Source organism: Trichosurus vulpecula, chromosome 7 (genome assembly GCF_011100635.1).
Source record: "Trichosurus vulpecula isolate mTriVul1 chromosome 7, mTriVul1.pri, whole genome shotgun sequence".
NCBI classification, from domain to species: domain Eukaryota; kingdom Metazoa; phylum Chordata; class Mammalia; order Diprotodontia; family Phalangeridae; genus Trichosurus; species Trichosurus vulpecula.
The window spans coordinates 242,085,523-242,229,701 of NC_050579.1; the positions used below are offsets into that span (position 1 = coordinate 242,085,523).

Consider the following 144,179-nt stretch of genomic DNA (forward strand, 5'->3'; position numbering starts at 1 on the left):
CTTCCTCTGAAAGAATGTAAACTCTCTGAAGTCAAGGCTATTACATTTTTGTCACTGTATCCCTAGTGCCTGGCACATAGAAGGTGCTTAATAAATGCTTGCTGATTGATTCCTGTTGTGTGCCTTCAACCCCTTTGTATTCCAGGAAATGTCTTTTCCCACCACTATCTTCTCTACAAGAAAGCAAGAAACAAACTCTCCCATTAGCCATTCATGTCCGCTCTCTCTCTATGTGTCTCTGTCTTTCTGTCTGTCTCTCTGTGTCTGTGTCTATGTCTGCCCCTGTTTTTCTCTCTATCTCTGTCTCTGTCTCTCTGTCTCTTCCAATTAGGAGTCATAGCTCCCTACCCTGATTGTGGTGTCTCTGAAGCCAAGGGAAAAGAAAATAAACAGTAGGCATGCCCACCAACCTGAAAGGTTTCAGAGGGTTCCAGGCTTACAAAAAAGACCACTGGGCTTTTTAGAGAAGAGCTTCATTGGAGTCGGGAGGGGAGAGGCCATATTGTAAAGGGCTGAGGAGAGTGGATAGTGAAGGATAGTGATAGGATTTAAAGTTGGAAGGAACCTTCGAGATCATCTAGCCTGAAATCCCTCATTTCACAGATGAGGAAACTGAGGTTCAAAGAGGAATGTAACTTCCTTAAGGTCACAAAGATGGTAAGAACCAGAGCTGTGATTTGAGTCTTCTAATATTAAGTCTGGTGCTTTCCCCACTGTCCTGTATACCTTGCTGCTTCTAGCATTGACATCTTTTTCAGGAAGTTTGTGGTGAAGGAGAGGAAAGGGCCATATGGGTTCTGGGACAGCCGGATGAGGGGACAAGGTGTGGAGAGCAAAGGGTGCCTCAGTGGTGGCAGGTCTTCCAGCTCCCACCTGGGTTCTGAGGTTGGCCTGGGCTGGGGGTAGAAAAGTATTGTCATCTCAAGCTGTCTAGATAACAGGCATTTATTTAGCACTTACTATGAGTCAGGCACTATGCTAAACCCTGGGAATACAAAGAAAGGCAAAAACAGACCCTGCCCTCAAGGAGCTCACAATCTAATGGGACAAGACAATGTGCAAACAGCTATGTTTAAACAAGATTTACTTAGGATAAGTTGGAGAGAATCACAGAGGGAAGGCACTAACACTAAGGGGGACCAGTAAAGGCTTCTTGTAGAAGGTGGAACTTTAGCTGAGACTTGAAGGAAGCCTGGAGGTGGAGATGAGGAGCGAGACAATTCTAGGCAATGGGGACAGTCAGTGAAAATGAATGGAGTTGGGAGACAGTGTCTTTTTTTAAAATTTATTTAATATATTTAGTTTTCAGCATTGATTTTCACAAGAATTTGAATTACAAATTTTCTCCCCATTTCTACCCTCCTCCCCACTCCAAGATGGTGTATATTGTGGTTGCCCTGTTCCCCAGTCAGCCCTCCCATCTGTCACCCCACTCCCCTCCCATCCCCTTTTCCCTTCCTTTCTTGTAGGGCAAGATACATTTCTATGTCCCATTGCCTGTGTATCTTATTTTCTAGTTGCATGCAAAACCTTTTTTTTGTTGTTTTTGAACATCTGTTTTTAAAACTTTCAGTTCCAAATTCTCTCCCCTCTTCCCTCCCCACCCACCCTCCCTAAGAAGGCAAGCAATTCGACATAGGCCACATGCATATCATTATGTATAACCCTTCTACAATACTCATGTGAAAGACTAACTATATTTTGCTCCTTCCTAACCTATCCCCCTGTATTGAATTTTCTCCCTTGACCCTGTCCCCTTTCGAAAGTTTGTTTTTGATTACCTCCACCCCCATCTGCCCTCCCTTCTATCTTCCCCCGCTTTTTTTTAATCTTCTTCCTTCTTCTTTCCTGTGGGGTAAGATACCCAATTGAGTGTGTATGGTATTCCCTCCTCAGGTCAAATCTGATGAGAGCAAGATTCACTCATTCCCCCCTCACCTGCCTTCTCTTCTCTTCCTACAGAACCACTTTTTCTTGCCACTTTTATTCGAGATAATTTACCCTATTCTATCTCTCCCTTTCTCCCTCTCTCAATATATTCCTCTCTCATCCCTTAATTCGATTTTATTTCTTTTAGATATCTTCCCTTCATCTTCAACTCACCCTGTGCCCGCTCTCTCTCTCTCTCTCTCTCTCTCTCTCTCTCTATATATATATATATATATATATATACACATACATATATACGTACATACACACTCACATATACATATATATACATAAACATATATACATATATGCATATTCCCTTCAGCTACCCTAATACTGAGGTCTCATGAATCATACACATCATCTTTCCATGTAGGAATGTAAACAAAACAGTTCAAATTTAGTAAGTCCCTTGCAATTTCTTTTTCTTGTTCTTTTTCTTGATTACCTTTTCATGCTTCTCTTGATTCTTGTGTTTGAAAGTCAAATTTTCTATTCAGCTCTGGTCTTTTCACTGAGAAAGCTTGAAAGTCCTCTATTTTATTGAAAATCCATATTTTGCCTTGGAGCATGATGCTCATTTTTGCTGGGTAGGTGATTCTTGGTTTTAATCCTAGCTCCATTGACCTCTGGAATATCGTATTCCAAGCCCTTCGATCTCTTAATGTAGAAGCTGCCAGATCTGGGGTTATTCTGATTGTGTTTCCACAATACTCAAATTGTTTCTTTCTGGCTGCTTGCAGTATTTTCTCCTTGATCTGGGAGCTCTGGAATTTGGCGACAATATTCCTAGGAGATTTCTTTTTGGGATCTATTTGAGGAGGCGATCGGTGGATTCTTTCAATTTCTATTTTGCCCTGTGGCTCTAGAATATCAGGGCAGTTCTCCTTGATAATTTCTTCAAAGATGATATCTAGGCTCTATTTCTGATCATGGCTTTCAGGTAGTCCAATAATTTTTAAATTATCTCTCCTGGATCTATTTTCCAGGTCAGTGGTTTTTCCAATGAGATATTTCACATTGTCTTCCATTTTTTCATTCCTTTGGTTCTGTTTTATAATATCTTGATTTCTCATCAAGTCACTAGCTTCCACTTGCTCCAATCTAATTTTTAAGGTAGTATTTTCTTCAGTGGTCTTTTGGACCTCCTTTTCCATTTGGCTAATTCTGCCTTTCAAGGCATTCTTCTCCTCATTGGCTTTTTGGAGCTCTTTTGCCATTTGGATTAGTCTATTTTTTAAAGTGTTGTTTTCTTCAGTATATTTTTCAGTATTTTTTTGGGTCTCCTTTAGCAAGTCATTGACTTGTTTTCATGGTTTTCTCACATCCTTCTCATTTCTCTTCCCAATTTTTCCTCTACTTCTCTAACTTGCTTTTCCAAATCCTTTTTGAGCCCTTCCATGGCCTGGGACCAGTTCATGTTTTTCTTGGAGGCTTTTGTTGTAGGCTCTTTGACTTTGTTAACTTCTGTCTGTATGTTTTGGTCTTCTTTGTCACCAAAGAAAGAATCCACAATCTGAGACTGAATCTGGGTGTGTTTTCACTGCCTGGCCATATTCCCAACCAACTAACTTGACCCTTGAGGTTTTCAGCGGGGTATGACTGCTTGTAGACTAAAGAGTTCTATGTTCCAAGCTTGGGGGGATGGGCCAGCTCTGCCACACCAGCACTCCTCCTTCCCCAAGAACCCCCAACCTGGACTGGACTTAGATCTTCAGCAGGTTCTGCACTCCTGCTCTGATCCGCCACTTAATTCCTCCCACCAGGTGGGCCTGGGGCTGGAAGTAACTGCAGCAGTACTTCTGTAGCTGCCCCACCTCTGCTGCCCCCAGGGCGGTAGCCAAACCTCGAACTCCTTCCACTCCCGAAGCTTTTCCCACTAACTTTCTCTGTTGTCTTTGGTGTTTGTGGGTTGAGAAGTCTGGTAACTGCTGCAGCTCACTGATTCAGGGCGCTAGGGCACACTCCACCCAGCTCCTGGTCTGGTTGGTCTGTGCCGCTCACACTGGGCTCTGCTCTGCTCCGCTCTGCTCCCAGTTCCATGCAGGATAGACCTCACGCAGAGACCATCCAGGCTGTCCTGGGCTGGAGCCCTGCTTCCCTCTGCTGTTTTGTGGGTTCTGCCGAGACAGTGTCTTGAGCAAGGAATAATAGTAGTAATAAAAATGGCTAACATTTACCTTAGACATATGCACATATAGATATAGATATAGATATAGATATAGATATATATGTATAATAGTTAACAGTGTGCCTACTATATTCCGGTACTGTGCTAAGTACTTTACAATTATTATATCATTTGATTCTCACAATAATCCTGAGAGGTAGGCGGTATCATTATCTCCATTGTTACATGAGGAAACCGAGGCAAACAGGGGTTAAGTGACTTGCCCAAGGTCACATAGCTAATAAATATCCAAGACTGAGTTTGAACTCACATCTTCCTGACTCTAGGTCTGGCACTGTATCCACTGTGCCACCTAGCTGCCTCATAAATAAGAGAGACCTGGATTTAAATCTTGGTTCAGACATTTATTTGTTGTATAAACTTACACAAGGTCCTTTCTGAGCCTCAGCCTTTTTATCTACAAAATGAGGACATCCTACCACATGTGCTAACCTAAGCCATAGGGTGTTTGAGACTCATTACATAAATATAAACAACCATGATGATGACATCCAACCACTGGATTAGGAAGTCTGCAGAGACAAGAATAGGGACTCAGTCTTGAGGCTGTTTCTGGTGATCCTGATATACTATGTCCATTTTGCCAGCCAAACAAACAAAATTATCACAAAACAAAACAAAAATCCCACAGTTATGAAGTGTTGCTTTTTTAGGATGCGATGAATTGAAAGGATCCCTACCTATCCCCCACATCCAAATATTGATATACATAGTGAGAAAATAGAAATCACTGGGATGCATCTTGTGAATCAGTGTGATATATTGGAGAAAGTGATGGATTTGGAGTCAGTTTGGGTTTGAATTCCAGGTGTTCTGTATAGCCTTCAGCAAACTGATTGAATGAACTAGGAGTGTTCAAGGGGAAGGAAGACCCTGTGGAGGTATATGATAGCTGGGTTCTAAAATCTGAAGGGCTGTCATGAGGAGGAGGGATCAGGCTGGTTTTATTTGGCCCTGGAGGGTAGAACCAAGGGCATGGGTGCATGTTCCCAAGAGGCTTGATGTCAGGACAAACTTCCCAACAATTAGAGCTGGCCAAAAGTACAACGGGCTGCTACAGGAGATGATGGATTCCCTCTCCTTGGGGTTTTTTAAGGGACTGAATGACCACTTGTCAGATATGTATAGGTGGGGATTCCTTTTGTATATAGGCTGGACTAGATGGTGGCTAAAGTTCTTCTAACTGTAATTCTGCAACATCTCTCTGGGCTACAGTATCTCCATCTGAAAAACAAGGGGCTGGAATAGATGATTGCTAAATTCTAAATAGGGGGAGCCAGGTGGTGCAGGAGTCAGGAAAACCTGAGTTCACATCTGGCCTCAGACACTTACTAGCTGTGTGACCCCGGGCAAGTCACTTAATCATGTCTGCCTCAGTTTCCTCATCTGTAAAGTGATCTGGAGAAGGAAATGACAAACCACTCCAGTATCTTTGCCAAGAAAACTCCAAACAAGGTCACAAAGAGTTGAACATGGACAAAACAATACTCTTTAAAGTGCTGCACAAATGTGAATAGTTATTGTCTTGGTGCAGTGGAAAGAGTACTGCTTTTGGAGTCAGAGGATCTAAGTTGCATTTCCGACATCTTTTCTTGCTACCTGTGTGACCTTGGGCAAGTGACCTCAGTTTCTTCATCTGTAAAATGTGAGGGAGTGTATTGGACTAAAGATGACATCTCCTTGACATTGATTCTGATTGTGCTCCCCCCCCCCGGGCTGACTTGGTAGGGTCCGTAAAGCTATGCTATAGTCATTTCTATCCTTGACATTCTGAGTCTGATTGTGCTCCCCCCCCCCGGGCTGACTTGGTAGGGTCCGTAAAGCTATGCTGTGGTCATTTCTATCCTTGACATTCTGATTCTGATTGTGTTCCCCTCCGGGCTGACTTGGTAGGGTCCGTAAAGCTATGCTATAGTCATTTCTATCCTTGACATTCTGAGTCTGATTGTGCTCCCCCCCCCGGGCTGACTTGGTAGGGTCCGTAAAGCTATGCTATAGTCATTTCTATCCTTGACATTCTGAGTCTGATTGTGCTCCCCCCTCCGGGCTCACTTGGTAGGGCCCAGCTCCTCTGTCAAACCCGGTCACCGGTTCTTTCTCCGCCCCCCAAATCGGAAGTGGGAGCTCTCACGCCTTCTCCAGCCCTGCTTTTCCTTCCTTGGGCTGGTGTTTAGCCGCGCCCTCCTGCAGAGGCCAGAGTGCACCGGAGGGGCTTGGGCTGTGTCTAGCCAGCCCTGTCTCCCTTTAGGACGAGGCCGTGTTCTCTGGAGCAGAGGGCCGGTCCTTCGCTCTTGGCAGCAGACCGAGCCTGGGAGGCGACTAGCTGTGGCCAGCTGCCAATGCAGCCCTGTCCGACGGGAGGAGAGGCCCCAGAGCCCAGCCCAATGGGAAGGAAGGATCCGGGGCCCGAGCCGGAGGGAGGGGCGGACCCGGCCCCCGGCCCCGCTGTCGTGGATGCAGTGAGGCCCCGTGTCCCCGGGTCGTCGGCGCAGGAGGACGGTGGCTCGAATCCCTTCGGAGGAGCAGCCCGGGCACGAGAGCCGCGCTGCTCCGAGGCTGAGCTGGAGGGGCCAGCCCGGCCCTGCGCCCCGGACCAGAGTCTGGCCGCCCCTGGGGGCCCGGCGCTGCGGGAGGAGGAGGGGGAGGCCCCGGACCCGTCGCGCGCCGTGTCTCTCGCGGAGATTCTGCGACTGGTTCAGCAAGGCCAGGACATTCCCGGGCTGGAGAAGCTGCACATCACGGCCACCTGCAGGGAGCCCACCGCATCGCGAATCCCCCGGAGACCCAAGCCTTGGGAAAGCCGGCTCCCGGACAGCCCCGCCGTGCCCTCGCCCTAGACCGCCCAACCCAAACCCCGGGGATGAGGTCGCGGTGACACCGAACGGGGTGGGGGAGAACTTGGAAATCCGGCAGCCCGCAGTCGCGTATTCATCCTTCCGGGGCATTAACGAGTGCAAAGGGAGCTGGACTTAGCCAAGAGCCGTGGATTCGAGCCGCCTCAGCTGAACAAATCTGAGCCAGTTTCCTCCATACAGTTGGAATATGCTTGCGCTTACCTACCTCAGAGGGTTGTGGGAGGAAATTTGCAAACTTTAAAGGACCGTACTACTAGGAGCCATGGTTACCTGAACCGAAACTTTGGTTTCTGTTGCTTCGAAGGCAAGCTACAAGTTTATTAGCTCGAGGACAGCTGTTGGAGGCAGTGAATTTAAACACTTTATGAAAAAAACGCTTACAAAGCTAGAGACTTGACAACTTTTGATACTATGAAGTGAGGATTCTGTAACTTTCTCAAGCCGCGAAAAGAACAAACCATCCGTAGCGCAAAATAGGAATGTTATAAAGTCACAATTTGACTTTCGAGAGCTTGCTAACCAGCGGTCTTGGGCATTTCCAAATGGAGTTTACAGTGTGGTTATGAGATTATGAATAAACCTGGTATACTTAACCTACTATCTCTTGTTCACTCCTTTCAATCGTGTACAACTTTTCCTGATCCCATCTGGGGTTTTCTTGGCAAAGATGCCGGAGTGGTTTGCCATTTCCTTCTCCAGCTCATTTTACAGATGAGGACACTGAGGTTTTAACAGGTTGAGTGATTTATTCTGGGCCACACAGTGTCTATGGTCAGATTTTGAACTCAGGAAGATGAGTCTTCCCAAGCTCAGACCTGACCAGTTGCGCCATCTAGAATTGTTCTTTACCTATGTCCCTCATTCCCCAGCTAAGCTTTATAGGTCCTTTAAGACAAGAAACTTGTTTTATATTGCTTCGTATTATGATTTTTAGCAAAAAGGAATGGGGCCGGAAGACCTGTGTTCGGATCTTAGCTTTGCCACTCAATCCCTTGTAACTGTGAAATCACAACTTCTATGAACCAGGTTTATTGGTAAAATGACAAAGAGTTGTGAGGCATATTCTCTAAAAGCCTTCCAATTTCAAGTCAACCAGGAAATTCTCAAGGTGCCAGACTTGTCACACACCTGGGCTTATGCTAGCCCTGTAGAAACAGGAGCAAAAACAATTGTCAAAGGTTCCAACTTCCAGTTTCAAAACCGGCCTCCAACTCTCCTTAGCTATGTAACCCTGGGCAAGTCATCACCTCAAAATGCTTCATTCTCCTCACCTATAAAATACTGATACATGAATGGAATAAACAGAAATAATTCAGTAGTATGTAAAGTTTTTAATCTGCACTTCAGGAACCGGTCGTACAAATGACATCCTTTTGTTTCTATTTAAATAGCTTTAATAGTCTTAAAGTTGATGATACCTGAAAGATAGGAACCCTAACAAAAATATACCAGTTAAGACAGTTCCCAGCAAGTGGGGTAGCCTGGGAAAAGGGAGTCCTTGGCTAGTTCCCCACTTAGTTAAACCATTAGCCATAAAATTAGCACAAACCTACTCAGTTTTCCAGGGGACTTTATCTCCAAAATTTCAAGATTGCTTTTCTTTCATCGAAAAGAAGCAAATGGTGGCACTCTTACAGAGAAACACAAATGCATTTGTCACCAGACTTCATTCACTAGATGGCAGCCTAGGTTAAGAATTTTGCTGCTTCATATTTCTCAAGTGCCAAAGATGCCTGTTCTGCATCTTAAATAGTGTCAGAAAAAGGGAGATGGATTTAAGGGGTAAAAGCTGCCTGGAAAGCTGGGGAGTAAGTTCCTAACATGTTCCCAAAACAAGATCCAATGGGAGAACCACTATAAAGTGCTCACCACATAAGCAACTCCCAAGTGCTTGTTTCATCTTCTCTACCAGGGTCACAAAGGTGGGCATAATTACTTAGACCATATGTGAAATCTTGGCTAACACCTCTACCTGTTCGGTGTTGTAGATGGCGCTGAACTTAGGATCAGGAAGACCTGGGTTTGAATTCCACCTCAGATATTTCCCAGCCATGTGACCCTCGGAAAGTCACTTCAATTCTCTGAGACTTCTCATTGTACTAAAGTGTTTAAGAAGCATTTGCTCCAGAGGGCTGTTCTGGGGATTAAATGACAGAACCCACCTAAGTACAGTGCTTTGTAAACTTATTATTACTACCCCTTATGGATACTTCAATAATTACCTTAGATTGTGGGAAAAAGACAAGGGGCAAGAGAAGACCACAAAATAAGGGTGATGAAAAGCAGAGTAAATTTGATTCATATTAATACAGAAAGTGTTTAGTTGCAGACTACAGTCAATACCTCTACTTTAATGGCAAAAAGGAACAGGACCTTCAGAGTGGTGCCGAAGCACGGGAAGCTCACTAACACAATTGCTAGGAAGGACCCTCAAAGTCATGTAGGTATCATTAAAAACACAGAGTCCCAGACATGATGGCCCATTATATTTGAAAGTCATTTCACAACCCAGATCAGGTCCCATTGTCCTGTTTAAGTGAAGAGCAGAATGACAAAGCGTATCTCACAACACTCAACCCTCGGAGTAGAGAATCACACGTGGCTAACAACTGACTGCTCTCTGGATGGGAGGCCACCATGAAAAAACTAGGAAGGGTTCAATCTGGCTTCCAATCCCAGAATATGAAGTACAGCCTCCTCTTTGCTGGTCATGAGACTTTAATCCAAGATGAAGCCAGCTGGATAAACCAATATGGTTTCTCCCTTGAGGAAAAGTATAGAAGGTGGAAAAGTTCCTTCTATATAGGTGATCCTCTTTTCTTCCTATCTCATTAGTGTCCAGACAAAGTTCCAGCAGAAAAGAAATCTTCTTTGAAGATATTGGGTATAAACTCAGAAAAGATATAAATCTTCTGAGATCCTAGAGAAAAAAAGTAATTGGATTAATAAAAGCTTATAGCAACCAGAGTGTATACTCAGATTATCAGGTAATCTCAAGAATGGAAAGAGGAAGAACTGCCTCTTCAAAAACCAGCACAGTGGACAGTACTGGGAAGCATTAGCTTTGGAGCTGAATCCCTGGATTCAAATTCTGACTTGAGACACCTCCCTGGCCTCCTCAGTTTCTTCAAGTGTAAAATGAAAGGGGGGAGGAAGCCTGGAGAAGGAAAATTAAATTAGATGACATGTAAGCCCCTTCTAACTCTTTCTTTATCTTATTACCTGGATCTTTATACCCTAAGACCCCTAAAACTACATGAAAAATCATCTTGGCTTCCTCCACACAGACTTATGTTAAATCAGTATAGAGAGAGAACTGAGAACAGAAACAAGATTCCTATTCTGGTTTTAAAGATTTCAAGAGAGCAACACACTTTGAATGCAAAGTCACAAGTCAAATTAAGGTCACTGTATTGGAGTGGAGCTGACACTTAATCTCACATGTACCAAGTACAAAGTTTGGGTTCTTTCTTATACACCAGGAGCTAAATGTTTAATAATGTTTTCTCTCTTTTGGCAGAGGCCACAATAGGCTTCTAAAGCCCTTCAGGAATAACTCTACTTTTACCTGGGCCTAGTTCAGCTGCCGAATGATGTGATTGATGCTTTCACCTCGGTAGCCAGGTTTGCCCATTTCCTTGAGAAAGCCCACTCTGTTCTTGGCAGCATGGCGGGCCACCGACAGAGGGAAAGGACACAGGAACCTCGAGACCTGGGAGAAATGTTCCCCAACTGAGCAGATTTCATGGATGATATCTTCCAGGCAAATGATGCCAAATTTCCCTGAAAAACACGCCAGCTTCAATCAGCATCAACCTCCACTGAATCTGTTTTGTTAAAGCTTTGCCTCTTATTCCTTCTACCCTCAATTTTTACACATCCACTCTCTCTCATCTCCACTATCACAAGAAAAAGATGCCTAGGATTCAATTCTCACCTAGACGCTCCTCAATCAGAGTATTATCTGTTAGAGAGACTTTCTTATTATTTATCCTGGCTTGTCCCCGTTTCAGAATGAGCTCACGGACAGATTTTAGGTTAGGATATCTGTGGAAAAAAAAGCAAGCTGTTAACTATAGAGGTACATAAGCCAGAATATGATAAATGCAAAGATGGTGCCCTAGCAATCCTGTCCCCATCCCACCCCATGAGCTTGGAAGGCACACAATTGGGAGCTAAACAGGAAAGCAGCATCTTTTGGAACCTTATACAGGTCAGGGAGAAATTTCATTACACAAGTGGTTATAGTTGGCCTTATTTTTAAGTTATGAGTTTCAGTATCAAATCTATTACAAACATTTTTACATCTGAAAGTGCTATGATCACCAATGCCTTATAAAGACACAGAATTTTTGCTCTAGGGGAAAAAAAGGAATTTAGGTTTACTCATAGTCCAGGACTCTTAAACACCTTAATCCATGCTGGGGTTTCCCTGCCCCATAGATTATCCTTTAGCTGAACAGGATAGGGCTTCTTCCTTCTTATTGCTTGAGCTGAGAAAAGGTTTTTAATTTGACCATTTCACTTCTACCTACACTAGTACCTGCTTCACAGGATGGAAGCTGCTGCCTCAGACTATCTGAGTTTCTGCTTTTCCTTTGAGAAAACAAAAAACATCCCTCTCTACCAGAAAAGTTACCCCTCCACAAATTCTGCTTCCTAGAACCCCAAGACTGAGCAAACCTCCTCCTCGCAATTCTCATAAAGTGTAATTTTGTCACCATCTTAATATTGCTACCTTCAATCTTGAACCTTTCAGAACATATTAACTATCTCCTGAAATACACTAGCCAAACACTTAGTGGTACAGAGTAGGGAATACATGGAAGCCAATCTTCCCTTACTCAAAGTTAAGAAAAACAAACAAACCAAAAAACAGAAAAACCACCAAAAAATCCCCATAAAGCTTATTTTCTGCATAGCCTCCAGCTGACTTCATGTTCTTCCCCCCTCCCTGAATCACACACTCAGAAGAATCAATAATATCTCTTCCTCTAATAGTAAAATGGGCACTAAAGAACAAGACCACCAGGTTTTTCCTCTACTACTTCCCTCCCACTCAGTTTAAATCCCTTCTCCCTTATATGTCATTCACAACCTCTGTCCTTGTCTTGGGTCCCCACTCCCTCCCCCCATCCCCATAAGGTTACTAAGAACTCATCACTCACCCCCAAGTTACATAAGGCTCTATAATTCGAAGTTTCTTTAAGGAAGTTGGGGTCATTTTAACGAAGACGCCACTATAAATTTTCTTCAGACGAAGTTCCTCTATTGTCTTTGTCACCTGGTTACTCACGCCATTAATCCTGATAAAAGACAGTACAGAAATTACTCTCCTGTGTACAGACAATACCAAGCCTTGGAAAGGCTCTCTGGAAAAATTAGCCCTTCCCCCTGAGCAACAAGATCTTTTCCCCAGAAGCTGAGAGGCCTAATTTCCAAACTGTTCTCAGAAACCCAGCAAGGAAGAGTTGACAGAGGAAAATAGAGGAATAATAGTAAAAGCTAGCAGGCATTTAACTGGTTACGTGTTTCACAGCCCAAGACTATGCTCAGTTCTTTATGGAGCTTCAGGTTCCTAGGTTCCACTAGTCTCAGCTCAGCCATTATTAGCTGTGAGCCCTTGGATAAGTCATTTCACCTGATCTGCAAAATGAGGATTGTTGTCAAATTCAAACAATGAGCTGTTGATTTCTGTGAACAGTGGCCTTCCAAGAGTTACACTGCTCAAAAAAGATAAAAAGGGAAGGTATCCTGATTTCACATCACATGTGGAACATGGCCCGGAAAAGTAGGTTTTACCTGGTTTGTAGAGAACTATGAAAGTCATGCTGGGGAATCAGATCTTTAATCTTGTAGCTGCTTGAGGTTTTTGAACAGAGGAATTACATGAATCAAAGCACTGTTTCAGGAGGATCTGACAGTAATGTGTAGTAAAAATTGGAGACAGGCTTAATATCGTTTCTACCTCAAAGGACCTCAGAGCTTGTGAATTTTTCTTTTCTTGGTGATTCCTAGAAATATCTGAAAACAGTCCTAGCTGAGGTGGGAGGGGGAAGGAGTGGAGAAAGGTGAGAAGCTTTAACCTCCTTCAATTTTAAAAGTGTTGTATTATCATTAGAACCGATTAAGTTTTTATAGTAATAAGGAATGAAATCTATAGTCCTTATCTAAGAAACACAAGTGACTCCTTGTGGAATGTGTTACATTGGGACATATGGACTGGATTAGGTGAAAGGACCCTTCCAACTTTCAGTTTTGTCATTCTGTGACCAACAGGGTTCTTTGTGGCAAGAAATTAAAAAGCTTTCATTATCATTATAACTAGTTCTGAGGTCTGGTGTTCTTTCTGTATGTGCAAGTACCCTCATTTGAATGAGGTGGTTCAAGCTGAAAAACACTTTCCAAAAGCATCTTTGGAACTGATAATTCTGTCACAGTAAACACATAATCAGTTGTAAGTGATCCCCATCTCTAGTACAGGCTTATCACTTGAGTCTGCTGGACAGTTCTACTCGGATGTCTTGATGTCGCCTCAAATGCAACATGGCTAAAGCTGAACTCTTTATCACCCTACTTTCTAGCCTCAGAATCACAAGATGTAAGAACTGGAAAAGACTCAAAGATGTAAACTGGTCCTCCCTTACACAAAGACTTATTCTTTGTTTTCCTGACCATACTCAAGAGACCACTAGCATTCTGACCCGTGCCATCTGACCTGTTTAGAATACCTCCCAACAAAACTTCAAGGCCCTAAGTCTTCTCTAAAAGATCTCTCTGAACCCTCACAGTACTCAATCTCTGTATTTTCTCTTCTATTGCACTCTCAAATTATAACTTAACTATTTTGTCCTATTACACTCTGTGCCCAGGGGTTCTCAATGAAAATTTGCTGACTAGATGCACAAAGTCTGAAGCCCAGGCCCTGTGCTACCACGATGGAGTGGAAAGGTCACACCAGTTAGGAGGCCTGGCCTCTACTCACAATTCTACCACTTCCTAGCTTTGGGACTTTGGGCAAGCGATTTAACTTCTCTGAGCCTCGGTTTCCTCATCTATAAAATTAAGGGACAGAACATAATGACCTTTAAGATTCCTTCTTGTTCTAAGACTGTATTTCAATCAGTGAGTCTTTGGAATGCAGTCTCTGCCCTGGGTCCTCCCATCATATGCCACCCCCCCCAAATCTTTTTATTAGTAAGCAGCCATGGTCCATCTACTAATTAAAGAATTGTTAGCACTCAAGGCTAGTTTGTAAGGGAAAAGATAAAAAAAAAAACAGCCACATTGACCATATTAAGCTCAGCTGTGAGGCCAGTTTAGAAGAGAAAAGCTCATTTAAGTACCTAGTATGAGTCTGGCAAGTCTGCTACAAACCAAGAACAGCAGAACTCAATGACCTTCCTGATCCTGACAGCGGGTCTCAAAACCTTCACTAGGGTAACCCCACACCTATGGAGGCTCACCTTTCCATACGGACTACAAAGGCCAGACGATGTGCATCCTTTAGCACATAGCGCTCAGGCTTCCAATCCAGGCGCTTGAGACGAGCTACATCACGGATGATCCGATGGGATTCATGGACAAATGATTCGAGGCGCCTGAATTTGAGCTGACTCCCTTTCTTTTGCTGAGAGTAGACAAAAGAGGAAATATTTATCAGTCTGCATTCTAATTACCTTTACTTCTGAGTGTCTACCTTAGTTACTACTAGTCATTATCTGCTGTCGGTGTTATAACAGGGAGAACAAATATATTTATCCTGTTTTACAGGTGAAAAAAGCGAGGTCCCAAGTAACTTGAATAGTCAAGACATCCAGGACAAAAGCAGGAAAAGCAATCAACAAACAAGCACAAAACCTCCTCAGGGCCTAGATTTCTAGTACTGAGCTGATAACGATAAAAAATTTAATATGGACTCATTTAGAAAAACAGAAACAAAAAAATACTATTTTCAAGGAGCTTGGCATGAGTACAGAACAGTATTCCTGCCACCAGGGTTTTTCATCTTCAAACATTTATTGTACATCTGCTACACTGAGGTTTTGGTCACCTTAGAAGCTTACTACTGGGAAAGACCAGATGAATTAAATAACTGAATAGAAAAACTGCTCAAAATAACACAAAATAGCACAAGGATGAAAAGAGGGCAGTGAATTATCTTGGCAAAATTTCCTAGAGACAAAGACTTTTAATAGAAAGCTTTAAATAGAGTATTTTGACCCAGGCCACTTGGTAAAGGCCAGAGATTAGATCCTAATCTGAAACATGGTTGTCTTAAAGCCTTTTGTGATTGCTATCATTTCACTCCAACCCTATCTTTAAATGTCCAACTGCATTCAAATACTTCACTGTCCTCCAACAAGCCTTTACTAAATACTAGGTACTGTAACAGACAAAGACAAAACTGAAGCAGCTCTCTCTCCTCTCTCAAGAAGCCTTCATTCTTTTGGAGAATTATACTTGTTAAAGAACTGTTTCCAACTTCTTTTTCAATTGGTGTTTATGTGTGGCCATTCAGTACATGAAAGCAACAACAACCTTTTCTTTTGTGTGTCTTCTAGGCCCTAACACACCTCCTATAGGGCTTTACAAACAGCAAGCACTCAAAATATACTTATTAATGGAAAGAAAACGTAAGTAAAATATGGACCAAAGAACCTGTATATTAAAGGAAGTAACCAGTAAGATTTAAAAGATACCAATAATAATTCTGACACTTATACAGGGCTTTACAATGTGCCAAAACCTTTTAAGTACATGATCTCATTTGTGCCTCACAACAACACTGTGAAGTGGGTACTTTTAGTTATCAGCCTGTTTTACAGATAAGGAAGGATTTTAAAAGAGTGACCACGACACTGTCAGGCCTCCACCCCAGTACAGTACCACATTCCATTTCACCACACAGCCACCCATGAGCCTACTGGGTAAAAACCATGCTCAAGACAGCCCAGAATGCTTGACCACCTGACGTTAAGGCTCACCTTTCATCTTCCGTCCTTACCTTCCTCTTTTCCAAAAGAGCTTGCTTAGCCTGAGTTGCTTTGAGTGCTTGGTAAGCTTTCCTCTTCTTCAGGAGGTTCTCTGGAACCAAAGGAATCTTTTTTCTGGGCCTAGTTTAGAAAACAATGAGTATGATAGAGGCTGTTTGAAGTTGAGCTCAGGCAGTTTCCCTAATGGAATGCCCCCTCCCCACTTCTTTCCTAGTTGAGTTTCTATTAATCCTTAAAAAGCCAAATTCAAACAAATACACACACACACACCAGAACTTTTTCTAGCTTCTCTCCTTCAAACCTCACTTTGTTTTGCACTTTCCTAATGTACTTATCATGCCTTTTTGAGGGCCCAGGCCCAACAACAGTAGCATTTAAATAGTACTTTAAGATTTACAAAATCCCTAGATAGGGGAGCGAGGAGCTTCCCTGCCAGGCTCAGTTAAGGGGCGCATGTTTATACCCTTTGATTGTTCACAACACACCTAGGAAGTAAGTGCTATCTACAATTATCTCCATTTTACATACGAGGAAACAGAAGCCGAGAGGTTGTAATTTGCCCAGGGTCACACTTCAATTTTGTGTCCAACCAGCCGCCTATTTAGCCTATTATTATGTGCCACACACTGGAAATATGGACAGAAAAGAGGGCCAACGCTGGCCTCGACAAGCTAGGGGAAAATCACAGAGAGGACACAGACGACATAAATACAAAGGCGCGGGGGCAGGTGGTGTCTAGCCCAACTGTGGGAGTCAGGAAAGTCCTCTTTAAGAACATGGCCCTTAATCTGGGCCTTGAAGGGAGCTCAAAGGCTCCAAGAGGAAGAGGGGAAGGGAAGGAGCAGGGAGGCACAAGCCCCCTTCGGGGGTGCGTTCTTTAAAACCCCTAGCTCCCCGCCACAGCGTATTTAAAAGACGCTCGTAGATGCGCACCTCTGCCCTCCCGCTCAGTTCATTTTCCAAAACTGCCCCTCCACGCAAAAGCTCCCTCCATGTGGCTGCGGAAGAATATTTTGTCCGGGGAAAGGCCAAGATTACCTAAAAGGGGGCGGCTTCTGTTCCCCTCCCCCAAGCCAAACAACGCGGCACGCCGTCCTCCGCACTCACACCCCACTTTCTACCCGACTCGACCCCCCCACCCTCTCCCGCCCCAGGCACTCGGGAACTTTCGTCCGGACTTTCCGGTTAAGTCGAAGAGGGGACCTGGCTAGGCCCGAGAGCAGGTGAGAAGGCACCCTGACTTAACCCAGGGACCCCCAGCACGAACTCAAAAGTCCCCACCCTCTTGCGCCCCCCGACAAAACCCCAAAGCCGTGGATGTTGGCGGATTCTCCGCACGCCACGAACGGCCAACACTCACTCAGGTTCTGCCATCTTTCCTGCGTCTCTTGCTGAGCATGCGCAGCTGCGCGCCGTTCCGTAAAGAGACGCTCACGCTGACCCTTCTAGGCTAATTTGACCATAGAGTTGGTCTACTGTAACCGGGGGCTTTCTCCCGGAGACGATACTAAATCTCCTTTCTCACTGTCCTTCGACTTCTTCCAAACCGAGCCGGGGAGATAAACTACATTTCCCACAAGGCAGAGCAGCTTTGCAGGCGGCGCCCGGATGGCAAGAGTCTGTAAACACTCAGACCTTTTCAGCATAGCAATCTTCTAGTAGGAGTTGTTTCTCGGCGTTCAGAACAAACTACACTTCCCACAGTTCCAGTTGGCTAACGGTGACGTCACTCCCCGCTTCGTTGTCTCCCCCCACCTTACCTTTTGCTTGATAAAGAGCACAGAAAACTTGTTTAGGAATCCCCCTTGTTCTGGAATCTGAACGGACTGATGATTATTATTAGAGAAGCCGTTTGATTGCCGTGTAAAGAGCCTGACGCTGGTCAGCTGTGTGCTCTCGGACAAGTCACAGACTCATCCGTGCCTTAGTTTCCCTTCTGTAAATTTTGGATAATAATACTTGCAGGACCTGCCTTTGAAGGTGGGGAATCAAATCGGATAATTAAGGTAGGCACGCAGTTTGTAAAAGCTTAAGTGTAGAGAGTGTGACCCGAAATTAACCTGAGCAAAACGGAGCCCAGGCCTCCCACCCACAGTAACGGAAGACTGGGGCACACGTCTGTCTTCGTGAGGCCACCGGGGACACGTTTCGGGAGGGGCTGGGAGATGTGATTAAGTCACTCTGGGGATTATATGGGATGGGCTCCCGCCCCCGGGGATGACGACGCCTTTCTGGAGGGCAGAGGGAGAGCAGGGCAGTCCGGGCCAAGAATCGTGGTGGGGCGAAGAGCGAAGCTGGTAGGGAAGAAAAGCCCCAAGAGGTCAACCAAACAGTCATTTATGAAGCACTTCCTGTATACCAGGCACTGTGTTAACTGGGGACACAAAAAAAAATGCCACAAAACAAACCAAAATGGTCTTTGCCGTGGGGAGCTCACAGTTTAAGGGGAAGTCAACTTATGTAAATAGGTGCAAACAAGATACACCCCAATAGATGGAAGACAACGGAGGGGAAGGCTCTGGTGCCTACGGACATTAGGACAGGGCTTCCTGCACGAGGTAGCATTCGAGCCGAGTCCTGAAGACAGGTACTCTAGGAGGGGAAGGTGAGAAGGAAGAACATTCTAGGAATGAATGGAGGTCAGCCGGGAAACTGTAGAGGAAACCTAGTGTGTGAGGAACAGCAAGTTGGCCAATGTGGCTGGACCACAGAGGGAAATGAAGTGTATGAAGACTGGAAGGGTAGTAATGGGTCAAACTGAAAAGAAATTTGGTCTGGATATAGATCTGAGAATTGTAAGTGTAAAGAAAGTAGCTGAACCCCTGCGAGATAATGAGATCCCCAAGTGAGATAGTGCAGTGGGGGAAAACGATCTAGGATAGGATGTGGGACATTCACAGTGAGTAGGCACGACACCAATGAATATCCAGCGAAGGACACTGAGATGGGGCAGTCACACAAATAGAATCAGAACAAGAGATGGCAGTGTCTTGAAAAGCCCAAGAGGAGACTCTTCCCAAGGAAAAGGTGTCGGCCACTAGTGTCAAATGCTGTAGAGGGATCAAGAAAGATGAGGACTGAGAAAAGATCATTAGATTTTTTTTAACCTTCTTGAGTATTCTTCTTTAGGTCTTTTTAAAACAAATTCAATTTTATTTTATTTTCAGTTCTGAATTCTCTTTTCCCCCATCCATTGAGAATGCAAGAAAAAATGAAACCCATTACAAATATATCGTTTTTGTTCAGTTCTTTGTCAGTCGTGTCTGACTCTTTGTGACCCCATTTGGGGTTTTCTTGGCAAAGATACTGGAGTGGTTTGCCATTTCCTTCTCCAGCTCATTTTACAGGTGAGGGAACTGAGGCAATAGGGTGAAGTGACTTGTCCAGGCTCACACAGCTCCTAAGTGTTTGAGGCCAGATCTGAATTCAGGAAGATGAGTCTTCCTGACTCCAGGCTGGGCATTCTATCCACTATGCCACTTAATTGCCCTTACAAATATATATAGTCATGCAAAACAAATTCCTGCATCGGCCATGGCCAAAAAGAACAAGAAGAAAACATGCTTCAATTTGTACTGAGTCCATCAGCTCTAGATTGCATGTTTCATCATTAGGCCTTTGGAATTGTGATTAAGACCATTAATCTGGCAATTAAGAGATCATTGGTAACTTTGGAGAGAGCAGTTTCAGCTGAAGGGTGAGGTCAGAAGCCAGATCACAGTTTAGAAGTGAGAGGATAGGTACTTAGCTGAGAAGGGGAGAAGATACACAGAATGTTAGCAAGGATTGTAGTATGTAGTGAGGGGTTTTGTTTTTTGAAGGATGGAGGACAGTAGTGTTTGTAGGGAAGAAACAACCAGTATCTAGGAAGAGACTGAACATTAGAAAGAGAGGATGTTAAAGGGGAGCAATTTGCTGAAGGAGCTGGGAGGGAATGCGATCAATGTATAGGTAGAAGGGTTGGCCTTGGCAGGAAGAAAGGTGCCAAGAACACAGTGGAAAACGATGTTGGAAAGATGAGATAAGGACAGAAGACAGAACTCTCAAGAGGATGATTTCAGTTTTCTAAGTGAAACACACACACACACACACACACACACACACACACACACACTTCTCCCTCTCAGGTGGGAGGCTGAAAGAGGGGAAGAAAGGTGGTTTGAAACAGTTGCCATGGAGAGAAGGATAAAGGATAACTGGATAGAAGAAACGCCTAGATACACTAAAGGCACAGATGAGATTAGATAATGTAAATTCCTAGTGGACCCAGTCAGCAAGTTTTCCTGACTTCCTTCAATACCATTCAACCTCAGGAGCCATATGACCCAAGAGATGGGTTGGCTTGTCTAATGGAAAGGCAGTAGCAGAGACAAAGTGCCCTTATTATAGTGTAATCAATGCTGTCCATACCTTTCATAGGAACATGTAATCAAAATCTCAAACAAAGGACACATGTTTTAACCAGCTATTGCCCAGGCTTACTCTCGGTTACACCCTGTATAAAAATATCACCTATTATTTAATATAAACCATTATTTCTTGGCTTCCAGGCCAGTGTGGAAACGATATTTCTGACAGGTCTGCTTAGTTGTTCCATGGCCATCTTCCATCTTCCCCTTCTAAGCTCCCTACACATGCCACCACAAACCCCTCCCAGCTCCCACAATCCCCTAGCTAACCAGAACAAAGTAATCATCATAATATTGTCTGGTAAGAACTTTGTCTCCTGCCCAGCGATGGGTGTCCTAACCCTGGCTACTTGTCTCCTGGGTGGCTACCTGAAGCTAGATAAGAGGACGGATGGCTCTCCCTGCCCTCCCCACCCAGACAGTGGTCCAGTTCAGTAAGCACCTTTCAAAACTCCCATGCCTGAAATCCTATAGCCATCAGAGCTTATGTCCATGACAGCTGTAGGTCACCATGGCCATGTTCCTTGGTTTGGGAGCATAGTGTCTAACGTTTCTTTTATTAGCAGACTAAGCCCCATGGGGCCGAGGCACTGGGCTCACACTTCTCTGTCTCCACCCAAAGCTCAGCCCAGGCCTGGGCGTTCAATGAGTATCTGTTCATCAGCTTGCTTGATTTGTTGAGTGAATGTGGGGAAGAGGCCTGGAATGTCCCTTTAATATGGAAAGGCTGCATTAGACCACAAACTCCTTAGAAGCAGGGGTCTTGGCTGTCTTCTTATCTCCATCACCTCCACAGTGCCTTGCACAAGGTAGTGGCTTGACTGGATCGACACCTGGATGGCAGGGGTTATGGTCATCGTGAAAGCCAAACATCTAAACACATACATCAGCATCATCACTGAATGTCAGAGCCGGAAAGGGCCTTGGAGTGTACATAGGCCAATCCTCTTGTTTTGTAAATGGGGAAACTGAGGCCCAGAGCAGGAAGTAAGTTGCCCACAGTTACACAGTTAATTTTGGAATAAGCAGTACTAGAACTGAGGTCTGCTGGCACAGGCCAGTTCTTCCCTTGCCACATGGACTTGCTGATCCTGACTCAGCATTTCTCCGGGTTAGGCTCTGTGCAAAGTAATAAAAATGTGGCTCTGGCTGAGATGTGTAATAGGAACAACACTGGCCATTGTCAGGAAGGTCTGAGTTCAAATGCCGGCTCTGCCTCTTACTACCTGTGTGACTTTGGGGCAAGTCACTTCTTTTCTCTGGGACAGTGTCCTCCTGTGTAAAGTGGGCACACTGGACAGAATGAATCCTAACAGGGCTTTCCATGCCTGACATTCAATGGGTTGATGAGACTGTGGATGCTTAGTGTGTTAATATTAACACTCACCTAATACGACATTTGCTGGGTGGTTGCTTACTGCTTTTGCCTCTGTCTTCTCTTTGCCAGCAGATGGTGCTATGAGAATATTTTTTTAAAAAACCAAAATGTCATCAGGGATCAGTCCCTCAGGCAAGACTGACCGTTTAATGAACCCATTGAAACACTCACGGGCAAAATCATTCATTCACCAAATACTATGTGCCCAGCAGTGCTGGTCTCCGAGAGGGCAGTGGTAGGGAAAAGAATAGTGACGAATCAGACTGTGAACAATCATTTATTAAGAGCCTACTATGTGCTAAGCATATAAGAAACTGCACTTTTGGCTTTCAGAAACTTATACTCTGAAGAGCCCTCTTATTTTCAGTATGTCCTCATAAAACAGTAATAGTCATATATAGCTGGCATTTATATAGCACCTTAAGGTTTGCAAAGTGCTTTACAAATGTCTTATTTTATCCTCCCAGCTTTGGGAGGTAGATAATATTATTATCCTCACTTTATAGATAAGGAAACTGAGGCAAATAGGAGTTAAATGACCTGCCCAGGGTCGCACAGCTAGTAAAGGCAAAGGCAGGATTCTAACTCAGGTCCTTCTGGTCCCCAAGTCCAGTGCTCTATCTACTATACTTTCTCACTGTCCCTGTCGCCCCATCCTCTCAATTCCCCTAGTTGTCCTGCAATTCAAATCAGATCTGACCTGACCTGTTTACAGAGGGAGAGCATTTGTTGTTTTCTTCTCTTACCTGTACTGCTGTTCCAAACAACCTTCAGCTGATGGAGAGAGAGAGAGAGAGAGTGTGTGTGTGTGTGTGTGTGTGTGTGTGTCAGTGTCAGTGTCTAATGGCTCCTGGATCCCGGGTCAAAGAAACCATACCCTCAAGCCAAATAAGTGCTCTGTGGCAGGCCTGTTCTTTGGCAATATCTGAGGCTCTGCCCCTCCTTCTGTGGGTGGAGCTCACTGAGGAGGATCAGAAGGGATCAATATCTCCCCCTCAGCCAAAATCAAGAAGGGCACACTCTCACAGAAAGTTCTACCTGCTTCTCAGAGGCCTCTTTCCTCTTCCAAACCCACTTTATTTTTCTACCACTAACCCCAAACTATCACATTGTCCTATGTACTTTTTCCCAGCTGCCTTCAAAGCATCTTAGGCTTGAGAGTCAAGCTGGAAGTCCAGAGACTTGGGTTCAGATCCTGCCTCTGCTACTTACTAGTTTGATGTAACCTTTGGTGAATTATTTTACCTCTGGATGTGTTTCCTCACCTGTAAAATGGGCTCCCAGGTTCAGGTCTGGAAGAGCCCTATCCCTCAGGTTAGTCCCCTCATGCTGTGGACAAGGGGCTAAGCCCAGGAGGGGGAGGTAAGTTAACCAAGGTCATACACATAGCAAGTAGCAAAGCTGAGGAACCCAAGCCCCATTCACTCCTTCCATTCAGCCCTTCAGCTTCCTGCACAGGAACTTGTGAGGACTGTGCTTTGTAAATCCTAAAAGGCCACAGAGATGTGAATAGGCTGTCTTGAGTGTCTGCTGGGGTGACAGCATGGTGGGAGGAAATCAAGGAGGTGAGAAAGACGGAATTAGGTTTGGGAGGTCTGGAGCTAGTGGTTACAAGCCTGCAGGGGACAGTGGCATTCAGGGAACCCTCTGGATCTTCACGGGTCACTGCCTGTCCACATTCATCTGCTGATCACCACTTGTGCCTGTTCCCTACACAATTCCCAATGATTCGCTGGATTTCAACTAGATAGGATACAGTGCAGTTTGGTACAGAGGATAGAAAGCCGGACCTGGGGGTTTTCCATCTCTGACACAGACTGGCTCTGTGACCTTGGGAGAGACACTCTTGGTGTTGTAGGCCAGTGGTCTCCAAAGTGGGGAATGTGGCATGGCCTGAAGGGCTCATAAACCAGTTGGATTGCATCCCACTCTCCCAGAGAGCCATTCTTTGGATTTGTTTCCAACACAACCACAGCTACTTACCCTTACACCAACACTCCTGGGCTCTACTACTTTGCTCTGCTTTGGGAGTTCCCAACAGAACACATTCCGAGCCCAGAGTTCGATCCTCAAGGTAATTATACCACAACTGCAGCTCAGGCACTCACAGCAACAGATGTTCAGATGCCACTGAGAAAATTCCCCTTTTCCCCAGGGATCACCTCATGGCTTTAGTAGGTGCCCCTTTAGGAGGTCAGGTTTGCAAACAGGACGGTGACTATGGAGTAAGAGCTCTGTCATCCCCACCCCCCACCTTTACATTTTGGGTGGGACACAGTGAGTCACCCGGGATAAATTAGCATCTGATCTGAATTGCTGCATTCCCCCCATCAAACTCCTCCATCTTCCAGACTTCCTGGTCACCCAGGTTTGCAGCTCAGTGTCATCTCTGACCCCTCATTCTTCTTCATCCCACATTTCCAGTGTGTTGCCAATCTTGCCATGTCTTCCTCTAGACCATCTCTTGAATCTGTCCACTCCTCTCAACGTACACTTACTACCTTACTTCAAGCCCTCATTAGGTCCTTGGACTATTGCAATAGTCTCCTAATTGGTCTCTCTGCCTCTTGCCCCTCTGCCTGGGAGTCAAAGTGACCTTCCTAAAGCATGGGTATGAGCATGTATCCCCCTACTCAGGGAACTCTAGCGGCTTCCTGTTGAGTCTAAGATCTAATATTGTTTCATCTTTATCTCATCCTCTTTCAGTTTCTATTTGTGTGTAAATTTTTACAACATACACCATTATTAACAAAGTAGTACATGTATATGATTTTTAAATAAGCAAATATACATGCGTGCTCAAAAACTTTCTACTGAGAGGAGTAAACCAAAAAGTCTGGAGACCAGTGGACCAGGGAACTTGGACGACGCTGTGGAGCGCTTCCTTGGCCATAGTGGGAGAGGGAGTTTCCTCACAGGAAGGACCCTACACCAATAAAATCAGAGGCCTATACCAAAAAAAAAAAGCCAGGGAAGGGGTGCAACCAGGTTATAGACCACGGAAGGAAAGGAATCAAGACTGCCAATCACTTGTATAGGCTTTAGAGCTGGAAGTGGCCACAGAGATCACTTTAGTCCAATCCTTTCATTTTACAGGTGAAGAAAAAGGCCAATCGAAGTAACATAAGTAACATTCCCAAGGTTGTAGCAGGGCCAGCATCCAGACCCAGCTGCTTTGAAGAGAAATCCAGTGCTCTCTAAGGTATATTATACCACATTGAGCTTTATTTTGTCCTAGCGAACTGAAATTGAAACAAGCAGGAGCAGGAAGGGAGAGAGAGGGAGAAAGGAGGAAGAGAGAAGTAGAGAGGGAAGGAAAGAAAGGGAGAGGAAAGAGAGGGAAGAAGGGAGAGGAAAAGGAGAGGGGGGGAGAGGAACAGAGACGAAGGAGGAAGAGGGAGAAGGAAAGAGCTGATGAGAGGCAGCAGCCTCATAATGGCCAGGATATAAGGGTGCTGGTCTGGGAATCAGAAGACCTGGCTTTGAATCATGGTTCTATCATTTCCTGTGTATCCCTTGGCAAGTCACAACCTCCTTGGGCCTGGTTGCTCTTTGTAAAATGGGGAGATTGTTCTGGATGATTCCTGAGATCCCTTATGGCTCTAAATTTATGATCCATGGAGACATAGGAAGACTAGGATCGGAGCTGGGATGGAACAGAACAGGGAGACCTGAGAAAAAACCAAACTGCTTGCTCTGAATTACTCCAGAGGTAACCTCATCTAGTACTTTAGATTTTTCATACCTCTTTCACAGCTAGAATCTCACTTTACAAAAATCCTGAGGGACGGAGGACATCTGCCCATTCGCTAGGTAGGGAACAGGCTTAATAAGTGATAGCCAGGCAGCAACAGAAATTATCCTAGAACTTGACTCCACTGCTCCAGTCCAGGCCCCTTCTCCCCTGGTCACCCTGTTTCCTGCACACCTGGGATCTTGTTGCTAGGACCCCTCTCTCTTTTTCAGATTTTGTTGTACCAAAGGTAGCTATTAAGAAAGTTTAGACCTCCTACTGAGAGAAATTTGAGAGCATATCATTTATATCGCAAGGTATAGGTTGCTTTATGCAATTGATGGATTCCTGAAATACTTGTGCAAATTGAATTATATATACCCAGTGACTTACATAATTCCAGAGATTCTTTTTTGGAAATGGTGTCAAGGGCCCTGGTGTGGGGACATAGGGGAGCAGCTCACTCCGGGGTGGCTGTCCAGGAAGATTCCGCCATGGTCCATTCTCTTCTCTCCTGTGATCCAGTTTCCCAAGTGCCCTCCATCTGCAAATGAATATTTAAGTGATCCTGTTATCACCAAAGCGTTCACATTGCTGGGCTGGAACAAAGCCAGGCTAAAGACACTAAAGTCTGGCAGAGTGAGGAAGTCCTGGTGAAGACACTATTTGGACTGGATCCATCTTCCTGACCCAGTTTGAGACCTTTCTGAAGTCATTTTCCCCTCTTCCTCCTCCTCGCCTAGTCATTCATAAAAATCGTAAGATATAGAGCTCAGATTGATAGTTTCACAGATAAGGAAATTGACAGTAAGGGAGGCTAAGTGACTTCTCCCAAATCATACAGGGAAGTAGAAGCTCCAGGATTTGAACGTGGGCCTTCTGACTCCAAATCTAGATCTCTTTCCCTTTTACTGCTTTCACTACACTAGGTGACCACTGGCTAGTTCCACATTCCTAGAATTTAGTTTTATGTCCTCAGGTCCTGGAGCATTAAAAAAACAGGGACCAAAAAAAAAAAAATCTCTGTCCAAATGTTAAAAGCACTAAACCCCAAGTCTGGGCCTGGATGGTCCTCTACTTTTCTGGAAACATCATACATACACAACACACACACACACACACACACACACACACACACACACACATACACACACGCCTTTAGTGATGAAAAACCTTAGGCAAACTTATACTTTTAGATAAAGTCTCAGAAATCAAGATCTGACCCTTTACCGGAGCATGAGATTTACTCTTCTCTCAGAACTCCATAGACAAGGTAAACCTCATTCATAGATTATCACACATGATAGCTATCTGCTTCACTGGCTGTGACTACTTATATTTCAAAAGGGCAGCTAAGTGGCATAGTGGATATAGTGCTGGGTCTGGAGACAGGAATTAAAATCTGCCCTCAGACACTTAATAGCTGTGTGACCCTGGGCAAGTCACTTAACTCAGTTTGCCTCAGTTTACTCTGTAAAATGAGCTGGAGAAGAAAATGGCAAACCACTCTAGCATCTTTGCCAAGAAAACCTCAAATGGAGTCACGAAGAGTTGGACATCACTGAAAATGACTGAACAAAATGTTTCAAATAGTGAGAGTAGAGGCCCAGTTACAGATGACTTAGTGAGAGCAAACAGACTGTGGTCAGGCCCTTGCAGTAGAGATTAGTGAGGAGCCTATGTTATAATTACTTTAGCAGAATCAATGTAAAAAAAAACCATTAAAATCTATTAAGGAAAATAATTTCTCTAGCACAGGGTCTGGATCAAATTCCTGTATATTATATACTGATAATTTTCTGCAAAGTCTTAATTTCTAAATGTTATTTTGTGTGTGTGTGGGTGTGGGTGTGGGTGTGGGTGTGGGTGTGGGTGTGTGTGGAGGGTGGGTGTGAATAAACTAAATTAGAAAGAACATTATTTAACTTTTAATTTCTGGACTTCTAGAAAAAAATCATCCAAAGAGAACAGTATACTATGCTGACCCCGTAAATGTAAGCTATGGTGGGCATCACAGTTGTTACAAGGTTACCAACCTGCTTGGAGGATGAGGGGGTCAATGGCCATGCAGGCTGATTTTACATCCGATGACAAGCGTTTTCCCAGTACATTGCAACTAAACATATCCAGAATGAAATAAATTGGGCCATCATCTTAACTTTGTCAATTAATGACCCCAAAGGAGAGCCCAACTCTTTCTTTTCCTTTACCCTTCTCCTCATTCTTGGGGTACAGACACAATACTTGCTGAACTGTTGAACTGAACAAAACCAGTTTGATGATGGGGAAGAATTTTCTGATGATTCCCATGAACATTGTTCTGTTTCAGTATGACAGTTCTCTTTCTTCCCTGGTTATCCCAGCTTCAATCACTTCCTCCCTTGAAGTACGGCATGTTATAAAGAACACTGACCTTTGACGGTAAGGAGAACTGACTCCATCACTGACTGTCAGATAGCTCAGGATAAGCTTTAAGCTTTGCTGGGCCTCCTTAGTTATAAGGATAATGACCCTTTGCACTGCCTTCCTTCACAGACTTATTGAGAAGAAAATACTTTATAGACCTTCATGTGTCAGCTACACTTAATAGTAGAAGTCTGTCTGCCGAGGACAAAGTTGTGTGCAGAGATGAGGGTCACAGATGATCATAGCTAGCCTGTCTTACTGAGTAACCAGGCGTTCTTCCTATTTGCTTGGCAAAGTTTACCTAGAAAGAAAGCTTTGTCCTCTCATTTTCCAGTGATAATGATGTAGTAAAACAGAGCTCCCACTCCCAAAGAACACTGTTTGAGGGAGTGTGAATGGGAGAGAAGCAGGCTGAGGGGGAAATGTAGCCATTCTCATTTATAAAATCAAGACAATCACAGTTGCACATTTTCCCAAATCTTTGGCTGTATTGCAATGGTTGGTTCATTTTTGTAATCTCCAACTAAACATTTCCTAACCATGGATTAACAATATAGTTACTGACTGGTTTCTTTTAACAGTATTTATCCAACATAACAAAATAAACTGCAATTTGTTATACTTTTTTTTTACAAAACATTTTATAAATATTTTTACAAAATGTATACAAAGCAATTTCAAGTGAGACATACTATACAAATGAAGGTATTTAAGCAAATAAAGTCCATACCACACTGACAATAAGTGACACATCCTCTTGAAGTCAAGTCAGTCTGTAAGGCCTCCCTAATCTAACAAATTGTACTAAATTCTTCAGAGTTAAAATATTTTTTTTCCTCGTAATTGCCAGTTCAAAATTTGCTTTAACTTTAGGCAGTACTTAAGGGACACGGAAAATCAAATGCTTAATAACAAATTCACATTTTCCACAACGACGACGACAACAAAAGGGAAATGATTTTTGTTACGGAATACAAGTAGTCCTAAAACTTAGGTTAGATTAATGAACCTGAACAATATTAGCCATCCAAGGCTGGTTTCATTTAACCTATTCCAGAAGGTGTTCAACACATGAGGGCTGATACTGTGTGTGTGTGTGTGTGTGTGTGTGTGTGTGTGTGTGTGTAACCTAATCCGACAAGAGTAAAATACACTTTGTAATCTTCATCATTATCAAGAATCCTTCGTCCATAAAAAGTAAACTTACATACAGGACACAAAAATTTACAAGTTTCATTTTGGTAAATTAAGCTCTCCATCTGCTAGACAAATATTAGGGCTCTTAAACCCTATAAAAGACAAAATATGGAGCAGCTGGATTTAGGGTGGCATGGGGGCTGTGATTAGGGGAGGAAGGAAAGATGGTTCATAGGCATGGAGTCCATCTTCTCTCTTAAGAATGCTACTGATTCATAGGAACTAAGGTAACTTTTGGCCAGCCTACCCTATATGCTTCTATGTATGTAGCCCCACAGTAAAGAGTGGAGTCTGGTGCTCCAGCTCATTATTAAAAGTCCTGCTGGAAATTAAGGTAGCCTAATTCCTAGGAGAAGTTTGAGAAGTTGGAGGCTTGGAGTAGGGTGAGGTGAGACAAGGGTCTTAAGATAATGGTGCCCAAACAGAAATTTCAAACTGGCAATATACCAACTCAGTCTTTTTAATATGTTACATTGGTGAGGTCTGGGGAATGTTGAGCATGACAATTCACATCCTGGATATTGGCACAAATTAGTAAAAAAAAAATGGCAATCCCTAAACAGCCTAGATCTTCCAATTTGTAGTTCTATAGCGAGGGGGAAGGAGGGGAAGGTTGGGGGGAGGAATGGCCCAGTGAGTCAAAATAGAGGAGGGGAGAAGGTAAGAGAAGAGCAGCAGTTACTCCCTTCCCCATTAAGTATAGGTTGCTGCGCTTTTAAAATGGTCAGAGGCCTTATTCTTTCTTTCAGGCCACTCTGAATGATAAACACCCAGCATGAGAATAATGGGCCGCCTCTGCCCCAGTGAAAATCAGAAGCAGGTCTGGGATCTTGGCAACAAATGATAAAGAGGCAATAAGAAGCAAAGAAAGAAAAGAAAGAGATAAAGAGGGAGAGCACACTGCTGTCATCATAAAAGGTCTCTGGTTTTGAACAAGCATACATACGTATATGCGTGTATGTGTGTATGTTATATATATATATATATAATGAATATTTTTTCATACAGATGTTTCAGCAACAGTTGAAAAACTGATAGATACAACAGCATTAAGGACAAAAGTAACAAAAGCAGCATGCTCTGGGGAAGGGAAATGAGAAAAGAATGAGCCGGAAGAAAAAGATAAATAAAGCAGTAAGAGGCCATCACCATCAACACAAACACGGCCAAGTACAAACCATCCAAGGGCGTCCTTTGGCTCTCAACTGGGAATTTCAGCAGTAGATTGAGCCGGTTCACTTTGGTCTATGTGTATTTTGGTAATTTCAACTGCTACGTGGGACCACTAATATTTTTGACAACAACAATCATAAACAAGGCTAAAGTCCCCTTAAAAGTATAAATTTAAAAATTATAACACTGTTTTCAAATGAAAGTGCATTTTGACACTTGGATGGGGTTGGTTTTAAAAACAAAATCAAAGAAATCCAAACAAACAAAAACACACCGCATCATAAAGATTTAGGTTGACTATATCCAATTATAAAATGCAAAACTTTTTTCTCAATAGTTAACATATATATGCATTTAAATATATACACATATATAATAATCATTGCTCTATCATGGCCTCCTTCCCCTGTACACTTTGCCACTTAGAAACTAACCTCACATTATTAATTCAAGTCAGGCTATTGTGACTGAGGACAGAGCATAACTTAGATGAAATTCACCAGATAAAGACAAACCATAAAACAAGAAGTTTTGTTCCAGGTGCCCTAAAAAAGCGCTTGGATGATGATGGAGGGAGCCCTGCAATGCCCTGCTGCTCCTGTGCAGGCTTCCCAGGCCAAAGTGTGGGGATTCTCAGCCAGAGATCTGTTGCTGCTTCAAGAGGGCCTCTAGGAGTGAGGCCATGGGGTTGCTCTTTCCCTCCCCCCAAAAAACAAAGCTCTCAAACAGGGATATGGATAGGACTAAAAACAAAAGCAGCTTCTGTTGGTCTTGTTTGACTTTTTTTAATAAGTATTTTTTCATATGATGTGTGATTGTCAGCATTTTACTTCGGGCCTAGCGGACTGTGATCTCATTGAGTTACAGTGGTTTTTTTTTAAACAAAACAAAACAAAAAACAACCATAAGCACTATCCTAACACTTGAGATGTGTAGGGCCTATGAGACTGCTTTCTAACAAGGATGAGCTTTACTGGGTATCTCCCTGTTAACCACAACGTGTATTGCTTTCAAACACAGAACAGGATTGAGTTTAAAAGGGTGACCTGTGATGAAAGATCAGGCTGGCTGGAGTTAGGGGATGCTTTCCATTCGTTCTTGCTAGGAGAGAACGTTAACTTGCCCAGGGGACTGCTTCTATTAACACTCGAGGATACTATTTACAGCTGCTTCTAAAATGGAGTCAGTTTCTACACCACCTTCACTGGGGTCCGGCATGAACCTTTCCAGGCAGTTTTCTGGCGATGCCATTGGGGAAAAGTTGGGGAAGTCTAACTCGAGGGAACCACTGCCGGCCATATCAGTTTGGAGGTGCCTCCCAGGTTTTTTGAGTTCCAAGATATTTTTGAATGTCGTTTCTAAACTCTTACTGAGTTGGAGATCTGGTTGGGGTTCACCCGACCCCTTCATGATGTCTGTGTGTAGAACCTCATTCTTTGGAGAATTCCTCAAAGTTTTGTCTTGAAGAGAATTGTTACATGTTCCCTCTGAGTGAGGTTCAATAGTATTACTTGATCTCTGGCTGTCCGTACCATGATCTAGTCTGGATGAACTTTTCAGGGGGCCCTCGGAGCCTGGAGAGCACTCACTCCCCCTGGCGGAGTCTCTCCTGACTACCTTCTCTTCAGCTGTGCTCCCAAATGGAACTGTACCTGCCTTGTCAAATTTCAGGGCTTTGCCAAGGCATTCTGTTTTTTTAGAAATATTTCCTCCTGGGGAGACCATAATGTGGTTAGGCACTGTATGAGGCTGGTCAGGATTTGCTGGTTCTGCCACGCCTAGTTTGGCTCGGTCTCTGCTTGGGACCTTGGCACTCCCTGCCAGGTTCAGAGAGCTTGATGCTTTGCTGCCATGCTGGTCACTCCTGCCAAACTGTGTCTCTTCTGTGGCTTTATCTAGTTGTTTGGAGGAACAACAGAAATCGGCCTGATAACCATCTGGAAGTAGGAAAAAACATACCTGAGTCTACAGCTTTTGTGTATAAAGACATTTAGTGAATGGACAAGACAGAAGGAGCCACATGAATAGAAGCTGAGAGGCTAAGATGAACAGGGTGAACACATACTAGACTCTATCAATCATATTACTCCCCATCCTTTGAGAGGGTCTTGTCAGCATACTGGGATTATCCACAAGCTTGATGTCTAGACTGGAAAACCAATCAGCAGATTTTGGTAGGCATCAGCTTGGAAGCTTGGACCTCCCTTGGAATGGGGTAGCCTGAAGATATATAGGTCAGTAAGTTGGGCAAAAGCCGTCCCCAACCCTGGTCTCTCAGCTGTTTTTTTTTCTTTTTTGCCCTTCCCCTCCCCCCTTTTTTGGGAAAAAGTTGGAAAACATGTTAGACGATAGGCATCAGGTTTGGGATGTTTTTCCCTTTACAAGGTACAAGCAGCTTTAATTAGGTCATGAAGAACATCCACTTTTTCCAGAAAAAAGTAACGGAACCTCAAGAAATCTGCCCACACTGATTATAGCAATCTAGTAAGGCTTTGTTGAGAATAAAAAGTGGTCAGCAAGGTCACAAAAATGCTTTCATCTTGGGAAGGGCAGGAGAATAGGATGGAAGGCATGGAGTAGAAACAGCTGTATCAAGCAAAGCTGAAAACAGTGCACAGGATGGCTGAACTGAACTTGAACGGAAAGATCATGAGGCTTGCAGGAGCATTGCAATGAGAACTTAGAAAAGAAAGTTAATTCTTCAGTTAGAAAATGAGAAGGCTGAAAGGATACATGATAAAATCCATTTTAAAAAAACCTGAGTGAACACGTGCATTGTTTTCTGTCTGGACCTATGACTTCACTGCCCAGCTGGGGCTCCCTAAGACCACCAAACCTTTCCATCCAACTGGCAGCTGAATCCTCTGATGTGTGTTATATTCCATTCCTGGAACAGGAGTCATTCGAGGCACATGATGTTGCTTTATTTATTTATGTGCATGGTACTTCACACCTAGGACCTGGAGCTGAAGGGGACTTCAGAAGCCAGTAAGTCCAATCCCCTCATTTTACAAAGGAGGGAACTGAAGTACAAAGAGAGTAAGGGACTTGTCCAGGGTTACACAACTACTAAGTACTGGAGGAAGCATATGAACCTAAGTCCAGTCCTGCTATACATACATAGTAGGTGCCTAATAAATGCTCATTCATTCACGGGCATATGGGACTCCTGCTATGAGACTCCTGCTAAGAAAATTGCCTGTACTCCATTAGTCTTAGAGAGGTGCTGGAGACCCTGAGAGGCTGTGACTGTCTAGAGTCATGGAGCCAGGATATGTGAGAGGAAAGCCCTGAGCCTAGTCATCTTCTGCCTCCAAGGGCACATTAGGCCTCTAGGCCACACTGCCTAAATCTTGGATTGCCAGAACTAGGGGATACACCCTTAATAACAACAACTAATGCAAACCTATGGAACAGGTTAATACAAATATCATCTGCATTTTACAGATGAGGAAGTTGAAGCCCAAAGAAGTTAAATGCCTTGGTAGAGGTCACACAGCCAGGAGGTGTCAACCCTGGTCTCAAAACTGATCCTTGGACTCCAAGCCCAACAATCTTTTTACAATATCATGCTGCTGACCTTGAGGTCCAAAGAAGGAGCTCTGGGGAAAATACAATGCATTCTTCTCTATAAAAAGTAGTAAACATGCAACTTCTTATACAGAGTGCTAGTGTAATAGGATAAAGAGACAAAAAGGCTCAGGTAGACCGAAGCTGCAAAAAGGGAGCACAGTGAAGACACAGAAGGTAAGAAGTCAATGTCTGAGGAACAAAGAAAAGCTGGAGAAGAGACAAAAGGGTGGCAGAAGTTATTGCTACAAGTTTAGATTCTTCAGATGGCCTTTTTGCAGGTCTTCTTGGTGTGCTGGCAAGAATCTGCCACCTACTGAATGGGACTAAGTGGGTGACAAAAAGCCTTCTCTCGGAAGAAGACGGGTGGGTTGGAGGCTACCAAGGAGCAGGGCAAGCAATGAGAACTATAAGCAAGTCCTTGGAGACAGTTCTCAGCTTCAACAAGAGACTGGACTTAGGCAAAAAGTTACCAAGCTCTTCATACCCTTTGATCCAAAGAGCCCCTGACTGGGCATATGCCCCAGGAAGGTCAAAGACAGAAAGAAAGATCCCAAGTATTACGAAAATAATCACAGCTGCAATTTTTGTGGTAGCAAAATGGGGAAGAGCTAAACAAATTTCAAACATGTGAACATAACAGTATTCTATTGTACCATGAAATATGACAAGTATGAGGAATTCAGAAAAAACAAGAGAGGATATACAAATTGATAAAAAAATATATACACAATGACCACTACAATGTAAATGAACATAAAACAAAGCTGAACATCTTTGCCCTGGAGGAGAGATAAACACATGCACCTCATTCCTTTTGCTAAAGGGCCTGAGCCTATGGGTGGGCAATGCCATAAATGCGTTCAGTCCGCCAGGCAATGTTTTGTTTGATTTGGCTTAACTTTTTTTTTTTCCTTTGTAACAAGGGTTGGCTGCTCAGAAGCTTGGGGGAGGAAGGGAGTGAAAATGGGCAGATCTGGAAATGACTGTGAGGTGAAAACAAAAGGAATCCTTAGTTTCTTATCTGTACCTTGAGGGTGACAACAGCCACCTCACCCTAAGAGTGGGAAAGATCCATTAAGGTGCAGGGAGAGCGTGTTGCCCTTAGGAGCCGGGAGTCTTCTAGACAGTCTTCCAACTATAAACTCTTTTACTATGATGCGCTCCTTCTTCATATGTGCGCTCAATAATGCTCAGAAACACTCTGAGAGCATTACAAGCCTGCTACGCTTTTGTCACGTGATACATCAGTCCTCGATAAATTTGTGGAGTAAAAATAAAACAACAAAAGGCACCAATAAACTCTAAAAATTAATCAGACTTGCCCATGGCCATAGAGCTATAAGTATCTGAGGTGGAATTTGAACTCAGGTCTCTCCTGAATGTAAAATTCACCACTCTATCCTCTTCATCATTTGGCTTTTCTTCTGAAAGGACTTGTATTTCTGAGCCACGGCTTAATAAGAATTATAGGCTATTGGCCAGGGATAAGACAGACAGGCAGACAGAGGGAGGGAAGAAAAAGAGAGAAAACATATATATTTGCTTGGAATTTAGCATATATGAAGAGGATTTTAAACTGAAAATGGAACATTGAGAAAACTGACCATAATGATATGCTATAAGGTGTCTAGACAGAGAAGCCTAGCTGAGAAAGTTCATAGTAATTTACAGGAGACAATATGCAGAAAGAATAAGAGGGCCACTGAAAGGAGCCTCCACTTTCTCTGCTTCTAATCTTGTCATTCTATAGGAAACTGTTCTCTCCAAAGCAACCGATGATTGCTTAATTGCCAATTCCAATGGCCTTTTCTTAGTATTCGTTGTCCTCCACCTCTCTTCGGCCTCTAATACTGCTGATCACTCTCCCCTTAATGCTCTCTTCTCTCTAGGTGTTCAGGACACTACCCTCTCCTGGTTCTCCTCCTACCTATCTGACTTCTCCTTCTCTGTCTCCTTTGCTGGATCCTCATTCAGTTCATAGCCTCTAACTGTAGGCGTCCCACAAGGGCTCTGTCCTGGGCCCTCTTCTCATCTCCTTTTAAACTACTTGGTGATTTCATCAGCTCCCATGGATTTAAATACCATCTTTATTCTGCCCCAATCTCTCTGTTGACCTCCAGCCTCGAAGTTCCAATGGCCTCTCAGACCTCTCAAACTGAATGTCAAATAGACATCTTAAATTCAATATGTCATTATCTTTCCCTCTAAGCCTTTCCCCACCCCTTGTACCTTCCCTATTACTGTAGAAAGTGACACCATCCTCCAGTCCTTCACACTCACAACCTAGAAACCATCCTGGATTCCCCACTATCTCTCACCCCCCCTATCCAAGCCGTTGCCAAGGCTTATTGATTTCACCTTTACAGCATCTCCTGAACATGTGTCCCTCCTCTCCTCTGACACTGCCACCACTCTGGTGCAGGCTCTCATTACCTTGTAACTGGATTGTTATAATAGCCTGCTGGTGGGTCTGCCTGCCTCCAGTCTCTCCCCATTCTAATATATCTTCCATTCAGTCACCAAAGTGAATTTTTCTAAAGCAGATCATGTCACACACACACAGACCTTTCTCCCTCAATAAACTCTAGTGCCTCCAGGAGCAAATACAAAATTTTCTGTTTGGCATTCAAAGCCCTTCCTAACCTAGCCCCTTCCTACCTTTCCAGTCTTCTTATACATTACTCCTCAACACATACTCTTTGATCCAGTGACACTGGCCTCCTGTCTATTCCATTAACAATACACTCCATCTCTCAGCTCTTGGTGTTTTCTCTGGCTGTTCTCCATACCTGGAACACTTTCCCTTCTCCACTCCAACTGCTGACCTCCCTGGCTTCCTTTAAGTCACAGCTAAAATCGTACCTTCTACAGAAAGCCTTCCCTAATTCTTCATAATTCCAGTACTTTCCCTCTGTTAATTATTTCCTATTTATCCTGTATATAGCTTGCTTTGTATATATATACATACATGTATATATATGTATACACATACACACACATGTACATGTATATATATATATGCGTGTATATATATTTGTATGTTGTCTCTCCAACTAGACTGTAAACTCCTTGAGGGCAGAGACTGTCTTTTGCCTCTTTTTGTATCCGTAGTACTTAGCACAGTGCCTGAAACATAATTGGTGCTTGATAAATGTTTACTGGACTGAATGACAAAGCTCATGTCGACTGCATTTCAAAGGTGCAGAGTCTGATTAATAAAGTTAAGTCTTAACATGAGGAAGTATAAACACAGGCTCATTAGTATCACTGAGACAATACATCACTCATGACTAAAATACAACAGTGAAAGTTATAATTTTCATTCAAGGGGAATATAATAAAAGGAGAAAGTACTGTAAATCAAGCATATACGTATTTCTATATGGAAATCTACCAACTTGAGTGGGGAAGTATGGTGCACAGAATTTGAATGAAGGTGGGAGCAACAGAAGTGATACTGATATGTGGCATAGGCAGATACCTCAGAACACCCTCAAAAGAAGAAGAAACAGAAAATGAGTGATGGGATGATGACAGAGACAACATGGAAGGAAGATACAGTTGTGATGGGGCATTCACAATTTTCTTGGATACTGATTTCCACTAACTGAAGAGTAGCTGATAAATTCTTGCCTTGCTGAAACATTTAATCTTACAGAAGACAGAGGAAGTGACCAGGAGGTCTGCTGTCAGAATAATTCTGACTTAATAAAGAGGAACTGGTTGGTAAACTACACATGATGGGAATCTTGGCAAGAAGTGACCAGAGTTCACAACAGAGGAAAGAACCTCTGTTCCTTCCACGCATTCTGAGGTGTACCCTAGAATTTGGAAGAGTGGATTTCAAAGTGTTTGGAGAATGGAGAAAGGAAGGAATCCAGAGGAAGGAGTCTGACTTACCAAAGCGGAAGAGCACAGGATCACAGACCCAGGGCTCAAAAAGATATCAGCGGTCATTGAGACTAATGCTGTCATTTAAGAGGAAACTGTGGCCCAGGGAATGACTTACTCAAGGTCACACAGATAATGAGTGTCAGAGGTAGGATGTGAACTCAGGTCCTCTGACTCTACAGATAGTTTTCTTTCCACTGTCCCATGGTCTCCTTATGACATGGCTGAAGACGACGATACTCAAGAAGGACAGTCTAGCGGTGCCAACACAAAAGATTCCAAAAGGGAAAGAAGAGGAATCCGTCTAAAGAGATCAATATGGCTGCATAGGCAATGAACTGAGATTTTAAAAAGATATGACTAGAACAAGAGAGCAAGAGCAGATAACTGAGGACAAATATAACAGTGTCACCATTTTGTAAGGCTATCAAGAAGGCTAAGCCTAGAATGAACCAATGCTTGCAAAGATGCTTTTTAGTTATGCCAGAGACAAGAAGATCCAGGAAGGAAGAGGACTGACTATACCAATGGATGTGGTGATGATATCTGATTATAAGAAGACTTTGCCTCTGTTTTCCCAACCAAGGAAAATAATCTTCAAAATGGGAAATAACAAAAATTATTAATATGGAATCGAAATCTCAGGATTAGTGGGAGATGGTGAGAATACCTAATTGTTCTAAATGAGCTCAAGTCATTAAGCATAGATGAACAACGTCTACAGGTGCACTGGTAATAATCTTTGAAAAACTATGGAGAAAGGATAAATGTTGCAGGACAATATTATTCCATTTTTCAAAAAGGTAATAAATTGTTACATTATAGTTATCTTGACTTCAATTCCTGACAAAATTCTAAAATAAACCATTAAATGGATGATTTGTGAGTACTATACTTTGAAAAGAAAGTATTTATCATTAAAGTTGGCATAACTTTAGTAAGAATAAATCTTGCCATTCTCACATACAGAGGTACATAGTTCCATTTCTTTTCTTCTGACTGATAATTAAACTGGTAGGTTGGAAGAATTTCTTAGATATAGCCAAATAATGTATGGCAAGGCCTCTATTTATTTTTATGTTGAATTATATATCAGATGATAGTACAATTAGGTGGTTTTGAATTGGCTTAACTGACTCCTATAGGCCTAAAGAGTGGTGATTAATGGGTTGATATCAGCCTGAAGATGATAGCATTCCATGACTCCAAATCCTACTACAACACCAGAATGATATTGGTATTATTAAAATCAACATTTTAATATTATTAAATTTTAATTTTTTAAAACTAAAAATGTTAATAGTATTAAAGAAAACAGGCTTTTATTTCAGGAAGAAGCTTAGGATCCTTTAAAAAACTCTGCAATTTCCTGAAGGCAATCTGGCTGTCTCTCTTCTTCCTATTCAACTGTAGGCCAAACGTACTCATGATCCATTTGCAGTTTCTGTCCAAGTATATATACGGTCATGAACAAACAGTATAGACTAGTATCCAACTGCATATTGTAGTCCAGACAATAGGCATTCCTTCTCCACTTGGTTTTTCCTGAGTGGAGAGTTAGAGCAAACTTTTTTGAGTCACCAATGGACTAAATTTATGAAGTGCACATAACTATAAATCATCCAAAGGACAAGGACATGGTGGCTGTGAGTAAGATGTAACACATCACAAATAAGAAATTACAAATGAGAAGAGGAATGAAGGATGCCATCAAAGAAGATGGGCTACAGCAAGAGCAGGGATGACTGTCTTGACTGTATTGCATGCTCCACCAATATCCTTATCATGACAAAAGAAGGTAAGGGGCTCACTAGGCATACTTTGTGGATCCCCTGGGTGGAAATTCTTGGAGGAGGACATAGACGAGAGGAGCACAGAATAAGGCAGCTTATGATATGCGCTGTTAGAGGAAAAAGCCAAATCAAGGAGGTTATTGGTCCACTTGAGGTTGAGTCAACTCTGAAGCAGGGTGCTGGCTCTGGGAGAATGCCATGAAGCTCTATTCAAGGCTGTGTTCTGTTCAACACCTGGTGATGGACTATATGTTTGACCAGGGATCTCTCTAGCTAAGTTTGTAGGGATCCACCCCATGCTACGTAAAAAGAGATGATTTTTTTTTTCCATAGGCAATCTTGACAACTATTTACAAAGTAACGGAGGGAGTATGGATTAGAATTTGGTTTAACTTAAGGAAAAACTTCCTAAAAACTTCTAAAAGTAGAATGCCTCAAAGTAGTGAGTGAAGTATAACAGGGAAAACAAATGAAAGATTGCTCCACCTTTATTTTCTGTCCTTCTCTAAGATAGAAAATTTAACCCAATAAAAGAGCACAAGAAGACAGACTAAAAATTTATGTAAGTGCCAATGAAATGTTTAGGATGAAAGGAAAGTTCTATATGGCACAGTTCCTTAATTAGTTTTTGAGCTGGTATAGTACTTGAGGGTGGCTAAGAAGTTGAGAATCCTATATATGGAAATAATTTAATCACGAAGGTCAAACATAGAATCTAAAAATGAAATTTAGGTTTTGCAGAACATAGACAGAACCTTCAGGGCATCTGACAAAGGTACTGGGAGTTTTTCTTGTACTTTCTTCTATATTATTCATTTTCATACTCAGCTTTCACAACCTAATTCAGATAAAGACTCCTGTTACAAGTTTCCTGACTTGAGTTCTGATATTGCTTACCAGGATCTACAAGGGCCAGGCGTTTATCTCGGGACAGAGAAGCTCTTTCTTCTTGATTGAACATCCTGTCAATCATCACCATTTCAGCAGAAGGATTTATCCGCTGAAAAACAAAGAACAAAATCATTTTAGATACTTTTAAAAGAAATCAGTTCAAAACATGTCAGTTGGGTCTTCAAATCCAAAAGGGAGGAATCAAAAATTAAGATTTAGTTTCTAATTTCCTGTTGTGTCTTTTTGCTCCATCTTCTGTGATGATTTATTAAGAAATTTCCTGAAGTGAATTTTAATTGGCTTCAGCAAAAGAGAAGTTACAATCCAATCGTGGTCCTTATTTAACAGAAAATTTCTTTTGTTTTGTTTTGAGATGAGCAAGCTATATTTATTTTTTAATTCAATTTTATTTTCATTTCCAAATTCCCTTCCTCCCTTATTAACCTCCCCTACCCATTAAGAAAGCAACAAAATCTGTAACAAATACATATAGTCAAGCAAAACAAATTTCCACATTAACTAGGTCCAAAAAAATATGCTTCAATCTGAACTCTGAGAGTTCATCACCTCTCTATTAGGAGGTGGGCAGCAAGTTTCATCATAAGGCCTCTGGAGCTGTGTGGTTGGTTCCTTTGTGTTGATCAGAGCTCTTAAGTCTTTCAAAGTTGTCTTTACAATACTGCTGTTATTGTATAAATTGTTCCTCTTTAGTTGATTATTTCATGACTTGTCTAAACCCAAACCATGTGAGAACAGTTCAACAACACTGATAAAGCTTCTTACAATTTTTAAATGCTTCTTTCAACTTGGCCAGTTTTGCTTCACTGACAGCTATTCAAGTTGAAAAAAATTCTCTCATAGCTATAAATAGCTGATTTAGTGTAGTTGAGAGGTTTTCCTAAAGCCATATTATCATCATTGGCTTAAGAACTTCACTGATAATAATATTAATATAAGAAGACTGTATCTTTGTAGCCATTATACCATCCACAAAATAATTTATAGCTTAAAAGCAAAATGGATTTGGCCTTTCCATCTTTTTCCAAGTCTTTTGTTTTCTTTTCTAGTTAACTAGTATTTAAGAACTAATTTTGGCATTGGTCATTTCCATGTTCCCTCTATTCTTTCTTAAAAACTTATATCCAACGCACTACATTCTGTACCTGCAGTCTGTCTCAGAAGATCTCCAGTATTTCGTGTGCGAGGAAATATCTCCCTCCTCTTGGAAGGGAGGCAGGAGACTATGGGCACAAAATGTTGCAAAAGCTGTCAGATATAGCTGTTGTGTCAGCTAATTTTAATGAACTGATTTTCTTTGTTACAAGGGAATGTTCAAAGGAAAGGAGGGGCCATACTGGGATAGTATAGTGATGTAAAAACAGAAGGCATCAATAAAACAAGAAAAAAGCAAATGTCTGTCATCTCTTAACTCTTGAGTTGAAAAACCATGTTCTGAAAGCACACTGCCTCTTTGGGATTTCATCTCTAAAGCAGCTGCATGATGTGCAATGTGTTTCTGAAGACCAAATCTACCTGGCTTCTAGGTCTTACCATGGCATCTTCTATAAGCAGGCATCTGTATTTGTTAAGCATAGCTTGGGTCCTTTTGAGAAGTTGAGTGGCAACTGATTCAAATTCACTGTCCACTAAAGAGAGAGAGAGAGAATACAGGAAAGGTTATCATCACCATCCTTAACAGGGTAACAGACTTAGAGCTGTAACAGAATTCTCTGCCACAGAGGTTGTGTCATCTAGCCCAGTCCCCTCATTTTACAGATGCCCAGGGTCACTCATGCAGATCAGTCACAGGACAGCGTACTTAATTCAGTGATTCTTCAGGCTAGAAAGGACTTCGTGAGGTCATCCCTTTGCTTTAGGAAGAAAAGTACTCTCTTGAATATAGTAACTTTATCCATTATCAAGGCTTATCTGTGAAAACTTTTGTCATCCATCCCAGGCTGGCTTCACTTCTGCCCTGAGCCAGACTTCTGGGCTGTTTTTCTGCTGCTACACCATCACAGCATGTCATCTGGTTTTAATATTAACTTAAGCAGACTCCAATCAAGAAGATCTATATATTACAGAATGTCAATACTTTTCAACAACAAATATTTTTCAAAATCATGCAATTTATTCCAATATCAAATATAAGTGATCTTAGAATGACCTGATCAGATGATTTGGGCTGCCACTCCCTTCAGTCATGAGGATGCTTTCATGAGGCACCTGGGCCTGCAGTCAGTCTAAATGTAAACCCAGTTACATGACCCTGCCACAAGTCACTTAATTGCTGTCTGCCTCAGTTTCCTCAGCTGTAAAATGGGGATAATAACACCTACCTCCCAGGGTGGTTGTGAGAATAAAATGAGAATGTCTAAGATGCTTACTTTGCACAGTGCCTGGGATATAGTAGGTATACTTAACAAATGCTTGTTTCCTTCCTTCCCTCCTTCTTTCTATGTAGAACCTTACAGAAACGGGCCATATCTTCAGGGTCACAGTCTTGTAGTCCTGCCTTTCCTTCTTCACCTGTTTGCCACATTCCCTCTCTTACTTTCATCTGTTTTTTCTTCCTCTCATGTTCCCTTTTCACCACCCTGCCAGCCCCCTCCCTACCCAGTCCTGGTCCTGACCCCTCCTAGTTCACAGGATCACAGAATCACAGATCCAGTTACAAGATTAAAGGCCGTCTTATTCAAACCCTTGATTTTACATATGAGGAAACTGAGGCCCAAAGAAAGTGAATGGTTTGCCCAGAGTCCCACAAGTAGTAAGATCATAGGTGGGATTTGAATCCAGGGTCTCTGACGCCAGAGCTAGTGCTCTTTCCATTGTACTATAGCTGCCTTAGGCAGAGCAGAGGTCACTGTGATCACTGCCTTGATACTGTGGAGCAGAGCCAGAAGGGATAAGGGTCACGGACAGGAGACTAAGGCAGCGGGGATGAAATGGAATCAGGGCTCTAGAGGCATGTTTGTGATGGGGAGGAAGTGGGTGGGATGCAGCCTAAGCAGCTGATGGAGCGTCAGGACTGAACGTGAGGATGGGGAGGCAAGCATGATGGCTCGTGTTGAGCTCTGGCCAGATTCCAAGCTGGTAATGCTCCACCAGAAGATCCTAGTAATACTTCTGGCTCGATTATTTGCTTGACTGGCTTTGTGACCTCAGGTAATTCTCTTTAAGCATCCATCCAAGAGTGTGGGTCAGGGTTAGTCTAAGTTGTTTGCACGATGACCAGTTCAGGCAGATGCTCAATTCATGCTTTAGTGCTACTGCTGAGGAATTTGCCCACAAAAGCGACATTTTTTGGTGAGGATACTACCTCTTGGCCTTGGGTGAGAAGAATGTGATGAGGCACTTCGCGAATATCAGAGATTTCTAACTAAGATGGACACTAATGACTCTCCCCCTGCAGCTCCTAGGCAGTGAGTCAGCGACAGAGCTGGGATTTTTCAAAGGAAGGCCCTCATTCTAAAACTCTCAATCATCCTCTTAGAAATTCTATTGGCTTCAGGCATTGAATGAGCTGTCTATTTACCTTTCTTCAAATCCTCTTCAGTTGGCAGGGATCCCTGACACACATGATAAGAAAGGAGTCTCTGGACCGCATCATTTAGTGACCTGAACTGGCTTTTATCTGGTGTCACAGCATGGGCTTGATCCTTCTGTAACTGCTGGAGAATACTTTAAGAGATAAATTTCCAATATTAACACAGAACTACTATGAGAAACCTAACCACACAGTCATATTTACATAAAAATAAACAGGAGTAACAACAGTATATAAATTATATGAATTTCTGAGTTGTCTTTATAATAGTAGAGAGAAGTTGTATTCATCCGTCCACTATCTTGTATAATTGATCAATCAACAAGCATTTATTAAGCACCCACTATGTTCCAGGCACTGCATTAGGTGCTGGGGAGACAAAGACAAAAAAAATCAAGCAATCCTTACTAGGGAAAACAACACATCCCTAAATAAGTATCTACAGAATACTCACAAACTAAATACAAAATATTTAAGTACCAGGTAGTTAGCAGGAGAGCACTAGCACATCAGGGGATCAGGAAAGGCTTAGTTAGTGTAGCAGGTAGTACCTGAACTGTGTCTAGAAGGAGAAGAGGGAATGTACGAGGCAGAGGTGAGGAGGGAGTGCTTTCCAGGCATGGGGAGAGATGATCCAAAAGCACAAAGGAGATGAGAACCATGTGGCAAGAACACAGAGCAGGCCAGTTTTGATTGATCACAGAATGAGAGAAAGGAGTAACGCAGGATGAGACAGGCTAAGGCCAGGATGGAAAGGGCTTCAAAAGCTAAAAAGAGGAATTAATTTTCATTCCAGAATTAAGTCAACAGAGCTAACTGAGCAGCAGGAGAGTGGAGAGTTTCCCATAGGGTGTGAAAGGAAAATCACTTTGGCAGCTATTTGGGTGATGAATTAAGAGTGGGGAGGAGTCTGAGGGAGGGAGACCATTGTAAAAGTCCAGTTGAGAAGGGACAAGGGCCTGAATTAAAGTGGTGGTTGTATGAATGAAGAGAAAGGGACAGTTGGAAGAGAAGGGGACAGTGAAGGCAGAAATGAAAGATTTGGCAACTAGTTCAATATGTGGGCTAAGGAAGAATTAAGACCTGAAGACATTAAGGCTACAAATGGAGGAGAATCAAAGAATGGTTAGGTCTTCAAAAAATAAGGGAGCTTGAAGGGGGAGGGAGGAGAATTTAGGAAAAAAAACTGTGAATTTTGTTATGGACATGTTAAGTTTGAGATGTCTGGGCCATTCATCTTGGTGATGTTTGATGTCTCCCTTGTGATCAACACTGTATGATGCAATAAAACTGATGGTGTTGGGAGTTTATCCTGTGTCTCTTAAGGTTCACTGGAGAACTGAGCAAATAACCTTGGCCTCATATAAACATGGTACTCCAACGAACTCTATCTGTGTGGGGTTAGATACACATATAGCATATACGTATAGCTAAATTCATGTCCTATAATAAGCCAATCAACAGGTATTACCTGGGCTGACACTTTTGCCCTCAACCTTAAAGTCTGTTTATCTAATAATGCTCAAGAGGGAGCCTCAGAACGAACAACAAGAACTCTAAAAGCCCAAACTATTGGCCTTAGGAACGAAAGAGTAAACACCAAGAGATTAATCACTTTCCAGGATTCAACAAACACCATTTGATATCCTAATATCCCCTGAGGAAGATCTTATCAGTGAAACCGGACATTTTAGAAAAGACAAAAATGTAATTTTTGAAAAGGCTAATGCAGAATCAGACAACCCCAAAATACATCTGCATAAGATGTTAACTTGACCTCTGTAGTTTATGATAGAAACTGGGAAAACTGGAGTAACTGTCTGAAATTAAATCCAACTATTTAAAAGTTGACTTACAAAGCTCCTTTAGTTAGCTGTTTCGCAGCAGGTCTCTTTTGTCCCACTGTATGACTATCCACCTAGAGGAAAATAAATTTCCTGATTATTTCCTTTGGTAGAAAAAAAACAGGTTACAGAAAACTTTGAAAATAAAGTTTTAAAAGTAGGAATGTTTTCAACTACCTATAAAAGGCATTTTCTGGCATGGTAGTATTATGCATTATTGAAAAAATAACTAACAGAAGAGCAATAATTCTGTAGATTCAGTATTAACAACTTGGTGCTACATTAAAAACTTCTGGGATCACAAAATGTAGTCACCACTCCTTAGAAGGACTCAGCTGTTAACTTACTACAGGGTAACAAAACGTGTAGGGCAGTAACAACCCCACTGATGAGAAATCAACAGATACCACTTAGCCCCATGGCCCAGAAGTGAGTCTGGTGCAGACTACTATCGTGGTTTACAAAACAAATTCAGATTCTGTTTTGCCTAGGTGGGAAGAGAGAAGCAGAGTCCCTAGTTCTAAGAACAGCACCTCACTCAACACTTCCAGGCAATCCTAGATCACAGGAGCCTTTTAAATTTAAAGAGATGGACAAACGTTTAAGGACATTACAAGGCTTAAAAAAAACCCTCTTTGTTTTCCTTCCTTCTTCTCTTGTGGACCATTAGTTTTCAAAGTAGCATTCAAACTTTTTCAGTTCCCAGGCCACTTTATTGGGATAATGGCGATCACCTATCCTGTCAAATGCTGCTGACCACTTGGAAAGAAATCCAGAATGGGAAGAAGGGCACTGTTTTTGCTAAGACATTGGTGAGAGGTATCATAAGTAATAATAGCTGACCTTACATCATATTTTATAGCTTTAAAGTTTTACTCTTTCATGTAATTTTATTGTATTCTCACAACAACCCTACAAGGCATATATTGGAAGTATTATCCTCATTTTACAGAAGCAGCAGCTAAGGCTTAGGGTCTCACTGCTAAGAAACTGAAGAGCCAGCTATTAAACCCTGGTCTTCAGCTTCCAAGTCCACACTGCCTTTTAGGTAAATCATTCATTCATACTAGATGTTGTTATTATCAATTTTAACACTAAAAGAGAACAGCTGATTGATCTCTGAGAGCCCTCCAGGGATACCCATCTTCCAAAGACCTCACTGTGCCCGTTCCACAGTGGAAGAAGAGGCGGTCTCTGTCCTGAGTATGCAACCAAGACCCCAAGCAGCCAAGTGGTGCAGTTATGCTTTTATTCCTTTGCTCTAAATAGTAAGAAAAAGCTACATTCAATATCTGGCTACCTGTACATTTTGCTGTCCTGGTGACGATCCCACTCCTTTTTCCTGTTGTGGCTGTGGTGTTCCTAAGGGTGGTTGCATAACTTTGCTTCCAGAATCCTGTCCTATTAAAACAGTAAACATATGATGTTAATCAGAGGCAGCAAAATAGTAAACCACAATTCTTGTATCATAGATAATTAATTACTCTAAGATGAGAGGAGAGCAAGGAGGAAGACTGATCTCCCAGACCTGGGGATCAGACAAAGTGACTGTCAGAATCCACTAAGTAAGACAATTTAAACACTGGAGTTTCACCTCCTTTGAGGCAGAAGCAAATGGCTTTTGGAGGACCTGAGTATCCACAAAGTTGATAGGAGGGGAATAAAAAAAAATCCTAACATCTGACTGGACATTTTTAGGCCTTTGCCTTCTACATTACTAAACGTTTACTGAGGATATCTCTAGAACCTTGTACTAGGCATAATAGGAAGCACAAAATAAATAGAAAACACAGTAACTGCCCTCATGTTCATTCTAAGCGTAAGAACCATATGCACGCAAATGAAGAGGCCGGGGGACAATTACCAAAGCAACATATATTAAATAATATGTAGACTAACTGTGGAAGTGCTGAGAGTCACAGAATAGAGGAATGATAACAACAGGGTAAAGTTAATCTGGAAAGACTTCATTCAGGATTAGATATGAGGAACTGACTTTGGATGTCAGGAGGCAAGGTAAAAATTAGATAAGGAGAGGCTCCTGACCTGGCAATGGGTTACTCAAGAGACCAGTTATTTGCGTTTGTCTCAAGCCATCTGGGGTCTTGGAAGTTGAAACGGGGGAAGTCTGGTTCAAGCTTTTTTTCTGAGCCTGTGAAAAATATTACCAAGATGGAAAAGTCAATTTAAAGATTTTTAAAGTCTTTAACAGGTTAGTTATAAACAAATGACTCAAGTCTCTTAACAACTTAAAAATTCAACCTAGAGAGTTTTCTCAAGTTACATCAAAGAAACAAAAATGGAAAACAAATAGTATTATTTTCCTTTTATGTAGGACAGGGGTTCTTAGCCTGGAATATATGAACTTTAAAATATATATATATATACACACACACATATACATATATATTTAAATGACTGTATTTTAATATAATTGATTTCCTTCATAATCTTATGCCTTTAAAAACATTATTCTGAAATGAGTCCACAGGCTTCACCAGACTGCCAAAGGGGGCCCATGATGCAACAAAAACAGTTAAGAACCCCTGATGTAGGAAGAATTTTAATAAATACATTTCCTTCTCCTCAAGTTTCTGGGGTGCGTTCACTGATATCTCCTGAGATGCTTCATTGAAGTTGGTTGGTTTCATGACACCACAATAATAAATCCAAAAATCCTCCCTCCTGGGGTCCTGCTTCACATGGTGACTACAGTCTAAGTCATTGAGATTCAAGAGGAACTCAGTCATTATAACTACATGGTCTTTATTCCTTGTGATTTCATATACATACAAAACCCAATTCTTCTTTGAATTAGGATGTAAACAATGAATTTCTATGTACTATGCTTTAACTGAATTTGATAACCCTAAACTAAGTCTGTCTGACTCACCGATCAAAAAATCCTGTTTTCTTTTTATGGCTTATCTGCAGTGAATCTATCATCCTAGTTACTCAGCACAGTTATGACCTGACTCACTTCACAGTCAGTTAGCATAAGATCGGGACATACTGGTATAAGGAGCTCCAGGTAAAGAAATTCCTTCTACAAATAGAGATTAGCAACTGCTCTGCAATTTATATTCTGAGAGAGGTGCCTACAGCACAGAGATATTCAGTGATTTGCCCAGAGTCAAACAAGGCAGTATGTGTCAGAAGCCAGCCCTGAACTCAAAATTTCCTGAGCCCCAAGGCCAGCTTTCCATTTTCCACACCATACTGCCTTCTCAATTTAACAGCTTCAGCAAACATAATTAGGAAGGTAAAACTGATGCCAACACCTTCTTTCTTATTTGTACAATAAGGACTCTCTAAAAATAGACAATTCTATGATTCTATATGATGCATTCCTAAAGCTGAACAGAAGTGACTTGATTATCCCCCACTCTGAATCATCTATGATTCCAGTCCTGTGGATCATTAAGGAAGTTAGCTGTGCTTTAGTTACTTTAGTTCAGTCATTTCCCTTCAATAATCTCAAATTCTTTTCCTTTTCCCTCCTTGTATACCAGAAGACTAGAGGAAGTCACTGTGAGATTAACCAGAGTTAGCCTGTGAATAATCCTCTTGTTTGTAATAAGGTCATACCTATGTCATCCCAGACAGATAGGTATGGAAATCTTTTTTAAAAGCAAGACAGGAATCAATTGGGGACTAGCTGAATAAATTAAGGTATATGAATGTGATGGAATACCATTGTGCTGTGAGTAATGACAAAGGGAATAGTTCCAGAGAATCCTGGGAAGACTCATATGAACTGAGGTAGTAGGAAGTGAGCAGAACAGGAGAACAATTTATGCACTAACAACAACACTGAAAAAAGAACAGCTTGAGAAGATGTAAGCACTCTGGTCAGTGCAATGACCAAGCATGATTCCAGAGGATCAGTGAGGAAGCATGTACCTCTTCCAAAAGAGAGGTGGTGACTTCAGGGTGCAGAATGAGACATACCTTTTTGGACAAAGTCAGCGTGGTAAATTTGTTTTGCTTGACTATACATATTTGTTACAAAGGTTTTGTTATTTAATGAGAAAGAAGTTACCAGTTCAGTCTTATTACTTTTTACCTTGTATACCAATGCCTTAGATTAAAATACAATAATATAGTTAACAATTTTTGTGGTAATAAAGAACTGGAAATAACAAGGGTGCCCATCAATTAGTAAACAGCCTAAACCAACTGTGGTATGTGAATGTAACAGAATATTATTTTGCCATAAGAAATGATGAATACAAGGAATTCAGAAACATGGGAAGATTTACATCAACTGATAAATGGGAGCCTATAGAACCGAAAACAGGACCAGAAGAATATTAACCGCAATGGTTACAACAATGTAAACTAAAAGAAACCCCAATAATTTCTGAGCAAATTAAAAGTCAATAATTATCCTGGAGTACAGATAATAGAACAGGTATGAGTCAGACTCAGTGACCACTGAGATCTCTTCCAGCTCTTAAATTCAATGGTTCTGTGGACATAATTTCCTTTTCTCTCAGTAGAGAGGCAAGAGGAGGCAGCTAGGTGGCGCAGTGAGTAGAGCACCGGCCCTGGAGTCAGGAGGACCTGAGTTCAAATCCGGCCTCTGACACTTGACACATGTGCTAGCTGTGTGACCTTGGGCAAGTCACTGAACCCCAATTGCCCTGCCAAAAAAAAGCAAAAAAAAAAAAAGTAGCGAGGCAAGAGACCACCAAGACAGAATGTAGTCTGTACACAATCTTGTATATCATTGTTAGACAGGGCAAACCTATTAGGGTGTTTTTCTTTGTTACAATGGAGGACAGGAGAGAAACAGGACTATTTCTAAAAACCAAACAACCAACTGAACATGTAATATGAAAACAAACAGCATCAATGAAACAATTTTTAAAAAAGAGAGGAGGGCAGAAGTACTAGTTCAGAACTTTGTATGACAGGGAGAGGTCTTTTCTTTCTCTCCACAGCATCAGTGTGTAGGGCAGCTGTAGTCCACTCCCTTACATCTAAGGCCTAAGAAAACACCCCCAACTTGACATATTCTAGTCATACCCTCTGTGTAGATACTTAGTATCTCAGCATTGATAACTCAGTATTGCTCTCGGTCATGCACTATGTGCAGATGTTCTTTAAAGACCTGGTCTCAGTCACTGCCATTCTGCTTGGGTGGCAGCAGCCTTACTTACCCCTGACACTCCTGTTCTCTCCTCCTTTATACTCCAAAGAACAGCCAATTTTGGGGGGTCCTAATTCTGATAATATAAAGGTTAGCATTCTCACTCAGAGGAAACACTTAACCCTATGGGTATTTGCTACCAACGGCTAACATATTAAAACAGTCTGTCTAAGACCTGGCTAAGAGAAATCTACTCACGTTGGAACAAGTGACTTTCAGTCTCTGAAGACCTCTTGAAATTCCCTGATATACATAGAATAAAACCTGATTAAATAGAACCCAACAAACCAAAATGATTAATAACCACATTTCTCCCCTGTAATATGCTTTGAGAAATTGAAATAATTACCAAAAAAATGCCTCCAGTAATGATTCACTGGATACTAACTATTGGTCTAACCTACCTTTCCCATGCTCAACAAACCTGAGACTTCAGTCAAACTTCAATTACATACTATCCTTTGAAAACAGCCCTTGTTTTACAGCCTTTGTTCATTTGTTTATGCTGTTCCTTATTCCAGGAAGATTCTCATCCTCATCCTTGAGGTGAAATCTTTCCAGTTGTTTAAGGCTCAGCTCTAATTCCATCTTCTCCACAAAACCTTATCTTCCTGGTCAGAAATAATCTTCTTTCTTTCTTTTTTTTTTTTTGGAGGGGGGAAGGCAGGGCAATTGGGGTTAAGTGACTTGCCCAAGGTCACACAGCTAGTAAGTGTGTCAAGTGTCTGAGGCCAGATTTGAACTCAGGTCCTCCCGACTCCAGGGCCGGAGCTCTATTCATTGTGCTACCTAGCTGTCCTTCAGAAATAATCTTAAAAGAATCTTAATGATTCTTAAAAATGATCTTAAAAGAACTACAGTTAGAAGGGACTTCCAAGGTTTTCTAATTCGACTGTTATTAAAAGTATTGCTCTCGAGGGGCAGAGCCAAGATGGTGGCTGGAAAGCAGGGACCTGTTTAAGCTCTCGCTCAAATCCCTCCAAACACCTATAACAAATGGCTCTGAACAAATTCTAGAGCTGTGGAACCCACAAAATAGCAGACGGAAGCAGGTCTCCAGCCCAGGACAACCTGAATGGTCGCTGGGAAGGGTCTATCACAGGGTGCTGGGAGCGGAGTGTAGCCCAGCATGGGCCACACGAGGGCAAACCAGACAGGAAGTTGACCCAGAGCAGGCCTTAGGGCCATGAATCATTGATCTGTGATAGTTACCAGACTTCTCAACCCACAAACACCAAAGACAATGGAGCAGGTTAGTGGGAAAACTGCTAGATTAGGTTAGAAAGTGGTCCGGCCCCAGCCCTGGGGATGGCGGAGGTGGTGCACAGTGGTGATAGCAGCAGCTGGAAGCTCCTGTAGCTGCTTCCAGAGCTCCAGCATCAGCTGCTTCCAGAATCCCTGGCTCACATGGTGGGAGGAATCAAGCGGTAGACAGGAGCGGGAGTGCAGGGCTTGCTTTGCCCTGCATGGATCTGGGTCGCAATTCTGGTTGACGGTTCTTCGAGGAGGAAGAGCACTGCTGTGGCAGAGCTTGCGGTGACAGTGGAGTAGAAGTAGCTCTGAAAACAGCAGCACAGCCCCTAAAGCTTGGGACAAAGCACTCTCTACTATACAAGCAGTCATACCCTGACAAAAAGCTCAAAGGCCAATTAGTTGGCTGGGAACTGGCCAAGCAGCGAAAAAGGACGCAGACGCAGACTCTAGAATCTTTTTTTGGTGACAAAAGATCAAAATATACAGCCAGAAGTCAACAAAGTCAAAGAGCCTATATCCAAAGCCTCCAAGAAAAATATGAATTGGTCTCAGGCCATGGAAGAGCTCAAAAAGGATTTGGAAAAGCAAGTAAGAGAAGCACAGGAAAAATTGGGAAAAGAAATGAGATGCAAGAAAACCAAGAAAAACAAGTCAATGAATTGCTAAAGGAGATCCAAAAAAATACTGAAGAAAACAACACCTTAAAAAAAGACTAACTCAAATGGCAAAAGAGCTCCAAAGAGCCAATGAGGAGAAGAATGCCTTAAAAGGCAGAATTAGGCAAATAGAAAAGGAGGTCCAAAAGACCACTGAAGAAAATACTGGCTTAAAAATTAGATTGGAGCAAATGGAAGGCAGTGACTTTATGAGAAATCAAGATATTCTAAAACAGAACCAAAGGAATGAAAAAGTAGAAGACAATGTGAAATATCTCATTGGAAAAACCACTGACCTGGAGAATAGATCCAGGAGAGATAATTTAAAAATTATTGGACTACCTGAAAGCCATGATTACATCATCTTTCAAGAAATTATCAAGGAGAACTTCCTGATATTCTAGAGCCAGAGGGTAAAATAGAAATTGAAAGAATCCACAGATCGCCTCCTCAAAAAGATCCCAAAAAGAAAACTCCTAGGAATACTGTCGCCAAATTCCAGACCTCCCAGATCAAGGAGAAAATACTGCAAGCAGCCAGAAAGAAACAATTTGAGTATTGTGGAAACACAATCAGGATAACACAAGATCTAGCAGCTTCTACATTAAGGGATCAAAGGGCTTGGAATATGATATTCTGGAGGTCAAAGGAGCTAGGATTAAAACCAAGAATCACCTACCCAGCAAAACTGAGTATCATGCTCCAAGGCAAAATATGGATTTTCGATAAAATAGAGGACTTTCAAGCTTTCTCAGTGAAAAGACCAGAGCTGAATAGAAAAATTTAACTTTCAAGCACAAGAATCAAGAGAAGCATGAAAAGGTAAACAAGAAAGAGAAATCATAAGGGACTTACTAAAGTTGAACTGTCTTGTTTACATTCCTACATGGAAAGATAGATGATGTGTGTAATTCATGAGACCTTTCTCAGTATTAGGGTAGTTGAAGGGAATATTCATATATATATATATATATATATATATATATATATATATATATATATATATATATATATATATATATATATAGACAGAGGGCATAGGGTGAGTTGAATATGAAGGGATGATATCTAAAAGAAATAAAATTAAGGGATGAGAGAGGAATATATTGAGAGAGGGAGAAAGAGAGAGATAGAATGGGGAAATTATCTCACACAAAAGTGGCAAGAAAAAGCAGTTCTGTAGGAAGGGAAGAGGGGGCAGGTGAGGAGGAATGAGTGAATCTTGCTCTCATCAGATTTGACTTGGGGCGGGAATAACATATACACTCAATTGGGTATCTCACCCCACAGGAAAGTAGTGGGAAGGGGATAAAAAAGGGGGGATGATAGGAGGGAGGGGAGATAGGGGGAGGAGGTAATCAAAAGCAAGCACTTTTGAAAAGAGACAGGGTCAAGGGAGAAAACTGAATAAAGGAGGACAGGATAGGATGGAGGGAAATATAGTTAGTCTTTTGCAACATGAGTATTGTGTTTTACATAATGATACACACGTGGCCTATGTTGAATTGCTTGCTTTCTTAGGGCAGGTAGGTGGGAAGAGGAGAGAATTTAGAACTCAAAGTTTTAAAATAAGATGCTCAAAAGAAAAAGCTGCTTTTGCATGCAACTGAGAAATAAGATAAATAGGAAATGAGGCATAGAAATCTATCCTGCCCTACATGAAAGTATGGGAAAAGGGGATGGGGGGGAAGAGTGGGGTGACAGAAGGGAGGGCTCACTGGGGAATGGGGTAATCAGAATATATGCCATCTTAGAATGAGGGGGAGAGTAGAAATGGGGTTGAAAATTTGTAACTCAAAATCTTGTGGAAATCAATGTTGAAAACTAAAACACTAAAGAAATAATAATAAAAAGTATTGCTCTCTGACACAATGTCACCCCTCAAATGGCTACCTAGCCTCCCTCTAAGAACTCCATGGGTAAGGAATTCAGATTATCCCAAGGAAGACCAGGGCTTGGGAATGGGTTTAAGTAATAAAAGCAATAGCAATGGCATTGATAGCCCACATTTACATACACTTTATATATGTTATCTCATTTGATATCATCTATTTCCTCATACAGAACAGAAATTGACCTCCTGCTAACTCCCTCCCAACTGCCCCTCATTTAACCCTCTGGGGTCTCATGCAAAACCATTCTGATCCTTCTACAGGAATACAGCAATCATGTTTCCCTCTAAATCTTCCTTTCCCCAGACTAAAATGAAGACCAAACAGCCTTGGCTCCTTCAAAGGATTCTTAAAAGAGGTGAATTTGAAGCCCTTCACTGACCCAGGTGCCCTCCTCTGGCAGCTGTCCAGTTTACCAGTGCCCTTAAATATGTGCCCAAGACTGGGTCTAAAACTACAGATTTAGTCTGAGCAAAGCAAAGTATAGAGGGACCTACTCATCCTCTTCTTCAGTTATTTTTGTGTATATATATATATATATACACACACACATACATACATACATACACACACACACACACACACACACACACAGTCCTTTGTACTTCTCTTAACAAATCAATAAACCAGCAGGCATTTATTGTCTACTATGTGCCAGACTTATGATAAGTAGCACTGGGGATACACAGAGATGAAAGACAGCCTCTTCCCTCGAGAAGCTCACAGTCTAAAGAGGCAGACCACATGAAATAACTGCATATAAAAAAGATAAATTCAGGACAAACTGGAGATAATTTCAGAGGTTCCTGAATGATGGTGGGAAAAGGAAAGCCTGAAGTGGCAATGGAGTGCAAGGAATATTCCAACTTCTCTACCATGACTAGTGAGTGAAAGTACCATCAGTCTTGGAAAGGGTGGCCAGGGAGGCTGTCATTAAAAAGGAACTAGGTCTCAGTGATGGTAAGAAGATGGAAAGAGAAAGGAAAAGGTTTAAGATGAAAGTAAGTTTGTAACCCACAGGCAGGTAGGTGGTATAGTAGATAAGAGTGCTGGACTTTGAGATCTGAAGTTCTGAAGATCTGAGTTCAAATCTACCTTCAGCTACTTTCTTAACTGTGTACTCTGGGCAAGTTGGTTAAGCTCTGACTTGCCTTGGTTTCTCCATTTGTAAAATGGGGATAATAACAGGGTGGTTGTGAGGATAAATGAGATAACAGAGGGTATTCCTAAAGTCTGGACACATAGGCAAAAATGCATATTTTCAAGAAATGAAATGAAGTTTTCAACAACACTTTATCTAATTGGAATCATTTATGATGAAAAGATTGATGCGCTTTGCAAGATTCATGTGAACTCGTTCTATAACTCCACCTTGCTGTCAATTTTAGCACATTCACTCTTTTTGCCTTCAATCAAGTGTGTTGCAACTGTGATTTTCACTGAGTACACCTGCTCCTTTAGCATACCTCAGAAAAAGAAGTCAAGGGGGCTAAGGTCTGTTAATATTCCAAATATTTCAAAATATGCATTTGTGCCTATGTGTCCAGACCCCGTATTTGTGAAGTATTTTGCAAACCTCAAAGTGTTATATAAATGCTAGCTATTATTTTATTACCCATGGACCCATGCATTTACCCATGCATTTCAGAGGGCATAGGGGAAGGGATAAGTAGCTTTAGAAAGGGAGACGGGGGTTGGGGGAAGGTTCAGTTGAGAAGGAAGGGAATAAATGAGGAGGATGAGAATAAGAAAACCTCATCAGTGGGATAGGAATGATGGGAAGGGATAGGAATGATGGGAAGGGATAGGAGTATTTTAATCACTGAGGATTGAGTTAAAGTAGGGGTGATGACATTTAAAAGGTTGGAGAGACAATTTCCGGGTAATCACTTTATTAATAATGCTAGCATTTTAATAAAAGAGGTCAGTGGCACTCTTGAACGCCAAAGACGATCATGGTGGCAGGCTAATGCCCTTGGAAAAGTGGGTGTTGCAGAGGATGGCAATCAACTTTGACTGGTTAACAATTAATGAGAGAATGAATATTACAATGAGAAGTTGGCTCATTCCAGTGAGGTGCTGAAAGAGTGACATTATGACATTAAGAGTGACACCTGGGGGCAGCTAGGTGGCGCAGTGAGTAGAGCACCGGCCCTGGAGTCAGGAGGACCTGAGTTCAAATGTGCCCTCAGACATTTGACATACTTGGCAAGCAAGAAGTCACTTAACTCCAATTGCCCTGCCTTCCTCCCTCCAAAAAAAAAAAAAGTGACACCCAGACCACTCCTAGCTTTGGGCAATCTAATCAAAGAATTTATCTCTACCCAAACCAGAGCAAAACACAATATGTTTCTCAACCTTAGATTAAATTCCTAGTAAGGTTGGTTGATGGGAGTGCTTGGTTGCTTGTGCTTGGACCCTAACTTTTAACATTACATTTCTCCTTAGCCTCTGCTTGTGCCTGTGCCTGGACCCCAATTCCAAAACCACATCTAGTTCTAAAATCACATTGCTCCCTAGCCTCAAAATATGGTCTCAGGCAGTTCTTTTCCAGTTCAAGGGCAGCATGCCCTAGCAAAATACTTCTCTCTCCTCCTGACACAGTAACCAGCTGCCCCTACGTATAGAATTTATTGGTCTGACTCCCTGTGTACGTGCTAAATTGGCTGTGCACTGGGCCATAATGATATTTACTACTTACTGACCTTACTGATATGTATCCTAGACACAGTCACATGTATATTCCCTTACATTTATCTTGTTTAACAAGACATTGATGGAAGCAGCCTGAATATTTCCAGTCATCCCTGTTAGTTGACTTAGTGACGTTTCACAGCCAAAACTATACCTTCTTGTAGGGCCCCCTTGAGCTATTTCCCAGTGAACTCTGGGTAAAATGCCTGCACAGTAGACACTAAATGTGCATGTTCCTTTAAGAACTAACCACTCCCTAATCCCACCCCAGAACAATTAATTAACACACTTGGCACATGTTTCACCCCAAAGTGTCCCTATAAGATAAACTTGTATCCCCTTTTAGACTGCAGGTTCCCTAAGAACTCTTGCCTGCTGAAAAGCATAACAATAAACTTTTGCCAACTTGACTTAAAGATTGCTTGGGTCCAAGAATTCACTGGAGGCCACCTTGCCCTGGGAACTTTAGTTTCGGGATTCCTGAATCCCTGGGTTTTCTCCCTCAACAGTTAGGTGGGATCTGACCAAGACTGAGGAGAATTAATTCAATCTCATTATCAATAATGTCCTTCAAGAGATGGAAGTTTGAAATAAGGACTACAGAAAAAGGGGGAACTCTGAATCCCCCCAAGTCATTGGCTATTAATAACTATTTTTTTCAGGGTTGAGCCTAGGGATGGATCTTAGGCAGAAGGTGTGTAGCTAGAAAGGGGGAGGAGAAGGCAGCCAGTAAAGCAAACAGTGTGGAGTTGTGGGACCCAGTGGATACAGTGCAATAAATTTATGTTTTACTTTATGTCCATCTCTTACCTCCTAGCTATGGTAAGCACCATGAAAGCAGGGATTACATTTTATTTATCTTTTTATCTTTCCCATCACCTATGACAGTACATAATAGATACTTAGTAAGATATGATCTTTGCCCTCCTGGGTTTTATAGTCAATCAATTAAAAATAAAATAAAACACCATTTATTAGGTTAAAGCTTACCAGGCTCTAAGCACTATGCTAATCACCAGAGATTTAAAAAAAAAAAAAGCAAGACCAGTTCCTGCCCTCACAGAGGTCATATTCTAATGAGGAAAATACAAGATATATACAGAGTAGATGGGAGGTAATCCCAAAGGGATCTGTACCAGCAGCTTTGGAGATAGGGAAAAGCCTCCTGCAAAGAGTCTTCTGAGCTGAGATGTAAAGGAAACTAAGAAAAGTAAAAGGCAGAGATGAGGGAGGATGTTCCAGGAATGGGGGGGGGGCAGCCACAAGGAGTTAAGGGAATTATAGCGGAAAAACCTTAAGTCTAGAGTGAATATAGTTTTGGGGAGACAAAGAGATGATCACCATGGCTAACTGTGCTGGTGGAAAACAGTAGACAGGTTTGGATGGGGGGGTGGGGTGGGGTGCAGATTTTCTATTTGCAGGGAAATTTGTTCTCTAACTTGTAGGTAACTGAGAAGTCACTGGAAAGTTTTGAACATGCATTAAATTATATAATTTATTGTTTTAGAAAAAGTATGTGGTTGGGTATGTAACCCAAGGAGATCAGAGGAAGAAAGAAAGGTATGGCAGTTTTTACTAGCAAATAACTACAGAATAGGTACTCATTGACTAGGAAATGGCTAAAGTGTGTGTGTGTGTGTGTGATACACGTCATATATGTGTATGTGTCAAAAGTTACAGAGATGTTAAAGATGAAGGACAAACTGAATTTGGAGGGGAAAAAAGTCACTGGCAATTTTCCAGAGTGTGGATCATTAAAAGGAGAAAATGGGTAGGGAGGATGGAAGCAACAAGTTTTGTATCTATCTACCCATCTATCTGTCTGTCTGTCTATCTATGTGTATATCTATCTACATCTTTTAAGCTTGATAGTGAAATGGAGGACAGAGGAATCTAAATTTGGCAGTGCAAATTAAAAAAAAAGTGTTGGCTTTTTGAAGACAAAAGAGGAGGAGCCCAGGAAAAGGGAGAAATTGAATATGCTGGAAAAGAAAGGGGTAAGTCAGAAAATAATGCGATCTAGGGACCTGATGGGTTTACCTTAGAAATGATGGATACACTTCCCTAAAAACTAGGAGGTTAATATTGTGTAAATAAGTTTAATGTGAAGGTTTATATAGAATCTATATCGGACTACATGCCATCTTGGAGGGGAAGGGGGAAGGGAAGAAAATCTGAAACTCAAGAATATGTAAAACTAAGTGTTGTAAACTAAAAATAAAAAATAAAAAAAACTAGGAGGTTAAGAAGATGAGCATATACATATGCTAAGATTTGTTAGGTAGTTTATAGCCAGTAGTCTTGAACTCAGGAAAATTAAAAGGAAAGATCATTTGCTGGGTGGCTGGGGGCTGGGACTAGGGAAAACAGGAAACATTTTAGAACAGCTACTGTGGGGGAAGCTAGGTAGCATAGTGGGTAGAGTACTGGGCCTGGAGTCAGGAAGACCTAAGTTCAAATGTGACCTCACACACTTACTAGCTGGGTGACCCCTAGCAAGTTATTTAGCCTCTGTTTGCCTCAGTTTCCCCAAGTGTAAAAAGGGGCGAATAACAGCACCTATGTTGCAAGGTTGTTGTGAGGATCAAATGAGATCTTTTGCTCAACACAATACTCGGCACACACAGCGTGCATTATATAAATGCCTACTGCCCCCATCCCCAGAAAACGGATGTTCAGAATAATGATCATTTCTGCAAAATTCGTAATCACTGAAGGTTCAATTGTCTTGTGCATATAGTAAAACATACAGTAAGTCACATAGTAAGACAGAAAACTTCCATATTTTGGAAAGATTGTTAAAATGGGGTTTTTGTTACCCTTTCTTAACTAAAATGTTGATTTAACTAGAACACTCCAGTCTTTGAGCATTCCAGTTAATGTTACAGTTTTACTGTACCACATTCACTGCATTTTACTGTATATCTTCAATGAATGAGAGAAATGGGTTTAAATTACAACAGTGACTTTGATGAGACTAAAGTCTGTCATAAGAATTTAATATAGCAACAAGTTTCTGAGGTCTCCTCTCCGGAAAACTTTAAAAGGATCAGTAACCATATGTCACAAATGGTTAAAGTATAAAACTTCGTGGAGACAATGCATTAAACCAAAAGACCTTTTCGCCCGTGGGATCTCAATCGGCCAGACTAATTCCAAAAGTTCACCAGAACACAGCACATGAGGAGGGCAAGGCACATTTTTATAGCACAATCCAACAGCAGAGTTTCTCCATCTTAAATCCCTTTCTCCAGTCCACAGCTTTTCTCTTTGCCCACCTAACGTATCCTTCCTTGGTCTCTTTTGCTGGCCTGTCATCCACATCATACACTCTAATGTGGGAATTCCCCACGCTTCCATCCTGTGCCCTCTTTACTTCTCTCTGTAGATGCTCTCTCTTGCTGACCTGATCGGCTCCCATGGGTTTGATTTTCATCTCTGCGCACATGATCACCATAGCTATATATCCAGCCCATTTCTCCACTGTGCGTCAATCCCTGATCACCAGTTGCCTACTGGACATTTCACACTGGATATCCCAGAGAGGACTTAAATTCAACATGCCTAAAACTGAACTTCTTATCCTTCTCCTTAAGTCAGTGCCTCCCTCCAATTTCCTTATTTCTGTCAAAGGCACCACTGTCCCTTCAGAGGACACAATGCTCACTCTCTCTCATCCCACGTATCCAACTGCTTGTCAAATCTTGCTATTTCTATTTCTGTATCATCTCTTGCAGCTGATCCCTTCTCTTCATCTAGAAAGCTACCACCTTAATTTAGGCCCTCACCACTTCTACATTATTTTAACAGCCTTCCTGACTCAAGTCTCTCTCCACTCCAGGCCATCCCATCCCTACACGCTGCTGCTAAAGTAACTTTCCTTAAATATAGATCTGACCATGTGACTCTCTACTCAACAGACTCCAGTCTCTTCTTTCTTACTGCCTTGTGGATTAAAATCAAACTCCTCTGATTAGCTTTTAATGCCCTACGTAATCTGTCTCCAGCCTATCTTTCCAGCCTCACTGAACACTGTTGTTCCTGACTGGGTACTCTGCAATCCAGCTAAGCCAGCTGTTTCTCACAGATGACACTTCAAAGGCCACATCCATGCTTCTCTAATGGTCTCCGCTGATGCTTGTAATGTACTCTTTTCTTACCTCTAACAGAGGTCCTTCTTTTCCTTTAAGATATAACTTGGGCACCATCTTCTTCATGAAACCTTCCGTAGCTCCACCAAATGCTAGTTCTTTCATTTCCAAATTACTCTGAATTTAACAACTTTGTATACATTTATATTTATTAACTCTATTCTTATGCTATATATATATTTTTATATGTACTTATTATCTTCCCCACTAGAAAATGTAAGCTCTCTGTGAGTAGGAATTATCTCACTTATATACTTATATTCTCAGTACCTAAAACAGTCCCTAGCACATAACAGGTACTTAATAAATAAATAATTCTATCACCACGCCCCTGACTATCTTCAGGTTCTCGTACCCATTACTTCCCTTGGTTTGACTCTTAAGTGGTTAGCCATGAAGATCGTCAAAAACTTCTTTTCTGCTCTTCCCATTTCTGCCCCAGAGACCTTAAATCCAAAGCAATTTTAAACACAAAAGAAAAGCAAATAAAACACCCACAACTCATGTAAGCCTAAAAATATCATCTAAAAATCTGGGAATCAATAATCAAAGACACATTCTATTCACTGCACAGAGGTCAGGGGTCAAGCTGTCATGCACCACTTGGTTTCCTATACCATTTATTTCCTATACCAGACAGTGACTCGTACCTGGCAAAAGGAGACCTGGGGCTGGGTCCCTCCTCCTGGGGTGCTACCGAAGGTGCCAGTACATTTGGATGAGGAAACTGGAAGACGATGAGACACACTGGCTGGCCCCGAAGTCCGGTTGGGCTGGGGTAGCTGGTCTCCATTGAAGTTTGCTGCAGATGTTGCTGACTGGACTGAGGGTCCAAGGTTAGGAAGGGCTGTGCTGGAGGAGCTGACAACTGTGAACCGACCAGGGGCAGAAACACTTGTGACAGCAGACTGTCCTGGGAAGCCTGGCCTGCCTTGGGAGACATTGCTCTGGCCAGGTGATAAATGTAACACGGTTGGCGATGCCTGCTGCAAGGGCATCTGTCCACCAACAATCTGAGAAGGTGTGTGATTGACTATCACTTGGTTACCAGATGCTGTAAATGTCTGTCCAGACACGAGTTGGACAGCAGTATTCTGGTTGTTTAGCATTTGCCCCGAATATGATGGGTTGGTCCTAAGCATATTAGAGGAACCCCTGTTGAGCATGACATGCTCGGAAGCCACTTGACCAGACACCAGCTGGGAAGGCTGAGTCTGAAGAAGTTGCCCATTGATGGTCTGGACATGGTGTACTGAGTTTGAATTGACAGAGAGGCTTGTGGGAATGAGGAACTGACTTTGGGGTGCATGAGGCTGTGCCATGGGTGAGTGGATGACAATACTACCCCCCGTGCTGTTCACTGCTTGTGAGGCAACTGATTTTCTTGTGTTCTGTTGATTCACAATATTCACAGACATATGTGGACCCACTACGGAGCCCTGGGGTGAGCTTGCAGGGGCAAAAGGAATCCCTTGTTGCACATGGTGCTGTTGAATTCCCAAATTGTTCACATTGTATGTGTTTTGCTGACCCATTTGAATAGGCTTTGGTTGGATATTAATTGGGACTTTATTTGAATTTGGTGCAAGGCCCCTCTGTATGATAATGTTATGCACGGGTAAAGATGTCTGGAAATTTGTGCTATTAAATGGAACAGTTACAGGCTGTGCTACTGGACTTGAACTGGAGTTTCCAAACAATGAGTTGCCATTAGGAGTCTGTCTGTGAACCAGGAGTCCACTACTCATATTTGTGGATGCTTGCTGCCCACTGCCTTTTAATATGATCTGAGATCCATCAAGGTTATTAATGGTCATCATGGAAGGCTGATTGCTAAATGAACCAATGAGTTGTATTTGACCAGAACCACTAATCTGACTGCTGTTAGACAAATGCTGGCTGGGCACACTGATTCCCACGTGCTGCATGAAGCCATGCTGCACACCCACTGTATTGCTTGCAAATGATGCTCCGACAGGCACGTGAGTCACTCCTATAGGCTGCAGCGTCTGACCTGAGTAATTAGAAACATTAGAAGCCTGAGTAAAGGATGCTGATGAAGAAGGATGAAGCGGAGCTTGTGCAAACTGTTGGCTAGAACTTATACTGGCATCCAAATAAGCCTCTTCTGCCAAAGTCTGTTCAGTGATATTGGCCTCCTGCAAGGACTTCTGGAGAATGTCAAAAGGTTGGTCCTCACTGAGGTCTGGAAGAGGAGAGGATTCAAGTTCATCTTCAAGAAACTGAAGGCTGCTTGAAAGTGGGAGTCCATCGCTAGATCCTTCTCCAAGCTGGCTGCTCACACCTTTGAGAGATGACTTAGGATCTGCATTCTGAAAGAACATACAGAATGTTACAGGCCACTTCTAACTCCTTAACACACTCACACATTGAAACATTTTAATTACAAACCTCTATAACATGGGACAACAGCCATATTTTACTACTATACCAAAGCACTGGACATAATTATGTACGTTATATAAAATCTCCTAGAGGTTAATATCCAAACCAAATATTGGGAGTTAAAGAACTATTTATTCTATTAGAATAGCTACACAAAAACATTTCAAAATCCATCTTACTGTTCCATGTATACGAATAAATAAAATAGCTGTTCTTTTTCACAAAGAACTAAAGGCTAAGTTGTTGATTTTTAAAATTCTGCTGCTTTATTGCTATGGTAGTGGTATCTAAAATGCAGCATTCCAATATTTTCTGACTCCTTTCATTGACTAGTAAAATATAATAAGCTTTACATAGTATAAATTAACTCAGGGCTACTCAACCCCATTTTTTTGAAGTAGAAGCATAAAGTAGTTGTTGAAATTGCAACACATTAGCGCTGGCCCACACCTGACCTGCAGATGTGTATGAATGTCCAGGAGTCAGCAAAAGTCATCCCCAGTCCTAAGGACCATGGGGACCAAGTCAGTCCTGGAAGCTCCCAGTAGTTGTTCTGTAAGGGATCCAGTATGGGTCTCAGGTCAAAGTACACCTGCCACAAATAATGACCCAAGGGGACCCCAGAATGTCCAGTCTCCCAGATTTTCTCAGACACAGGCCAAAGTGGTAGCTCCCCAGGATCAACGGTCATGGAAAAGTACACCTGTATCCCCGCCTACTCCAGGAAAGACTTGTTCAGATGAAATCTGCTTCTGTCACACAGTGAGTTAATGGCCATTTGGCTGCTTGAAAATGAGTAGTTTTTTGAGATTTTCAAAAGCCACCTAAGTACCCACTTTAGTATTGAAAAGTCAGAGTCATCATTTACCATATGCCCCTGTGTGATAAGGATATAAGAAATAGAAGATAGCCTATGCTCTTATGGGGTGAAGCTTAATTGGAGACACATATAAAAATGGCTTTAAGACACTTTTCGATGTTATATATTATACATATGATTTTTCAGCACAGTATTTGTCACGACAACCAGGAATTAAAAAATTAAGGCAAAGAATGACAGAAAAAACAAAGCTATGAAGTCAAGTGATATTTAAAATAAGTCTTTGTTTTTTTAAGGGACAGAAAGACAAAGAGTCTATTCAGTAAAGGTTGTACCCTTTTATAGCCAGTAAGCTGAGGAAGGAAAGAGGTAAATGCTAGATGATGTCAAGAATCAGGAAGGGGAAAATAATAGAGAGCTGGGACTGGCTGAGTGATAAAGAGGGGAGTTAAAATACTGTTCAGTCATCACAGAATGGAACTGATGTAGGTCAAGTGACTGTTACCACCTTAGGACTTAGTAGAAAAATCCAGGTGAATAAGACATGAGGCCAATATTGAAGATTTCATTTGAGATCATCAAAGCTGAAATCCATGGGTTCAATAATGAAGAATTACACAGGTGATTATACCCCATTTGGCCAATGTGTACAGACAGGAAATATAAACCTATGAGATGAAAACTCAAAATCATCTTTCACACTGGCATTTCATTTGTCCCTTGTACAGAAGACATTCAGTAAACATTTCTGAATGAATGAATCAGCAGATGCAGTATCCATGTGAGAGCGGCAGGTGTAATACATACCATTAAATGTTGGTCTTGATGGACAGGACCTTATATACTTAACGATTTTATACCAGATCTTTACTATATGAGATGTGACTGTAATACAATAAGACTGATCCCATAGGATACAGGCAAAATTCAATTTTATTCAAGCTTATCACTGGGTGGCATGATCTGGCAAATATTACATAATGAGCTATGTAATCATAGTATACTACTGTAGTAATAATCTTAGACTCAGAAAGAGTCAAGGTAGCTGAGAAACTTAAGTAATTTAAGGTCTTGGAAAAATTAACTTGGAATTACTATCAGGATATGTGGATAACTAAGTGATTGTTTCATCTAAAATGTTAAAATTCTATATTAAATGTACCATTTCTGTTTTAAGACTTGTAATAAATTTTAATTAGTAATAAGGATAATATTTAATAAATCAAGTATAGAATTTATTCAGTAATGAGAAAGTGGGTGCCATTAAGCCCTAGTCCCTGATGCTGACAAAGATGATGCTGACTTTTGCAAAACAGGGTTTAGGCAGGGGCCTACAAGCTTAAAAGGCTTCAAGATCTAATAGACAGCCAGAATCCCTCCCCTTAAAGGATAAACTTCGCTAAAAGTAGAGAGGCTCACCACCAGAAGACTGGCTACTAGGTGATGAATTTTCTATAGTCATAGCAACTCATGAAGAGCGTTTATTAAGGTATCAAGGACTTGTAGTTGTCACTGGTAGAAGGAGCATCTAAACTGAGGCGGGGGCTGGGAGATGGGGAAGGGGACAGGGCAGGGCATGCAACCATCAGGGCCTTGAAGTATGGGAGTAAGACTTTAGAAACATTTCTTTATGACTTGCCAAGGTCACAATGTCGCCAAATCATTTGGGACAGACAAAATTGAAAGCTTAGAAAGCTGACAAAGGAAATCTCATTCGAGACTATTTCATTTGGTTGTTAACAGTGGAAAATTTCTACATACTTCACAAGAGAAGGATCTAGAATCTCACTAAGTAAAAGCAGCAAAAGTCCGATACAGTGTTAACAGCAAGACAGGAAATCTTAACTGCCTTTGGCATGCATGGGGCATTCAAGAGCTGTTCATTTCTTGATACTTACACTAGAGTTGGCGAAAATTGAATTTGAGTTGGCTGCAGAATACCCTGCATTAGTCAAGTCGTCAGTGCTCTGAAAAGGTACAGATTTGGCAAAATGATGGTTACTTTAAGTGAAACCATTAACAAAGTTTATGTGAGTTGAAGTTCTAAAATAATACATACAGATTTGCTACTAGGTCCATGTAGAAAATAGTTCAATGCCTGTGGGTCTCTAAAAAACAAAAAAGGGGAGAAAAAGAAGAAAAAAAATGAAATAAAACAATGAATCACTGTCTTTCAAGATTAACTTCCACTAAGAAAAGAAAACTTTATTTTTATAAGACATTCTTCCCACTGATGCCTCTCTATATTTTTATGTGTCTTATACTCTGTCTTCAATTTCATAGCACTGTATACATCTTTTTTTGTTTTTGTTTTGGCCAATACCTGGTTCCTCTTTTAAGGCAGTAAATGAGTGATCATTAAGAGTATTTCACATTTAAAGCATCCAGAATGTTGTAACCCAAACACTAGACTTGTTAATGTGGTTGATCTTACACAACTAGCTATGTTTTGCTCATTTCTAAATGGGAAGCTTACCCAATAAGATCAAGGAGACACGAGTCATCATCATCATCCATGACAACTACAACGAAAAGGAAAGGGCTGATGTTTCATCAAAATCAAATAAAAGGCAACAGTATCAATGCAGTTTTAACATGTAAATATACTTTCCTAAAACTATACCGTTCAGATGACATTTTTACCCAATAAGACTGGGAACATTTAAAAAAGATTTTAATCCTCTGATTTTATAATAATTGTTATAGAAAATATTTTATTTAAATCCTTATTACTTAAAAATAAATATTGTTAAATCAATAGAGAATAAAGTCACATGCAGTCAGTAATAAAGAGCTTAAGACAGTTGGAGATGGTCCATCCCCTGGTGAAGACAGAGTGAGTCAAACAACAAACTCTAAATTCAGAGGCTGGTAAGCCTAAACTGTAAACTTTCCTACAATGAGCTCCGACAGAAAACAATCTCTTAACTTTTATTTTAGAAAAGTCTTATGGATACACATAGCCTTTTCATCTTAGGACAGGGCATTTTTGCGCATGCTGAATAGTGACCCTTTTCTTTACTTTCTTAAGGAAAACAGAGAATAATAGCTCATCCTCACCATATTCTGAGTGATTTCAAAGAGCAAGGGAGAAAAAGCATAGATATCCCCAAACTCGAAGCAGCTACGGGAAGCTCGGTCCCACATTTTCATCATCTGTCCCTCACAACAGTGTTGCCAAGTCTTCAATTCCATCCAATCCATGTTCTAGGACACAAATCCTGATACTGGGTATGCGTGAATGTGTCGGGGAGAAAAACCTCTGGAAAGATACTCACCAGCACCTCCCCTAAATGTTTAAAGCATAAGCTAAAAGTCGCCTACCAACACTAAATGATCACATTACCATGCGTTAGCCAAAATGATGAAAACTGTGTAAGTTCAAAATCCTACCCAAGCCTCCCCCTCCCCAGTCTCAGGTCCTATAAACTTACACTAACACTCGCACACGTGGCAACGGTGCTCTGTGCCCACTTCAAGCAGTGCATGGAATAATTTACATCACAGAATACCAGAGGCAAGGGTTCTGTGGCAGTTGGAAAGGGCAGTTGTGAATGGCAGTTAGGAAGGAGTGAAATGCTGAGGAGGTGTACCAAGGCAGTAAGGAGAATTGATTCAGAATGGGCTTTTTTCCCCTTAAAAACAAACAAAAATTTCCCACCAGCTAAACCTCCTTCCCTAACTCCTCACGTTATCTCTTTCCTTTAGAGATGAGGCACAGAAGTAACCGCTCATTCCTGCACAAGGACCACAGAGCATCCCCAAGGACAGCCCTAGAAGGGGTAAGTAGCTCTCTGGGGGCTCCTTTCTGCTCTTAGGTAGGTAGTTAATTCTGCTACTAAGTTAATTCCGCTAAGGGATTCAAGGGCTGGGAATGTGAGCTCGGGCTTCTTTTCTCTAGGCACACAGCAAGGAGGCTGGAGAGAGTGAGGGGAAATCATGAAAAAGGAACATCTGCTATTAGTAGTGGAGACCCTGAGCAGGAAAGCTAAGGCAGAGACCCCTTTGTGGTGATGGACATGACAAATTCTGAAGGGCAAAGATGGGAAAAGCAAAAAACCAAACTCTTGTGACTTCAACTATTAGGCAGAGATATTTGAGTCAATTTCCTATATATCCAGAAATAGTTTTGAATAGGGCACAAAACAGAATCCTGCTAATCTTATTCCTGAAATCGGGCCCCATTTTAAAGATATGCGTGCTGGAGATTATACGGGTTTGGATATACCATTGGATAAGTAATGCCTCCCACCCCATCATCAGTAAACGCAAGAAGAGAAAGCCAATTCTGACCTAGCTCAGTTAGCATATAAGACATGATCCGATCTCATAGTGTCCCTCTATCACTTCTAAGAATTTAAATGACAGGCCAGTATATCAGGAAAGAGAAATGGATATAGAGGCAGAAGACTTGGTTTCAACTTCCTGGCTCTACTACTCATTATTAACTATTTGATCTTAAATGAAGTCATTTAACTTTTTATAGCCTGTTTCCTTACCTTTTAAATAAAGGGGTTAAACATGATAACTTTAGGGTCTCACTAAGCTCTAAATCTTATGATCCTCTAAACTAGATTTCTTTGTATTTAATGTCTAATTTTAAATAGCATTTGCCTAACAAGCAACCTCAAGATGCAAATTTATTAAGAAAAATTACACTAATACAGACTATTCCAAAACAGTTTTGTAAAACCCACTTCCTCCCTTGCCCACCTCACTTCTTACCCCTATCTAGTTAAGCCTAAGTAGTGAGAATGCCTTAAAGGCCAAATGACTCCACTTGGAGCCAAATGGGGAATAATGCCATCCTCTACCTAAGAGCCTCCATTAAGTGCCTTTTCCAAATGGAAAAGACTTCTCGCCTTCTAGGAAAAGCCCTGTCAGGTACAGAGAGCTTTTCCTACTTCTTGGACAAAGTAGCCAGCTGGATGTGCTCCCAGATGGCATGATAAAAGAATAGACAATTTAATCATATCAGATGGAACTAAAAGTCATCCTCTTCCCTTCCTCCCTCCCTGAATGTCACTCCAAATAAACATTGATGGTTAAAATCTGACTTGAAAGACTTTTCCTTGTAAATTTCAAGGAACTCTGGTATCCATCCTCCAAAGGTTTCAGAGACTTACCAGACATATCTGCCTTCTCGTACTCTCAAACAGGTAGAATGCCTTTATAGTGAATAGCACACCTAGAATTCCATTTTTAAAGGGCCATAACCATTCTTGATCTTTGGGGCAGCTCCAAATTAACAGCACATTCCACCCCACTACTTTCTTAAAGAGATTCCTAAAATACAGTCAACCTTGGAAACTGTATTGACTCATGTTTATTTTTTTTAAATTAAGCTTTATTTTTAAAAAAACAACTAAAATCTGCCTTTTTTACTCCCATCCTCTTCCTCCTCCATGAGAAAGAAAAACAAAATCCCTGTTACAAACACATATAATTAAGCAAAACAAATTTCTGCACTGGCCATGTCCAAAAAAATATGTCTTAACCTTCACTTTGAGTCCAGGAAGAGGACAGCATGTTTTTATCACAAGTTTTCTGGAATAATAATTAGACATTGCATTGATTAGAGTTCCTAATCTTTTCAAAGTAATTTGTCTTTACAATATTATCATTGTATAAATTGTTCTTCGTCACTTTATACTGTATAAATTGTTCACTCTGCATCAGTTTGTACAAGTTATCCTAGCTGTCTTTGGTTCCTTCAATCATTTCTTACAGTACAATAGTATTCACATGTATATACCATAATTCAGTCACTCCTCAAATGATGGTTCCCTGACCCCTGTTTCTAATTGTTTGCATCCAAGAATGAGCTGCTCTAAATGTTTTTGAATATGTAAGGGTTTGACGCATGTTTCTGAACCCAAATTAAGCACACTGGTCAATGATTCACAACGAAGAGGAAAACCAAAGACTCTACATCCCAAGAAACACGAAAAGTGAGATTCTTTTAAGAGGGGGGAAATAGGGTTCATACTGGCAAATCACTTGATCTATGTGGCCCTAGTTTCTTCATCTATAAATAAAGGGGCTGGACTACATGGCCTCTCGAGTTCCTGCCAGCTCTGAATCCCATCATTTTATGTCAGCTCTATTTTCCTCAACACTTCATGGACCTATGAATTCACTGGTGAGAGAGCTTCTTCTGCCTAACTAAATAATCTTAATGCTATAGTTGAAAAAAAATTCATCAATTTGTGGCCAAAAGAATGTAAACTCTTGGAGGACAGGGTCTGTGTTGTTTTAGTCTTTGTATCCCCAGAGAATAGCACAGTGCCAGGCACCTGGTAGGCTGGTGAATAGATGTTTGACAAATCTGCTGATTCAAACTTAGGCTGATCCTCAGAAGACAGTCCATAACCAGGTCTGCAATGAAATCTTTTCAGCTTGGAAGTACTTCAGGCAGTCAATATGTATTTATTAAGCATTTATCATGCGTCTGGCACTGTGCTAAGTGCTGGGGATCAAAGAAAATAAAAAACACAGTCGCAGCTCTCAAAGAGCTCAAAGTCTATTGGGGGAGATAACATGCAAACAATTAGGTCCATATAAAATATATACTGTGAAAACGGGAGATCATCTCAGAAAGAAGGCACTAGTAGTTGGGGTACTAGGAAAGGCCTTCTGCAGAAAGGGGTATTTGAGCTAAGTCCTGAAGACAGGGAAGCTGGAAGGCAGAAGTGAAAAGGTAGAGTACTCAAGGCATGAAGGACAGCTAGTGAAAAGGCAGAGTTTAGGGGTGGAGGGTTGTGTGTAATATCCAGGCCAGTGTCAATGGATCACAGGGTAAATGGAAGAGAGTGAAACATAAGAAAAGTGGACAGATAAGATAGGAAGAAGTAGAAAGGCTTCAAAATCAAATAGAAGCTTTTATATTTGATCCTAGAGGTAATAATGAACCACTGGAGTTTATTAAATAGATAAGTGACGTGTGCTTTAGGAAGATCACTTTGGCAGCTGAGCAAAGAATAAAGTGGAGGAGGAGAGACTTGAGGCAGGGAAACCAACTAGCTATTGGAATCATCCAGAAATGAGGTAATGAAGGCCTGCACCAAGTCGAATCAAGTCAAAAAAGCACTTTTTAAGTGCCTACTAAGTTGCCAAGCATTGTGCTGCATGCTGGGATTAGACAGACAAGAAAATAATCCTTGTTCTCAGAAAGGTCACCAGCCTAATGAGAAAACAACATATAGACAATTATATACAAACAAGCTATAGACAGCTACTGGAGTTTATTGACTAGGAAGGTGATACAGACTTAGGCTTCATAGGAAGATCACTTTGGCAGCTGAGTGGAGGATGGACTGAAGTAAGGAGAGATTGGAGGCAAGGAGACCAGACTACTGCAATAGTCAAAGCATGCATGAGGGGATGGGGACCTTGCACCAGTGTCAGAGTAGAGAAGGGGACATATACAAGAGATGTTATGAAAGTCTGACAGCTGAGTGGATCTACTCTGTTCTGGGATTCTCTCTGGGGCAGAATTGCCCAGGTTGTGGGCTAAGGATAAATAAAATCTCACCTCAATCCAGTATAGCTAGCCAGCCATCCCCCTGGAACAAATGGACATAGTCAAGGCAGAGATGTGAACACTCTCCTCTTAGGGAGACTCTTTTTCTATCTACCTGACAGCTCCTTTCTCTTTCTTTTGTTAAGTCTTCATCCATGTCATACTCACTAACTGTGGGTATCCCCCAAGGCTCTGTCCTGGACTCTCTTTTCTTTTCTCTCCATTTTCTCTCACTAGATGAGTTCATGAGCTCCCATGGGTTCAATTATCATCTCTATGCAGGTGACTCCCAGACCTTTTTATTCAGCCTTAGTTTCTCTCCTGGGCTCCAGTTCTATATGATCAATCACTTGTTGGACATTTCAGCTGGATGTCCTAAAGACATCTCATATTCAACATGTCCAAAACAAACTCAGTATTTTTCTGAAGCCCCCTCTCTTTTGAACTACCTTATTACCACCATCCTCCCAGTAACCCAGGGTTGTGACCTCAGAGTTATCCTTGACTCCTCTCTTTTGCTCAACCCACATATCCAATCAGTTTCTCTATAACATAACATCTCACACATACATCTTCTTTTCTCAACTCGCACACCTCAATATTTCACTCGGACTACTGGAATAGCCTAACTGGTCTCCCTGCCACAAGTCTCACTCTACTCCATACTCATCTGCCAAAGTGATTTCCCTAAATCAAAGGTCCGAACATGTCACTCTTCTGCTAAAAAAAATGTCTAAAGTTTCACTGTTAACTTCTACGATCAAGTATAAAGACCTGTGTTTAGCATTTAAAGCTTTTCAAAACTTGGCCCTTTCCTACTTTTCTAATCTTCCTTCCACACTACCCCCATCTCCCACTCCATGCCATTTCACTGCCTGATACCTAGGCCAGGAAGGCTCTTCATCCCAACCTCTGACTTTTAGAATCCCTGGCTTCTTTCGAGACTCAGTTTAAGCACTGTTTTTCCTGGTCCCTCCCCTTCCCCCCTTCTCCCTGCCCCCCCCCAGCTTCTACTGCCAATCCTTCTTAATGTTGCCTTCCAATTACAGTTTTTATCTAGTATGTTCTGATTTACATATGCTGTCTCCTCATTAGAATGTAAGCTCCTACAGGGCAAATACTGCTTGTTGTCTTTCTTTTTATGCCCAGCCCTTAGCATAATCCCCAGTATATATTAAGTGCTTAATAAATGCTCATTGATTTAACAAGCATTTATTAAGCACTGGCTACATGCTGGGCACTGTGCTGAGGTCTGAGGACATAAAGGGAGGCAAACACACTGGTCTGCCGCCCTCCCAAGTAATCATACCCTCCCTTTACACTATTTCACCACTTGTTCAGAAAATAAAAATCAAATCAATATTACCATTGCTACTAGATAGGATATGACAATCTACTGCCATGTGGATGGACTAAGAATCCCAGAGATGCTGCACTGCCCACATCAAAGCTCCTTCTTTAGTCCCCCCTTCCAACTTCCTTATGCCCATCCATGTCATCCTTATTTCTTCAGTGTTACCACCCGACTCAACCCTTCCTTTCCATTGTTCTCACACTGCCTCCATCAACTCGCATACCGAAAATCCTGCATTCTCAGCCACACTCTCTGGTATTGGATGTACATTTTCTCATGCTCCCAGACACTGTGTGAAGTGGAGGTAGAGTAGTAAGCGTGCTTCATTTAGTGCCTTTTAGCTCAGACTCTGATGACTCAGGAGGAGAGAGCAAAGCTGATAACTTTGTGCATTTCTGCCTCATTTATGTCAAATTCATGCAAGTCAAGACACATCGTCACGATGTCATTACAACAACCACAACTCCAACCAAATATATAACCCTCTCGAGATCCAATGAAAGCGATACCTGGGCATTCTCTCTCTTTTCTCAAGTTCAGTACCTGGTTCTCTACCTTCATACCCCAAACTCTGCCCTTTTAACTGAGGACTTCCGTTTGTATGCTGATATCCTCTTGAACTGCTTCCCAGTTTATCAATCTCAGCAAAGAACAAAGGCATGAAAAGTATCACAACCTGCATCAACACTGTGCTAAGTGCTAGTCTATGCCCTCAAGGAACTTATTTTCTAAAGGCCGACACAAAACCAAAGGGGAGGTTGTGGTCAGGGAAGGTGTTTTAGTCAGAAAAATGGAGGGAGGGCGAGTCCAGGACAAGCTGTGGCAGAAAATGATGGAGTGAGGAGGAGGGAGTCTAGTGATTCAGCTCCTCCTTCAAGTCCCACACAGAGGGATGGTCATATCCTTAACCTCACTTTCACCCACAAGTGTTCTACCTGAATGATCCAAAACTATGAAATTCCTGCATCTGTCTACAAGCGCCTATTACTTCCATCTCTCCCTGTCCTCCTCCTACAGTACTCTCTTCTACTTTGCCCCTCTTACACTTCTAGTCGCTGCTCCTTCTCTACTCTCTGCCTTCACTTTTCCCCATTCAAAATCTTGACCCTTTAGTTAACCAGTTCAAATTTACGCTGTCCTTGATCCTTGAATGCCGCCTTATTGCCCAATTCTGGATGACTGCCATTGACTGTCTTCTTCTTTAGTCCTGCATGACTGGGGGCAGTCACACAACTATGCAGACTAGGATCACTACACAGTTAGATTATCTGAACTCAGCCAGACCTTGAAGGCTGGACCTCAATCAGTTTTCTCTTCCTTGATCAAATGACCTTCTTGCTATTTTCTGAACTCAGCCTTCCTTCTCTCAGCCCAGGCCTCCTCCTCATCTTCACCTCCCAGAACACCTGGTTCTTTTCAAGGACTAACTCGAGAGCCACATCCCTCAGGAGGCCCTTACTATTTCCCCATCTGTTGAAGTGATGCCCTCAATCACTCTGTATTTAATACAATAATAATGATGGCTAGCATTTATATGGAGCTCTAAGGTTTTCAAAGTGCCTTACACATTATTACTTCATTTAATCCTCACAACAAAGTGTGAAGGAGGGAGGCATTATTAGTATCTCCATTTTACAGTTGAAGAAACTGAGGCAGACAGCAATTAAGTGGCTTACCCAGGGTTACAGGGCTACTAAGTCTCCAAGGCTTTGGAGTGGGTTTTTTTGAAAGTGGGTTTTTCTTACTGATGGTCTAGCACTCGATCCCCTGCACTACCTAGCTGCTTCTAATATAATTTTCATATAGCCTATATTTACTGATCTGTGAACTACTGTACCTCCAAACAGAATATAAGTTCCTTGAGGGCAGGACTATTTCCTTTTGTCTTTTTATTCCTACCACCTAACACAATATCTGGCATGTAGTAGAGACTTAATAAATATTGATTGGTTGAAGTTCTTTCTAAGATCTATGGAGGTAATAATGTCTCATTTAATTTTGTCCTTCATGACCTAACACAGTACATTACAATAACAGGTACATGTTTGCTGAATGACTAAATGATCGTTAGATAAATCTTTAATTACCCACTCTCTCAAGTCATAGAAACTAAAAGAAATCTACTGAAACACATTTTTCTCTCCCTCCTCAATGCACAAATGTCAAACTTCTAGCACAGTGAATCAAAATCAGAACTAGAAACATAATTAGAGGCCAATAATGAGGCCAGGGATGGGGAACCTGCAGTCTCAAGGCCACATGTGTACCTCTAGGTCCTCAAATTCGGCCCTTTGATTGAATCCAAACTTCACAGAACAAACCCCCTTAATAAAGGGATCTATCCTATAAAGTTTGGACTGTCAAAAGGCCACGCTGAGAGCCTAGAGGACCTTGAGGCCGCAGGTTCCCCACCCCTGCACTCGGCTGACCTATAGCTAAACAAGAATTTCATCTACACCTTCACTGACAATCATCTAGCCTTTACCTGAAGAGTTCAGGATTATAATGATCGATTCATAATGAACTAACCAATTATTTTCTTAAAACGTTACATGTTATTGTGCCATAAGGAATGATGAACATGAAGAATTCAGAATAATATGAGAAGACTTGTATGAAGAAATGCAAACTGGAGAAAGAAATGTCAAAAAAAATACACAATATCTTTTTTGCTCTGAATTTATCATTTTAGCAGAGTAGAGAACCCACAGGGTAGAAGCTTCCTTGACCCATGCAAATATTCCGCAACTTACCATCTTTGCAGAGCTACCCGGAGGCTAAGTAAATTTGTTCTTGGTCACAAAGCTCATAGTATAGAGCTAGGTCATGAACCACTTGAACCTAGGTTATTATGACCCCAAGGCCCACAGTCTATTATACCACACTGCTTCTCCCACAGGGACTACAGCAAAGTCAAGAAAGTCAGGACTGAGAGGCAACAAAACTGAGGGCAAATACAAAGGTTGATGTCAGTTCTGTGCTATAAAAATTAAGGGAATTTATCAGCAACTGATAAATACAGAAGTGCACAGTGGTCTGTTCTAGATCCCAATCTCACCATTAGCTTAGCAAAACAGTTTTGAACAAATCCATATACTATATACTAGGTGCTCCAAAAGTCTTAGTTTTAAGCTTTAATAGCTCAATACTTACAGTCTAATATTTTGTAAGGGGGTGGTAGTGTTACTGTATTTGTTCCCGATAAGAGAATGTGAACTCCTTTGGGGCAAGGAGAGGTAACAGTCTTTGTATCCCCAGTGCCTAGCATGTAGTTCTTTAATAGATGCTTGCTGAAAAAATGAATAGATGGCTGATAGGTCATGGCATGAATATCTTCATGCTGCTTCTCTCTATTGCCAGACTGGCTCAAAGCTGAGTGGGGAGATCCAGATCTGCAAAAGTAAAACTGGTCATGGGGGAATCTGAGTTTGATATAGATAATAGCTCAGGGATTATCCCTTAGTTCCAAACTCAAAGTAAAAAAAGTCGCATAAGAAATCCACTGTTTTAACTTCTTCATAGAGCCCCAGCATTCTGAGAGTTAGAAGGGACTCTGGTGGCCATCAAGCTCAACTCATGCCCCAAAGGAATCTCTCACTATAACACATCTGGCAAGTGGCCAGTTTCTGTGTCAAGCCTTCCAATTCACTTATGGACAGCTTAAATTACTAGGAAGTTTTTCTTAACATCAAGTGTGTTTGAAACTCCTACCCCACTACTCCTGATTCTTCTCTTTAGGGCCAAATGGAACAAGTCCAATGTCTCCGCCACAGGACAACCCTTCAGGTACTTTAAAATAGCTATGATCTCCCTGGTGAGGCTTCTTTTCTCTGAGCTAAACATTTCTAGTTCCTTAATCTGACCCTACTATAAGACGATCTCAAGGCCCTTCATCACCTTTCTTGTCCTTCTTTGGACAGAAATGAATAAAAATCTCCAGACAAGGGCCAAAGGGCAGGGTATAGAGTTGATCATCTCCTTATTCCCAGAAGCCAAGCCTCTCTCACTGCAGCCTGAGATCATGTTAGCTTTTTCGGCTGCTGCAATGCTTTGCTGATTCGTATTGAGTTTGGAGTCCACTGACCACCCTAGATAATTTTCAGACAGAGTGCTCACCTAACCCTGCCTTTCCCCATTTTGTACTTGAAGTTAATTTTTTGAACCCTAGTCTAAGACTTTATACTACTGCTGAATTTCTTCTTATTAGATTCAGCCCAATGCTCCAGCCTGTTGAGATTCTTTTGGCTCCTGATCCTGTCTGCCAGTGGGTTAGCTATCATCTCTCCATGTGTAATGCCACCTGCAAGCTAGATGCACATGCATTTATACCTCTACCCAAATGAGTGACAAAAATGTTAAATAGCACAGGCCAAGGAACAGATCCCTGGGGGTACTCCACATAAGACTTCTTGCCATGTTGACACTGAAACATTAATAACTACTCTTGGAGTTTAATCATCCAAATAGTCTTTAACCTATCTAATTATGGTATCATGCACTTCACATCTCTATCTTCTTCACAAGAAAAATATGACATTTTATCAACAGTCTTGCCACAATCTAGGCAAACTATTCCCTACTTGTAAAATGGTATATTGAATAGAGAGCTGGTCTGAGAACCAGGATGTCCTGAACTAGAATTCCACTTCTGATATATATTGGCCATGGTGACCCTGTTCAAGTCATTTAACAATGTTTAAGTTGCAGGAAGAGTCTGTACAAGTTTGCTCATCTGATGCTTTTCCTGTATTACTGAAATCATAGGTATAGTCCTATCATTATATATCTTCATCTACCAGTTTAGCAACCTTCTTCTTTGTTTCTCCAAAACTCTACATGACATGGTAGAAAGGGACTATAGGTCTCAGAGCAGTTCTCACTCCTAATGAACTAAAGGTATCTGACTTAAAATAGGAACATTTGTAATTCATTTTCATTTTCAAGTTGTTAATCAAGTACAATTATCAATACTTGGGATTTGTATAATAACATTGCTCCTAAGAACACAAAGCATTTTACATAATTTATATTCTTTTAGCCTCAAGACATCTCTATGACATAGAGAAGAGAGAGAATAAATATTAGCTGAATCTTTACAGATGAGGTAATTAAGGTACTAGGGAATTTAGATGATTTGCCCAAGCTCACACAATGAAGTACTGACAAATGGAAATATGGTTTTAAAGAGTGTTTTCCTTAAATTTTTTACATATAATTAGATCTTCAGACCAAGAATACATTGTTCTTAAGAGCAAGAGGATACTCTGGATAACCAAAAATAGTATCTCCTAAGTTTTAATTCTAGTGTTGATGATGCCTTTGTGACCTTAAACAAGTAATTTGATTTTTTTTTTATGCCTAGTTTCCTTACTTGTAAAACTGGGGGAAAGACTTTTCTAACTCATGGAGTTGTTTGTAAATAAGTATTTTGTAAAATTATAAAACTCTTCATAAACACAAGGTAATATTTCCATCATGACTGTGTTATATTCATGTTCAAGTACTTTTAGAACAACATAAAGTGTGCATAAGTTGTAGCTGGAAGTTCACATAAAAATAGTTAACAGCTATGTTAAATTATGATACAAAAAGGTCAAAATGCAGCATGGGAAGTTTCTAAAAGAAGTAGGGGTATCTACCCTTTTAATTAAAAGGAAAGAGAAAAATACAACAAAATTTAAAAAAAAAGAATATGAAAAGATGTCTAGTTTTAAGTAGCTCAAGAATGACCAGTTTTTACAAGTGATCCCACTGGAGGGTGTGCCATCCTTTCTCATCCTATTCTTGGTTTTGTTTTTTTTTTTTTGAGGGGGGAAAGTAGGGCAATTGGGGTTAAGTGACTTGCCCAAAGTCACGAAGCTAGTAAGTGTGTCAAGTGTCTGAGGCCGCATTTGAACTCGGGTCCTCCTGACTCCGGGGGGCCGGTGTTTCTCATCCTATTCTTACTCATCATTACTGATGGTTCTTTTTAGAAGCTGTCTTTTGGGGCTCTTTTAAAAGAAAATTTCATAATAATACTTCTTTCCTTGTTAATCTATGAAGTAATATATACTGTTTGAATGGCATCTGATCATTCTAAGCTGTTTGTGAAGTTTTATTTCCCCAACAAAAAATGAGTGAAAGATTTATCAGTTGTTCTGGAGAGCTCACTATGAATGAGAAGTAACTCAGGGTGAACTTTTGCAAGTTTGTAACTAGTATGAGCAGATGAGGTGATCCTTACATATCACTCAGTTGGCTGGTTACCATAAGAAAATCTCCACATAAGTAGTGGTCCAATAGTATTGTAATACATGTAAAATGAGGGGGTGAGAGAAGAGGTCAAATGGTCTCATGATAAGACAACTGTAGACACTTGGCGATTGAGGCCTTACCATCTACAACAGTGACCACAATCCCTGGTCAGCAAACTCCTGACTGTGGCCTAAACCAGATTAAAATGCAATTGGGAAATGTTTAACAAAGTAATAAAAATACAATACAATGTAGATAATGTTAATTTGTGGCTTTCTAAGTCAGAATGCAGTCCATGGGGATCCATTTCTGACACCATGATGGCTCTGTAACATACTCAACAAGTTGTTGTCCAGCCTTTGTTTGAGCTCTCTTCCCTTTGCAGAGTGTGGAGCCCAGTGGCCTCAAAGCTACCTTTGACTGTGAGTCACTTTCTCCTGGTTAGGAAAGGTGTATGTATAAGTGCTGTTGTTAGTGGCCATCACATCCTATTCCAAGCCTAATTACAGACAAGTGCTAATTCCTCATAGACTGACTTAGTGGAGACACACTCAAGTTAAAAATGACAAATTCCTGAACTGGTACTGTATACCAAAAAAGAAGTTAGACATCCTTCATTCCAGGACTTCTATTACTGTCAATATGTCTTTAAAGGAATATAAAGTTCTAGAGCCCTCTCCAAAATCCATGTTAAAGGCTCCTCCTGCTCTGCCCTGCTCACTTCATTACCTCCCTTTCTTGCTCCTACACTTGCTATATGCCATTCTCTTTTAAGCTATATTGCTTATGGGGGCAGCTAGGTGGCAAAGTAGATAGAGTTCCAGGAGTCAGGAGGACCTGAGTTCAAATGTGACCTCAGACACTTACTAGCTGTGTGACCTATTAAGGGGTCCCCTGAACTTGTCTTTTTGAGTTGCCATATTTTCCAGAAGCACTGGACCCAGGACATACAGGAGGCCCTGAAGATGTCAAGGACAAAGCTCCCACTAAGCTGACAAAATTTGTTGTTCCACCCCAAGCTGGACTCCCTGTGTGTCCTTGGGAGACAAGACAGGCACTAGCCAGTCTATGCCAGGCTGGGAAAATGCTTGTGCAGCAGGAGGCCTTTGCAGATAAGCAGATCCTCCTAGCTTCACAGTCTAGCAGTTCCCAAGGGAAAAGAATTTGGCTTTTGCCATCACCTTGCTCCTCCCCATGGGGAGTGGTCTTGTCTTTTTTCCCACCTTTGCTGCACTGTTCCCCCTTTCCATGTCATGCCCCTGCTTCCCCTATCCTGCTATTACAAAAATGCATACGTCTGTAAAAACTGGGAACCCTTTGGGTTCCACATGCATGTTCATTTCTCTTGCAATAAATCTGGTTTTCACATAAGTCTCATATTATGATTATCTGCTGATAGACTCTTAACACCAATTGCCTCACCTAAATAAACGAACAAATAAATGAACAAATGAGTGAATAAATACTTCTTTTTAAAAACCCAACTATACTGCTTATGAGAATAGGCAAGTAACAAGAGTATCAGGCCTAATATATACAGTCCTCATTGTTAGAGAGAGAGCTTGGCCTAACATGACACTAAACTCAGAATCAGGAGGTCTCCCTGCCTTAAGTCTCTCCCCACTCCAATTTACCCTCCATGCAGATGCCAAAATGGTAAAAACAATTCCTCTCCTCAAGGAGCTTACATTCTAATGGGAAAGAAAAGATGTAAGTAATTAGGTTCACATAAGAGATATACCAAGCTTTTGTCTTTATATCCCCAAGCTTAGTACAGGATAGCACAGTAGTAATTGCTTGATATATAGGTACTGATCAAATGAACGCCCAATAGGTTGATAATGACAGTCAAAGCTATTTCCCATGCTAAAAGGGCATAAAATTAACTCATATTTCACATATTCATATTTCTCTGTAAGGGAAAGAAGGAAGGAAACAAACATTTATTAAGGTCCTACCTGGAACTATACTAAATGCTTTATAAATATTATCTCATATGATCCTCACAACAATCCTGGGAGGTAAATGTTATTATTATCCCTATTTTACAGAGGTAGAACCTTGCTTGAGGCAGAGGTTAAGCGACTTGCCCAGAGTCACACAGCTGGTTAAGTTATCTTTAAGCTCAGATATTCCTGACTCCAGGACCAGGACTCTATCCATTCTGCCATGTGCCTGCCTCTAAGAATAAATGAAGGTCTCATTATAAATAAAGAGTAATAAGGAAAAAAATAATTAGATCTATATATAGGAGAAAGTTCATGACTAAATAAGGAAAAGAGGATCACAGAGGACAAAGTGGGTAATTTGCACAAAATTAAAAAAGTTTTGCAAAACAAATCTAATAAGACTAAGATTAAAAGGGAAATATTTAGGAAAAGTCTTTGTAGCAAATTTCTCTGATAAAGGTAAAATTTCCAAGATTTATAAAGAACTGATTTAAATTTATAAGAAAAAGAGTCATTCTCCAATTGATAAATGGTTTAAAAATATGAACAGACAATTTTCAAGAGAAGAAACCCAAGCTATCAATAGCTTTATGAAAAAATGCTTCAAATCACTAACCGAGAAATGAAAATTAAAGGAATTCTGAAACTCTAACTCATACCCATTAGAGTGGCAAAGATGACAAGAAGAGGGGCAGCTAGGTGGCACAATGAGTAGAGCACTGGCCCTGGAGTCAGGAGGACTTGAGTTCAAATCCGGCCTCAGACATTTGACATACTTACTAGCTGTGTGACTTGGGCAAGTCACTTAACCCCAATTGCCCTGCCTTCCCCCCTCAAAAAAAAAAGATGACAAAAAGAAAATCATAAGTCTTGGAGGGACTATGGGAAACCAGGCACGTTGATGTACTTTTGGTGGACTTCTAAATATATCAACCATTCTGGAGAGCAATTTGGAATTATACACAAAAAATCACTCAACAATTCATGTTCTTTTATCTAGCTATAGCACTGTTAAGCCTCTACCCAAAAGAGATCAAAGAATAAGGAAAAGGTCTTTTATTCACAAAAATATTTACAGCATCTTTTTGTAGAGGCAAAAAAAAAACCTAGAAACTTTGGGGGATATCCATCAAATGAGGAATGGCCAATAAGTTCTGGCATATGAATATTATGGAGTGATATTATGCCATAAAAAATGAGAAATGATTTCAAAAAGACATGGAAAGACTGATATGCAGAGTGAAGTGAATCAAAAGGACAATTTATACTATAACATCAATATAATAAAAATGAACAATTTTGAGGACTTTATATATTAATGAAGAATGAAATGAGCAGAACCAAGAGTGTAAGCTATATAACACCATAAAAACAAGTAACTGTCAGGGCAGCTAGGTGGTGAAGTGAGTAAAGCACCTGCCCTGGAGTCAGGAGGACCTGAGTTCAAATTCAGCCTCAGACACTTGACACACTTACTAGCTGTGTAACTTTGGGCAAGTCACTTAACCCCAATTGCCCTGCCTCCCTCCCTGCAAAAAAAACCAAAAACCAAAAAACAAACCTACTCTGCAAGCTGTAAGAACTATGATCAATACGATGACCACTACAATTCCAGAAGACATGCCATCCATTAGAAAGAAGGGTTGTATGTAGGTAACAGAATGAGACATATCTATTTTTGTATATAGCCATTAAGGGAATCTGTTTTGTTTGACTATGCATATTTGTAATAAGAACTTTTTCTTACCTTTTTTTCACTGATGAGAGATCAGAGACACAGAAAATAGATTAATTGTTCATTTTTTAAAATAGATGTCTAGGGGTGGTACAGATGTGGAATAATGCATGCACTTTCAAATGAGGTCACTATTATTAGTTTTACTTAACTGTTTTACTGTGTTACAAGAGACCTCTCAGAAAACACATCAAGACAGTTTTAGAAAAAAGAACAAATGAGAGTTCCAAAGCTAAATGTAAATGATTATCTTTTTAAAATTATTGTATATTCTAATTTATGCTCACTTATGTTTTGGGTCATGGAACTGAATGAACTACCATTTAAAACAAATAGGATAGAGGTAAGATTAGGGTTGGTTATCTTCCACTGAAAAACAGGTAACTGCTGTTACAACTGTCACCACAGATTAAATTATTTCCCAAGGGTATAAACAGATCACTGTACACTTGTACATTTTTATGGAAAATGCAATTTATAGGGCTACATAGGCCCCTAAATTCAAGGCTAGCTCTAGAAATCACAATGTCTATAAGACAAATGTTCCTAAGACTCAAAATCTTGGGTAAAAAGTACTATTTTTGCAACACACTTCTCACCTGGCAATTTTTAATTTATTCTCCCTCCCAACCAAAGTGACTCCCAGCTGTATTTCCAGAATTTTTTCAAATTAATCTCCTTTATGCATACTATGTTCTAGGCAGACTAACTAGGTATTCTAGTCCTGGTCATACCAAAACCTGTCTCCATGCCTCTGTACAGGGCCATCCCTTTTCATCAGTGCCTTTTTTTTAAAATATTTTTTCAAAAAACAAAAATCTATTTCTCCTTTCCATCTCTCTCTTCTCATTGAAAGGAGGAAAAAAAAAAGAAACAGACAAAAGCCATGTGACAAATGTCGAGCAAAACAAAATCTTGCACTGGCCACACCCAAAAAATATATGTTGCATTCTATACCCTGAGTCACCTGTGTCAGAAACTATTTCCTCCTGGGTCCTCTGGAATTGTGCTTGGTTATTGTGTTGACCAGGGTTTGTAAGCCTTTCCAAGTTATTTTTATTTACATTTTTTTTCTGTATAAATTGTTCTCCTGGTTCTTCTCATTTAACTCTGTATCAGTTCATACCAGTCCTCCTAGGATACTCTGAGTCTGTCCATTTCATTTCTTACAGCAATAGTATTTATACCATTATATTCACATACCATAATTTGTTCAGCCACTCCAAATTGATGAGTAGCCCCTTAGTTTTAAGTTCTTTGCCACCACAAAAAGAGCTGCTATACATATTTTTGTACCTAGGGGCCCTTTTCTTCTTTCCATGATCTCTTTGCTTCCTTCAAGGCCCAGCTCACTTTCTACTTAGGAAGACTTTTCTAGTTTCTGAGTTTTTAAAGATCCTGAAATGACTTAATATTCACTGAGCTGAATACACACTGTAACCTCCCAGCAGAACTTAATTTCCTTCAGGTTTTTTTTGTCTTTGTAATCCCAGTGCCAAGTATTATTACTTAGCAGGTGCATGGGTGTTGAATCTGAATTCACTGAGAGATGGATTGCTGTTAAAACCCTAAATTCTCAAGGCTATTTTTATAATTCACTATTGTTTGTATCCTCAATAAATATTTTAAAATGTTAAATGAATCATCTTATGTTATAAATTGAAATCATTTAATAGTCTTTAACCCCACATCATTTGACATTCCCAAAGTCATTTCTCTGTACATTTCTCATTTCTAACACTTTGAGATTTTTTATATTTATATGAAGATACTATCTTCTAATTTACTCTGAATTCAAAAGTCCAATCATATTATTTTAGATTCTGACAAAAGGCAGATGTTTTTAATGATTTCCTTCAACAAAAGTTTTGACATCTGAATTTAAGTGAGAAGAGGAAGAAAAAAAGAAGAAAGAAGGAAGAGACCTTTTCTTCAACTTTTCTATATAAGCCTATCAACTTATATACTTTGAAGGGTTGCAAGATATATTTATTAAAATAATAGTAACTGTAGTTTAGGGTAGTAAATAAAAGAGTACTGTATTTGAAGTTTAAAAAACCTGGACTAGAGTCAAAGTCTGACACAGACTAGCTGCTGGACACTTGGGGAGGTCATTTAAATTCTATATGCCTCAGGCTAATCCTACCAGGGGTTTGTGATCCTCTTTAGAGGGAATTTCCCCAGGATGAAAATCAATCAGTAAGCATTTATTAAATACCTACTATGTTCCTAGAACTGTACTAGGCACTGAGAATAAAACAAGAAAAGCAAAGCAGATCCTAAAGGAGCACATGTTGTAATGGTGGAGGCAACATGTACGTATAAGTGTGTGTGTATTTGTGTATGTGTGTACACACACAAGAAGACACAAAGCAGAAACGTAACTCTGAAAGGGATGTAACTAGCAGCTGAGTGAGGGGAGGAGAGCAGATCAGGAAAATAGATCCTGTGACTGTATTTATTAAAATGCTCACAAAGTTCTATTTAACTTGATCCATTTCTGATTAGGCGATTTAAGCTTTCTGACATGGCAGTGGAAATATAAAGATGGAAAGCAATAATAGCATAACAAAAAAAGATAAGATCATGAACAAATTCTCCTATAAGTATTAGAAAATGTATCTTTTAAAAATGAAATTCATTGTATTTTCTATAGCAAAAAGCTATGTGATTATGCTATTCAATGGAAGAGAGATACACAGGGAATTGTTACATGGCAAATGATACAAAGAAAATGTCTAACTTATTAATGACCTTTAAAACACCTCAAAAATTAATTTCAAGTTGCTTTTCAAGAATTTTGTTGCAAATTCTGCATTATCCACCATGATATAATATTTATGCAAATGCAAGGCATGGGAAATAGCCAATTGTTCAATAATATTCTCTAGTTACATTAATCTAAATTTGTTCAACACTCTTATACACCACTACTAAAAACTAAACAAAACTAGAGTACTATGGAATTATTTTTTCTACAAAAACAATCTGTTTATACCTCTTTATACAATACTATTAACTCATAATAAACAGGTAAATTTGCAGTAACGATGGCACTGCCAATGTTACAGGTGCTATACTAAAATACCTGTAACACCTTATAATACTAAGGCAAATTAGTGTTCTCCTCTAATCAGTAAAACTGATAATATGGGGGAGGAGGAAATCTAAGTTATCATACATTTTCTCTGTACTTTATAGTATTACATTCATATCACACCCAAAAACCCAAATATTCTGAATACTGAACAGAACTTTATGAAATTTAGAAAAGAAAACATATCTTGCACGATGAAATGGAGGTCAACCTGACAGTTATGCCCTCTATTACTAATGTAATGTAGATTGTTTTGTATTTATTGCATTTCAAGTCAAGCAATAATGATGTCAACACCTTTCATAGAATTCAATGAAGCACAATACTTTATAATCAAGCCTTATTAAGAACAATAACACACCCAAGTCCCACAAAATCCCCTAGCCTCATCCCTTCTCCCCATTTTCTCAAGTTTTGCAATAGATTCGTCGTTCCCTGACAGCAAAGCATGTGTACGTTATTGTCCTTATGTCCTTGGCTACTCAGGAAAAGGTATATCATGAAATATTTCATAATGACAAATTACAAACATAATTTTCTCTTCTATCATGTGTACTTTCACTGGCATCATTTGATTCCAAATAACTTTGCTTTTAATTTCTGTCAATGAAGAATTTGCAAAATGTTCTGGTTTTATCATAAACTCCAAGAAAAATAAGCTTCTTTAAAATCAATGACTAACATTAACAACTGAAATTCCATTTGATATAATTAATTGAAGATGCTTCTGAGGTAAGAACTCATTTTAAATTTAAATAGGAATAATTTTAGGAGGATGATTAGAAGAAAACAATGTTTGCCAAACGGAAAGACCATAATGCTTTATTTTTAAGTTTAAAACTAAAGAAAAACATGAAATTCAAAATGAACATAAAACTGCCCTTTTAAAAAATGAGAAGTTTCTCCTGGGTTTTGCTAACAACATCAGTTTCTCAAGTAAATGGAACAATTGGAAGATACCAAGCAGAAAAAGCATGAAAACAAAAAAAAATTTAAGGACACAAAATGAATACTCTTATTATATCTAGCAAGATTTTTAATCCATTTCTAGAGAACATTTGGAAGTGTTTAGTTAACCATTTCTCCATCTATCTAAAAAGCGGGGGGGGGGCAATAAAACCATATCTATTCTAAGACTTTTTCAAAAATTATGAAATGTCCAATTAAATGTCATTCATAACCATGGTTATAAATCATGTTCAACTATATTTAAAAAGCTAAAAAGGTTCAAGGCAGTTAAAAAACCTGAAATATGCCTATATTGACATATGTTAAGAAAAATAAATATGCTAAAATTATATGTATATGTATATATATGTGTGTATATATGTATATACTATCCTGAAAAGCCATGCAAAAGTGAAATTCAAAAGTCATCTCTTATTTTGACATACTACTCTGCAGTTAGCTTCAGTGGTGACAAGCTGTCAATTTCAGCAATATCAGGAGAGCCATACTACATTTACCATAGCCTACAGTCACCAAGGAATTCCCTATGTGAAAAGAGACAAAGAAAATTACTTATCCCCAAGTTTCACATACAGCATCTACACACACACACACATACCACCACCACCACTGCTGCCACCGCCGCCGCCACCATGGAAAGCCACAAACAAGAATGCAATATCCCACTTACTACCTCTACCACCTCTATTATCACCAAAGTAGAAAAGTAAAATAGCACAGTCATTTTGAAAAGATTTCTCTTTGTTAATGTACAAAAGATTGAACAAATCTGACTGCAAAGTAAAAAAGTACAATCAAATCTCAAATCTATATAACATCATACATTTAGGATTGACAATATTCATATGATTGGCACAATTTTTCAGTGTCCAGCTGGATGTTTGGTGTAGAAAGAGCCTAAACTTCAAAACAAAACAAAATATCCCAGTACAAACTACTGATGGTTTTTTCAAACCTGTTTAATCAATAGTTTCTCGAAAATAATCCCAACAGCCTAAATTATAAAGTACTGTGCTAAGAAAAATACTCTATTAATTTCAAATTTATTTCCTTTACTTTAAATCCAGCTTAGTGTCACTTTCACTGAAAACCATAAATTCTGAGTGACAATCATGTGCTAAAAATGAGGCGGCAGGCTAAAATAACTTAGAGCACAATCCCATATTTTTACTTTGGGATATGTGTATACATCTAATTTGGGGAGGGGAATAGGGAAGTTTCTACTGTCATTTCTTTGCCATTTATAATAGGAGAGGCATACTGGAACTTTCAATAACAATACTGACATGCAGCTAGGTTCTGATTAGTGTGAATAACGAATCCTATGAAGTGATTGCATTATTCAAATTTTTGCTGCATATTTCTATTCCAATAAACATATTTTATATGTAAATACATTTCAAAGAATGTGAATCCAATAATGTAAATGTTTCTCATTATTCACATTACTCATCAGACCTTCCAGATACAAGCTAACCTTTGTACCACATTCAGGCTTTACCACACCTCATCTGGCTGGAGCAAACTACAGTACATTTTTTGGATACTGTGACAGCCTTGCATTCATCCTCACACTCTAAATGAGCAAAGTACTTTTTCTGTGAAAGTTTTGTTATCATTTAACATTTTAATAATAGTCCACTGGTAATCTGGTTCGTTACTAGACCCATAGATAACTTAAAGGCAGAAATCATGTCTAATTTATCTTTGTTAACTCTCCCATCATTAAGCAAACAGTTCATTTGCACAAAGTAGGATAATGTCTGTTGAATAAATTTCTACTGATATAACACTGACATTTCCTTGCTTTACAACTGTCCATTTAAGATATGAATAGGCAGTTTTCAGATGAAGAAAACTATCTATACTCATATGAAAAAATGCTCTAAATCACTATTAATTAGAGAAATGCAAATTAAAACAACTCTGAGGTACCACTCCATACCCATCAAGTTGGCTAATATGACAGAAAAGGAAAATGATAAACGTTGGAGAAGATGGGGGGAAATTGGAACATTAATGCATTGTTGGTGGAATTGTGAACTGATCCAACCATTCTGGAAAGCAATTTAGATCTATGTCCAAAGGGCACTGATCCAGCAATACCACTAGCAGGTCTGTATCTTAAAGAGATCATAAAAAATGGAAGAGGGCCTACATGTACAAAAATATTTATAGCAGCTCTTTTTGTGGTGGCAAAAATTTGGAATTTGAGAGGATGCCTATCAATTGGGGAGTAGTTGAACAAGCTGTGGTATAGGAATGTAATGGAATATTATCGTTCTATAAGAAATGATGAGCAGGCAAATTTCTGAAAAAAATGGAAAGACATGTACATGAACTGATGCTGAGTAAAGTATGCAGAAGCAGGAGAACTTGTACACAACAACATTGTATGTTGATCAACTATGATAGCCTTAGGTCTTCTCAGCAATGCAATGATCCAAGACAATTCCAAAAGACTTATTATGGAAAATGCTACCTACATCCAGAGAGATAAAACTATGGAGTCTGAATGCAGAACTAAGCAGACGATTTTCATTTTTTTGTTTTTTCTTTCTCGTGGTTTTTCCCTTTCGTTCTGATTCTTCTTTCACAACATGACTAATTGTAGAGATGCGTTTAACATTCTTGTACACATATAACTAGTGTCAGATTGTTTGCTGTCTTGGGCAGAGGGGAGTGAAAGAGAAAAATTTGGAACTCAAAATCTTACAAAAATGAATGTTGAAAACTTTCAAAAAAATCTTTAATTGGAAAAAATAAAATACTATTAAGTACAAAACAAAAACAAAAGAAAAAAGAAACTGTTCATTTAAGATTTTACACTGAAATTGCATGGTATAGCACATTTATTATTGTAATTTTACCCAGAACTAAGGATATTTCAATTTAAAAGATCAACACAATATAGTTAACTAAACTTTTCAAGTCATAACAGTATTAGTAGTAACAATAATAAGCGAACAGTTACAAAGTACTACAAGATTTGCAAAGAATTTTATATATAGTATCCCTTCTGACCCCTGCAACAACCTTGGGAGGTAAGTGTTATCATCATCCTTATGTTACAAATGAGGAAACTGAGGTTGAGACAGATCAGGTGCTTCCAGAGGGTCAAACAGCTAGAATGTGAGGCAAGACTAGAATCCAAGCATTCCTGACTCTTAAATCCTGCACCCTATCCAAAAAGGCAACCCAACTGCCAAAATAAGGACCCCTTTTAAACATTAAAAATCTCCCTTGTGACAGAAGTTGTATTTCAATTACAAAAAGCTGATGTTTTTATAGCAATTTAAGGCATGCAAACCATATACATTGTTAATTTATATGCATTATTTTGTTTGATCCTCACAACAGCCAGGTACTACAGGAATTATGCTCATTTTATAGATGAAGAAACTGAGGTTCAAAGAGGTTGAGCATCCTGCCTATGGTCACACAGCTGATGTGCTAGAAGTGAGATTGGAATCCAAGTCTTTAGGAGCTCTGCATTCAGCACTTTTCCCACTATATCATGCTGTATTCACGAGGCATATCTTTCTGGAAATGGAGAGCATTCCAGGCATGAGGGACAGCTAAACAAAACGCCTGAAGCTAAGAGATGAAGCATCTTCTTTGTGGAACAGCCAGGAAGCCAGTGTCATTGAATCAAAGAATACATGAATACATGTTGGGAAGTAAGAAGACTGGAAAAGTGGGAGGGGGCTAAGTTATGAAGGACTTTGCATGCTAAAAAGAGTGTTTTGTATTTGGTCCTGGAGGTGACAGAGGACTATAATAATCCCTATTATTAAATAGGGGGTGTCATGGTTGGATGTTTACTTTAGGAAAATCACTTTGGTGACTAGATGGAGAATGGGCTGGATTGGGGAGACACTTGTGGCAGGTAGCCCTACCAGCTGGCTATTGCAATAGACCAGGCATGAGATGACAAGGGCCTTAGAATGGTGGAAATATCATTATAATTTCAGCTTTCAGTTTTGGTTGATTTGTTTTTGTACATTTTGTCCATTGTTGTAGACACTGTGTATGCTGTTTTGCTGGTTCTGCTTATTTCACTTTGCATCAGTTCATATAAATCTTTTCAAGCTTCTTTCTCTGTGTTCTTCATAATCACTGTTTTCTTACAACACAGTGATACTGTGTTACATTCATGTACCATAATTTCTTTAGGCATCTCCCAATTGGCAAACTTGAAGGGCATCAACTTGGTTCCAGTTCTTTACTACCATAAAAAGTATTACTGTAAATATTTTCATGGATGGTTATTTTTGTCACTGACATCCTTGGTGGGGTATATGCCTAAGAGTAGGAATCTCTGGGTCAAAGACTAATGGATATTTTAAGCACTCTCTTCAAATAATCCCAAATCGCTTCCAAGAATGGCTGGACCAAAAAGCTCCACCAACAAGTCTTTAGTGTGCCTGCCTTTTCACAAAAGCTCCAATGTCGACTATTTCCATCTTTTGTTAATTTGCAAAATGTGAAGTGAAACCTCAGGGTTGTATTGACAAGTATTTCTCATATTATTTCGCGATTTGGAGTATTCTTTTTCTATGGTTGCTATAGCTTGCAATTGTTTCAAGAACTGTTTAGAGTCATTAACCACTTATCTATTAGGGAATGACAGTTCTGTTAATTGGTTATATATCTTGGCTACATATCTTACCAAGGTTATATGATATGAAGATTTTTTCCTAGTTGATCATTTCCCTTCTTATCTTCATTGCATTAATTCTGTTCATGCAAAAGCCTTTTCAATTTCATGTAACAAAATTATCCCTTTTATCTTTTGTAATCATCTCTATCCCTTGTTTGGTTAGAAATTCATCCCTTACTCATGGCTATGAAAGCTCTACTTCTCTTTTAATTATGTGTGGCCTGATACTTAATATTCAAGTCATATATCCATTGTGAATTTATTGTGACATATGTATAAGACACAGGCCTAAACATAATTTCTGCCAGACTGTTCTCTTGATTTCCTAGCAAATATTGTCAAATATGTAGTTCTTTGCTAGGAAATTCATATTTTCAGGTTTATAGGCATAGAGAAATTTTCTAACACATAAAAAGTATCATTCTAAAACCAAAAGCTAGTATTATATCCAATGGGGAAGCAATAGCATCTCCAATAAAAACAATAGTAAAGCAAGGATACACTGTTTCCCTGTTGTTATTTGACATAGAAATGCCACCACCAGCAATAAGATAAAGAGAAAGCAATTTAAAGGCCAAAGATGAGCCAAGACAAAATCATCTCTATGATCCTAGTGAATCAGCCAAAAAACTGAGACAAATAATAACTTCAATAAAGTTGTGGGCTACAAAAAACCCCTGCCCTTTCCTTCCCCCCCCACCCCCTGAAAAAACCCCAACATTTCCATATAACAATACCAAAATCTGGCAGGCTGTAATAAAAAGGGGAGTCCCATCCAAAACAAATACAAAATGCATACAGCATCTGGAAGTCAATCTACCAAAGCATACTTATTATCTGTATGGATACAACTGCAAAATGTTCCTTAAAGGAATAAAGATCTTACATAACTAGAGGAATAACAAGTGCTCGTAGCTAGATTGTGCCATACCAATCAAACTATCAATAGGATGCTTTTACAGAACTTGAGAAAGTAATTCACCTGGAGGAACCAAAAATACAGAATGTCAAGGAAATAATGAAAAAAGGTAAAAATGAAGGGGGAATAGCACTTCTAAATGTCAAATTCTATGTATTATACAACAGTAGTCATTGAAATAATTTGGTCCTGGAAAAAATTTTTTAAGTAGGTCAACTGGAAAAGACCAGGCAAGGAAGAATAAAAAATAGCGTATATTTCTGTAGAGTGATTTCTAAAGCCATTTCCTATTAGCATATTAAGGAGATAAGGTCAAACGTTTTTTAAAACTTTATAGTTTTTGAAACAATGTGATTTCTGAAAATATTTTCCATTTTAAATTATATTTTTGAGAACACAGAGATACAGCTTCACAAAGAAGAAAGACTATCTTTAAAAGCTATGGTCACAGAATTAAGTTACAACTAAGAAAGTATTTCTACACAGGAAAAGTAAGATATGTTATTTCGAATACCATCTTTCTGACGTTCTATACAAAGTCCAACTCGAATTTTAACTCTTTAATCAAGCCTTCTCTGACCAAAGTCACCTACCGTTAGGTGAAAAAGGTGAAAAGTGATCTTGGGCTTGGAAACTTTTGAGCACTGCTTTACCAGGACCTACTCTAGGCACTTATTTCACTATTTCTAGCAGTTATTTGTGTACTAGTCCTGCCCCCTCTCCCACAGATTTTCATTTCCTTGAGAACAAGGGCCTCTGGGGTATTTTTGTGGTCCCAGTCCCTAAGCACATAGTAGGCACACAATTATATTTTTTCTTGGATTGAATACCAGGAACAGATTAGTAATCTGGGTCAATTTTCTCCTTCACCAGCATCATCACCAGTTAGAGCGAAAGCTCCCTGGGTGGAACTGTTTGATTCTTTGTATCTGTATACCCAGTGCCAAGAAGTAGCAGGCACATAGCCAGCACTTAGTAAACGCTTGCTGACTGACTGGCTATCAAACTGCGCTCCGCACGATTTAGTTACTAGAGTCTGTCAGAGAAGCAGTAGAAGCAATCTATAGACTTGGAAAATGTCACCTTTTTCCTCCTGTACATTGGATTAATGGGTAGCTGGGGGTATGAAATGACATGGCGATAGTGCCTGGTCCTTGAGCATCCTGCTGCTCAGGCCTTCACTCTGGAGAGTTTGTATTTCTCCAAAGCAGTTGCCAACTGGAGCTTCCCAAGCTCTGGGGCTTAAATCAAAAAGGGCTCAGGAGGTATCAGCAGGAGGTAACACATTTACTTACAAAGGGTTTTTTTCCATTGATTTGTTTTTGTTTTTTTTAGGGGAGTTTCTACCAGGATTTTATTTGGGGAAAAAAATGATCTGAATTCAAATCCACTTTGGATATTTCCTAGCTGTATGACCATGGGCAAGCTACTGAACTGTTGCCTGCCTCGGTTTCCTCATCTGTAAAATGAGGATAATAACAGCCCCTACCTCAAAGGGTGGTTGTGAGAACCAAATGAGATATTTGTGAAGTGCTTAGCATAGTGCCTGGAACATAACGTCATATAAATGCTAGGTATTATTCTTTAGTCTGTCATTGAAGGCTCCTTCTAATCTGTCCTTAAATTTTCACTCTCCAGCTTATCCATCGCTATTTCCTGGCATAAACTCAGTGCTTCAGCCAAACTAATTTACTCACTAACTCCCAAATATACCCTGCCTTGTTTTTCTCTGATTGAGCACTTTTGATCATGGCATTCTCTATTGCTAACCCTTCAGGCCCAAACTTCCATTTTCTGATAATTAAATCCTTTATATTCTCCATGACCTTTATCAGATGCTACATTCTCAATGAAGCTTTCCCTGACCAGAAGTATTCTCTTCCTCTTGGGATGTCTTACTATTATTATAATACTCCTTATTATCTACGACACTCACTTGGCACTAACCAAAAACTTTTTTGTAGCTATTTTTCATGATTATACTTCGTATATTCAGTCTCACAGGATCACTGGTTCCTGGAAAGAACCTTAGAGGCCATCTAGTCCAAACCTCTGCTTTTAGAGATGAAGAAAGTGAGGCACAAAAGATAAGTAAATTTTTCAAATTACAAAGCTAATAGCAGAACTGGGATTTTTTTTTTTCTGGGAGATATTTTTTTTCTTTATTTATTTTTAGTTTACCACACACGGTTCTACATAGTTTTGAGAGAACTGGGATTTGAACCCAAATTCAGTACTGTTCCCATTAGATCACATTTTTCTACCTTATGCTATGTGAGGATTTGTTAAAGGGTGATTTTTATCCTGGAAAAAAAAAAGACTTTTGGGGAACAAGGTATATCTTCAAGAGTCTCAAGGGTTATCAAGTGGATAAAGGATTAAATTTGTTCTCCTAGGCCCTATGGTGGTGGTGGGGTGGGGGGAGGTGAGGGAAATAGGAACAAATCTGGCAACAATGAATGGGAAGTTGCAAAGAAGTGAGTCTAGGCTTGATGTGAAGAATTAACTTCCTAACATAGAACTATGCAAAAATGAAATGCCTCTTGAAAAATTGTTTCTCCCTTAGTGGAGTAATTCAAACAAAGTCTGTGACTACCTTATAGGACATGACACAAGGAGAATTCCTGTTCAGGTATGACTTCCAAAGTTCCCTTTCAACTCTGAAACTATTATTCTGAATAGAGTGGTATTCCTGTAATGACTAACACAATGCTCTGCACATACTATCCAATAATAGGAACGACAACAATAGCTGGCATTTATGTAATGCCTACTATAGGAGAGGCTTTTTACAAATATGATCTCATTCATAAAAAAGGGAAAAGGGCCTACATGTACAAAAATATTTATAGCAGCTCTTTTTATGGAGACAAAGAATTGGAAATTGAGAACATGTCTATCAACTGGGGAACGGCTGAACAAGTTGTGGTATATGAATGTAATGGAATACTATTATTCTATAAATGGTGAGCAGGCAGACTTCAGAAAAACCTGGAAAGACTTACATGAACTGATACTGAGCAAAGTGAGCAGAACCAGGAGAACACTGTACAAAGGAACAGTAATACTGCGCGATGATTTAACTATGACAGACTTAGCTCTTCTCAGCAATGCAATGATCCAAGACAATCCAAAAGACTCATGACAGAAAATGCTCTCCACCTCCAGAGAAACAACTGTGGAGTCAATGCAGATTGAAGCATGCTATTTTCACTTTTTTTCATGGTTTTTCGCTTTTGTTCTGTTTCCTCTTTCACAACATGGCTAGTGTAGAAATGTTTTACATTATTACAAATGTATAACCTATATCAGATTGCTGTTGTCTTGGGTGGGGGGAGGGAAGGGAGAGAGGGAGAAAAATTTTGAACTCAAAATCTTACAAAAAAATGAATGTTGAAAACCATCTTTACATGGAATTGGAAAAAAATAAAATACTATTTACAAAAACAAAAACAAAATGATCTCAATTGGTCCTCAGAACAAGCGCTATTATGAACCCCATTTTCCAGTTGAGGAAACTGAGGCAAACAGATGAAAAGACTTGCCCAAGGTCACAAAGCTAGCCTGTGTCTAAGGCTGAATTTGAACTCAGGTCTTTCTGCTCCAGGCCCACAACTCTATCCACTTCACCACCTACCTAGTTACTAGGAAGTCAATAAATACTTTCCTTGATAGTTATAATGATAATGTTGCGCTATAAGCAGAATACAGAGACTGTCACTATCACAGTAGAAATCTGAGAAATATTCTACAGCAAAATAATATGCCCTTGTTCCTTAAGGTCAACTTGTAATGTTACAAAATGTTTTGACCATTTGACCTAAAATTGGGAAAGGGAAGAATTCTGATAGAAATGCAAATTTTAAAGACATTTTAAAAAAAATATGGCATATACTTGAGACAGAAAAATTTTTGAGGCTTTCTTAACAATCCATTAGAATACCGAAGACAACTGCATAGTACATCAACATTTAGTGCAAGTGGATATAATGTTCAAACTAAAAAATAAACTGCACTCAAGTAAACTGTTTTTCTAGTCAGAAAATTTTAAACTCAGAATGTATTTTAGTTCAAACTATTGAGGCTGGTAGAGGTTTATATGCGAGAATGCTGAACCAAAGACTGCCAATCAGAACCTTTAACTTCAGTTTAAATTTTTTAGTTCATAGGATCCACAGGATCCATGTTAGCCAGAATAACTCTACTTAAGGTAGATTTAATTATAATGGAAAAAAATCTCATATGCAAAATATTTAGCCAAGTTTATAAGTATACATGTGTCCAGTGAAATTAAAATATTTAGTGAAATCTTACAAAATCATTTTCATTGGTTTTGTTACTAATTAAGAAACATAATATGGAGTAGAACATTTCTTTTTTTTAATTATTGTATATCTATAACAACAACAATACAACCTAGAACTTAGGCAGAATATAAAATAAGCAAATATGTGAAATACTGGACAAAAAAATCATCCCATTTCATTTGGTATTTAATAAGATGCTATTAAATACATTTAGGAATTTTAGGTAGACAATTTTGATGTCTTAATACCCAAATGTCATTTGCCTATGTTTATTTTCCTCTCTTCAATTTGAGATTATTTTTTCATGCCTTACATAGGTAAAATAGAAAATAAATTCTGGTATAGCATACGTCACACATGGTCAGGCAGAGATTTTTATACAGCTACAACACAAAAGGGGTAGCTAAGTGGCACAATGGATAGAACACTGAGTCTGGAGTCAGGAAGACTCCTCCTCCTGAGTTCAAATCTAGTCTCAGACACTAGCTGTGTGACCCTAGGCAAGTCACTTTGCCAAGAAAACTCCAAATGGAGTTATGAAGAATCAGACACGACTGAAAAGACTGAAGAACAATACAACACAAAAGATTTGAGAAGAAATGGCAATGAAAGGCTTCCATAAAATATGAATATAAGCTTACTCCTGTACTTTGCCAACAATGCGTCAGTAATTAGGGAAGGAATTTCTAAGAATGAGGACAAATGTCTTAACCTCTGTGGTCCTTGGAAAACCAGTATACAAACAGGCGAAATGTTTTTGAGTTCAAGGATCTAGGTTGGTGTAAGAAGAAGGTGGCATATTCTTAAATCTGAATGGACCTTGTAGAAATATCTCTTTGGAGAAAACAGTCTTTCTAAATATAACAGGATTCATTTGATTTTTAATCTTAAATGCTTTCTGACCAAAAAAAACAAAAAAAAACACGCTCACAAAAATAACTTTAGCTTCCAGCAGTCAGCAGAACAAAGAAAAACCTAAAGATCTCAAAGTTTCTATTTGACTGACACAATGACAACTTCTTACACATTTCAGACCCCAGAAAAGGGAAAATGTATTTAAGTTTTAAGAAAATCTATTAGTCTATTTTCTTTCTCCAGGTTACATTTTAAGATATGTATCAGTTCTGAAAAGCTTCCTCTGAACTTTATTCCTAATTTAATCTCAATTACAAACTTCATTTAATTACAAAAGTACCATAATATTATTCTAGGCATTGAGCTAAGATGAAATATATTTTAAATCAAACCTCTCCAAGTTACATTAAAGTTTACCTATTCTACAAACTACTATACAATTACTATAAATGACTCCTGAATTTTTACTTTTCTAAATAAAAATCTTTAGTTTTAAGACTATCCCCAGTGATCTAAAAAAAAGTCTCTTTAAATAAATCTATTTCCAATGCATATCAGGTTAAAACTAACTACAAGCACATATTTGTACATGTGTTTATACATACACACAATACTGCATTGTTTCAAACTTAGGTGAAAGGTAAGGTTATTTATGGCATTAGAATTACTGATAGGGATACAAAGAGAAAATATTTAAAATTATTAGTCTAAATTAACAACTGTTGAAAGGTAGCATAAAGCTTAAAATTATTCCAGAAACTAGGAAAATGTTAGATTGGTTTAGTTAGCTGCAAAAAATGCTTTAAAAATTTAAAAATATATATTGCAAATTGCTTTTAAGATACTATTGTGCAAAAATGTCTCCAAACTCTGGTTTCATGAGCAAAACATTTACAAAGTACAAATGAAAGCTTTCAAAGTTTTAATCCCCCCAAACAGGCTTACCACTAGTTAAGTATTGAGGTAGTTGTGGAGGACGAGAGGTGGAGTAGGCAAGAAGGAAAACTGAATGGCCACAATTCCTGCAGCTTTGCATGAAGACTTTCACAAGCAAGATGAAGCTCATGGGTTGTTGGTTATTTATCATATACAGTTAGAATGTTTTATAATGCATAGTACCATTCTACATCAGGGCTAAGCTTTCCTGCAAAAAATCAAAACTGTTTCCTTCTCAGAAGCCAAAATTTAGTAAATGCGTCTGAATCCATCTTTTAATATAGGCTCTTTCAGAAAAATTCTCCTTCAGAGAAATTCTATTAACTTAGGTAACATGGTATACCAAGTAAATACTGTGTCAAATTTGTAACAAATAAATGTAGAGTAAATTGACAATACCCCAAAGTATATGAAGAATTTCAAACTGCATTATGTTCAATCCAGGTCAAAAATATTTTCTTTTTCTCAATTAAAAGACTTTAAAAAATGAAAACAATGATTCATAACACCCAGCTGCCAGCAAATAGGGAGTTAAAACTGTCATTCTCTTTTTGACTCATATCTGGAGCCTGTAAGCTCATCGCCATACTATGCAAATAAAACCTGAAATATCTAAAAAAGGCCAGATTAACTACTGTGAACTAAAACTGCTGAGAACCACATAAAAGACATCCTTGTTTCTTTTTAACTAGTAGTTAGAGATAGCAAGAGAAAGGCCATCTTTATCTTATTCCTACGTTCTGAAAGAGAAAAAGTATCAAATGTCATAGCAAGGACTAATAGTGCCTAGTCAAAATATACAAACATTTTTATCTTAAATGGCTTTTATTTATACCTAGCTTGAATATCTGTAGCAAACCCCAATTTCTTTTTTTAACTTGGAAAACAATTCAAGTTTCATGCTGACATCAACATTTTTAATTTCCTAAAAATATTGGGAAGTATTATGGAATTTTATTAAACTGAAAACATGTTTAGAAAATAGTAGTAATGCTTTACTCCATTTAACATTTCTTTAAAATCTCACATTCAAAGTTACTTAAAGTATTTAATGTGTTCAAGAGAAAATCAAAGAAACCACAAACTAGAATAAATTAAATTTCAAAATTTTATTTAAAGCTGTTTTGCCAAGCGGCATGACAGTCAGACTGGTCAGGACTGAGTTTATCAAAATTGGGTACAGGTACATGAGCACAGTAAGATCACAAAATCCCAACCACTAACCTCCCCACCTCATTCTCATGAAGTGAGCAGGCCATCTGAGGGGAAATTGATCACTACCCATCTCCTGGTCAGTTTTCAAACCATTCAGTCTCTAGTCCAGGAACACTGCAGGAATCCCTCTCAACATTGTTGTTTCCACCAATCCCCCTCCCTCCATCCCAGCCTTGGGCTACTAAATACTATCCTCTAAGTAAACCCTGACCTCCTCTTGCCCAGAACCAGGCCTCCATGTCACTTCCCAGCCGTTTCCAGACCATATTTTGTGCAGACCCTGCTTCTAGCTCCCCTTTAGATGCTGTCTTCCTCCACTATAAAAAAGCTTCCTGACAGTAGTGATTTGTTTGCTTATATCTATATCCCCAGTACTTTTTACAGTTCCTGGCAGTCAATACATGTTCCAGGTATTTAAACACGAGATGGGCAAGAGAGACTGGGGAGAACTCACATTTTCATGTGACACATCTGGGCATACACACAGTTTCTTTTGTGTAAATGAGCTCGTATCAGGTAAGTCCAGATACACTAGTTACTTGCTAGGAACCATTTTCACCATTCCAAATGAATTTAACACCAAATGCATAACGATAAACCAGAGCTGAAGACGGGCAGGGGACGGATACACAAATCTGAACTGCAGGCTTTATTTTTCAAATGCTGGGATTCCAATAATGTTTCCAATTTATTGCTCAAATAGTTCTGTGTAAAATCTTCTCTCTACAACCTAAGTGAAAAGGAAGTGATTGCTTTATTCTCCAGCCCTACAAGTGTTAGATTTGATTTCTACTACACCTTTCTTCCAAGGAGAAAAAGGTGATGTCCAAGTCACTTTAAACACAAAATGCTGGTTTCCAAATTTAGATGTTAAAATGTCAATTATTTCTAAACATCTGCTTAATATGCTAAATCATAATGTCTTACATCTGATGTATGCACTTTTCATTTGATAAGCATTTTTGCTTATTTTATTTTGTTTTCTTTTTCATTCATTAAGCATTTTTAAAGACCAACTAGGTGTCGGGCCTTAATAAATTAAAAGTCAACCTTTAAATCAGGAAGACCTGGGTTCAAATGTGACCTCTGACAGATTGGCTAGGTGACCCTGGGTCATTTAACCTTTCAGTGCTCCAAGCCCAAAGTTCCCCAACTATTGGGCCTCAGGACCCCTGGTGTTTTTCAGTTGTCCAACTCTCCAAGACCCCATTTGAGGTTTTCTTGGCAAAGATACTAGAATGATTTGCCATTTCCTTCTCCAGCTCATTTTACAGATGAGGAAACTGAGGCAAACAGGGTTAAGTGACTTGCCCAGGGTCCCACAGATTTGAACTCAAGAAGATGAGTCTTCCTGACCCCAGGCCCAGTGCTCTATCTGCTATGCCACTTAAGCTGCCCCTTTTGTGTTTAGCTGTATAAAAATCTCTGCCTGACACGTATAACATATGCTAAAATTTATTTTCTATTTTACCTATACAGAGCATGAAAAAAGAATCTCAAAGTGGGGAAGAAAATAAATAGGCGAGTCTTCCTGCCTCCAGGCCCAACACAATCCATTTTACTACCTAGCTGCCCCTATAAACTATACACAGGACCCCTAAAAATTTTGGCCCCTTAAAAATTAGGAGGATTCTCCCAAAGACCTATCTTTATGTAGGAGATGTATGTATGTATGTATACACACACACACACACACGTACCACATTAGAACTTTAAATGTCTTGGTAGTATTATGAAAATAGTTATGACCTCATAGACCTCTTGAAAGGGTCTAAGGTACCCCCAATGGTCCTGACTACACTTTGAGAACTGTTGCTCTAGGCAACTAAGACTCCTAAGTAGTAGAGAAGGGACTGCCTCAAATTGGAAGGGGCATGAAATCACAGGTCCAAGCCTATCCCCACGATGGGGTGAGGCATCTGTGTAGGACACAGCGGAACACCAAGACCAAAAAAAAGGAAGGAAACAGTCTTTGTCCTCAAGGAGCTTGCATTTTTCTGAAGGTAAGTAACATATATACAGATTTAATACAAAATTATGCAATATAAATACAAAGTAATCTGGCACACCAACGAGGGACCTCTAGAAAGGCCTCCTGGAGGAGGTAGCACTTGAGCTTACTACGCCTGCACAACAATAGTGATAACAAAGACAGGATTTGCAGAGCGCTTTATAACAATCTCATTTTACCTTCATGACTCTGGGGACAGGTGCTATTATCTCCATTTTAGAGATGAGATGACTCGAGCAGACAGAAGTAAGTTAACTAAGAAGTTAACTAAGCCCAGGGTCACACAGCCAGAAGCAACCAGGCAGCCTCAAGGAAAGTAGAGGCAGTATGTGCTAGCCAAGTCAAATCATCACCACCACCCTGACCACCATTTCCCCTTAGAAACTGATGGAGGCAACCCAGGACTCTGAACCCAAGAGCCTTGGGAATAACAGTCCCCTTCCTGTCCTCCAACCACCAAACCTGCTTTCAGCCCACCCTCCAGAGCCATCACTGAGAGAGGAAAGGGGCCCCATCTTCATCACCACTAGCAACAACTGATGCCTGACTGCCACCAACAAAGAGGTACAGAAATCCTGGAAGTGGCAGCAGCTCCCAGACCACTGCTCTTACTTCCAGCCTCAGGTCTTGCGGCCATCATCCAGGAAAGCAACTTGTGTGGGAAAAGAGCCAGCCATGCCCACTAACTGCCCGCCAACTGCCACACACAGGATAGGCAAGCCAACCTAGCTCAAGCAGCAAGGATCCTTGATGGAAAATCAGGAGGCAAATGCTAGGCAAGTCAGACCACCACCCTGACTACCGGATGGAGGTGACCCAGAATCCTGAACCCAAGAGCCTTGAAAATAAGAATGCTTCCAGCCCAGCCCCATCAGCCATCATTCCAGGAAGCAGCCCCTGTGGGAGATGCAACCTGGCAACCGCTCCTCCAAGTGCTTCAGCCACAGCTACTGAAGAATCAGGAACCTTTTCCCGACTAAAGTCCTTGGCACTGTCAAATGACTCAACATCAGAAAGTGATACTTTATCAGAGTAAATGACATCAAAGAAAAGGTATTAACACCTGCTTTGCACCTCTGTGCTAAGACCGTGGGACCTTTCCATCTGACTTGCAGCAGAAACCTCCTATATGTGTTGTCTCCCCCATTAGAATGGGAGCTCCTTGAGAGCGGGGACTGTATTACATTTCCATTTATATCCCCAGTGCTTAATACACAGCACTTAATGGATTTTTTTTCTATTCATATACATCTAAGAAATGTTTGAAGTTGAATTTGAACTCAGGTTTTCCTGACTCCAGGTCCAGCATGCTATGCTATTCATCGCATCACATACCTGCTGAAAGAAGCGATACAGTTCTGAGAAGTTGCACTCAAGACAAGGAGGTGGTACTTGAGTTGAGTCTTGAAGGGAAATAGAGGGTCTAAGAGGTAGTGGTAAGGAATAAGTACCTTCCTGGCAAGGGGAACAGCTTGTGCAAAGGTACATAGGTAGATGATAAAATGTCTTATGCTAGAAATCACAAGTGGGCCAGCTTAGCGAGACTAGAATAATATGAAATCAAGCAGAGAAAGACAGATTATAGAGCCAGACTGTGAAGGGCTTTTAAGTGCAAGATAGAGGAGGCTGTATTTTATCCTAAAGAGAATAAGAAGCCATAACTCAAAAGTTTGAGTAAAGGGGTTACGCTGCCTAACCTGTGCTTTAAGAATGTCAAGTTGGTAGCTAGGAAAAGAGAAACTGGTGGGAGAACAGTTCATTTTAATAATGTTGACTATACATACTATTTTTGTTTCTCATTCCAAGATGTATTTTAACAGGAGCCAAAATGCCTCTGAAGTACTTGACAATAAAAAATAGCATTTTGGGGGATATTTTAACACATTTTAGATTTTCCTATGCTTTTGGTTTAACAGTTTTAATCTGAAAATATGAGTAATAACTAATTTAAATATTACCTTGCAATAGAAAAAAGACAGATAAAACCCTCTGGAATTTCATCAACAGCACATTTGTGCCCATTATCAGATTCCCCACACAACAGTTATTTACTTCCAGTAAATAAATACTTCCACTGTGAACGAGAGTGAGAGATAAAGTACATGTAATTATGGATGTAATTTTAATAACCTGGTCTTTCAGATTTAACAGTTTTTGATAAACAAGGTCTCAAACTCAAAAAAACTTATTTTGGCTTCAAAAGTCCCCACCCAATAGGAAATATTAACTATGTGTACAGATTAACAGGGGAGCTAGGTGGCACAGTGGAGAGTGCCCATCCCAGAATTAGAAAGACTTGTCTTCCTGAGTTCAAATCTGGCTTCAGACCCTTACCAGCTATGTGGCTCTGGGCAAGTCACTCAACCCTGTTTGCCTCAGTTTACTCATCTGTTAATAGAACTGGAGAAAGAAATGGCAAACCATCTTTGCCAAGAAAATCCCAAATGGGATCACAGAAAGTTGGACAAGACTGAAAAAGCAACTGAACGTAACAGACTAACATAGTTAAGTACAAGTGAGGGTCACTACCCAAGTAGGTTTATGATTTAATGCTACCTGGTATCCTTTCTTCTACAAACTTTTCTCCATTCTACAGTCATGTTACTTATCTCCTACATTTTCATTAATCTCTTTACCTTCACCAAGCCTCTTGCTTAGAAGTCTACCCACCACAAGGCATCTTTGTAACAATTTGAAAGTATAATATAGGCTCCTCCTCTGGTTTACTGGCTCTATTCCTTCCTTCCCAAAAGCTTAAACCCAGTTCAATCTGAAGTTCATAGATTGGACCACAATAGGTCCCTGCCCAAGCTCCACTTCAGGGCTGTTATTTTGCACCCTCCTGGCTTAGAGTTAACATCAATGGTAACTGTTTCTCTTTGGAACAGGAACCCTGAGGCTCTTCTCCTCCCAGCTTGATTTTTTTTTTTCTAATTAAAGGGGCCATTCCTCAACTCACTTCTTAAAGAGGCTTATTCATTGAATAGGCGTAGCCTCACTCTAAGTGAGTACATGAAAAGACTTAAAGCCTAAAAGGGCAAGGGTCTCCCAGTGCATCCTGGGTCATTTCCAGTCATCCTGATGCATATCTGGCCACTGGACCCAGACAGCTGTGGAGAAGAAAGTAAGGCTGGTGACCTTGCACAGCTCTCCTTCACTCAAATCAAAGTCAACTGCAACTCATGTCATCATTTCCCTGATGCCATGGTCCTCTTTGAAAAGGGACAAACCCAAAACACAAGGATGACAACCTGCTAAGTAGGAAACAGTGTGGGGTCACTTTTCTCCTATAATTATCATGTAGGTGTTTTTATCCATTTTTAACTGGAAACATAATTTGGGCTGTTTTGGCTTTTTTGCTGTTAACTACATTTAAGTAGGACACTAAAGTTTAGAAACAGTTTCTTGGTGTTGGATAATCTATCGTCTTGGCCCAACACCTGTTCACAAACTATACCGACAAGAAATCTACAATTAAAATTTGATACCTTAAGCAATAACCTCTGTGAGATCATGCCAAGAACTCTTTCTATATACAGGTGTGAGATAACAAAAGATAGGAGTGGGTAGTAACACTGTTGGGGTGTAACTAAGTTCTCAACTCAAAATGTCAGTGGTTTATACAGCATACAAAAGCAGGGTCAAACTTAGCACCATTATATAACGCTAAGTAACTTACATGCACTAGATTAGGTAGCTGTTACCATTTCTACAGATTAAGCGCTGAACATAAAACTATCCACACGGAAAATAATTCACTAGTTTTAAGGATTTAGCTTATTTATGACAGACAGGAAATGAAGAAAGCAAAACTACAGAGTTTGAAGTTTTGAAATTCCTTAACCTAGTACTATAATACACTTCCAAGGTAACAAACACGTGCATCTCCTGGTACCAACTTGGTCATACTTTCCCCATACCCCTGCACAGAGCTACACTTACTCTCCTTACATTGGGAAAAGTGAGTACACATACAGTGAAATACTTTTATCTTTTTATTAAAGTGGGTCGAATTTACATCAGTGAACCAAGGGCTGTTCAGAAATAATCTGATGCGGAAACCCCAGATGGCTGAAAAAGGTGTGGCCCAAAAGGCCTGGACAGTTTTCCTCTCTCTGTTTGAATACAAAATCAGGTCCTCAGAAAACCTAGGACACAAACTCACCTACCCTAGGAAAATGCTTAGAATTTACTATCAAGGGGATAAAGCCAACATGGAAGAAGATCCAAAATACTTAAAACATCTCTTCCGCAATCTATTAAATTAAAAAGCAAACTAATACCGAGACGATTTTGGGAAAAAGTGCAGAATTTGACTTAGAAGACAAGTACAGACAGATGATGTTTGTTTTCTCCTCCAAGAGCATTCTGCTATAAACTCTGAGGTTTATGCACAGGACTCGATGACAAGACGCCAATTAATGAATTTACAGGTAGGCAGACTAACACTGTCAACAATCCATTTATTTTAATGGGCTTGGGGAGCAGGTGTAACCCTATTCCAGATGTCCTTGGGGAGAATGAAGGAACACCCCAAATGCCATCCTTTTTGCGGGGGGGGGGGGGAGAGACCCAACATGCCAAGTTTGGAGGATGAGGAAACTTGTCTCCCACAGTTTGAGGAGTCGTGTTTAGGGTGGGGTGGGGAGTGGGAACGCTGCTAAATAATCCCCTCATCTTTCTCCAGAAATGACCATCCGTGCTTTCCTTCCGGGGTGGGGGAGCGGTCCTTCAGAACCTTTAAAAGTCTCAGCCCCCCCCCCAACTTGTTCCACCGGCCCGAGGGTGAGTCACACTCACCCTCCACCCCGGCCTTCTTTTCCCTCGAGCTCCTGGGGGGGAACCCCACCGCGAGGGCCCCGCCCCAGCAAGGAGAGAAAATGGCGCCCTTGGGCGCGCAGCATTCACGGAGAAACTGCGCAACAAACCCTGGCGGCGAGCCAGGCCGGCGCCATCTTAATGGGCACCCCAAGTGCCTTTCTCCTCACCCCCCCCAACCCCCCCCTCCAATCTGTGCAGCCGAACAAGGCAAGCACGCGACCTTTCTCTTTAAAGATCATTAAAAATAAAAAGTCGGGTTCCGAACTGCCGCTGAAGCCGCGGCCAGGGCGAGGATCGGGCCGACTCCTGGGCTCCCATCCCCGTCCCCTCCAGGGCCTAGCCGAGGAAGGCGAGCCGCGTAGCTCGGGTCTCGGCCAGGCCAGGGGCAGAGGGCGGCGGCTCGGCCGCCCCCGGCCCCAGGTATCCGATCTGCTCCCCCGAAAGACGGAAATCCAGCCGAAGAGAGGGCCTGGCCCAGGCGGGCGGGCCGCGGAAACAGAGCGCCGGAGGAGAGCTGGCGGCCCCGGGCCGAGCGGGCAAGAGCTGCCCGAAGACACCGAGCGCGGCGTCCCCTTCCTTAGATCTGCCTCCCGCCCTCCCTGCCAGGACGTGGGGTCCATTACACTGAGGAAAAGAAAATGCGATTCACGCCCAAGAGCTTCTGAGGGAGAAAGAGATGAGGGGGAAGGAACAAGAGAAAAAAAAGAGGGAGGAGATTGGGAAAGATTATTTTTCTTTCTCCGCCGCCCTCCCCCTCTCCCCTGCCCCCGCCTCTGCCCCTTCTCCCTTCTCCTCCCTCCAGCCTCGCGGCTCCTTCCCCGCTGGAGCAGCCTCGCGCCCTGCCCTCCCCTCCCCTCCTCGGCGCGGCTCGGCTGACTGGGGGGGGGGGGGGGGGCGCGAAAAAACACCACCACCGTCCCCCCCCCCCCCCGCACACACGCGCGCACACACACTCACACACACCACTAATTTTAAACCGGCTCAATCAATGAGTCATTAAAGGCTCCCCCAGCCCCCTCCCCCAGCTCGCCCTCGCCCCGCTCCTGAAATTTGCATCAGCGGAAAAAGAAAGAAATCACCCCCCACCCCCCGCCGGGCTCCCCCCCCCCGCCCGCCCCCAGCCCGTGCCCGCCGTGCCCGCCACCCAGGCTGCCTGCCCGCACCCCTCGGAAGACACTGTGAACTTTGTCTCCGCGGGGCCCCTAGCAGGGACGGCGGGGAAGGAATAAACTGTTTATTCCCCCCTTTCCCGAGTCCATTAAACATCCACCCACCCCCACCCCCCAAAAAAACACAGTCTGAGCCAATAGCTCTCCGGGCTGAAACCTAATAGCCTGGTTTGGGCAACTCGATGTTTAATTTGCTCCTCTTTCTCTTCTGTCTGTCTGGAGAGGGAGCCCCCCCTCCCCGGCCCCCCCTCCCCCAGACCCCCCCCTCCCTCGCTTTCCCCTCCCCGAAGGAAAGAGGCAGAGGAAGGAGGTTGTGTGTTTTTTTTTTCCTTGAAATTTTTATCACAAAATTATAATACACTCAAAGGGAAACTCACCGTCATGAAAAAGCAGTGCCTTGTCAACGGGGTTTCTGCGCCATCACATCAGGGGCTGGCAGGCGGCGGCGGCGGCGGCGGCGGCGGCAGGGGGAGCGGGGGAGCGACGGGAGCAGGAGTTCCCAGCCAGAGGAGCGAGCGAGGAGCGAGCCTACCCCCAGCAGCACACACTGCCTGCGCTCACACGCACCAGCCCCAGCCCCAGCCCCGCACCAGCCCCAGCTCCGCACCAGCCCCAGCCTCAGCCCCAGCCCCAGCCCCAGCCCCAGCCCCGCACCAGCCCTGCTCTGCTCGCCCTCTCCCTCTGGCCTTCATGTTAGGCTCTTCTCCCGGGGAAATAGCGGGGCTTCCCCCCCCCTTCGCCGCCGCCGCCACCTGAAAACTTCGGGCCTCACCTAGAAAACGTGTGGACCCGGCCATTTATTTATTTTTAATAAAAGGAAAAAAAAATAGGGCCACTCTACTGCTGTTGCACTCTCCCTCTTGTCCTTGATTTTTTTTTAAACTTCAAAAGTTCATTGCTGTACTCGAGAAACAGTTGTCTCCTGAGAAATAGAGATGCACCAGACTCCTGTTACTTCCCATATAGCCCACCACCCCACCTTGCAGATGGAGCGGGGTTGGGGGTTTGGATGGGCCGCCTCATTGCTACCTCCATGCCCTAGAATTTCCGTTTTAGAAACAGTTTAACTTAGTTACACAGGAAATAACTGGTTTGTTTATAACTTTTTAAGCTAAGAGTTCCTTGTGCTATGAACTTGACTTCCTAGTTCTCATTTGAAAACCACTAGGAAAGCTTACTTGTGAAATCTTATTTTATGTCAATAATAAAACAAAACTGTGAAGACCAACATGTGGAGTTAGGGAGACTTGTCGAAGAGGAAGTCACACATAAAGCTCAAGGCTCACTGCCTTCTAAGTATGTCTTTTACTCTCGAATCAGTAGAACATTACAAAAAAAATTCAAACATGGCTACACCTTAAAAATACACCTTAAAAGTACAGTTGGCCACCGCCCATAGATTTTTACCTTTTTCAACTTAAAATCAAATGTTTACTCGTCTGCCCAAATGTTCGCTTATATTCACATATGTATGCCCACCTAAAAATATATTTTTGAGTGAATTTTAAAGAACAAATGTTATTACTTCCATGCACCTGGCATCTGATGAGAATTAAAATAAACATGCTCCCATACTTTTCTTTGCAATCTACATTAATTAGGTCCCTTTCCAGCTGACCCTTGAATGTCTAGGAAAAGAAAGAAATGTTTTCAGAATTGTATAGATTTGAGGAAAAGAAATTTAGGCCACATCTTATGTGCTTAGTCTTCACACTTTGATACATAATTACAGTTGGAACAATCCAAAGATGAATTTAACAATAATGTAGGACATCTAAGTATGTCATAGCAGGAGAAAAGATTTGTCCTTTTTGCTGCCTGGAATAGAGGGCTCATTTTTTTCCAAATCTTTGGTGAACTTTAAGGAAGTGTGACCTAGGTTTCAGTTATTTTAATGAAAATACAAATGAATCACGCTGAGCCTCAGTTTTTTCATCTACTTGCACAATCCAACTCCTCACAAGGTTGTTGTGAGGGGAAATCAGCTTGCAAACCAAAAACTAATAATAGTTAATAGGTGGTAAGAGTAGAGCCCTAGCCCACGGTGAAATGCAGATAAGGTGCCTAATCATTTTCAGTCCTAGGCCTTAGACTTAGTGTGAAAAGCCTTTTGATGAAGTAAAATGATGCCATCTTATTGTAAGAGAAAAAAATTTAAAGAATAAGTCTACATAGCAACCTTAAGGATTATGTCCTTAGGATTACATAAATGGGCCCTATTTGAGGTAGATAGATCTGGAGGGAAAGGGCATGTCAAAAAATCTTGTCACCAACAAACATTCTTCCAAATTAGATCCTTTGTTTAGTAACTGCAAAGTTGACAGTGATTTAAAATGTTCATTAAATGCACTTACAATCATTTGATACTTAAATAGTTGAGGTATGTTTCTTGAGAATCCGTGCTTCGTTCAGGTACTGCCTTTTTCAGAATACTAGTCTGTCCAGAAATTAACATATTTCTCCATACCTGTGACTTGGTCTAACCAGCTTTCTAACTGGTTTGGGAAAAATTTAAGCTTTTTTCCAAGTACTCCATTATTGGTTGTTAGAAATTATGAGTTATTTACTGAAATTAGGATGTTATCCTTTTCCTTCTCACATGTACTCTCTAAACTTGAGCCTACTTTCCCCTGGACTCTATATGTCCTTAAGGGAATTTTGTAGCTGTTACTCTAGAATTAAAATTAAATATTGATGTTTTAGAAATACATCCTCCCATAACAGTTAGTTTACCCTCACAAAAAAGCCAAATCCTAAAATAAGACTCAAAAAAGTGATATAAGAAGTCTAAAGTAAGTTAATTTATGACCACTATCCTAAGAACACTAAGATTTTTAATGAAATAACAAACATGGGTAGCATAGTGGTAAGAGAATTGGACTAAGTCTGAGTTAGAGGATTTAGAGATGGAATCTTTGAGATAAGTTAGTCAGAAGCTCTGAATTTTGAGAATTCAGAAAGGGACCTCGAGAGCCACCAAATCCAACCCATATCCAAAAGGAGTTCCCATTATGATATACCTGACCAAGTGGTCAACTTGCCTGTACTTGAAGCTCTTTAATAAGGTGGCCCCATCAGTAGCCACAGCAGCCCATTCAGCTAACTCCCTGAGGGATGAGGCAACTGTCGCCCAGAGAGAGGTATCATCCAGGTATTAAGAAACAAAGTTGCCATGGACCCCAGTCCTCTGATTCCAAATCTAGTGCCTTTTGCCACTGGAGGACTCTATCATTAACCATACTGTTACGTGGGACAAATCACCGAATCACGCTGAGCCTCAGTTTTTTCATCTACTTGCACAATCCAACTCCTCACAAGGTTGTTGTGAGGGGAAATCAGCTTGCAAACCAAAAACTAATAATAGTTAATAGGTGGTAAGAGTAGAGCCCTAGCTCACGGTGAAATGCAGATAAGATGCCTAATCATTTTCAGTCCTAGGCCTTAGACTTAGTGTGAAAAGCCTTTTGATGAAGTAAAATGATGCCAGATAGGAAGGCTATTCCAATTGGCAGGGGTATTCATCCCTCCCTCTAAGTGAAGTATAAAAGCATCAAGTTACCCAGAATCAAAGAAATCCAGAAATTTGAGCAACTGTAACATTCTCCACTCCCCAGAGGAACCGCCTCAGGGCAGGGAGAGCAAAAAATGAAAGGCTTTGGTCAGGTCTTTTCCTTCTGCCTTATGGCTGAAGGTTGTTGGCTTTCCCCATCTTCATATCACCATCCTAGCAATATATCCAGATCAATTAATGGCAGGCAGTATCTGCAAGGACAGAATGGACATAAATTTGTGGCTCCACAAAGGAACCCTGCAAAGAAACTACACCAAGCTTAAGGTGAACTTCTTCCAGCAAACCTGAGGTATGTTATCCCTTTCCTTCTCACGTGTGCTCTCTCAATCTGAGCCTACTTTCCCCTGGACTCACAGATTTTTAGGGGGATGTTGAATAGCAACTACTCTCACTCTATCACCTGAGTAAATAAATATTCTTTTCTAAAAGGGACAAGGCTGGCTAATTCTCAACTGATGAAGGCAGGAGGGGAGGAGAAAGCATATCTATGGGGGCTTCCAGCCCTGACCCCTCAAGAGTACCCCTAAAACCCTGAGGGAGAGATCTAGCCAAACTCTAGGGACCTGACTCCTCAGTGGGAGGGAGAGTTAAGATAAAGACCCTCAGAGCTTATAGATGGATAGATAGATAGGTAGGTAGGTAGGTAGGTAGCTGACACTTTAAAGGTATTTTGATTGCTTTACCTATATTAGCTCATTTGATCTAAAAGTGCCATATGAATTTGAATTACTATTATCATTTACTATTGCCGTGCAAATGGTATTGATTATTGTTATCAATAATGATATTAATAATAAAGATGATTTATTGACAAAAGATGATTTTTCCCTCAGAAAAACTGGGCAAGAATGGCCTCCTTCTCACTGAAGTTAGGAAGACCTATAACTTTTGGCATTCGATTAGGCAAACCTAGCTTTAGCCTTGCTCTTAAGCTTGCTGTAAGATATTTAAAATGGAGTGGATAAATTGTTACAGGAGGTCCAATAGCTCCGAACTGAAAACCATTTAGCTACTCAGTTAACCACTACTAAAGACATTATAACAAGACCTCGTCTCTCAGAAAACTTTTTTAGAAAGGAGCTTCTAAGGAGAGCTCTTACTGTACACAATACGTTTAATCACACAGGCCAGTTTCCCAGAATAAGTCCTGCACAGTCCCACCAGTATTTTAGATGAGGGACTTGGCTCCACCTGATAAGTCGGTTAGATTCAGAAAATAAGATGTAATTTTAAATACTCTATTACTGTATCTTATTTTGTCTATATGTCTCCAAGCAGATGTCTGTCCAAAGTTCACAAAACAATTAAAAGCAAAATTGACTTTACTCTCTCCACATTTTCCACTTGAACGAATGCTTGGCCAGAGGGGCAAATAAAGAGATGAAATAACGTGAATGAAGCAGTGTTTTCTGATGCCAGGAATTTCCAGACCAGCCAATCAAGACAGCATCTGAATAAATAAAACACATATAGAAGTTGCCAAATTCACGAAGACTCTGAGAATAAAGATAGTAAATATATCTTCAAATGGGCATCCAATTTACTAAGTCAGTGAAAGAACTCTCTTCCAAGCTATCGAAAAAGGAAGAGTTAGTTAATATGCAACAGTGAACTCAGAATTACTTTGTCAGCTATAGAAGGCTATCTTGGGGGGTGATTTATAAATGCTGTTGCTAGCTTACCTATTTTATCATGATAAACATTTTCATAAATATGAACGTGAACATAAACATTTTCAATTATAATTTAATGGCTATGACCGTCCTAAAGGGAAGCTGGGCCTTCTTTCAAGTTGATGATTCTTCTTAATGAATGTTGAAAAAGATACCAGCAAAACATTAAAAACAAATATCAGCCATCCTATACGCTAAGTAATTATTACGTGTTGATAAATGTTGGAGCTATTAAGAAGTTATTCAGTGCCAGGGCAGACAACACTCCCTAGACCTCCCCCCTACTCCTCCTGTCTGACACATCTATCCTGTTTTTCCACTGAGTGTATAAGAAGGGAGGATGGCAATTATCTGGGAGGATACCACACAATGTTGGAGCACTCGTCTCCCATGGCTACCTGCCTCCTTGATGTCTGGCTCAGGGGCCCACCTCTATGTCAATTTCAAAATCTGAATGACTTCCTGCCCCTCTTAGAAAGTAAGTCTATGTTATATAATGGCCAAGGAAATGAACTGACATTGTATCAAGGAAACAAGATAGACGTTGGCTACATCTATCTATCTGCCTGAAATAATCAAACTTCAGAATGAACATTTCAGCTGTCTTGACCCAATTGGACTAGTCCACAGTCAATATGATCGACTAATTATACAATCAATTATTGAGATGGCTTTAAATGCCTAAGTGAGCTTTACAACAAAGACCTAGCTAATTTATAAAGGATAGCCATTGAGAGAGAACGATAGGATATATTCCTGAGTCTATCATTTCTTCTGTATTCTCCCAGTGCCTTGGGAAGGACTATAGAACTCAGCCACCCCCCTTATATCTATCTCCCTCTTTCTTCCACCCCCAGACTTCCAAGGAAATCAGGCTGTCTTGAATATGACACTTTGTACACTCTCTGTACAACCTCTCTGCCAGCTTCTCAAAGCCCTTTGGGATCTGGCTCTGTTCTATCCATTTACCAATTGGCTGGCTTCTTCACTGTCTCAGAAGCACACCATGCTTATCATTTTCAGTCTCTGTGCTTTCACTTATGCTATTTCTCCTCCTGGAATACCCTCTCTGGTCCTCTTCTTCAAGGTCTACCCTCTGACAAGGCCTAGATGCCAGTCTCATTTTCAAGAAAGCTTCTCTAACTATAATAGCCTTCAATTGAGCTCCCTCTTTACTGAACTCCTAGCCCACATAATAGATGCTATTTTGTATTCTCTGTAGCTGTTCAAAGGTGTTAGACTCTCCAGCTGGATCAACAAGTATTTATTAAACACCCAACCCTTGGAAACTAGAAGGATACATGTGTCTGTTCTAATAGTGCCTTGTACTATGCCATGAACACAGGAGGTACTAAACACTTAACCGAGACAGCTAGGTGGTATAGTGGAGAGAATGTCGGATTTGGAGTCAGGAAGGCCTGAGTTCAAATCCTAACTCAGACACAAATAAGCAAAACCCTGGAGAAACTGACCCTCTCCCCCAAGAGAAATTAAGAAGGAAAATGACTACTTTCTTCAAATACTTGAAGGGTTATAAAAGACAAATGGATACTCGATTTGACAGAACTCTTAAAGGGTGAAAGTTAGAGGGAGACAGATTTCCTTAAACTATAAAGAAGAACTCCTCAACAATAAAAGCTATTCATAAATAGAATGAATGGGCCATTTGCTCTAGGCAGTGAGAACCCTGTCACTGGAGCTCTAAAATTAGAAACAGAGAAGTAGCATGATATAATGGAAAGAACACTGATTCTGGAGTCAGAGGACTTAGGCTCAAATCCCACCTCTTATGTTTACTCTCTATATGACTTTGGCCAAGTCATATAACCTCTCTGGGCCTCAGTTTCCTCATTTGTAAAATAACAGGGTCGGACTAGATGGTTTCTGAGCTTCCAGCTCTAGATCTGATAACCTTTGACCTATGAAATTGGAAACACTTGTTATGACTCCATGATTCAAAGAATGGAAAACACTACTTACTTACTACCTATTCTGTGGCCATATGTAAGCAAGAACTAGATAATTCTATCGGAACATTCTTTTTTCCAGCCTTTCCCCTCAAACTCTGGACACATATAGTTACCAAAAGAAACCAAATCAACTTTTTCTTCTGCTCATCTACCAGAAAGTATTTGTAAGACTGATGGACTGGCTAGATGATCTCAAATCTAATGGTTATAGTATGACATATATATATATGTGTGTGTGTGTGTGTGTGTGTGTATAATGTATGTATAAATGTATGTGTTTTATACACACATACGTATATTCTCTTTAACTGCAGGCTGTAAGGTATATAGTTATCTTCATCATAATACACATAAAACCATAATTTAATATTTGTAGGACAATATCAAGAAAACTCATACTCTTTCGTCCCTTGGCCATTCTTTTGCCCTGCCTTCTTCACTACTTGCCTTCCACCCCTGCCTCTTAGCTTCCCACCTCCTAGATCACAGCTCATCCAATCGTAATCCTTCTGAAAGGGTATGCTCACTGACTGCCCTATTGTTCTACGCTACAGCTCCAAGACTTCCCAGACCACAAGCAGTGCCTAGCAAGAAGCTGTTGTTTGCCTTTCATTCTAGAAGAGGGCCATGATGTCAGGAAGGCAACACCATAACTTGCAAATGAATTGGATCTAAGTGAGGGAGGGCTGTGCAAATTCACCAGCCTCACATTCTCCTCTGGAGCCATCTGGGTACAGCAGCAAGATGTAGATCAGGACAACTGGAGACGGCCCAAGATGCAGTGGGAGATCATGGCCTTTTTAAGCTAAGGTCTTTCCCAGGTCTCGGTTTGACTGAGGCAAGGCCCATTTAGTGAGTAAGGCGAGGGAAAAAATGAGGCATTGATCCTGGAAGTAATAGGAAACTGTTGGACCTTAGCAGAGGCAAATATGGTCAGAACTACAGTTTAGGAAAATCAATTCAGCAGCTGGGTGGAGGAAGGATTGGAGTAGGGAGAGAAGAGGTAGCGCATCCAATTAGAAAGCTACTGAAATGCAGAAAAATGAATTCTTTGGTCACGTGTATTTGAATCCACACGATTCAAAGTTATAATTATGTAAAATGTGGTGATTATTCCAGCCCAGTGGAAATATGCAATGCACATTCCAATAATGAGACCCCTTCAGGGGGATTCCTTATTCACACTAAACAGGACCTAGCTGTAGTCTAGGTAAAAAGTGATGAGGTTGATAGATATATGAATAGAGAGATGGGGAGGTGGTCTAGCAATGTTACAAAAAAAGAAATTATAAGGTTTGGCAACTGATTGGATATATGGGGTAAGCAGGAAAGGGAGTTGACTATGTCACAAAGGTTAATACCATGGGTGACTAGAAGAATGCTGGTGTCCTTTAATAGGAAAATTTGGAAGAGTCTGGGGTAAGGAGTAGTAAGATAATGAGTTCTCTTGTACGTATACACATATACATGTAAAATGTATAACTGGAAGTTGGTGATTCAGGAATATAGCTCAGGAAAGAGACTAGGACTGGATTAACTAAATCTGGGAACCATCTGCACAGAGATAAAAATTGAATTATTGGGAACAGATGAGATCACAAAGTGAGAGAGTAAAGAGAGGGAAAAAAAGATGGCCAAGGACAGAGCCTTTGGAGACACCCATAGTTCGCTGGCACAACATAGATATAGGTCCAGCAAAGGAGATTGAGAAGGGGTGGTCAGACAGGTAGGAGAAGGACCAACAGAAAGAAGAATCAAGAAAATCCAGAGAGGAAGGAGTTTTAAGCTGGAAAAGGTCAACAGTATCAAAGGCAGCAGAGAGGTCAAGGATTAAGAAGAGGCCATTGGATGTGGTCATTAAGAGGTTACTGGGAACTGAATAACTACACAATAAAAATACTGACTTAAGTGTTGTTTAGTCATGTAACTCCTTGTGATTCCATTTGGGGATTTTCTTGGCAAAGATACTGGAGTGGTTTGCCATTTTCTTCTTCAGCTCATTTGACAGATGAGGAAACTGAGGCAAAGTTAAGTAACTTGTTCAAGATCACATAGCTAGTAAGTATCTGATGCCAGATTTGAACTCAGGTCCTCCTGACTCCAGGCCTGGCACTCTATCTAGTGTGCCACCTTGCTGCCCTATCATAACAATAGGTAACATTTATATAGCACCTATTATAAACACTGTGCAAAGCTCTTTACAATTATTTTCTTGTTTGAACTTCACAACAATGCTTCAAGGTAGGTGTTATTATTACCATCTCCATTTTACAGATAAGGAAACTGAAACAAAAAGGTTAAGTGACTTGCCCAGGGTCACACAGCTAGTGAGTATTTGAGGCCAGATTTGAACTCAAGTCTTCCAGACTCTAGGCCCTATACCACTTAGCTGCCAAATGGATTATTTTACTAGCTTGAAAAGTATATTGCCTTGATATACCAAAATTGCCTTAAAAAACACAAGGTTGTCTCCATGCTCCAGCATAGCATAGTTTCATAACCCAGGAGCTATTCTCATTCCTCACATCCTGCAACCAATCAGCTGCCAAGTCTTGTCAGTTTTATTTCTTCATCTCTAGCATCCATTCTCTTCACTCTACTGACACTACAACCATCTTTATCCAAACCCGCATCAACTCTCATCTAGATGATTGCAAGCAATTCCTTATTGGTCTCCTTCCATTAAGCCTCTCCCCTCTTCAAAACTGCCATAGAGAAATTGTTAAAATCATGTCACTCCCCTGCTGAAAAAACTGCCTTGTCTTTAGGATAAAATGCAAAATCCTCTGGTATTTAAAGTCCTTCACAATCTGACCCCCGTCTGTCTCTCAGGGTTGCGTCCACATTTCTCTCTCTCATACCCTCTATGCTCCTGCCAGATTGGGACCACTTGTTGTTCCCCATAGACAAAACCCCTCCATGCCTTGGTAGAGGCTATGCTCCATTCCTGGAATCCTCTATCTCTTTACTTCTGCATTTTGAAACTCCTAGCTTCATTCATGGCTCAGTTCAAGTGCCACCTTCTACAAATAAGTCTTTCCTGATTCCACCAATTATTAGTGCTCCCTCCCCCAAGTTAGTGTATATTTTCTACATAGCTTATATTTATGTAACTGTGAACATATTGTATGTATCCCCCAGAAGAATGAAAACACCTTGAGGGCTGGAACTGTCACTTTTGTCTTTGTACTATCTCCATGGCCTAGTATATTGCAGGCTTAATAAATGCTTGTTGATTGACTTTAGCTGAGGCTACAGTAGATTACAAGTAGCAAATTAGAAGAAAGGAGAGGCATTATTATTACTGGTTCATTTGAGAGCAGAAAGAATGATAGGTGACAGCAAGAGAAGAGACAGAAAAACTCTATGAGGTAGACTTTAATGAAATATGGAGCAAATAGTCTTTCAATAATGAATGAAGAACTGAATGAGAGAGCATTTATTAAGTCCTTATTGTATGCCACTGCTGCCTTACTCTGTGCCAAATACTAGGGATATAAACATAAAAGTGAGCCAGTTGCAGGCCTCAGGGAGCTTAAGTTCTACAAGGAAGAGACAATGCATATAGAAGAATGGTGGCCAGGAAAGGGAGTTTTGGTCCTGCAATGGTTGAATTGATTCAGAGGGCAACTGAATAATATGCCCTTTCCAGAAGCAATGGTAATGTTAAGCTCCCAGAAGAGATGGGGAGTGGGCTATGTCTGTGTTGGAAGATGGTTAGAATGAAAAGCATGATTCCAGGGTGTGTTTTGTATAAAAGTACAAGGCAATGCTGAATGTTGACAAGGATAACCCTGAATCATTAAGAAAAAATTCAATTATGTTACCTATTAGTCTATTTAGGAAGGCATGGAAGTAAGAAATACATTTTAGAAAAATGGTTGGAAATTTCCCCAGCTATCTGGAACATGCAGCTACAACAATCAACACTGACATAGTACTTTGCTTTCTTAAATACGTTATCTCATTTGATATAGTATGCCATCTGGGCAACCTCCTCAACTTAGCATTCATAGGTTTGCAGGTTGGCTCCAAGGGAGGCGGGTGGGTGTCATTACTATTGTTATACCAGAAGCGAGTGAGATATGCCACAGAGTATAAGTTTTAAATGGAGAATTTATTTAGCTGGCGGCCATTGGGGTCTTCCCAAATCAATGGCAATGTTTGAAGCGAAAGGGTAGTTTATATAGAGAATACAGGATTCAGTGCTTAATTATCTCTTGAAATGTCATTTTGCAGACTCAGCATGCCTGTGTTATTTCACTTTTTATGACCATGATACAATAAGAGGAACCTCCTGAATAGATTGTAAATACAACATATCAGATAGCTGACAAAGTGTCAACTGAAATTACAACCCAGGATCCCTGTGTCCACCTTCCATAACTCCCACAACAAGGAAGGCTCAAGATAAGGCAGAAGCCATATAATTCAAGATAATGTCTAGGCCCAAGGCTTTCATCCTTAATGGCCATGGTCAGAGCAAGGGATGCTCTGGCTCAGTCTGTTGACATTAGATAGAGACATCTCTGAGCCCACTCAGTTAGACAAAGGAAGATCGTTAGGCTTTTTCTGGTAATTAGCTTACATTCCTTGGAAAAGTCTTAGGGGTGGCCCAGGACACTCGCCAAAGGCAGGAACTCAGTCTGTTTTTTTCTTATGCAGACTGGGGTTTGCAGTTAGGGGCTGGGGGCAGGGTTTTTCTAGCAATAGCTGGCTACTCAAGTATCACACTATCATAAGTTCAAAGGTTTGTCTGTGGACTTAGAATCTAAAACTAGAGCTCATAAGCCTCTACCAGTGAGTTTTCCTTGAATAGTCAGCCATTACATACAATTAGCTCAAAGCAAAAGCATATACTAAGATGGCACAATAAGAAAAGTAACCACAAAATCTTAGCTAATAAACTTGGGGCACACTCTCCTACAAATACCCACAATATTTATGAGAAAAATAAACATAAAGTTGGAGTATGCTAGTACAGAGGGAACATGGCCAAAGTTAACTTGTGTCTCTAGTATTGAACGATTCTGAGGATTTTCCTCTTCTCATAGTGTGCTCTTGCTGTTCCCCATTAGGCTTAGTGTCTCTCTGGGCTAGGCTGCTCACCTGGGCTCCCTAAGTCTGCTCCTCTCCAAAGTCTGACTCTCAAATGCCAGGGCTAATTACCTCTTGAAACCAGTCAGCTTGCTTCACTTTTCCCCAGAAGTCTTGCTTCTTGAAGCAACTTACTGCCTTAAATGTTTCTCTTCTCTGTGTCTTTGCCTCTCTTCCCTCCTTATACTATAAGCTCCTTGAGGGCAGGGGCTGTTTTTCTTTTTGGATTTTATCTCCGGAATTTTGCACTGTGACTGGCACATAATAGGTGCTTAATAAATGTTTATTGACTTGACTATTGGATGTATTCAAGTATACTTCAGACCCTCTTGAGCTGACCAGTTACTGCCTCCTGCTGGATGCAGTGTCTCCTGGAGGAATAACTCCTGCAAAGTACTCTGGCTGATGGGGTGGGCGTGGAAGGGGGCAGGAAGCAGAAAGGAATTCCCTTCTTGCTCCCAGTTAGTGAAGAAAGATTCCCTCTCACAGACTTAGCTATTGCTTGAGTTCCTGACTCCCATCTGGAATGACTTCAGAACTAGCAAGCTAGCTTCTTAAAGGTGAACAGGAGCATGGCCATTTCTCAACAAACCAATGACAGTCACTCCTTTCATAACTTTTGAGGATTACATCCTGCGCTGGGTTAGTTAGAGACCAGTTCCTCCATCATCATCATCATCATCATCATCATCATCATCACCATCATCTCACACACACACACACACACACACACACACACATTCCACCCTTCCTGAAAAGCATACCTAGGTTTATCCATTAAAGTAACCATGTCTCTCGAACCATGCCTATTTAACTATTTCTAATCCATGTCAATGCAGTAATTTGATCTCATCCTTACTCACTTCCTGGAATCCTTCCCCTTTACTCAATCAACAAGCATTTATTTAAGCCCTTATTCTGCACCAGGCATTGTGCTACATACAAGGGAGGCAAAGACAAAAATGAAACAGTCTGTACCATTAAGAAACTTATAATCTCTTCGGGAGAACAAAATGTACATGTGTAAAAATATACAAGATTTCTACAAAATAAATACAAGGTGATTTTGGCGGATTTTCCTATAGAAAGTGGTACTTGAGCTAACACTGGAAAGAAACCAAGAGTTCTACGAGGCAGAAGTGAAGAGAGAGTACATTGTAGGCATGGGTCAAGAGACAATACTGTATAGGAAGAACAGTAAAAAGGCTGCTTTGGAGCCAGGAGAACTAGCCTGGGATTCAATACCTAAGCAGATATGGAGTGCAAAATCCACATTAAAGATCCTAATCTCCTCCCTGCCTTCCCTCCCACTTCTTTCACAAAATGTTTCCAAGACCACTGACTTTTTGGATTTTTAACTACACATCTGACAATTCAACTGTGGAAAAACAAATTTAACCTCTTTGCATGGAGACAAATAGGCCAAAAGCTTAAAACCCTCCTTCAATTCTACTTCAGAAAAAAAAGCCATTCATGATGAGGTTAGAAGGTAGCCAGAGAGAGAGTGGCTTACTTTGTTTCAATTTGAACAGTCTCTCTCCTCAGGTTGTCCTTATTAATTGGACCAAATGAGAAAAGAAAAAAAATTCAGCCAGAATTTTTAAAAACCATGGCATGTCATAACTAATCAGGATAGATGATGATAAATGCCCAATAGAATCAATCACTCTAACACTGGTCATGTACATGGTTAGAACTCTCCTGACCCTCAGGTTTCTCTCTGATCATTCCTAACATATAGTACTTAGAAACTCAAGATCAGAGATCCAGTTAGAAGGGGCCTCAGAGGTCAACCAGTCCATAATGTATGTGAAACATACATATAATGATGTGAAACAAAGGCCTAATAAGTTAAGTGATTTGCCCAAGGTCACACAGTTAGTAAATAGCAAAGCCAGGACCTCTGACTCCAGGACCAGGGTTTAACATTTTATCAATGCCCTGGAAATAGGCTTAGATGGAATGCTCACCAAATATGTAGGTGGGAGGGACAGCTGACATAATGGATGACAGAGTCAGGATCCAAAAGGATATTAACAGGCTGGAGCATTAGACTGAAATTAATCAAATGAATTTTGAAAGGGATGAAAGTAAAGCCTTAAACTTTGATACAAAAAACTTTGAAAGTAAAAAGTACAAGATGGGCAAGGCATGGTTGGAGAACAATTGTCCAGAAAAAAAAAAGACTTAAGAGTTTTAGTGAATTGTAAACTCAATAAATCAGCAGGGTGGCGTGGCAGCTAAAAATCCTAATGCAGTCTTCGGCTGCATAGAGAGGCACTGCTTCCAGGAAGAGGGAGGTGACAATCCTAGTGCACTCTGCCCTGATCAGATCTCATTAATTCTGTGTACTAAGGAGGACACTCATAAACTGGGGAGTGTCCAGAGGAGGGCTTTGTTCAAGTCAGATAAACATAAGCTGAAAGAACTGGGCATGTTTAGTCTGGGAGAAGAAAGGCCTTGGGGGAACACAGCAAACCTTTAAAGGGCTGTCATGTAAAGGAGGGATTAGACTCAATTCTGTTCTGGCACAGAGGATAGAATCAGGAATAATGGGTAAAATTTGAAAAGTGGAAAATATAGACTTGATGTCAAAGAAAACTTCCTAATGGTTAGATCCTTGAGAGGTGGTAAGTTTCTCTTCCTTGGAAATCTTCGAGCATAGGCTCAATGATCACTTGTTGGGTATGTTATTTATAGTGGAGGACTCCATTCCAGTAAAGATTGGATCGGATGGCTGCTGAGTGCCCTTCTAACTTGAAAATTCTATGATTCTGTGACTCAGTGCTCTTTCTGTGTGTTCTTAAAATCTATCAGTATAGTCTACCCCCCACAATTAGACAAAAATTCTTTGAGGACCATGGATAACTTCTGTTTCTTGGGTAACCACCTTTAACCCGTCCCTGCTTTGGCAAAGAACACAACATTAAATGATAAGGACTCAACAGACTTGCCCATATCAATAGGGTTCCCCTGAGACAGTTTTTCCCCCACCTCAACCTTTGAGGGGATACAGGAGCTGAACAGTGGCTACTACATACCCTAAACAAGGTGGATAAAAACTTGAAAGCTAAAAAGAAGGGGAAATATGAGGTAAACAAGAAGCCACATACTGTGGAAAGGATTAGCTATCTCCAGGAAATAATTCCAAATAAGTGATTTTTCAGAAATGAGGGTGGCTTCCTAGCTGTCAGTGGGAAGCAGCCAACCTAAAAGGTAATCAAGGGGAAATAAGATATAAACTTGGGAACCAACATGCCATGAAATGAAGCTTTGCTGAAAATAAGGGTGAAATGAGGATGATGAGAGCAACCTGCAAGGCAGTAGTAGCTTTAGAGTGTAGAAAAAGGGAATTCGAGAATAGCATTTTAACAATTCAATTCGGCAAAGATTAGGGGCCTATGTACCAGATCTTGGGATACAAAGATACATAGGAAATGGTCCCTGACCTCAAGGAGTTGACAATCTATCAAAAAGAACCTACTAGAAAACACTAAATACCTACTGTATCCTAGAAGTAGCGATAGGGAAAAGGGGGATACAAAATTTCTCTGTGAGAAGGTCTTTGCCCTCATGGAGCTTAAAGTCTAGTAAGTTTCCCTCCAGGTGAGAGGGACTCTGTTTTGATACAACATGAATGTAAGGCTGGCTGTATTTTGTCAATAGGGAAGGAAGGTGCTCAGCAGGCTACCACAGATTGACCAAAATGGTCCTCAAGGCTTTCCAGCTCTTTATACTCCAATTCTCTATTCATTAAGCATCCTTCTGGTTATTCATCAGGTTTCCCAGGAAAGCCCAGTCAAGACTTCTAGACAGCCTAAGAAAGGTCAGAAAAATGCCCATATCTTACTGTATACTGGAGACAGAGAAACTCCACTGCAACACATTCAATGTGATTGGTCACAAAATAAATATTGCTGTGCCCTGGAAAGCATACATTTTTGGCATTAAAAATATGAGCCTTTATAAAAAGCAGGAGTGAAAAGTTCTCCTCCCACATATATCACGAGGACATTTGCTGAGCTTGTTTATTCGTGGTCCCCAATTTGTTTCCCTACATACCTTAATGTCAATGCCCTGCTTAGTTAACACAAGTATCTGATTTGTCGGCACGGTTTATCTCCCTTCAAAAATCAATAAATCAGGCTTTTGGTACAAATTATTATCAGATAAGTTTGGATGTGGCATGGACAAGTTTGCCCAGTGTCTGATGCTCTCTAGATGAGCTGATCACTAAAATTCTTGACAGAGCTAAGACTAGATGTGAGCACCATAATGATCTCACCAAGCAAAGCAGCCAGTGAAGGGCAGCCTCAAGAGTTTTCCAGACTCCCATCCACAAGACTTTAAGAGTTAATCATGACTCCTCCTTCTTCCTGACAGGGTTGGCCCCCAAGATTTCTCAGGACATTATATAGATTTGATGTGGCTGGTGAGCAGTCTCATAAGATAATCAACCCATTAGACCATTTTAAGAACATAAAAGAGTTACAGTCTGGCACAGCGGATAGAAAGTTGGCCTCAAAGTCAGAAAGCCTTGAGTTCAAAGTCCATTCTCTTGAAACACATCTCAGGCAACTCTCTAGGACTGGAAGTTGCAGAACAGTTGTTGAATCTCTATTTATTCCATCTCCTATTAGAGGGAGTTTCCCACACTGATGAAATCATAGGTCTAGACCAGGGGTGGGGAACCTTCAGCCTTAAGGCAACATGTGGTCCTCTAGGTCATTAAGTTCAAACCTTTGAATCCCCTTAATAAAAGGATTTATTCCGCAAAACTTGGACTCAGTCCAAAGGCTGCACCCGAGGACCTAGAAGGTCATATGTGGCCTCAAGAAGCAGGTTCCCCACCCCGGTCTACTCTAGACCTTTACCTACTGCCACAAAAGATGGGTGGTGCTAAACACAAAGAAAGAATACTCAAAGACTTGTTTGCAATTCAAGAAATACTTGTATAACCTTTAGCAGTAATAAAAAAGTAACAATAGCTAACATTTATATAGTATTTACTATGTGCCAGGCATTGGGCTAATAAGCACTTTACAATTATTCTCATTTGATCCTTGCAATAACCACAGGACGTAGATGCTATTACCATTTTACAGATGAGGAAACTGAGGCAAACAGAGATTAAGCAACTTGCCCAGGGTCACACAGTAAGTATCTGAAGCTACATTTGAAGTCAGGTCTTCCCAATTCTAGGCCTGGCACTCTATCCACTGTGCCGCTTAGCTTTCTCTAGCAAGTAAATGTTTCTCCCTGAGCCTCAGTTTCTCCATCTGTAAAAATGAGTCCCTTTTAGCACTAATATTCTGCTTCCTCAAAGGATCTGCTTATTCATTTCAGGACCCAGATATTTCAAATGACTTTGCAAAATGCCATTAAAATGGGAATGAGATAGAATTTACAAAGAGGCATCTACTTTCTACTCTTTATTATTTTAATAATTACATGCCAGTCATTCTCAGTGTCCCAAGACACACTTTCTAGTGCTGAGAGCTGTGTGAAACTTATATTTATGATCCCATGGACAGGCCCAAGAATCCAAGTTCTTGAAGAGGGCGCCCTGTTTCTTCATGGCAAAGAATAATATTGGACCATGAGCAAAAAGTTTGAGAACTACTGACATACACAGAGAATTCAACACAAGAAGTTTCTTTTCCCAAGTCATAATTGTATAAATTAGAAATCTGTGAGGTGGCCTTTGGCCCTCAATATAACACTTTGTGCAAGGATATGTTTCTTTCCATTAAATATATCATGCCCCTTATTACTCTGTAAACCAGGAGCTCTGAGGACAGCAGATACTTTATAAATATCTACTGAATTAAGCCTAGCCTGTTTTTGCCTCTGTGATAAGCTGATAAATGAATAATTGTTAAAATAAATGCAAAAGCAAGATTAAGTCCAATTTAAGTACATTTTGTATGAGAGGTAAGAATGATTAAAGATGCATTTAGATCAGTGGTTCTTAAAATATGATCCCCAGACCCCTGGGGGTCCTCATGACCCTTTCAGAGAATCTAAGACATCAAAACTATTTTCACAATAATTTGCCTATTAAAATACTCCTCCCTTTTCCAACTATATATTTATGTGAGGCTGGATTTTCTTCACATACTTCAACCAAAATAACATATCACAATAGATGGAATACAAAAGTATTTATGAGAATCCAGCCGTCTCCTATTAAGCTAGACATTAAAGAGAATGGCAAAAATGCGTAAATAAAATATGGCAAATACTGGCGAAATATGTAAATAAGGATATTTTTTGTTTTGGAAAATATGGTTATTTTTCATAAAATATGTTACTTTTGTTAACATGTAATAGGTTTATCTTAAAATTAATGGATAAATATTTTAAAATTTCATCAGTTTAAATTTCTAATACAACAAATATAAATAGATGTAATCCACATAAACAAAAGTTCTTTGGAGCCTTCAATGATTTTTAAGAGTGTAAAAGGACCCTTAGACCAAAATGTTTGAGAACCACTGACTTTGACAAAGACTCAGGACCAGACTAGGACTAAACCAGACTCTACAGAGGACTCTACAAAGACATGATCCCTACCAACGACAAGATCGAGATATCCAGAACCAGCTAGACATCTGGGTAAGACCAAGACGACCACAATTAGAAACATTTAAGATAATAAGGAAAAGGACATCAGGCTGAAAGGCCTAGAAATATCAAAGACAAGCAAAGGTGGCTGAAAATACAGCCTGATCTCATTTGAGGACTCCAGTCGCACGAACATTTTAAAATAAAAGGGATTTATTATCCTGAAATGGAACCTTCCGTCTGAAATCACCAAGTGAAAAAGGAATGAACTCCATCACATATATTAGAAAATGCTGAGCTGGAGAGGCCCACACGACTTTCACAAGCCTCTAGGACACCAGACTCTGCCTTCATTCTCCATTCCCCTCTCTACCCGTTTCTTCATGTGCAAATAATAATAATTGAGTACTTTATGGAGTACTTTTCAGACTCAATTTCACATGAGCCTCAGAAAAACTTTCTGAGGTTGGTACTAGGAATATTCAAGAAACTAAGACTTAGCCACATTAAATGACTTGCCCATTGTGACAGAGCTGGGCCACACCAGAATTTATACTCAGGTCTTCTAGGGTTCTAGTACAACAATTCCACCCCCTACCTCTGCATTTTCTTATAATACCTCTAAGTGCTTCCCTTGGGGTTCAAATAATATATGTAAAATACTTTATAACCTTTAATACAATATGTAAATGTCAGTTATTATTAATTATCTCAGAACCCAGATATCAACCTAAGGTCTTTGACTCCAATCTAGGCCTCTTCTCACCTACATGAATGTCTGTGTATGAGTGGGTTTCTGCATAAGAGTGCACTTGCCAGACTGAAGAAACATCTTGACAGACTCTCATTAGTAAATCTTTGAACACTGGAATGCCCTGTTAGTTGCAGATTTGTCCTAAAATGCTCTCTTGACTCTCAGACCTTATCTTTTTTTTAGCAGCACTGCCATTTGGGGAGCTGCTGATCTGACACATGCCCCCCGTGTGTCACCATCTCTGATCTCATCTATTTGCCAGGAGGTATAGGATCTTCACTAGCTTCTAATATCCCCTCCAACCCCAGGGCCTAGATAACTCCAGTTACATTAATTAAGACTTTATATTTGATGATAAGGAGACTAGAGAATTTACAGCTGGAAGGCCTTATTTCTGAGCAGGGCCCCTAGTCCAAACTGACATGTTTGGTTTCAATACCTTAAGGGAATTAGCAGGGGCAGTTCGAAGGCAACGGAGAAAGGACAAAGGGATGGATTCTTCTTTAACTAGCTACTTTGAAACCTTCCTAGAACAGGACATTCTGGCATTTTTGTGGCTCAGGAACACTTGCTGACAGAACACTCACTGACAATTAACCCTAAAAATAACAGAGCCATGTTATCTAATTTTAGAAAACAGTTCTTAGAAGGCGGAGATTTTAATCTATTTTATTTGTGAATACCTCTCCCCGCCTCCAAATACCACTGTTTTTTTGTAAATTTAGAATCATGATATCAAGAGCTGAAAGAGATCATCTGATCCAGCTCCCTCATTTTACGGATGAGAAAGCTGAGGAACAGAAAGAGGAAAGGCTTTTTCCAAAGTCACAAAGGTAGAAAGCAGTAGAGGTAGAGAGTTCCTTTTTTTTTTTTTGGAGGGAGGAGGCGAGGCAATCAGGGTTAAGTGACTTGCCCAAGGTCATACAGCTAGTAAGTGTCAAGTGTCCGAGGCCAGATTTGCATCCAGGTCCTCCTGACTCCAGGGCTGGTACTCTATTCACTGGGCCACCTAGCTGCCCCTGAGCTAGAGAGTTTCTAGCCCAGATCTAAAATCCAAAGTCCAGTACTCTTACCACTAAGGAAAAGCTAAAAATACACAAAGGACCAAATTCCTTTGCTGTAAGATTTCTGGAAATAATATTTTATTTTATACAAACTATTTAACCAGCATTTGTTCACTTCCTGTTGCAGTCTGGCATACAATTAATTCATCATGCAGCATGATGTAATGGATAGAATGGTATACATGAGAGGAAAACCTGGGTTCAGATCCTGCCCCAGACACTAGCTATGTGACCCCAGGCAAGCTGGCACACAGTAGGCACTCTGATTTGACACAACTGGCCTCAGTTTCCTCCTCTGCAAAACAAGGGGGTTGAATCTGATGGACTCTAAGGTTCCTTCCTATGAGCCTACAAGTGTCAATTTGATGTACCGACTGAATCTGGGTTCATATCCTGAGATATTAGGGCTGAGAAAGGTACTTTGCCTTTCTAATCCTTAGTTTTCTCATCTGAAAAATGAGGATGATGATGTTAGCTCTGTTGACCTCACAGGGTTTTGTAAGGCAATGCACTGCAAAGCTTAAAGTGTTCTACAAATTCAGGTTGTCATTGTGAATGGGATACCAGTCATTCTGTAAACTGCGATGAAAAATAGTACACAGATAACACATAGTGAAATGTTAGCCAAGGAAATGAACCCTGAAAGTTCTAGTTGGACATTTAAAAGATTTTTCCTTTTTTCCAAATTATGCATTCCCAGACATGAGACATCACGCTGATGTGTGAAACCTCGTAGTACTTCTTTAGAAGTAGAAGTCTGACCATGAACTTCTGCATATGCTTTGATTTTGCAGTACCACGATTCATTTTACAGTATATTATCTACTTTTCTTCCCACAAAACCATTGTTTACCCCCTGGCAAGCTAGAAATCAGCTTGGATAATGCATGGTGAATAACTAAATACCAACATGAGGATAATACTGAACTGTTATCCTCTTCCGATTCCCCAATACCAAGGATTGCAATTCAAAAGTCTAGAAGTCTTCTATTTCAGCATACAACCAAAAAGTTGTCATTAAATCAAAACGCATGCTGCTGTGCTGACCCCTTAAAAGAACTAGGTCTCTGAGACCTCCCCCTCCAGAAGCCCCTAACCTAATAGAAAATTATGCCAATGATCTCACAGGATCAGAGATTTAGACCTGAAAGGGACAGTTGGCCCAACCCCCTCATTTTACAGATGGAGTGGTTAAATGACTTGCCCAAGGTCACACAGCTAATAAATGGGAGGTCCAGGATTTACACTCAGGCCACCTGACTCTAAATCTGGCAAACTTTCCACTGTACCATACACTGTCTCTCCTCCATTCATTCTTACCCAAGACACTCTGAAGATGCTACTCAAGGGGATGTGGTAGGTGAACTACATGATTTCCTTTTTTTCTCCTTATTTCTTTTTCATTCTAAAGTGTGGTACTGTCATACTGAAAATAACACAGGTGCTTGCTTTGGCAGCACATATACTAAAATTGTAACAATCAAAAGATTAACATGGCCCCTGCACAAGGATGCCTCAAATTTGTGAAATTTTAATTAAAAAAAAATCACACAGATCTACTGTCTATGGTGGTCAACCAGAATCTTTCTTTTGATAGAATTTAAGTTGTTAAAAGAGCTGTATTATATTTAACTTCCCCTATGGCCTGGCAGAATCACTTATAATTGGCTATTACTTAAAAGTGACTCGAGATAGATTGTCTACATCACCAACCTGGGGCATATCTCTACTAGTCACCTTTCTTGATTTGAGGTGGACATGTTCCGCTACCAATACAGTTAAAACCATATCTACAATTAAAAAAGGGGAAATTGGCCAGTTCAGAAAAGAACAAGAGGTCGATGGTAAGATTTATTTTTTCCTATCAGGTAATCTCAGAAAGTTTCAGCATTTTCTCTGGTTTAACTAAGGTTCAGTGACACAAAGGGGAGGCTTGATTCCTTAGTAGGACTCTTGAAACTAGATAAAAAAAAAACTGCTAATAAAGAAACTCCTATTTTGATCGTAAAACAAATCTTGAGAAAATGTTGGATTTTTAAAATACCAGATACAGAAAAAAGTCAACGCAATATGCTTATACTACCAAGTCAATACTGTATCTGTAGCACTCCAGTTCCTCTCCATCATTCTTCCACCCCTCTTCTCAACAATCCTCACTAGCCCTCAAAAGATGAATGATTTCGCCATAAGATGCCGTCATTGATGAATACCACCCTCTGAATCACTCTATTCAAGGGAGTTTATTCAAAAAATATAAAGAGAACTGGAGAGAAGAGATAGAAAGGGATATGAGGGTTTGAAGAGCCGTCTTTTATAGGATCATCCCTAACCTTGTATCTTTCCCTGATCAGTGATGCAGTGGTCATAATGGCAAGTCTTTGGATGATAAATTTCGATTTTCTTAAAGGTGGGAGGTGGCAGGTGATGAGGCAAAGAGAGAAGGATGAGGGGCTCGGTTGCTTTTGCCACCATCTAAGGCATATAGATTTGATCCCACTGACCACTGCATCTTCCCTCTGGAGGAAAGAGCTTAGGAGGGCGGAGCATTTCTTCCCCATCAGGTTCTCAGACTTTTCCCACTACTCCGCAATCTTAAGCTTTTCCAGCCCCATCCTTCCACTGTCCTCGTTTAAGGCTGGGCTTCCTAATTCACTTCCGGTGACAAACTCCTCCCCCTGCCTCTAGAAATAATGTAACAATTTTCCCCCAATTTTTTTTTCTAAAGGGAGCCGTAGGTTGCAGCCTTCGAGCTGCGCTGAGACTAAGGTTTCCTCTCCTCCCCACCACCAACCCAGCCAGCTGTGCACAGCTGGGGCGGGGAAAGGGAGCTTGTAAGGTGGAGGAAAAGGGAAGAAGGGGAGGGGGGAGGTAGGATCTCCACCCCACCCCCACCATTCCCATTGCTGCAGATGGGGTGGGAGTATTCAAGTATCCAATCCCCCCATCCCTCCCACTCTCGCAGTGGACAACCCCCACAACCCAATTTCCCCCAGTCTAGCTAGGCTTCAGGGGACCTCGTCTTCCCCGTCACCATCCCCTCGCCTGGCTCCTTCCCCCCCCTCCCCCCGGGAAGGCCTCGTTTGTCAGCAGGGATCCAGCAGCAGCAGCAGCTGCTGCGGAGGCCGCGCTCTGCACAACTGCAGGGGTTTGGGGGGTGGCCAGGAGCAGGGCGGCGGCGACAGCTGGAGCAGCTGTGGCGAGTGGAGGGGGGGCGTGGAGGAGAAAGCGAACGCGGGGCAGACAAGCGGGTCCCCAGCTGTTCCAGCTGCTGCTTTCTCCACCGCTGGCCCGTGCAGTATTTTTTCTCCTGCCTCCCTTCTCTTCCCCCCCCCCCCCATCTTTCACACCGCTACCTGAACCCTCCCTGGGAGCGCGCACACACACTCCCTAGCAGCAGGTCTCAGGCCTGTAGGGGGGAGCGGGGAGGAGCTGGGGTGGGGGGGCAGGGGGAGGCCTGCGAGTTTCTAACCTTGTTCTTATAAACAAACCCACATGTGCAGCTGCCGCTGCTGCAACTCACCCCACAATCCCGGATACAAGTCCTGCCCCTTTAAGAGAGAGAGGGAAAAAAAAAAACAACCTTCCCCAGCCCGCCTCCCACCCCTCCCTTCCCCTCCCTTTGACAGGGACCTTTGTCTCCCTCCCGTCGGCCCCGCCCCTCCTCCTTCTCCACCTCCTCCTCCTCCTCTTCCTCCTCCACCTCCTCCCCCCGCCTCCTCCCTTCTGGCACTCTCCCTCCTACTCCTTCTCTCCGCCTCCTCAGAGAGGCGGGAGGAGGGGGGGGGGGTAGAAGCGACCCAATAGCGAGAGAGAATGAGGCCGGGGCTGCGGCGTCGCCTGCGCGAGCCAATCAGAGGGCACCTTAGTGAGGGGCCCCACGGAGCGCGTGTCTAGTGGGAGACGGGAACAGACCGGGGAAAGCTGAAAGAATTCTTGAGAGGAGGGGGAGATGGAGGCCACGGACGCTGGGGCTGCAGCCGCGTCCCTCGCCTCGTCTGTTCCCGCGGACATGCCGGCGGCTAACGGGGACATGGGCGGGTCCCGGCGCGGTCTGGGCCTAGGCCTGGTGCCCGAGCGGCTCCAGAAGCGCGAGCAGGAGCGGCAGCTGGAGGTGGAGCGGCGGAAGCAGGAGCGGCAGAACCAGACGGTGGAGGAGGAAAAGAGCGACTTCTTCGCGGCCGCCTTTGCCCGTGAGCGGGAGGCCGTGGAGCAGCTGCTGGGGTGCGTGGGCCAGGAGGCGCCGGGCCCGGGCGTGGACCCCGCGCGGCTGGACGAGGCGGCCTCGCGGCTGCAGACTCTGCAAAAGCTGCTCAACGACGCCATGCTCTACCTGGCGCCCTACGACGTGCGGCTCGGCCAGGAGGCGCTGGCGCGGCTGCAGGGGGTCCTGGTCGAGCGGCGCCAGGAGCTGCAGCCCAAGAAGCGCTTCGCCTTCAAGTCCCGCCGGAAGGACGCCGCCGCCCAGGACCCCAGCCCCGCGGCCGACGCCCCGCAGCCGCCGCAGCCGCCTCCGCCCGAGTCCCTCCCGCCCGTCCCGGTCCAAGTCCCCCCCGGTTCTGGCTTCTCCAACCGCGAGTCGCAGACCCTGCAGATGCGGGCCGAGGAGTTGCGCCAGCGCGACATCCTCCTGACCGGCCTGACTGACTGCACCGTCCGGCTGTACGGGAACCCCAACACGCTGCGGCTGACCCAGGCCCGCGGCTGCACCGTGCTCTGCGGGCCCGTCTCCACCTCCGTGTTCCTGGAAGACTGCGTCGGCTGCGTCTTGGCCGTGGCCTGTCAGCAGCTCCGCACGCACAGCACCCGGGACACCCGCATCTTCCTGCAGGTGACCAGCCGGGCTATCGTGGAGGACTGCAGCGGTGTGCAGTTCGCCCCCTACTCCTGGAGCTACCCGGGCATCGACCAGGACTTTGAGGGGTCTGGGCTGGACAGAAACAAAAACAACTGGAGGGATGTGGACGACTTCAATTGGTTGGCCCGAGGTGTGGCCTCCCCGAACTGGAGTGTTCTTCCAGAAGAGGAGTGGAGAATCCAGTGGGATTGATGGTATCTGTGACTCCCCCGTTAAACGACTGTTTACGGCCAATTGACGCCACAATGCACCTGTTCTTAACCCTTGCACTTTATTACACGTTTTCAGTGTCTTAATACCGGCTATCATAAGGATTCTCTGCTGTAGTTTCCTTTGTAAATAGCTCACATTAAAAAAAATGCAGTGCCTCTGGTGTTGGTTAATTTAAGAATGGAACCATCTTATTTTTTGTAGCTCTTTATTAATGGCTAGAAGATTCGAGTTGGCTATATCGGGATGAATAAAAATGAAAAAGGTCATGAGTGTGTATTCCCTTTTTTAATAGTCTTATTGCCACGTGGAATATCACCGATTGCTAGTTAGCATAGAAAAGCAGTAGTTTTGGTGCCCTGTGGAATACCACTGATTGCTAGTTAGTGTAAAAAAATAAGTGAGATTAGGAAAGATCCAGCGGGTTGCTGTTGAATTATTTGGTAGGTTTACTCATGGTTTCCTGTTTCAAGATTGCTTTATGGTACTACTTAATGGGCGCTACACTGACCTGTCTTCAGCATAAGTCTATCGGCTTAGGGCTCTGGAACATTGCTGTAGAACCTATCCCTGTGCCCGAGTTTTTTATTTTCCTCCAGAGTTCTAGTGCGGAGCTAGTCTGACACAGAACTTCCCAGTGATTTGTTAAGAATCTGGAAGTACAGCCTTTATCAACTGGGGTATATGCAACAGAAAACAATTATTTTGTGAGGGTAAATTGCTAGACCTTTTTGGCGTCTGTTACTCTTAGAAGAGGATTGAGGCATTTGCAGATAAGTCTGAAAGGTTTTTTTGGTCCTGGTTTTCTATTGTTTAGAGGATAACTGACCTCTCTACAAGTTATTAAATGTACAGACACACTTTTATAAAATTGTATAGGAGAAACGTTTAATCTTACAGTTTTAAAATAAATTCTCGTAAGATTTGTACTTTATGCTTTGTAACTATAGACTTTCAAAAAACCTAAGTCACATTAATTATCCTTCAAAATTTGGTTAAGTCGGTTGTAATTCTTGGTCATGTTAACCATAATCCTGTAAAATAGGATCTTAAAAAGTAATGTTAATAGAAAATTAGTTCTAGGATTCAACTTGTTTTATAAAGAAAATGGTATTAAAAATCTCAAAAGTGTCACCCGTTGGGTGCCCCCAGGTATAAACAGCTGTACTAGTATTTGGGGGAATTAAATTTTTTAAAAACGGTTGGTATTTACTTACTCTGGGCTTAATACTTCTGTTTGCCCCCATTTCCTTTTCTGTAAAATGGAGATGATGATAATAGCACCTACATCCTACGGTTTTTACGAGGATCAAATGAAATGATTTTTGTCTAGTGCTTAGCATATAGTAAACACTATATAAATATTAGCCATTAGTCTTATAATTATTACATAGCACTCTAAGCTTTACATATTTAATCTTCACAATAAACTCTATCAGGTAAAGTTTGTCCCTTTTTTTTTACTGATGAAGAAAAATAGACTCAGGAAAGTTTTACTGATACCTTTTATTTAAACAAATTCATTTCCAAATACGTTCCTGCCTTCCCCAGAGAGCCATTCCTTGTAACAAAGAAAAGGAAGGTAGTTCAGTAGAACTCAGTAATATATCATTGTAATCTGAGGGTATATTCAATATCCTTTGCTCTTTCTCTTATCTATGCAAAAAAGGTGTTTTTAGGAATTGAGCATGATCACAATTACATGTTCATTTATGTGATCATTATGTATAGTTTTCCTGGTTCTTAGGAAAGTTTCAAAGTCAGCAGAGGGAATATTTTGGTTCAATATACAGCATTCTTTTCACTACAAGCAAGAGAAGACGTTTTCCCTCTTCTAGAGAAAGGATTGAAATCTGCTAGGAACCTTAGTTACCACTAATCCAACCCCCTTCAAGAGAAAAGTGAGTTCCAGAGAAGTAATGGACTTGCCTCATATCAAACATTAAGTAGTAGAAGTGGGATTTGGATTCATGTTTGCTGATCTATAATATATAGTGCTCTTCTCATTGTTCTCAGAAGCCCCTACTTTATTGGGGAGAAACCATGAAAACAAGAATGCATGATAACTTTAATTAAACAAGGAATGGGGTTCTGAAGACAGAGCAGTTGAAATACAGTACCTTAGATGTGATACCTCATTTGATGCTTGAAATAGCCCTATGAATTAGATAATTACAGATAGCTCCATTTTACAGGCTCAGGGGTTAGATGACAACCCAGTCACAAAACTATTAAGTATCAGCTGGTAAGAGCCAGTAGTGGAACCCGGATCTTCCTTGCTACAAGACCCCTATGCCACTGACAAAGCCCTTACCCTCTAGACAGCTTACGTTCTCCTGTTGTATGTAATGAGCAAAGACAAATGATAGTTTGAGGAGACAGAGCACAAATAAAGATGAATCAGAAAAGGTTTGCAGTAGGAGGGACCACCCAAGCTGTTTTGAAGGAAGCTAAGAGTTCTAAAAGGCCAAGGTGAAGAGGAAGTATGTGTTAGGTATGGGGCAGATGTACAAGGAAACCGGTTAGAGTGCTGAGTTCCAGTGAGTCAGTTATGTGAGATGATTTGGAAAGGTAATCTTGGATCCCAATGATGAAGAGATATCACCTATGACTTCCGTATCTCTCAACTCCCCTATCCAATCAGATGCCAACTCTTGTCAATTCTAATTCCACACTACCCCTCATCTGCTTCTGTGTCTCCCCTTCCATGGTCACCCCCCAAAGTTAGCTCCTTAGGCAGCTCTCCCCATAACATTGTAAATAGCCTCCTCATTGATCTTCCCTGCTTTCAGTCCCCTGTCTAATTTATCTTCCACACAGATACCAAAGCATTGAGCTAACCATGTCATACCCCATATGAATTTCATAGATAAGGCATTTAAGGACTTTACAATCAGATTCCAACCTACCAAACCTCTTAGTTGCATTCTGCTGTCTGTGTTCTCCTTGGCTTTGCCCAGGCCGCCTCTCATTCTTTTAATACATTCCCTCCACGCCTCAAGCTTCCTTTAAGGCTCAACTCAGGTGCTACTTCTTACAAGAAACCTTTCTTATGAGTGCTCTCAAACTATCTCATATTTATGAGTGAATGAAAAAACATTAAGCATTTACTATGCCTTAAGTACTGAGGATACAAATTGGAAAAGTAATATGGTACCTGTTTTCACGAGTTTACACTGTAATAGGAGGGACCACATGTAAAAGTTCTGAAGAAAGGCCTGTAAGGCCCCTAAGGATTAAGTAACAAGGCAGATAGCAAGACTTAGGAGCCCTTAAGTTATACTACTAGGTCAGGTGATAGTTCATAAAGGCCTGGAGGGCATAGAATTTGGCAGATGGTAAGGTTCATAGGACCAGGGAACAGTGGGAGTGCAGTTGCTAAGGCTTCGTGATCCTCCATCCTATCCAAGGGTAAGAGTTAACTGCTCTCTCATTCGAGTGGTATGAGCTGTGGTATCTAAAAGGCAATAGGGTGTAGTGGATGTGGAGGGCTAGCTAGCCTTGAAATCAAAGATTTGATTTAAGTTCCTCCCTGGACACATACTATCTATGTGACTATGGACCAAACACTGAACCTCTTAGTGCCCCAAGCAGTGCTCTAAGACTAAAATTTACACTTGCAGATGTGCCTTGGTAGAAGTTTCTATACCAGTCTGGAATGATCCACATCCCACACTCCCAAATTCCAAATATCTGTTTACATATTTTATCCTTCAGTAGAAAGTAAGCTTCTTGAGGGCAGGGACTTTTTTTCATTTTGAAAATCTGTGTACCCAATACTTAGCACATATCTTTTCAAATAGTAGGCATTTAAATTGAGTTGAATGTCTTCTCTACTTAAGCCACCCGTTGGTACAGCAGCACCACTCAACTGTTCCACCAACAAAGCAATCAGCTCTGAGCTTCCTCTCTCTAAATATGACCTTTTTTGTCACCTTTTCCTCATATTGAGACTCCTCCCTATCTTAACTTCTAGTTCCTTGAACCGTAGGAGCTCTGCAAACTCTTATCTAACAGTTCCCTTCCGGTTCATTTTTCTCTACATTGGACTTTGTAGTCTGACATTTTAGTGACCTCAGAATTCCATGCCACCTTGAATTTCTGCCATGTCCATTTTTCTAATCCCCAAGTTGGGTCTACTGTAGCTACTAACCCTAACCATGAACTCCTCCTACCCTTTGCCACCTCTATGCTTGTGGTCACAACATTTGCAATTCCACCTGTTCAAAGTCAATCCATTTTTTGGTTCTTTTGGAGAGTATAAAATCAGTTTGTTTTTCAAAGATTCTGAACTTAACAAACATCACATTAAATATTTCCACATGCATACTGGAACAGAAAAAGTGAATTACACATATAACTGGGAATCTATTAAGTGCAACTTGCTTTTATTTTTAAATATATCATCTATTCAACATGTACCTTTGAAAGCTGTACAACTTGTCTGTGATTCTGGCCATCAGTACTCTTTTGTGCATTTTAAAAATGCTTCAATGCCTCTCTTTCCTTTTTTTTTGTTTTTTTTTTTTGTTACACAATCCCTAGGCCCATCTTCCTTTTATCTTTATTTCCCATTGCAAAAAAAAAAAAAAAAAAGGAAAACAAAACTCTTGTAACAAATATGCATTTTTCTTGTTATTGAACCAGGGGTGGGGAAGCTTTGGTCTTGAGGCCACATATGGCCTTCTAGGTCCTTGGGTGCAGCCTTTTGACTGAGTCCAAGTTTTACAGAACAAATCCTTTCATTAAGGGGATTTGTTCTGTGAAGTTTGGATTCAGTCAAAGGGCCTCACTGGAGGACCTAGATGGCCACATCTGGCCTTGAGGCTGCAGGTTCCCTGGCCCTGCAGATTGTTTCTGAATCTTCATGACCCCATTTGGGCTTTTTGTGGAAAAGATAGTAGATGGTTTGCCATTTCTTTTTCCTGCTCATTTACAGGGTTAAGTAAGACTTACCCAGGGTAGCAAGTGTCTGAGGCTGGATTTGAACTCTGGTCTTCTTGACTCCATGTCCAGAACTCTATCCACTCTGCCACCGGGCTGTCCTAACTAATATGCATAGATGAACGAAACAAATCCTCACACTGACCATATCAAAAAAATGTACGTTTCATTGTTACATCTTGAGAATGTTGCCTCTCAGGAGATATGGGGCATGCTTTATCAGCCCTCTGGACTCCTGGTTAAATAAACCCTTTCTTAAAGGCCCCACTCAGGTACCTTCTCCATGAAGCCTTCATTGATCAGTGCTAACACAGTGATAAGTGTAATCTCTCCTGAATCTGATAGCACTCTCTTCTGTGCATTTACTGTGTTCCGATTCACCTGATAGTTATTTTTGCACATCTTCTTTGTTAGATTGTACAATCCTTAAAAGTAGGAGCTACATCATATTTATCTTTGTTTCTCTCTCAGGTGAAACAATGTATTTTCTTTAGACAAACCCCTCCCTCTGTCCTCATGATCCTGTCACCCTCTCACCTTCAACAGTTATGCTCTATTTGTCTCACATTTTTGATTTCTTCTGCCATGCGGCTCTGCCCCACCTGCCTCCAAGGTACTTAGGGCACAGGCCTTTAAAAATTGTCTCCTTCCTTTTACCAAGTTTTTTTTCTCTCTCTCTAACAGGTACAATTTATTTTTTTAAATATACATTTAATATAGCAGTGCAAAGCCTGCCTTGATTTTATGTGTACTGTTTTACTAATATATTTAATATTTAATTTCAATTTTCAATTTTATTTTTTCAGTCGGCAAAAATCTGCTTCATAGCCTCTCACTTCCCTAATTGAAAAAGCAAAAAAACAAACCCAGAACACCTGTTACAAATATAGTTAAGGAAAATGCATTCCTGAATTGGCCATATACAAATATGTGTGTGTATATGTATGTATATATGTATGCACATCTATATCTATCTATCTACCTATCTATCTATCTATCTATCTACCTATCTACATCTATCTACCTATCTATATCTATCTACCTATCTCCATCTATCTCTATCTATCTACATCTATCTACCTATCTGTATCTATATCTATCTACCTATCTATATCTATATCTATCTATCTATCTATATCTATCTTATCTATCTACCTATCTATATCTATCTATATCTGTATCTATCTATATCTGTCTATATATCTATCTATCCATATCTATCTATCTACCTATCTATATCTATCTACCTATCTATATCTATATCTATCTCTCTATCTACCTATCTATATCTATCTATCTATCTATCTATCTATCTATCTATCTATCTATCTATCTATATCTATCTTATCTATCTACCTATCTATATCTATCTATATCTGTATCTATCTATATCTATATCTATCTATATCTGTCTATATATCTATCTATCCATATCTATCTATCTACCTATCTATATCTATCTACCTATCTATATCTATCTACCTATCTATATCTATATCTATCTCTCTATCTACCTATCTATATCTATATCTATCTACCTATCTATCTATATCTACCTATCTATATCTATTTACCTATCTATATCTATCTACCTATCTATATCTATATCTATCTATCTATCTATCTATCTCTGTCTCCATCCACTCTGAGTCCATCACCTCTCTGTTAAGAAGTGAGTGGCACGTTACACACCGAGAAATCATGGTTGGTCATTGTGTTGATCAGAGTTCCTAAGTCTTTTAAAGTAGTTTGCCTTGATGATGTTGTTACTGTATAAATTGTTCTCCTGGTTCTGCTCACTTTACTCTGTATCAGTTCATACAAATCTCACATAAACCATCCCCTTCATCATTTTTTTCAAGGTAATAGTATCCATCACATACAGATACCTTAACTTGTGCAGCTATTCCCCAGTTGATGGACATTCCTTCAGTTTCCAATTCTTCACCAACACAAAAAGAGCTGCTATAAGTATTTTTGTATATATTAGTCCTTTTCCTCTTTCTTTGATCTTTTTGAGAGTATAGACTTAGTAGTGATATCAGTGGGATAGGCACAGTTTAATTGCTTTGGAGGCATAGTTCCAAATTGCTTTCCAGCATAGTTGGATCAGTTCACATCTTTTTAAATTTTTTTATTTTTAAATTTATTTTTGGTTTTCAACATTCATTTCCACAAGATTTTGAGTTACAGATTTTCTCCCCATTTCTACCCTCCCCCTCACCCCAAGATGGCATGTATTCTGATTGCCCCTTTCTCCAGTCTGCCCTCCCTTCTATAACCCCACTTCCCCCCCACACACTTATCCCCTTAATTTCTTGTAGGGAAAGATAGATTTCTATACCACATTGCCTGTATATCTTATTTCCCAATTGCATGTAAAAACATTTTTTTTAACATTTGTTTTTAGAACTTTGAGTTCCAAATTCTCTCCTTTCTTCCCTCCCCACTCACCCTCCTTGAGAAGGCAAGCAATTCAATATAGGTTATACATGTATCATTATGCAAAACACTTCCATAATAGTCATGTTGTGAAAGAGGAACTATATTTCCCTCCATCCTATCCTGTCCCCCTTTATTCAATTTTCTCCTTTGACCTTGTCCCTTTTCAAAAGTGTTTACTTTTAGGGCAGCTAGGTGGCGCAGCATCAATTCACATCTTTACCAATATTGCATTAATGTAACTATTTTCCCATAACCCCTCCAGCATTTGTCAGGAGATAAATCAAGCAAAGCAAATTCTCAAATTAGCCATGTCCAAAGAAAATATATCTCAATTTGCATTCTTTACCTCTTTATCAGGAGATGGGCAGCATGTTTCATCCCCTGGAATCATGATAAGTCATTTTAATTTAGCCAGAGTTCTTAAGGTATTCAAAGTTGTTTGTATTTACACTCTTTTTTTTTGGAGGGGAGAAAGCAGGGCAATTGGAGTTAAGCGACTTGCCCAAGGTCACACAACTAGTGTCTGAGGTCAGATTTAAACTCAGGTCCTCCTAACTCCAGGGTCTGTTCTCTACTCACTGTGCCACCTAGCTGCCCCTGTATTTACACTTTTGCTATCATTTTATACTTTGTTCTCCTGATTCTGCTTATTTTGCTTATCAATTCACACAAGTCTCAGCTTTCTCTAAAACCACCCCCTTCAAAATTTCTTACAGGACAATTATAGTCATCCATTCTCTAATTTATGGTTACCTCCTCAGTTTCCAGTTCTTTGACAACACAAAAATTGCTATAAATATTTTTGGACATCCTTAAAGTTTATTTTGCCTAGGACATCCTCCCTTCTATTCTCTCCTTTCCCTTCTCCCATTTCCCTATTGAATGAAATGTATTTCTGTTCCCAGCTGTGTGTATTCTTACCTCCTTTCACCAGTTCAGATGACAGTGAGGTTCAAAAGTCACCTGCTCCTCCCATTCCTTCCCCCTTGTTTATAGACTTCTACTTTTGTACCATAATTTTATGACATAATTTCTCCCATCCTTCCTTTCTCTTCCTGCTTCCCCACCCCATGCCCCACCCCAGCATACTCCTCTTCCCCTTCCTTTCCATTCTTTTTTTTTTTGGAGGGGGGAAGGCACGGCAATTGGGGTTAAGTGACTTGCCCAAGGTCACACAGCTGGTAAGTGTCAAGTATCTGAGGTCACATTTAAACTCAAGTCCTCCTGACTCCAGGGCCGGTGCTCTATTCACTGCGCCACCTAGCTGCCCCTCCAGTCTTGTTTTAAGATAATCAAGGTTCAACAGAACTACTCCTAGACCCTCTGTCCTTTTATAACCCCTGATGGTAGAGTTCTAAGTGGATACATGTATCATCTCTCCATATTAGAATGCAAGCAATTTATTCTTCTTTAGTCCCTTATGATTATTCATGTTGATTTTTTTTGTTTGTTTCTCTTGACTCTGTTGTTTGCACTTCAAAGTGCAGCTTTGGTCTTTACATCAAGAATGCTTAGAAGTCTTCTATTTCATTGTAACAGCAATCAACACAGGACACTTGAGGGCTGCTGCTGTGAATATTTATATTTATTTAGGGTCAAATCGCATAGTATAATAAGCACTCTACGCAAAACTAAACCTTATTCAATAAGCTAATTCTTGACAACATAACAATTTATCACCAGGGTGGCCACATGGCCTTAAACAAAACATATCATTCAGTATATAATATACTGTCCCAAAATACTTGTCTATACAATCAGGGGATCCCAAGCTAGGGTCTTCCCTAGCACGGCACATCTCCAGGGGTAGCAGAAAACACAATAGGTCACAATACCTTAATCAAAAACAGAGTGTTCAAGTAAAGTCTGCTTGGGGGTGTGTCTTTTCTTCCATGCTGCCATTTCAGGCTCCCACCTGGCACTCCCAGGTGCACACATGTTCGAATGAGCCAGACACTGCTCCCGACTCCACTTCCAAGTCCTGAGGGGCAGCTGAGCAACAAAGTTTTCATCTTGACCCAGGGCTTAGTTCTGAGCCCCGTGGCTACACGTCTGTGGGCCAAACACTTCAGCTCCTGCCTGGATCCTGACATATGCAGCTGTCCATTCCTGCTTCATGTCTCACCCCATGGGGGGAGGGGTGGCTCCACTTAAGCTCTTCCTCCAGCCTTGGCTTGGAGAAGTTCAAGAGAGACTTCTCCCCTGGCTCCTCTGTAGGAACTTTAGCTACCAAAATTAACACAATGACTGGGAAACAAGGGACAACTATCCCAGTCTAGCTGAACCCCGTGCTTTTCTTAGGTCTGCACAGATCTTGCTGACAGGAAGGCTGCTAACAGAGGTCTCCTTCCCTGCTACCAGAGATCTCCTCTCTGTTACCAGCTACTGCTAGTTCTCTCAACACTCATTTTTCTTCTTTATGCTTGTTTTCACATC

The 144,179-nt window shown here is 40.9% G+C and overlaps 4 protein-coding genes and 1 non-coding gene across 5 annotated transcripts; 3 read left to right on the forward strand and 2 right to left on the reverse strand.

The window, feature by feature from the left end:
• The first annotated feature begins 6,227 nt into the window (after positions 1–6,227).
• Positions 6,228–7,573, forward strand: C7H6orf226 (chromosome 7 C6orf226 homolog). Its single transcript, XM_036765832.1, has one exon. It carries the CDS (start codon positions 6,460–6,462, stop codon positions 6,955–6,957), a length of 498 nt encoding a protein of 165 aa, XP_036621727.1. The 5' UTR covers positions 6,228–6,459; the 3' UTR covers positions 6,958–7,573.
• A 713-nt stretch (positions 7,574–8,286) lies between these two features.
• Positions 8,287–17,452, reverse strand: RPL7L1 (ribosomal protein L7 like 1). The gene is made up of 7 exons (XM_036765831.1): positions 17,332–17,452; positions 15,983–16,091; positions 14,442–14,605; positions 12,144–12,281; positions 10,913–11,022; positions 10,544–10,758; positions 8,287–9,895 (listed from the first exon to the last, which is right to left on the reverse strand). Exons 1-6 carry the CDS (start codon positions 17,343–17,345, stop codon positions 10,550–10,552), a joined length of 744 nt encoding a protein of 247 aa, XP_036621726.1. The 5' UTR covers positions 17,346–17,452; the 3' UTR covers positions 8,287–9,895; positions 10,544–10,549.
• A 10,940-nt stretch (positions 17,453–28,392) lies between these two features.
• Positions 28,393–67,354, reverse strand: BICRAL (BRD4 interacting chromatin remodeling complex associated protein like). Its single transcript, XM_036765833.1, has 11 exons — positions 67,314–67,354; positions 66,897–66,945; positions 66,736–66,804; positions 62,262–63,944; positions 47,856–47,961; positions 47,110–47,210; positions 45,822–45,883; positions 43,954–44,099; positions 41,967–42,061; positions 40,422–40,524; positions 28,393–32,204 (listed from the first exon to the last, which is right to left on the reverse strand). The coding sequence occupies exons 1-11, from the start codon at positions 67,352–67,354 to the stop codon at positions 31,408–31,410; spliced, it is 3,252 nt and encodes a 1,083-aa protein (XP_036621728.1). The 3' UTR covers positions 28,393–31,407.
• Positions 67,355–130,730: 63,376 nt separating this feature from the next.
• On the forward strand, positions 130,731–130,832 carry LOC118858924. The gene has a single exon (XR_005011036.1). It is a non-coding gene; the product is annotated as a U6 spliceosomal RNA (small nuclear RNA).
• Positions 130,833–133,147: 2,315 nt separating this feature from the next.
• Positions 133,148–135,788, forward strand: TBCC (tubulin folding cofactor C). The gene has a single exon (XM_036765828.1). The coding sequence runs from the start codon at positions 133,239–133,241 to the stop codon at positions 134,334–134,336; it is 1,098 nt and encodes a 365-aa protein (XP_036621723.1). The 5' UTR covers positions 133,148–133,238; the 3' UTR covers positions 134,337–135,788.
• Positions 135,789–144,179: the final 8,391 nt, after the last annotated feature.

Excerpts from the sequence above, each read along its gene's own strand:
- RPL7L1 (XM_036765831.1), bottom strand. Across the intron at positions 14,606-15,982 it reads CTCTTTTGGAAAAGAGGAAG|CAAAAGAAAGGGAGTCAGCT; the intron begins GTAAGGACGGAA and ends GTCTACTCTCAG. Across the intron at positions 11,023-12,143 it reads GAGCCTTATGTAACTTGGGG|ATATCCTAACCTAAAATCTG; the intron begins GTGAGTGATGAG and ends TTTTTTCCACAG.
- TBCC (XM_036765828.1), top strand. The coding sequence starts at position 133,239 with ATGGAGGCCACGGACGCTGGGGCTGCAGCCGCGTCCCTCGCCTCGTCT.
- BICRAL (XM_036765833.1), bottom strand. The coding sequence starts at position 67,354 with ATGGATGATGATGATGACTCGTGTCTCCTTGATCTTATTGG. Across the intron at positions 47,962-62,261 it reads CCCAGGTCTCCTTTTGCCAG|GCTCAGAAAAAAAGCTTGAA; the intron begins GTACGAGTCACT and ends TATTTTTCACAG. Across the intron at positions 32,205-40,421 it reads CCTGGCCCTTGTAGATCCTG|ATGGTTATCAGGCCGATTTC; the intron begins GTAAGCAATATC and ends TCCTACTTCCAG.
- C7H6orf226 (XM_036765832.1), top strand. The coding sequence starts at position 6,460 with ATGCAGCCCTGTCCGACGGGAGGAGAGGCCCCAGAGCCCAGCCCAATG.